This window comes from Neolamprologus brichardi, chromosome 5, assembly GCF_056152115.1.
Source record: "Neolamprologus brichardi isolate AB-2024 chromosome 5, ASM5615211v1, whole genome shotgun sequence".
NCBI lineage: Eukaryota > Metazoa > Chordata > Actinopteri > Cichliformes > Cichlidae > Neolamprologus > Neolamprologus brichardi.
Window position 1 is genome coordinate 14930987 of NC_142108.1, and position 121685 is coordinate 15052671.

At 39.6% G+C, this 121685-nt stretch overlaps 3 protein-coding genes across 3 annotated transcripts in view; all 3 read right to left on the minus strand.

Moving 5' to 3' along the window:
- Positions 1–10962, minus strand: part of col7a1 (collagen, type VII, alpha 1) — a 59833-nt gene extending 48871 nt beyond the window's left edge. Inside the window, exons 1-10 of the mRNA XM_087841200.1 lie at positions 10847–10962; positions 9587–9781; positions 9424–9427; positions 2572–2644; positions 2279–2459; positions 2033–2189; positions 1841–1934; positions 1571–1729; positions 1323–1480; positions 251–380 (exon numbers count right to left, since the gene is read on the minus strand). Of these exons, the coding sequence (XP_087697326.1) occupies positions 251–380; positions 1323–1480; positions 1571–1729; positions 1841–1934; positions 2033–2189; positions 2279–2459; positions 2572–2644; positions 9424–9427; positions 9587–9781; positions 10847–10962 (1267 nt within the window). The remainder of the gene's footprint in view (positions 1–250; positions 381–1322; positions 1481–1570; positions 1730–1840; positions 1935–2032; positions 2190–2278; positions 2460–2571; positions 2645–9423; positions 9428–9586; positions 9782–10846) is intronic.
- Positions 10963–51983: 41021 nt separating this feature from the next.
- On the minus strand, positions 51984–54625 carry LOC102794195 (PAK4-inhibitor inka2-like). The gene is made up of 3 exons (XM_006806689.3): positions 54485–54625; positions 54325–54358; positions 51984–53074 (listed from the first exon to the last, which is right to left on the minus strand). The coding sequence occupies exons 2-3, from the start codon at positions 54340–54342 to the stop codon at positions 52094–52096; spliced, it is 999 nt and encodes a 332-aa protein (XP_006806752.2). The 5' UTR covers positions 54343–54358; positions 54485–54625; the 3' UTR covers positions 51984–52093.
- Positions 54626–59649: 5024 nt separating this feature from the next.
- Positions 59650–119189, minus strand: LOC102794484 (guanine nucleotide-binding protein G(i) subunit alpha-2-like). The gene is made up of 9 exons (XM_006806690.3): positions 118419–119189; positions 74826–74868; positions 69280–69421; positions 67114–67274; positions 64415–64543; positions 62020–62149; positions 61694–61847; positions 60657–60867; positions 59650–60555 (listed from the first exon to the last, which is right to left on the minus strand). Exons 1-8 carry the CDS (start codon positions 118534–118536, stop codon positions 60677–60679), a joined length of 1068 nt encoding a protein of 355 aa, XP_006806753.1. The 5' UTR covers positions 118537–119189; the 3' UTR covers positions 59650–60555; positions 60657–60676.
- Between the last annotated feature and the right edge of the window lie 2496 nt (positions 119190–121685).

Genomic DNA, 121685 nt, shown 5'->3' on the forward strand with positions numbered 1-121685 from the left:
TGTCTACTTAATCTGAGAACTCAAAGCATTTTCTTATTACAAACCTAATTCATGTATTGACACTCACATTCATAAAAGTGCTTTTTCCGATTCCTAGCCACTCTTAAACCAACATTCAAATGCTCGCACTTTGATTAATGGATGAATCAGAGACAACTGGGGTTCAGTAACTTGCCCAAGGATACTTTGACATTCGGAAGTGTTTTGTCAGTCTCTTGTGTCTCTGTTGAGTCGTTCACTTTGTACTCACTGGTCCGTTGCTTGGCAGAAACAGAGTCTCCCACACTGTTGGGGTACTGGGCGATGACAGTCACCAGGTAGTCTGTTCCTGACCTTAAACCTCGTGCAGTGTAGGTCCTCTGATTGGCAGTGACGCTATCCTGCAGGTTGGGACAGGGGTGATCTTTGTAAACTGACACTCCTAAAACACATGTATGACTGAAAAAGAAATCATCACCATCATGCCAAGGTACACAGAAGTGAATGCAACGCTTTGCTCTGCCACACTTTAATTTTTCCTTTTCCTTGAAGAAGATCCACCCATTAGACATGTTTATACTCAGCCTGAACACACATGCTTCTCGAGCAAAGCAGGATTGAGTCTGGCTCATAGAACTGCAATTAACCGTTTCAGTGTAGGTCACATAAATGCACCTTTGCTCATTCTCTAAAATCGTTCAACACCTGAGGTCACGTTACCTCGACATCAGTGGAAGAAGTCATGGGGTGAAAGAAACGTGCGAAGGAGACTTAGAAGACTCGTTTGGCAGGTGACAGCCATATTAAAACAACAAAGTTCAAAGATGAACCACAAAATGCACATTTTAAAGAAAAATAAATACACTATATACTATTAAATGACATAAATCTTCTTTTATTATTTTTTTCCTGCTGAAGAAAAGATCCTGTATAACTCATTTCTTCCTTTTTTTAATAAATCTTTTTGGGACCAGCATAAAATTTAATCCATCAATCACATCCAATTCAGTGTCAGCTAACCTGATTAAAAAAAAACTAATGATACAATAGAGTTGTAGATGTACAGTAACTAATGCAAATCAATTTATAGTGAATCTTAAACATACTATGATATAGGTAATACACTTAATAATTGTTTAAGCTGTGCTTTACAAAATTCTAAACACATCAGAAGTTTACAGCAATAAATGAAAAATGAACTTAAAATGTAACGTTTATGCAATCTGCTCCACTTGTCAATTATGTTGATAATTTCTTGTGAATCATCAGGTGGTGTGTAAAGGTGTATCCTATACTAAAGGAAATAATAAAGGAAGCACTGAAGCACTTCAACCTGAACTCACCTGACGCATTTCTGCTATGACCGGTTGACCCAGACCAGTGAGTGGCACATGCTGGATCACATAGGCACTCACAGGGCCCCCTGCAGGACTCCATCGGAACCTGAGAGAGTCAGACGTCTGGCCTGTGAACTGCAGGTTGGATGGACCAACAAACGCCTCTAAGAAGAGAGGAGACACGGTTAAAATCACATGTAGTTTTACAATAATTGCGACAGTTTAATTTCTTTGAATTCTAATGTTAAATATACCATCGCTAGCATAATCGCCTCCTGCTTTCGAGCAAACTTGAGAGTTCACAAGAGGAAGCAGCGTGTTCAGCAGTTTGAAGTCCCCAACAAAGAAGGTAAAATCACTGGTGGGTTGGGACGAGATCTGAGCCAGTTCATTCCTGTCTGCGCTCTTTATGCCTGTTAAAAACAAAATAGTAGTCAAAGAAAACAAAGCACTTTACCTGAAGCTCTGGTATAATTCCAGATTATTCAGAATAACTGAGGAAATACTGCAGATAAAACACACACCAACTGCAAAAACATGAACTCCCTGACTGCGCAGCTTCTGTGCTGGCTCGTTCACATTGTCCTGTGACTTCCCATCTGTGATTAGGATCATGATCTGAAAGTTAAAGAGGGTCCATAGATAAAATTAGCTAGAACTGCTACATTGAATAGATAATAATTTATCAATAATAATGGTATAGCTACTCCTTAGACCTTTGGAACATCCCGAACAGAGGCGGGGTTGAAGAAGTTATCAGAAGCAAACTTAAGGCCGGCACCAGTGCGTGTGTTTCCACCTTTATAGTTTATATTCTGGACAGCGTTGACAAGCTCAGTGCCATTCAGGTAGGCAGTCAACGTGAACTCGACTCTGATGATGGAAAAATGTGCATTAATATACAATTCTGCACCTGCCATGTGTTTTTTAGGTTGTTGTTTTTTTTAATTACTCTCAGTCACCTCGAGGTGTCACTGTACTGTACAACACCGAACCGAATCCCTGACTCGCCCACGGAGCTGGCAAATGGCTTTACAATTCCAGCCATAAAGCCCTTAACCTGCAGGAAGTTAGGTCGGCCAATACTGGAAGAGCCATCAACCAGGAAAACTATATCTGCAGCTTGTACATTATCACACCTGTCTGATGGACATAAAGGACAAGAATTAGAAACAGCAACATAAAACATTATGTCTGTCAGGGAAGATGTGCCAGTAAGGTAAAGCGAAGTTAATTCAAACAAAAGGCTTTTTACCCTGAGCTTCAGCGTGTTTCACAGAGCACAGCAGGACAGTTACAGTGAAAACCCAACTCCACATCTTCACAACCTGGGACACACAAAGGACAGGTAATATTATCATTAATATCATTTCTATAGATATTTTAATATCATCTTCATTTCTGTTAACCACTATCTATTAATAGTAAACATCAACACTGAAAATCCGGTTTCTGCTGACTGCTACTTTCTTCTTGTTCAGCTGGATTTCATTAGTCATTTGTTCCATAGCATAATTTGTAGGTAGTTCAATCCAGTAATTTGTCTGCATTTTCTTAGGATTCTAGTCATTGTTCCTGCCTATACCTGTTCTGACCTACCTGACAGCCTTTATTTCTTGTTAGCCTCATTACTTTGAACATTTCCTGTAACACAAACACGTGAGGTCTCTTTTCTTATACCAGTCTGTCCTGCAGTCCAGGTTTTGCACTGCACCAAGAAGCTCTCACACCTGGTGAGAAAGTGTCCAAATACCTACCACCCCATATTACCTCATGGACTATTAATGTTATTCATCATCACTGAAGAGACCACTACACGAACACATTACGTGAACAAGAAGCCCTGAAAGAAACCATTGTGCATGCACTTAGATATTAGTAACCTTGTATATATGACTGAATGTTGTTTTAAAAGTCCTTGATATTATAGTGAATAATGACCTCAGAGAAAAACCCACAAAACCTGTAAATCTGAAAAAAAAGTAAATACTATATATAGCTCAGTTAACTAATACCAACCCTTAAACAACAAGATTTACATGGTATATATATATATATTTTTTTTACTTGTCATATTCTTACATGTCTCTCACTAGGTATGGACTCCAAAAAGCAACAGACTGATCTCTATGAGTCCACCTCTTGCATTCAGCAGTGCAGCGGTTTCCAGTAAAACAGCTAACAACCACAAAGGGAGAGAACAGCTAAAGATCAACAACACAGAGTGGCGTATTTCACATGGCCAGCTTTTCTTAATATGTTGGCAAGTGAGTTGACATGACTAAACAGCTTAGGTGGATTGTTTCACTATTACCTGTCTCATGCAAGCTCCACTCCGCATGCAGTGTGTGTGTATGGTGAGTAGGTGCACTCACAGTGAGAGCAGGCAAAGGAGAAGCAAGCGTTACTTCAAATGACAGCAGCAGACAGTGAGCTGAGCCACCCTGGACAATTTGTAATTTTACTCATACAATAGCAATTCAGTAAATTTATATTCTTATATGTTTTAGTTTGTTGCACTTTATTTATTAAAGTAGGAAAAGCAATGTTTAAGTCAAGCCTGATGTTGCTTTAACATAAAAGAGCATTAAGGTAGCTGCTTAAAAGGTTCAATCTAAGATACAACATGTCAGGTGGAAATTATTAATATTTAATATATTTTATTATGTGACAATATTGCACAGGCTCCTTTAGTTATTGTTAAAGTGTTGTTGTTGTTGTTGTTTCTTTTAAATATTGTGATATCATTTTGAGGTTATATCACCGACCCCTGCCAGAGGCTATCCATCTTTTACATACACTCTACGGACCTCTGTGCATGTTGATCCTAAAAGAATAAAATGCAACCACTCATCCATTTACTTCCACTTATCCTTGCTGATGATGGAGCCTCTCCCAGCTGTCATGGGGTAGGAGGCAGGGTATACCCTGGACAGATCACCGACCCACGGCACATTCAAACCCACAGTCAATTTAGAATCATGCATGGCTTTGAACTGTAAGATGAAGCGTGGGTAACCAGAGGATACCCATCCAGACACAGCAAAAACATGCACACAAACACATGCCACAAACTAACTGGAGCGTTTGAACCCAGAACTTTCAAGCTCACAGCAAGAAAGTCTGCATTCATTCTGTGTCAAACAAAACTTCCTGTTCATGTTTCTAATTTACACAAGAGTTTGATTTTTATTTTTTTTTAACAGCTGTCCTTCTCATTCTCTTCCCTCCACACACCCTTCACATAACATGCATATTCAGAGCATGCATGCTTCTGTACATGTGATCATGCATCACACACCTTTCATCTTTGCTCAAAGGATAGTGGTCAGAAAAGACTATTTTTTACAGCGAGCATCAGATCCACTCTTAAACTTCACTAGTGTAACTCATGTTGGAGTTTGGCCATAAAAAAGCTTTAACGTATTTTTTCTCCATATTTCTCTTTGGCCACTGTATGTCTGGAATGCAGATGTCAGATCCTTACAGATAATATGCACCATTCTGGAAAAAATCCAACAGATCCTTGATTCACTTGCAGACCGTCTTGCAGCATTACTATTCTCTACAGTGTATCTCACTGTTACCATGTTTTGGTCATAAGAAATTTCCAATTTGATTTTGGTGACAGCTTTTTTTAGGTGAAGAAATTCATTCTGGATGTGGAGTATTCATTTTCATGAAAACCTTTGACGCAGTCAGGCACAGCATTAAAGTTACTGAAAATAGCTGACAGATGTTGAGCCAAAGACAGAAACATCAGATCTACTCTGTAGGGATATGGTAGCTAAAGTAAACACGCAATATAATGAAGGAAACATGAAAAAAAAACATTTAAGTGGATCAAACCAATTACATATGTTGGTGGCAGGACAGCATCAGACTGGAGTGATTTTCTGAGCCTGAATGTAAAGAACAGAAACATCATCTGACATTTGGAGACTTTTATATCTTGGCATTTTGTTGCAACACTGACCAAAACCAGACTGACTATCAACCAGCTCTGATCAGAGCTAACCCACATGAAAGATACATGCTGCCAGACTTGATAAGACTCACAATAAACAGAAAACTTTTGCAGTACTTTGAGTATCAAAGTTACATCTTATTTTAACCCTTACCATAAATAGAATGTGTTACCTTTTAAATTCATTAGGATACAACTATTTTCTAATAATTGGAATTTAAATTAGTCTTAGCCTTGATCTGTCAGAAGCAAGCAGTAACCTCCTAAACCGAAAAATACTAAAGGCTACAACTTCTTGACTAGTTCCAAAAGACACATAATCAACAGAGAGTGCTATTTTAAAAAAACCCAAAAAACAGCATTGAAACCCATGTTTAAAAGGTTGGAACAATAGAGGTCTACGCATAATTATCCCCTTAGAAAGTAACTTAAATTTATCGGTGTGGCTGCTTTGATTGATTGGTGGTTCATCCAAATATAGTCACTGGCTGTGAACACAATTAACATTAGAGGCAGCCAAAGCTTCATTAAAGTTGAAGCTTCAATTTTTGCTTTGCTTTTCAGTTTTTATCATGTTGTTTGTTTAGGTAAGTTTATTTATTTATTTTTTTGGTATGCAGGTTTTTCAAGATCTGGAATATTAATATGTCTATGTCTGCCTTACTTAGAAAGTACTTGGGGTAAACTGCTGTTTTAAATGCACTGCATAATTAAAAGTGACTTGACCTGATGTGACTTCAACCTGGAGAGTCCACAACCAATGGGTGACACCACGGTGTCCACCTTTAATTTACACTCTGTGGTCTGATGGTCACAAACTGCCATTTTGATTTATGATAGAATGTAAACCAGTCATATGATTGGTTAAATAACATACATGTATTCTTACTAAATGCAGTTTAAGATCTTGTAGCCGCACTTGAGGTAAGATGTTATATTGAGCTAGCTGGTAAAATTCCACATTGAAAGAAAGCTTTTATTATCATCGGATTGCCACACCCAGTTTCACAGCAGAGGCTTGCTCAGACTTCAAATAATCTAGCTACAGTTTATGTAAAGTCCAACAAAGAGTGCATCCACTTTAAGGTCATTCTTTAACATCTATAACCTCGTTTTGATTCAAATGTGCACTTTTCTAGGGACTTCTGGAGGAAAGTTTGCATTTCACGGTTCCTGGTGTGCACACATGTTTAGCTGTAGCAACTCTGAAACCACAAATCCCTTCTTAATACCTACTAACACCACCTCTAAAGCTCACTGGTAGATTCTGCTTTAATTATCTACTGTAAATACATCAGGACTCGTGCATTTCTACAATAACACTTGACTACTTTCACACATTCTGCACAGATCTGCTAAATACTGTTCAGTGAAATTATTTTAAAAATGAAAAGAGACAAAAAATATTCAAGAGTCTAAAGTTAGATAATAACCATTAAGACACACCACACTGAGTTTTTCTAATGTTCAAACACTGCTTGAGGCCAGAAGCTCATAATCACTGATAAATGTTTGTTCCTTAAGCAAGAGTTTATTTTTGTCCGAAACACATCACACATCACACACAGGAAGCTTAATATGTTCCAAATGTAACCCCTCTTTCCCTTTTCAAAAATCAAAGCATCTATTTTGAGGCTCTTACACCTACAAATTTAAATTATGCACCATTAACTCCTATCTTTTATGTTATTTTTTTCACTGTAGGAAATCTATAGAAGTTCTGTTTATTGCTGGTTTTGTAAGCCAAGTTTTGAGACTATAGTCTATATTCCCAGCCTTTTCTGAAGTACAGTGGCTAACTTACCACTTTGTAATGCGATTTAAGATGTCACCAAACACGCCATCTTATGACTAAAAGTTGCACTAAATGTTAAATGGACTACAAACAATGGATTTTTCTTCTTTTTGCTATTCCCACGATACACTCACAAACCCTTTTCTGTTTTCAGGCACAAATCTGTTCACATAAAGTCCTGGTAGAAATACTTCCAAGTAATTACTGCCAATTTACAAGCCAATTGTGGGGTGACCTATTTCTGAATGTTTTTTTGATAGATGTTCATCAAGTCTATATTAACAACGTGTCTAGTCTGGCTTCCACACCTGGAATGTTTAAATTATGAACTGGCTTATGGGCATGACCACACCCATGACTAGCCACTTGGCAAATAAACCAATCAAGAGGGTTAAAGGGTCAAAAGCTCAGAAGCTGACTGCTTCTTCTTCTTCCTAAACACAAGTCCCCCAGGCCGTCAGACTCCTGAACACTCAGTGACAGGACTGACACACACACACACACACACACACACACACCCCTTTATACAACAAGTTACTTTTTCCACAATGCTCAGTCTTTTGCACATTTCTATTGCACTGTCTTGTGTCTGTATTGTTCTATCTGGTGTTACACTGTCTTTGTTTTGTTTTGTTTTTTTGCACTTTATATAGTCCTGTGTTGATTGTCTGTTATATGTTATATGTGGCACCATGGTCTTGGAGGAACATTGTCTCGTTTCACTGTGTACTGTACATGGTTAGAACAACAATAAAGCAACCTGACTTCACTTGAAGTCATTTTTAAAAAGAAAAAGTAATGTGTGCATAACAGCACAGAAAGAGGGAGTAAAAGACATTTAAACCTGTGGAAATTGTTTAATACTCATCCTAAAGCTTCTGTTGGAAGTTCGTACAGGAGCTAGACTATGCTTTCTAAAAGCTACGCTTTTAGTAGAGATGCCATTCTCCCAGGGGGGCAGAGGGACATAGGCCACTGTGCTGTGACAGAGTGCAGGATTGTGTAAGAGCCAGCATAACATCAGTCTAGGGCACAGAGAGCGACACAAGTGGACAAGGGGATGGAAGGATCAAACGGGGTGGAAATGTCACAGTAAATTACTCAAAGTCTCGAGCTAAAATGCTCACATCAGGATCTGGTGTACTTTGTACCCAAAGGCTGATCTTGGCAACTGGAGACAAGCGCTGCTCCGAGGCCATTAGGGAATTAAAACAAAGAGGGAGGGCTAATGCAGACTTCTTTGACCCCTGAAGTCAAATATATCATCTCCCACTTCCAACAATAATGGTTTCTTTAACCAAACAAAACAAAAACCTTGTAACAGCAACATTTGAATCTTATCCATGACCCCTTGCTGTAACAAGTTTCAAAATAAGCTCCAGTCTTATCCTCCTATTTAAGCATCACACTAGCTTTGTATTACTATTATCAAAAGCCAGACTGACTGCATCAGAGAAATGACAACATTCAATGAGAAGCTATCCGTCTCATTCAAAAGCATTAATGGACTGAGACAAGTCAAATTCACAAGGCTTATAGTTGGTTTAATCCAACATAAACACAGAGAAAGAGAAACCTAAGCACGAGTAAAAATGGGCCATTGTTCATAAAATTGTTAAAGCAACTTTCCTTTCCTAAAACCTGAATAGAAAATGCTGGACAATGCACACATTAAGCACATGCGGTAACCAGCAGCAGCAGGCCTTACTTGGGATGAGTTCAGAGACATCCACTACCACAGTGGCACGCCAAAAAAGTTAACCAAGCATGGCTGCAGCAATGCAGCAAATTAAAAGGAGAGAGAGCGAGAAAGTGGCAGGGTGCATGTGAGGCTGCGAGGAAGACTCTAATCACTCCTTATAAATATTTTCAGGCATTTTTCTTTCTTTGCTGTTGTCGGAGCCAAACCACAGCAAAGAAAAGGATGTCCTCAGAAGTAGTACAGACAGTTGAAACCAATCAAGATACAAAAGGCTGAGGAGGAAACGTAGGAGGGAGATTCTTTTGCAGCATTGTGGTGTAATAATGGCCTCTCGCTATAAAAGTTCAGCTGAGGTCAAGATGTTATGAACGTCTAGTTCAACTAATGTAGGGATTTTGGGTCAGAGCAAAATTATTTTCTTTCATTCAAAAGGCAGTGGTGCTTACGATTTATTAATCCTATGCCTGATTCTCATTATCATACAGAATACAGAAAAGCCAAGCATTTAAAAACACTTGTAATTATGAGAAGGATGAAAATTAGGTGATGAATGTTCTGGATGTTCTTGTGCCAAGTGAAGCATTTTTGGCAGTGTACTGGCAACAGTTTGGGTAATTCCCCCATTTGCACAGTTGCCGCTTACCAGACTGCAAGGTGTGCAGAGTAAGTTAATGCAGTGCACACATGCATAGCATTCTTATATAGACTGTCATTTGTAGTCTTCAGTGTAGAAATGCATGCAAACTGTTCACGAACTGCACCCAAGCACAAGGGCTCCCGCAGAACACAGTTTCCACTTATCTTACCTGGGGATCTCTTCTCCTTGCACCCGACTGCAGCCTGCCGCTCCCCACCTTTCCACCTGTGGCATATCCACCAGCCCTGGATCTCCGTGCAGTATTTTGACCACACAGACGAGAATCACAATCCCGGCGTCCAAAGTCACAACTTCAAAAAGGTAAAAAGCATTCCAGTGGAGCTCAAACGCCCAGATCCTGTTGCTGCATCCCGGTGGAGGACCGTCAGATGTGAACGCTATTTCTGAATCCCGAGGCAGCGCTGCTCAGCGTGGGCTGAACTCAAGCAGGAGCAGAACAGTCCAGACTTGCTCGGATGCCTGAAGGGGAGTCCTGAGCTCTCCCTTTCTGCTGCCTTTTTTTAACCTCATTCTCTTTTCCTGTCGTCCCTCCCAGCTGCTGACTGAAAAGCAGCCCATGCAACCGTTTACATGTGAACAGTAATCTCGTTACTTCTACCTGGAAAACTTCTGGTCACATGATTTTTATCCTGCTGTAGACCGACTTGGAAAAAAGTTATGTGGTACTATCACAAAACAAAAACAATAATGACTAGTACTTAATGAAATATTTAGTTTAACTGAAAAATGTGTAACCAGTGATCTCAGACTCTACATTAAAACTCCTCAACAAAACAAAAACTGTAATATAAAACAGCCTTTCTAAGCCTTGATGTGGTGCTAATGATGCTCAAGGCTAGCTTCTAAACAGCTTCTTAACCAGGCTGCTGCAACTTTATTTCGGGGGTTTGTGGAGTTTGTTTATTATAAAAACAAAGTTAAAAGATTTTAAATGAGGCTTTGCTTAAAAGGAAATGCAGAAGAGTTTCCCAGAAGGCTCCAAAAATAAACATGTAATTATGTCAGGAGTAACTTGAATAGGCAAACCCTCATGAAATTTGCTTACAGACACATAATAATATAACAAATTATGTACAGCACAGTAGAAACCATATGTTTATTTTATTTTTCCTATGTGCTTATAAACCTTATTATAACCCATTCATTCATTTTTAGGCTAGAAACGCTTATTTTACTACAAAAATAATTAAGATTTTAAAAAATAAAAATACCTCTAGGTCAAAGAAACCTGCGACATAATGAAATTCCCACGATATAAATTTACAGATAAATCTTGTGAAACAAGACAGCAAGTGCAACTAGCTTAACAACTGCCTTGTGTGGAAAAAGCATAAACTGTCAACATCATGCAAATTAAGTACCAGTTTCTAAATTTGAGCAAAATAGGATTTGGGGTTTGATACCTCACCTTCTCAATGCAAGACTTTGACTCAGTTTAGTCCCCTGCAGCTTGATGGACTTCAGTTTGGTCAGTTTACGAAAGGGGGTAAACCCTCTGCTTTGACAGGATACTTCTTTGGTCATTAGCAAGGAAACAGTATAAGTTAAAACTGCAGAGTCTCTGCTCATCAGTATGCACTGGGATATTGGATCAACATTCCTACTTAACCTCAGTGCAGATGCAAATCACAGAAAAGTATTTTTAATTAGAAATGGAGAGGCAGGATTGCCTCATTATCATTTGAGGTTTTAAAAGCATGCTTATCCAGCCACTGTTTTCAGCAACATTTGTCAACAGCTTATCATTTTTTTTTAATTGTTTTCATGTGTAGTTATAGATTATGTGTGACAGGCATAGCTTCTTTGGTAGCAACCGAAGGTTTGGACTGCTTTTTTTTTTCAAGAAACATATCCACAGTTTTTGCTGTAATTGTAATTCACACTGTAGTTAACGCCATTTGAAACACTTTAAACTGGAAGCAAGAACCTACCAATTTAATCAAAGAAAAGGATTTATGGTAATGAAAGTGTATCCTTCATAATATATGCACTGTTGTTCATAAAAATGAATGCTCTTCTACAGGGAGCTGACACTCCCTGGTTCTGTTACTTCTTGCCAAAAGTCATCACCCTACCAGCCACTCTGAGCCTCTGTAACTCACATCAACACCAAATTAGACTGCTCGGCATTCTTTGCAGGGCAGCTTCCTATTGTTAACTTTTACTAGCGTGCTAGTTATTGTTGCCATAGCAACGACTGCACATCTGAGCTATGCCTATTATATTCATACGGGATTATTCTGACTGTATGCACTATTTACAGGTAAATTACACTCCTACTCCAAAAATGAAAGTGCTGCACTTCATATGTCATATGGTGTTGTGAGTTCTATCTGTTTTTATGATATTTAAAGTGATTAAAGTCCCAGATTAGATTTTCTCTTCTGTTCAGAGGGTACATTTACCACTGAATTAAGCCTCAGAGGTTTCTTTTTTCCCACTTTAAGCGAGAGCCAAAGGCAGACTCTGGTGTAAACAATCAGGCAGGAAGGCAGACAGAAATCTGTGCTAGGCAGATGTGTTGTGCAGCTCTGGATCTTTTGAACCAGCCAGCAAAACTGAAACCATAACCATGCTGCACTAATAAAAACACATTCCAGTACAGAATGTATGTTCTCCTGACAATGCTTTTTTAACCTCTGCTGGTTGGGAACGATTGAGACAAGATGACTTGTGGTTTAAAGTTTGTACTTTGCACATCACCTCCCTTTTTTAGTCTCATGTGTATCCTTCAATCCTAATCATAACCAAGATACAACAGTAAACAGCCCATGTGGCTTGAATTCAATTCCCAGACCTGCTGAATTCCTTTGGTCAGGGCAGAAGTGAGTAAGACAGTTACCCTGTCCCCAGCTTTTTGGATCATTCTTTCCTGTAGCCAGGAACTGTGGACAGTTATTATAGTAATTATTTCAAATATATGCATTCACTTCAGCTGCAAGAATTAAATTGTGTGAATGTGGCACTGGGTTCTGCTGGAAAACATCTTACTTGTTCAGTAAAACCTAAAAATAGTTTAAGAAAAGAGAGAGTGAATCATATCTTAAGAGAATCATCCGTCTACTCGGTTCTGTTTTCATAGATGTACGGCCAGGAGAACGTGTCAGTGGAGGGATGTCATGAGAGCTCCGCCATGCACACAGTGAGTTCAGGAGTTCTCATGGCAGTGTTCAGCCTGGAGACATAATAGGACATAATGAACCCCATATGATTAAAACAAGATCAAGGAGGCAGGGATTACAGCTTGTAATATTTTAAAAATGAGCTTCTTCAAGCAACTTATAAGTGTGAACATGGTTTGTGGAGGACTGAGTTGGCACTGGTTACTTTAAAAAAGGTTCATCATCTCGGTATCTGTCATATTCAGAGTCAGTTACTCCATAATAGCCTTGATAATCTGTGGTGCAACTATTTTCTTTACAATTTCTCAACTAAACATTTTTATTTATTTTTTTGTTGTTTTAAAGATTAAGAGAGGTACGCACAGGTACTGGGTGGTGACGTGTGATGTCTGTTTTCTGTGCTTTTCCTTGTGATTGACATCAATCTCTCCATTTCCTGTTCTCCCTTTACCCTTCATGTTTTTGCACACGTTGAGGTGATTTACCTGGGTTAGACATTAAAGGAGAGTGCAACGTTTCTTCATGTAGGCACTCATTTTGTTCTCTCACCATTTTAAACAAACCAATCGTGTGAAACGATTTGAGCCTTCCTTTGGTTTTTGTTTGTTGCAGACAGGTCTTAAATCAGACTGGTGAGTGGCAAAGAAATGCACCATCTGTTTACCAGACTCAACCAGGCAAAGACAATAGACTGGCCCTCTGAATGGCTTTGGAAAATGTAAAGGAGGACAGAAATGTTGGAATACTGATGCATTTTCATTAGGTTTAGAGCGTTCCCTCATCATAAAGCTAGCCTTCTTACAACACCAGAGTCAATAACTAATAGATAAATAGTTAAATGAAAGAAAAGTTCCTGTTTTTTTCGCTGTCTATCAAACGTCTATCAAAAAAAAAAGTAAAATAAATAATTAAATAGAAAAGTTTCTGCTAATTAACAAAGCAATCTGAGCAATGAGCCACCAGTTTAGCAAATAAATTATTAAGCCCAAAGAGTAGGGCTGACAGATTTAAGTCATTTACTACAAAAGCATTGAGACATATTGTTGAAACTGCACTCAGTATCTTTATATCAAGATATCATAGGGATTAAACATGTAGTTAAGCTTATTACACTGACAGAAAGGGGAATTTCAGTGGTGTGGCCCACATAGGATCAAAGTGGGCTGGTTGTGACCCACAATGTAAAATGAGTTTGACATCCCTGCTTTAAAGTTATCTATACAAACTGCTTTTTCTTCTGTTTGTCTGTACTACAGGACACAACAGAGGAATGTTTAGTTAAGAATTCACAAACTACTCACCTTGTTTTGGAAAGGAAGGAGGCCGATGAGCAGCCAAGCTTCCTCTTAATTCCTTAATCGCCTGCAGCTTTCTTTTTAAATACCACACGTCCAGGTGACAAATAGCACAGTGAAACGCTCTCTAACTAGATTACAGAAGAACGAGAGGTGAGAAGAGAACATAAAGCATGAAGTGTTCTGACAGGTAAAGTATAATTAAAAAGGGAAATTGTCAGATTGGTACATAGATGTGTCCAGTGTTTGGTGGGGGTGGTTAGCAGCTTAAAGTCAAGATTTAGGTTTGTAGGAAGGTTAGGAGGCTGGGTGATTTTCCTTTTTTCTCTTTTGAAGTTTGAAAGGTTAACGCGATCGTGGTGCATGAAGCAAAGCTATGATGACTAGAAAAATGACATTTCCCCAAAAGTCAGCTGATAATAAGTCGCAGTAAAGTGCTACATAAAAGCTACTTGAGTTCCTGCTTATACTTGTGAAATAAAGACGCAGTAGCACAGTCAGTGTAATTAATATAATGATTACACTGACAATTCCACCTCCAACCTCATAGTGTCCAGAATAAAATCTTAACTTTCACTCGTTATTACTTATTTTTTTGAAAATAACATGCATTTAAAAGTAAATTACAGTGTCCATATTTTACAGTACAATTCTGACCAGATGAACACCTTTTTGATCATCTGTTTCCAAACCAGCACACTGTGACTCAAAGCATTTCATTTGCTCTTAGATGTGTCACTGTTGCCTCAAAACAAACGCTGTGTGTTAGGAAACATGCCGTCGCTGCAGAATGCTCTGCTTTGAAAGGCTTCACTTCTTCAGGTCTCTGCTTGGGATGAGTTCCCACTGGCTTGCAGACAGAAGGCAGCAGTTGATGTTAATACCGGGTTTTTTATTAACAATGTGGTAACATGTCTGAACAAACGGATGTAAACAATAGCAGTGTCTTTGATGAGTCACCAGTCTGGGCTGGATGTTGATTTCCTCTGTAATAGCACCGATGGGCATCGTCATTCTTGGCTGGAAGATCCGACATGTTTTAAAAGATTTAGAGGCAAAACCTCAGGATTAAATGACTGTCACGTCTTTATTTAAATTAAAAATTAAAAACAAAACGTAAACATAATTGAAAACAAGCAATTATGTGTCTCTTTAATCTTTGTACCAGTCTCTAAGGTATAGAGACAGCTGCTTTCTGTTTTTGAGAAGCTCATCCCAGCATAATTTAATTATAAATCAGAATTTGTGTGTGGTCCCCTTTCAGAGTTTTAAAACACCACTTTACCTTTCCAGCTGTCCCATTACTCTATAACAACAGGGTTCGTGGGGCTTAAACAGAGAGCGTAGACTTCCAAATATCACTGTGATTCACTTTCAGGTCTCCACGGCTCTTCCTGTGAGCGTAGGTACATATTAACCCCTCTTGTAGAACTTCTCATGTCTTTTAGGTGAAATACACTGTTCATCACAAGGACTTTTGACCTTTGACTTGAGCAGTAGTGCACTGGTTCCAACAGTAAACGCTGCTTTGATAAAGCAGTTCTTTGAATTGTTTGGAAATACACACGTTTTTCTCAGAGTTTGATGAGTGGATCAGTGGAATTTTTTTCCGGCAGACATTGCAGAAGCACAGCTGGAGTTAATAGCATTATTAATGGCTTAGTTTCATTAAGTGTCCTAGTGACAGACACAACTATCCTAAGAGAAAAAAAATCCTAACAATAAGAGGATTTCCTGCAAGCAAGGATTTGGCAACAGTGGGAATGAAGAATTCACTTTTAACAGGAAGTGACCTGGAGCTGAACCAGGATCAGGGACGGCCTGCAATCAGCTTTGACCAGATTTGCGATAGGTTGGTAAAAAGAAGAGCAAAACACCCACTATGGGAGAAAATCTTCAGTATTAAAGATATAAGAAGACAATCAGAGACTTACAATACAGGTTTCAAAAGAAAAACTAACAGAGCAAAGAAAACTGGAAGAAAGGACACAAATTAAAGTGGGAAATAAGTACAACTAAAACCACGGGATATAACATGAGGTCCACTAGCCTTTATTGTATTGTATAAATAATTATGAAAAAAATGCTCTTTTAGTGAATTTTGCCTGGGAACTGCTGCGATATAACACTGAGGAGCTGTGGAGGTTGATGTTTTGTGCACACACTGCCTACTGTCACTGTGAAACTTGTGACCTTTCTAAGTAAATGGGACTTCTACATTTTACAAATTGTACACATATAATTTTCAGAACATCATACATTTATATTTGGAACATATGAAGAAATTTAAATTATAACCTTAGTGAGAAACAACGAACAAAATCAGATGGTGTTAGTCATGGTTGGAAATACTGAGGTTTAGTTTAAAGGGTGGGTAATGGTTTAATTGTTCCTAGCTTGATTTCCAGACAGACAGCTGACTAAGCCTCTTCTCACGCGTATTGAGTCAAATAAGCATTTTTGTGTGGTCTAACAAACAAATCTGGCTCATTTTAATGTACACGGATAAACACAGCAACACTCAGCCAGTGTTTCGGGATATATTTTTTTTATTTACAAAATACATCTGCTATTTTCAAATAGCGATTCAATGAGTCATGTGTAGTTTGCAAGGATTTAATGCTTTACTGAGGGTGCATGTGCACTAGGAGTAAAATGTGCAGCTGAGATTCTAGTTTAATGCTGACAGAAAGTAGAGGAGCGGTTTTTGTATGTGCATGATTTGGCGGTATCATACATTATCTGGAGGCCACATGTTCAATCTTAAAAACCTCCAGAGTAAACTGTGCAACAATTAAAATACATTTGTACCCTTATTGTGACAAATTCATAGTCACAATAGTGAATAAGGAAAGTATCACAGTACAACAGCAGGATCCAAGAGGATGGGACACGTGCAGTCGGGTGCAGGGTTGCTTTTAAATAGCACGGTCTGTATGTATTTCACCACCACTAGAGGGAGCCACAGGACAATGACTTCCCAGCTCAAGTCATACGAGTGCCGTTAAAGAGGTGGAAGTATTTTAATGTATGCCGTTACAAGAGTCAAACAAACTAAACTCACGTGACAGGAAGTGAACATTTCTAAACCATGTGTAATATATTAGTGTTCTGCAATAACTGGTCCTAAAATTATGTTTTGGCAAAAGCTGTGGATTTTTGTTTGTTTTTAGAGAGCGATGGCTTCCTCATTGGTTCTAATGGAAACCAAACTCCATGGACTGTGATTTCTTTTCTAACCCATCCATCTTCTTAAAACTGATCATTTGAAAGGGCTTTATAACAGCTGGTATAACAGCTATACCAGCTGTTATAAAGCAAGATGCAAGGTACTTTGGACAGGTTGCCTGTCCGTCACAGAGCTTATTGTATATGCAAGAAGCAGAAGTAGTGAAGGCGGATGAGTTTAAATACCTGGAGTCAACCATCAAAGGCAAAAGACAGGTACAAGTGCACAAGAGAGGTAAAAAAGAGAGTGCAGGCAGGGTGGAGTAGGTGGAAACCAGTGCCAGTAGTGAGACCTGCTGTGATGTATGATTTGGAGATAGTAGCACTAAGAAGGGGACAGTGGGCCAAGTTAGAGGTGATTTTCATTGGCAGTGACAAGAATGGACAAGAAATGACTACATCTGAGGGACAGTTTAGGCTGAGTGCTATGGAGACTAAGGTTAGAGAGGCATGGTTTGGACATAGCAAACACATCGTGCAAAGGGAGTTGAATGTGGAGCTGCCAGGCAAGAGGAAAAGAGGAAAATCTCAGAAAAGGTTCATGGATGTAGTGAAGAAGGATTTGCAGATGGTTGGTGTGACAGAGGACGATACTAGGGATCAAATGAGATGGGAGCAGATGATCGGCTATGGCGACCCCCTAAAGAAGCAGGAGAATGTAGAAGAAGAAGACCAATGAATGCAGTCAAGCTTCTCAAATCTTCTAGGTTGTTTGATTCCCCGCTTCTAGGGAGAATAGAGATAAACAACTGAACTCTCCGTGATTATTCTTTAACCTTTTAAATCAGTAATTTCTTAATATTTCTTTCTTAAAAATCATAAGTTCAAGCAGTTCCAGATGCTTCCTGTGAGTAATGTCAAAATGCTTTTTTCTTTTAATGACTTGAGCTCATTTGTCTCCATCTAGCTTTTACTGAAATTTGTTGCCTCTTACAGTCGCTTGAATAAAAGTCAGCACAGGGAAAGGTTCTCCTTCAGGGCTTGTTGGCAAAAAGCATTTCTAAAGTGTAATTTCCTGTAAACCCAAAAGGCAAATATGATATGAAACAAAGTCAAACATGATACAATATAAGAATCATACTTCCACACCGATAGGTAGACCCTGAGCTCGTGAATGAAAGTCTTTTCATCGTGACATGTGCTCATTGTATATATTGTATTGGTGTGGGAATGAAATTGGTACAATTGAAACCAGAATTAGATTCTTTCTGTGAAGATGAGACAAAAATGCAGAGTTCTTTAAAAGACTACACAAACCATCTTTAAGAACATGCCATGATGGTAGATGGTCACTAGAGAGCAGCAGAGATTCAGCACTGAGACTTGGGATTAACTCATAATTTTGGTACCATAGCCTTGTGTTGATTACATTTCAGTTTTACTACCAATTAAGAGTGGTTACATATTTCAGATGAAGTAAACACAAGTGTAGAGTTGCTGGGCATACAGGTTAAAAGTGACTCTGTAAATGTCAAGGTTCAGTTTACTCACAGAGGATTTAGCTGAAAGTCGATCTTTTGTTCTAGTACAGAGGAGCAGTAATACTCAGTCCCTGTGACCTTTTGTTTAAACTAACAGACAAATGTCCGATCAGCTGAGGATGAGTTACTGTTTTCTCATCGCCATGCCTTTTGGTGACCTTTCGATGCTTGCCACAGAATTTCAAATCGTCAAAATCATACCACCTTAACAAATTTGAATATAGTCACATGTGACTGAAATTTCTCTCAGTTGATCCTTCCACCCATATCTATTTTATTTCCTTTCATCTTCATGTTCTTCATGTTCAGACCTGTCAGTTTTGTGACACTACAAAAAGTGGAGCAATAATAGAGCAAGGTGTGGAGAGTTCAGATCCCTGCCCATCCTAATGTTTTTGAGAGATTTAGTCTGGGTCTTAATGACTTATTGCTGCATCATTATCCTGCATGTTTGCAGTATTTAGACATACACAGCTGGTAACTAAGCCACTGCTGTGCTTTTATCAGTCATAAATGTTGTGAAAGCAGAGGAATAGATAACCCCCCTTTTTCATACACAAAACACACACCCATTAAGAAGAGTTTCTTTCATTTGTGCTAAATGAGTTTTGTAGTAAATAGCACGCAATGATGCTTGAGGAAGAAAAGAAAAAAGGCTTTCTGAGAGTCCTCATAAAGGGTGAGAGGTCCTTTCTTTTCTCAAAGCCCTACTGAATAGACTGCTGCCTGCTCTCTCTTTTTGGACATAATGAAATACAGTAGACTTCCCCTGCAGCCCTTTCAGCCCTGTTGGACACACACACACACACACACTTGGCCATTTTTCCATCATTTCAGAAACCATTACATTGACTTATGTTCGTTTCCTGGAAACGCACTCTAACACGAATCTCAACTACTGCTTGCTAACTGCTAACTGTGCCCATGATTCTAATCTTAAAATGTTTTATGATTTTATGTTAGGATTTTTGTTTGGACCCCATAGGGAAGACATGTCCCCATAAGGAGATATAGTAAATAGTCTAGGTTTCCACACTGAAGGAAATACATGTATCATACACACAAGTGTGCACACGATGTGCAGTGGACATTTCCAACAATGGAAATTTTAATCACACTAGAAAATGTATGAGTGGACAAATGTGTATTAAATAAAGCTGAGTGATAGTGGCACAGTGTGTATAATGCTTTGAGGCTTTGATACCTGCTCAAGTTGATGACTTTTGTTATTTACACGTGACGAGGAGTAGAAAGTTGAATCCTTGTACTAGTGATGTATGTTATAGTTCATAAAACAATTTTTTAAGCAAGTACTGACAAGCATCATTTGTATGCCACTCAAAAATGCAGGTTTCAAACTCAGATGAATTCAGACACTCTTCATCGGTGCCACTTTTCATGTGACAAAGGGATTAATCTGAATAGATTTAAAAACAAAAATGATTGATTAGATGTTGGTATGTGTCTAAATGCACCAGAAAATTATCAAAGCCAGCTGCTTCAATTGTTTTCTTTTGATTTCCAGTTTTAAAATGTGGTCTCTAACTGTTTTTCAGGCTCTCTGAATTAAACGATGTGGTGTCAGGTTCTTGAAAAGATTTTTAGGAGGTGTATCAGCCTTTCACCGCTGGCAGTTTATTTATTTGTTTATTTACCAAGTACCAATTTCTATTTTCTCCCAATTTATTTAAGACAATAAGAAAACTGCTCCGATCTGTTCATGGCTCTTTGTCTGTAACCTATGATATAATGAATTAAAATACATTGAATCATGGTGTTTTTCATAATGCTGTAAACATTGGGAGAGAAATGCAAAAAAATGTTTTTGTGCTCAAATACTTGACTATAAAGATTTCTATAAAGAAACACTTCTCATGCTTCTGATATTTTACAGTGCAGATGAAGAGAGTAAGGCTGGGTTTGCTGTATATTTGTAGCCCTGGTGGGCTGACATGTGATGACAGAAGACTGGCAGCCTCCTCCATCTGGCCTCGCTCTTGGAAGCAGTCTGGTTCACCTATCTGTGTGTGTCTGAAACCCTGGCTCTTGGCTGACTGCCCTACAACCATAAATTACTGTGTTCGTGATCGTATGCTTCCAGTGTGTTTGTGTCGCAACAGTTGTGTCTGTGCCCATTCATATGTGTGTTTGTGTTTCTGGCTTTAAATTTATCCTCAGGTGTTGCTGAGAAATTTCCCAACTATAATAAGTCACGAGATTGTGGATGCGCATGCACAGATCATCCTCACCACAAACTTATATATTCAAAGAGAATTCCAGGAAGAGTCATTTAATGCGTCACAGTTTCAGTGTGTGTGTCTGTGCTTGTCTGAGGTGAATTAACAACTCCAGTCATGTTCACACCATCCTCACCTCTTTCTCTCTGGTTTCTTTATCCTCTTTTTTTTTTTACCTCCTGCCTGTTCTTCCGTCTGCTCAGGGTCTTTGTTTGTGTTGGTTGTGTGTTTAAGGCTATTCTTACTGGGCAAACATGCTCCATTTTCTTGAGTAAGTTTTGTCACTTTGTCAGAGCTCCTCACATTCATCCTCACACACATTCAAGCACATGTCCAAACAAAAACTTCAAACATGCTCAAATACAACATTTGCTGAGCTAAGTTAGGCAACTGTATTCAGCATTTTTTAAACCAACAGTGGCTTAAAACACCCACTTCTTTGAAAAATGGGTGACTTGTAGTGACAAATCAGTACATGACTGTGCAGTTTCCCTCAGCTCTAAGGGTTTTTAGCATTTTTCAGCTAGCTGATTTAGCTTCTACTCTCATTACTGCCATTCCCAATACCAAAAAAACAGACAGATGAAGTCAGTGACCAGCTGGTGGATGTGAAGCAGTATTTAGTCAAGTCATTAACACACACAAGTCCTTTACTATTCAAAAGTCTTGAACCACCCATTGTGCTGGAAAACTGAGAAACAGGTTTAGTAATTCATTAAAACCAAATCAGAAATACAATATCTAGACCCTTTCCAAAAAATTAGAATATCAGGGAAAAAAATATTTGTCTTCAAAACGTTAAACTTTCAGAAATTATAGATTCAGGGCCCACAACTTAAATTATTTCAAGTACTTAGTTGTTTATTTGTACATAATTTGGGCTTCCAGCTCATAAAACCCACGAAAACAGGAATTCAAAACATTAGAATATGGTGAAGACATCAGCCCAAATTTTACAGGGCATGAATGTTTTAAACTGAGTGTCACACACAACTCATCTACTAAACTCAAAGCACCTGCACAGGTTTTCCTGGGTGTCATTAAATTGCTTACCTTTGATTCAATTGTCTCAGTTAGGTTCAATATTGGGAAGTCTGCAGACTTAACAACTGGCCAGAAGAGCATCACTGATACCCTCCATAGGACGGGTAAGCCACAAAAGTTCATAGCTAAGGAGGCTGGCTGTTCACAGAGTGTTGTGTCCAAGCATATCAATGGAAAGTCTAGTGGAAGGGCAAAATGTGGCAGGAGAAGGTGCACCAGCAGAAGGATCTATGGGGTATTATCAAGGGGAAAATGAGGTCCACCAGACCCAAAAACAAAGAAGAGCTGACAGTAAGCATCAAAGAAATCTGGGCTTCCAAAACTCCCAGGCAATGCCACAGGCTGATTGCCTCAATGCCATAGCGCATCGAGGCGATGATTAAAGCAAAGGGATTTCCCAACCAAGTATTGTAGATTGACATATTGTTTTGAAAGTACCACATTTTAATTGATTTGATGTGAATTTCCTTCTTTTTTTCTGCAAAAACTGAGTAACATGTAACATGTATAGTAAATGGTGATGTCTTCACAGTATTCGAATTTTTTGAATTCCTGCTTTCGTGGGTTTTATGAGCTGGATGCGCAGATTGAAATGTGTCCCATTGTTTGTTTTTCTATACAGGTATGCTTTTACTGCACTGCCAGTGTGTTTGTCTTGTCAATTAGATTTCCAGATGGTATTGCATTGTGGATAAAAATCTAATGGTAATTTCCTGTATTCATAATTTTATGATTTTGACAAGATCTCCAACACCACTGGCTGAAATGCCGCCCCAACCATGACAGAGCCTTGTTTGCCTGCTTTATGACTGACTTCTTGATAGCCACCCTTCCACTGAGATCATTGGAGACTTTGGGATGCTCTTCCTAGTCTCTACCTGCTTTATCTCTGCCATTGCCACATGGTGTCTAAACACTACAGGCCTTGGCTTACTTATTATCGTTATTGGAACCTGCTCTGCTATGTAGCTTCATCAAAGTCTAATTGCCAAATGGTTTATCACTCAAACTCTATATATAAATAGAGCAGCATGACGGTGTTGTGGTTACCACTGTTGCCTCACAGCAAGAAGGTCTTGAGTTTGACTCCACCACCTGGCTGGGGTCTTTCTGTGTTCTCTCCTTTTTCTCCACGGATTCTCTCCTGGTACTCTGGTTTGCTCCCACAGTCCAAAAAGTGCACATGGTTGTCTGTCTCTCTGCATTTGCTCTTCGATAGACCCCCACCCCTGACCCTGATAAGGATAAGTGGAAGAGAATGTTTAAATATATTCCGTGTTCACTTTCTTCAAATGAACTGTCGTTATTGAAATAATCATAATTAATTAATTAGTAACAGTAAGAAAGTGTAAAATATACTGAAAATTTTATTCACTCTTTAATATGTCAGGATCTTTTACTCTATAGAGTTATGAGGTGAGACACACTGCAAGCAGTCTGGTATCTCTGCCTATTAGAAGTACTGACACAGAGACACAAACAGACAGGATAAGAGCGATCTCTTCCCCTCACGAGCTATATTTTGTAAACTTTGTACCACTGTGAGCCTGTATATATAGAGAGAAGCCTTTGAAACTGTCCTGATGCATGCAGCAGCTGCCTGACCTGCCACTGATATTGGTGTGTTCTCATGGCGTGTTGTCTTTGTGTTGGGGTCCTGGGCCTGGCACCCATCACACACAGGAAACAGGCCCTGGCCCTGAGCTGCACATTAAACACACATGAAATACACACAGGAAACCATGTCTCAATTCTTTGTGCAAGACTCGCACACTTCTCCATCCTGCACTCCTCTCCTCCAGAGAAGGGCTGGCCGCCAGAGCCCTGCTGCACACTCAGCTGACAACCTGTCTAATTTCTCTGCGGTGTGTGCAGTCTGCTGCAACCCAATCACCCCACATCCTCCACATCCCCCGCAACTGACTCAGATCCACCATGACCCCTCGAACCAAATCTGTTTTTTTACAAAGTAGAAGGTAGGACAAAGGACAAAAATGAGAGATGCTGACCCTTTTCTGTAAATACATTTCAGTTTATGCAGCTTAGGTTTGACAAGCTGCTCTATTTCCCATCCACACCCCCAATTCTCCCATGGTCCTTCTTTTTCCTGGTGAACCACGTCAGGGAAAAGCTCTGATTCATGAATCTGAGACTATTTAAAGTCAAATTCAATTAAGAAAGAAAGTAAAGTGATAAATGAATTGAGGAACTTTAAAAACAAAACAAAACAAAAAACGCTTGTCTCCAGCATGCACTGGGCAGTTCTCTGCTCATTACAGGGAAACAACACCGTATTGAAGTTGATCTGTATAAGTGTCAAAATAGTGCTTGATGGAGTTACCAAAATAGGCTCTGCTGCCAGTGACGCTGACCTTATTTAATACACAGTGATTCCAAAATCCAAGGTAAATAGACAGAGCCAAGAAAGAGTCACTCATGCAAATACCCTGAGAATGAATCTTTCTTGTCTGCCCTCCCACGCCAACTAAGCTCCAGCCATCATTAAGTCTTTAGAAGCTATAAAGACTGTATCTGTTTACTGTTGATTAATCAACATCATGTTTGGCTCTGCCGCTTTGGAGTGAGCTGTCGTCTTTGTAATAACTATTTCATTCTCATGCCAAACACCCGAGAGACTCTTCATCAAACTGGGATGAATGTATTTGTGGATTTATAATAGTAACGTACCTTTTCCTTCTTGTGTTTTTTTTCGAGGGTTATCGGTTAATATCTCTGTATAACTGCTGTATTCATTCTGTCATTCGCTGTAGCTGTCATGCATCAGCACCATCCAAACTACCCAAAAGGTGCTCTGAATGTTTTTAGCAAATGTTTGTTTTAAAACCCCAAATAACTAACAGGCGGAAAATGTTACTTACATCTACATCCATGACCACATCCCGGAAGTGCCCTGTTGGCCTGAAATCTGATGACTATGGAGGTCATTTGAGTACAGTTTAAGAAACCAGCTGAGATCATTTAAGCTTTAGGACATTAGGCATTATAGCAGCCATCAGAACATGGGTGACAAAACAATACTCAAGCAGGTTGTGGTGTTTAAATGATGCTCAATTTGCACTAACAGGCCTAAAGTATGCTAAGAAACACTGCAGCAAAAACTGAGATTCATCAGACCAGGCAATATTTTTCCAATCTTCTGTTGTCCCTGAGCCTGTGCAAATTGTACCCTTATGTGGCAGAGGTGTGGTCCCGGGCACGGCTGCAGGGGAGGAGTGGGGCGGTGAGCTCAACGGGGCGGTGCTGGAGACGCAGGTGTGAACAGCTGATGGCGTTTTGGACTGATGATGCTTTCCTTCCCCTTTATAGTGAGACGGGAGAGGAGCGGAGGGGGGCTGGAGATCAGCTGAGACCGACAGCTGTCAGACTGTGGTCGGTCATAACAAACAACAATAAATAAACTTGGCATCTGAAGACAAAGACCTGGGCATGTGTGTGCCTGTGTGTAGTGCATTTCACACCTTAGTTTCCTGCACTTAACTGACAGAAATGGTACACTCTTCTGCTTCAGCATGTGATGTGTTGCCCATCTAGACATGTTCTAATGCATATCTTGGTTGTAACAAGTCATTATTTGAGTTACTGTTTTCTTACTATCAGTTTGAATGATCTCAGGCATCATAAGGCTTTTTCACCCACAGAAATATCACTCACTGGATATTTTTGCTCTTAGAGATAGAGAAAAAAAAATCCCAGTAGGAAATACTCAGACCTGCCTGTCGGACAGTTTCCCTTGACCATTTCTACATGTCTAAATACACAGAATTGCTGCCATGTGACTGACTGGTTAGATATCTACGGCCGGTGAGTAAAAACATACCATCAGGTTTCACATAATTGGTTAGCCAACAATAATCAATCCAAGAACAAGTATGTAATGGGAACTCAGGGTAAAGCAAAAGGCGTCTCTCACTTTGGATAATGTTCATTTTCGCAAGACCACCATCAGGCGAAAACTGAACAACAAATAGTGTGTATGGCAGGGCTGCAAAGAGCCCTGTTCTCCAAAAAGAACACTGCGACCCATCTGCATTTTGTTAAAGATCACAGAGACAAACCACAAGGCTGTTTGAACAACGTTGAGTGTCAGAATGAGCCTAAAATAGAGCTTTTGTTTTAAGTAAAACGAGTTCTGTTTGGAGAAAGGAAAACACTGCATTCCAGGATACCAATCCCATCCAAGCTGTGAAACATGTGATGGAAGCATCATGGTTTGGGACTGTTTTGCTGCATTTGGCCTATCATCACTACGGGAGCAATAAAGTTTGAATTATACTAGCAAATATTAAAAGAATTTTTCAGGACATCTGTCCTGGATCTAAATTCCAAGATAAGTGCGTCATGCAACAAAACAGCCCTCAGAAAACAAGTCTTTCTACCAAAGAATTTCAAGAGAAGAATAACATTAATGCTTTGTAATTCCTGACCTTAATCAAGTGCAGATGTTGTAGAAAACATTTTCTCTTAAATTGTTTCCAAAGACTATCAAACATGACAATAAGTGAAAACGTTTGATTGCATATTTTGATGCACAAAGAAGTCATAGCACAAAGGTCCACACTTTATACTTATGTACTTATGGATAATAAATGCCCAAAGGTAATCGTTCCACCTCATTTCTTCAATTCTTTTCTCTGAGTCAGCTTTTGGAACTTTTGGTGTTTGTCAAAAACTCTGGCAAACTTGGAAAATTTCAAGTTTGCCAGCTTTGTTATTGCAGCTGTATACTGTATATTTAGAAGGTAAGAAATGGTGAGTGAAGCTGACCACACGTTCAGAAAAGTGGCACTGGTTACTCTTGTGATCAGCGAATGACCCAAAGTCATGAAACAGTCACAATATGCACACTGGATTCTTAATTATCTGATGGCCAAAAGATTTCTGTCATTTTAAATTGGTTGACTGAAAAATCTGCCCAGGTCTTCCTCCAACATGTAAAGGAACATAATCATACTTCCTGGTGATTATATAGTATGTAGTGAATGCTTTTGTAATGCCCAGAATTACTATTATTAAAAATCCTACCTGCTGTGTAAGTGATAAATTTACAGACCTACTGAGCAGGAGAAGCTCTTATGTAGATATGAACTTCCCTCTTGAACTATTCATCAAACTACAGTCCTGTTTTGGAGCCTGTCCTCCATCTGGTTTCCACGTCTGGGCTTCCAATGTGGAGCCATCCATCAGTGAGATAGAAGTCTCCTGAATATTTCCTTTCTCTTTCCTCTATTTAAGATATCTCTGTTAGTGTTTCTGTCTCCAGCTCGTCTCTGAAGTCTTCTTTTGCTGCTCTTTCTCTGTCACTCATACAAACAGACTTAAAACAGTATGAGTACACATTACCCTGCTTTCTGGATAAAGCTGAATAGAATATCTAGAATAAACACAATAATGTTCAGGTTGCATTCCCCACACAATGCATACTTTAATAAATGTCCAGAAATTGCCATAGTAATATGCAATGTAATATAAAGGCAATTCAAAGACCAAGCTATGAGCCTGTGAGCAAATATGTCACAGAGCAATAAACACATGGGGAAGGAGCAGTGATGCAGGAGTTCGGATCATGTTTGTGTGATTCCTTTGAGCTTGCCTTAAAGTAAAACTAGATTGGATTTTAAGGCAAATATTAACCCGTCCATATGTGACACTTTGAGCCATGACTTAATTGAAAACCAACTCCTAGAGTTTCAGGCCTTTCTGCCCTCTTCATCAGCCCCTTGGGGTAGAGTGACCTCTTCCTCTTCAACCTCTGGTGACCTTGTGCCAGGTTTTGAGGGATTGACTGATGCTCACCTGCTTTTCATTTGCAACATATGTCACAAGTACATTCATCATTATATCTTATGTGAAGCTGAGCAGGTCTAGATTTGGTTAGGTTAGATTTGGTTAGGTTTAATACTTTAAGGTTCTGACATAAATCGGAAATGTCAAGAAGCTACAGGGCGTATGTAACTCGATACATGGGACAGTCTGTATTTTCCCCTTCGAGCACCTCAAGGAAGTCTGTGTGTATGCATGACCCCACAGTTTCATGCATAGACAATCAGATAAATGGCAGGTTAGCTCCAAGCAGAAGCTCATCATCTGTGCCCGTATTCTGTTACCCGGCACTGACTTACCTGACATGTGCTCTGAGAGCAGGATCCAGATGGAGGCATGACACGTTTGAATAGAAATGGCCATGAGGATCATCACGTACACACACACTCAAATATGTGTATGTGTACACATCTGTGCACATCTGTACTGAGGATCTCCGCTCCGAGGTTTGGTGAAAGGTCGCCGTGACCTGAATTTTTCCATGCAGGAAAGTGTTTCTGAATTCCTTCCATTTGTAGTTTGTAACACAGGAATAAGGTTGCAAGGGACATCAACACAATGTAAATCAGGCCCAATATTGACCGAGGGAGCATGTCCAGAGGCACACTCCCACATGCTTTTCTGTGGAAAGTTATTCCACACAGCGTCTAGGGAGAAAGGCTCCCCCTGTCAAGATCCTGGCTGTCAGCTATGAGGTTAATGAGAGGGAAAGCAACAGTATTCACAGGGCCATTGAACTCGTAACAATACTCAGTTTATACCTAAGCATTACAAAGACTGAGGGTAACCGACCAGACGTGAATGACAATAAAAGGAGTGATGATAGTGTCTTACTGCATGTTTGATATGTAAATTATTCTTATTGAATAGATGATATTGAAGCTAAAACAACTGTGTGCTGCATACAAGCAAACATCTGAATGCAGACCGGTGCCATTAACAATACTGTGTGTCACTGCTGAGACTGGATGCTGTACCCATTGAGACATTTAGTGCTCAGTTCAGTTCAGTTTTATTTAAATAGCACCAAGTCACAATAACCATTGCCCCGAGAAGTGTTACATTGTAAGGTAAAGACCCTTTAATAATACACCCCAACAAAGAGCAAGCACTTGGTGACAGTGGGAAGAAAAAACGAACTTTTGACAGGAAGAAACCCCACCCCTGGGTCAGCTATAAGCTGTGTCCAGTTGGGGGTGATGGGAGGAAGACAGGACACACTGTGGAAGAGAACCAGCGATTGATAATAAGTGATTGAAATAATGACTGAATGCAGGTTGGTGTATAAACAGATAGAGAAAAAAAGTGATGATTGAAGAAGAAATGGTCAGTGCATCATTGGTCTAAGCTGGTCCCGCCAGCTTAGACCAACTGGAGCGTAACTAAAGGTGAGTACCGGGTCATATGATCCAGTCCTAACTATAAGCTGGGGGGTCTGTCTCCTACATCCAGTGCTTGTGTTCTTGTGTTGGTAATGGGAGAAAGGGGCCATGGGACTGAATAATAAATTTTGCATTAGATACAATATATTAAAACATGCCTGCAGAGGATCTTGGAGTCACCATTAGGTTTCTGACAAGACATGTCCCACTGCAGGGGTGACAAATGGTGTACAAACAGTTGCAGAGTGCACACTGAATGGAAATGTATATATGCAGATGGAGCGCGGCCACACCGATGTTGAGAGGACTGACCTCGGGGTTAACTACTCTGCTAAGTGCTTAAAGTCATAAAGCTAAAGGTGTGAGAAAAGGATCATAAATAGAAGTCGCTTTTTAGAAAGGGCTGGTGTGGCAATGGTGATTGTATGTGTCTCAACCAAAGATGTTTAATTCCCTGTGGCATTGCATCACACTGGAACCAGACGGGGATTATTCGGCTAAGTGCTGTAAGATCTGGCTGTACAGCATAATTGGCTGCAACTCCAGCTCAGCTGTGATGTGACTGATGTTGTCAAAAGCATATTCAGTATATTACTTTATATTCTTCATGCTGTTGTCAAAACAGTCAAAATTTCACATAATGTGAAACAAAGAGGAGCCCAGCTCACCAGGAAGTTCTATTTCACCTGTAAAAACACTCAAGTCATCCAACCTTGACTTTTGGGGGAAAATCCTGGCTAGCACTGCAGATTTGCGAGTGATTATTGGTTCTGCTGATTTAAATAGCAGGAAAAGCCTCTATGATTCCCATCACCTCCGGTAGGCCAGGCATGGAAGAAGCGTTAAAGGTACGTGGTGGAAGCGATGACAGTCCATCCCGTGGGAAATATTTCCTTACACTGCTGGCTTTTAGATCAGAAAATGCGCATCATCACATGTGTTCAGAATTGAAAACTAAGAACTCCCATTTTCTCAGAGCATGACCGAAAGCCTAACTATCCATTGACTGTCTATTTAGAGGCTGACGTCACTAAAAAAGGTGTGAGTGGTGCAGCAGGCCCTGAAGCAGGCATGGAGGGACAGGAGTTGCAGTAGCTCCATGGATGACTCCACACAAGCTTGCTTTGTGTGGAGAGCCGTTTCCTGCATTCACAGGAAACCCTCATATTGGAAACAGATTTTCTCAGATGGTTGATCTGAGCCAAAGCCCAGCTGAAAGCACTCTCAGATGCTGCAGAGTGCACACAGAAAAGGAAGAAGGAACTGTGGGAGGGGGCCAGCTTTGAAACTCATCCCCCTCATCTTGCAGGGTGTGGGGCATTTCCTTCATTATTTTCTCTTTTTTTATGAGCACATATTTCTCTCTCTCTCTCTCGCTCTCTCTCTCTCTCTCTCTCTCTCTCTCTCTCTCTCTCTCTCTCGCTCTCTCTTGCACTTTCTTTTTTTCTCCCCTTCACATGCAGGTCTCATGTTTCATTGCTGACTGGTGTTTGGTTTTTCAAATGTCAACACACAGGAGTCAGCCTGCGTGGAGGAGTTACCCCAGCCCCAGCGGCAGAGTGAGGACCACGAAGGCCTGTGGTCAGATGGAACTTTCAGGGTCCAAACATAAATACAGCATGCAACACACCATCACAGCATGCTTTTAAACCCTCAAATAAAGGACGTTAACATATATGGATCTCAGCGCAAGCAAGTAGTCATCTATTGGGTGTATAAAACTGTCAGGAGAAATCCAGCTGACCCTGGACTCAACCCAAACAATCTCCCTGCTACATGTGGACACGCATTCATATCTGGGTTTTGCACATGCAAGAATGTGCCTACTTTCTAAGGAGTTGATTTTCTTGGCCTGCAGTACACGGCTTATACTGGAGAATAATTGCAAAACGAAAATAAAAACAAATACATAACATTCATCACAGAATTTCTGTCTCTTCTTTTAGATCTAGCACTGCTAAAAAGAATTTGTTCCTGCTGTCGCATATTAGTCGTACATTAGCTTAAGTTAATGTCATTGTAAGGTATGAACTTTGTAATCTGATATTATTAAGTCATCATTAGGGTATTATCTTTGAGGTGAAAAAAACACACAAACTGCACATGCAAGCATTAAACGCAACCAAGAGCTGACGCCCTTCCAAATGCCTCTAACAGGCTAAGAATAAATTTTGCTCTATGACTGCTCGGACTGACTCCACCTTTAACACACTGGTTTCAGATCTGGCTGTTTGTGTGGAGTTCTCATGGTGTCCCTGTGCCTGTGTGGGGTCTGTCCAGGTACTCTGGCTTCCTCCCATACACATTAGGTTAATTAGTGATTGTAGATGTGAGTGTGAATGGTTGTGTGTCTCCCTGTGTTTGCTCTACACTAGATTTCACCCCAGGGTGTAGCCCACCTCTCGCCTCATGACAGCTGGGGTTGGCTCCAGTAACCCATCCTTATTTCATCTCTGAGAATTTATGTCACACCACTGAGCTCAGTGGCATAGTTTACTAATGCAAACTATCCAGTGATGATGAAATCTCCCTTTGCTGATTCTAACATGCCTCTGACAGCAGGCAATGCATCAATATGATCTGAATAAAGTCTCCCAGTGAGAAGGCAGTTTGTGACTATGTCACACTTGATGCACCAAGTAATACCTTAGGGGCCACTACTCCAAATCAGCAGCTTAATTCTGTCCAGGTATCACCCAGTAGCCACCACCATACTCCAACATAACCCTGAGGTCAAGGGAAGTGTGTCGGGGGTGGGACCCCCCACAATACAGGCAGGATTTTCAAGGCCACACAGTTAGATCTCTGGATATTAATGTTTACCTCGTGACAATTTAAAGCAGCCAAAGAGGCCAAGCAGAAATAAATAAATAAATAGTATAATAAATAATTCCTGCAAGACTTTTTTTCTGTGACGGGCCGAACTTTTTGGAAAGAACACAGGGTCATGTTCACAGTGTAGTTCTGATTAGCTAAACACAATAAAATGTCTGGTGTTTTTCTAGAACATGCTTTATAGTTTATTGTGTGTGTTTTTTTAATTAGGATGAATGTCGTGAAAAACTGAGATCATAGTTTTGTTGGTTGTACAAACCAGTTCAAATAGCTCTGATTGTCCATCCATCCATTCGCTTCCGCTTAGCTCTGATTGTATACAAGTATAAATCTCAATGAACACAAAAGCAGTGATATTGTTCTAATACAATATATGGATCTAACATGTCTGTGGGTTATTTTCTTACCCTGATACGTTGAGTACACTTTACTTTAAAAACCCATGTGATTTTCACTGAAGTGATATTCTCACTGCAGGACTTGTTAATCTCACATTTCCCCAGGCATTAATCAATGAATATTGCTGCTTTTAAAAGATTGTGCACCTCTTCCACCTTCAGACAAAGAGAGAGAAGAAAAGAATAATAAGGAGTGAAACACAAGTATCTACCTATACCTTGATCTGGCCTGGATGCAGTTTCACAGTATTTTAAATGAGGTTTGTAATGTTGCTACATCAGTCACTTCTTTGAGGGTTTTCCAGCTTTTCCTCAGGGTGTGTTTGTCAGTAATCCTCATTTCTGTAAGGGTCCTTTTTTTTTTTTTTTTGCTTAGTCTTCTTTCCTGTGTGCTGCTTTGGCTGACTGCATATCTTTTGTACATGTTGGTGGGCCAGACCTCATCTTACCTTCCGAGCGAGCTGCATCTTGGGGTGCCAAGGCAGATGTGGGCACACTGTGCACTTTGCACATAAATCACTGAAAACAATTGTCCCACTAGATCCATTTATTACAACAATACCACAACTGCAGCCATGCCTCAATTCTAAAACAATCCTGACATTAACCATATGCATCAGTGAGCACACGCATGCATGACGACTCACTTGGGATATAAATAAACTGCCTGAGAGAGAACATATGTGCTGTAGGTTATGCCAAAGAAAGACGTCTTCTGCTTTCCTTGAGGGAGAGCGTGAGTGTGTTCAAAAACCCCTACACGTGTAGTTGAAGAGCTCTAAACAGGGGTTAGTGAGAGAAAGGCTTCCCTTCGATCATATTTTATTCACAGGAGTGCCACGCTGCCAAATATGCTCCTTTTTGAACGAGGCCTCAGGGTGTGTGCTGTAAGCTTCTGCTGGGAAAAATGTGCTCTCTTTGTCATTTTCTCCCTCTGCTCCTGTCTATATTTGAACATGAGAATCTCCACTGTGGTAAACCAGATGCTTTGCTCTGGCTTCAGACTGGGAGTTTTTCTTTGGCGTGGCTATGTGATTAAATACTGGGACAGAGAGGAGAGCAGCTGAGCAGATCAGACCGCCAACCACAAACTGGGATCCTCACAGTGCAAAAATTGCGTTACGGTCAAAGGGATATGAGAGCTGTTATCTTGCTGACCGTTGTATGTAAAGTATTTTCTCTCATGCTTTTCCCACTGAATTTGTTCTGTCATAATAAACAATGACAAGCCATCGTTTTATTGTCGCTTATCGTGCGCAGTCTGCAAACAATGTTGAATTTGTATAAGATAGAAGAAAAGGTTTCTGTAAATATCACACATCTGTTTAGAATAGCAATGCAAATGAAAGCAAACCCTTAAAGTTCAGCAAAGTGATTTTAAGCAAAAGCAAATGAGCAACCCGAGTATATGAGCCCCCAGTGTTTTTACTACAGCCCGTATTTTTATTCCGCATATAGTTTATCTTGTTTTTACATCTTGCCATCATCCTTATCTTGTTGAGGCAAGTCATCCCGAGGCAAACCTCACGACAGATATGCATACGAGAAAAAGAATGGTCCTGTCCCACAGTCCATTCAAAAGCTGTTTGCACTGCTGCACAGCTCTGCAGCTATAATTAGCTGTTCAGCTTATGTTAACACTTGGACCCAAAAGAATATAGCCTTCACATGCACTCACCCCCACTTTATTAGGTACACCTTGCTAGCCCCATTTTGCTTTTAGAATTGGCTTCATTCTGTGTGGCATGGATTCAACAAGGTGCTGAAAAAAATTTGCATTTTGGTGCTACTGCACATTCGTCGACCGTTCCACCACATCACAGAAGTACTCCAGTGGGTTGAGATCTGGGTTGAGACCATTTGAGCGAACAGTGAACGTGGCATCAAAAAGGCATTTTCTGTCAGAGAATTGCCGCTTGTATTTGGTCTTTTTTAGACGATTCCCAGTGAACTACAGAGATGATTGTGGGAAAATCCCTTTAGATCAGCAGTTTCTGAAGTCCTCAGACCAGCCCATGTGGCATCAACAACAGTGCAATTCAAACTCACTGAAATTTCTTTTTCCCCATTCTGCCACATGTCTAACTACACTGAGTTGTGATCGGTTAGATATTTGCATTAACAAATGAGGGAAACCTTGTTATTCTCATTCTTTTCCACTCATTGCATAAGTGAAGAAAAAGGCAATATGTTTAAGGCAATTAACATAGCACAACCTAACCTGTTGTCTTTTTTCTGGCAAATGTACCAAATAACCAAATCTGTGCAATAACCTCCAGTGTTTTGTAAAATACTGGAACTCTTTATCTGTGTATTTATTTTTTGCACAGTTACCTCTTAGCAACTTGTCACAATCTGCAAGATGCTGCTGGGAAATGCTGAATAGCAGAAGACGTTATAAATTACTTAATATTATAATATTAAGTAAAATGATAATATTACTTAATTTTCTTGTATTCTGTTTGTTATTTCTGCCTATTCTTTCCATTCATTTATTTCCACGTTAAATAATCACCAGTATCAGGATCCATGTCAGTATACCATTCATTGAGCACTTGTATTCATCACTAAGCAGTTTTTAGCTTAATGTTGTGTTTAATCTGTTGCCAGTCTGCAGAGTCTGGCCTATGAAGTCAGATGATTATAAGATTTTTAGCTAAACCACCTATTATTTCATGCACAAAGTTACGACTGTTTGTGTGGCTTTCATGATCTGTTAATGTGCTTTGAATGTAAAGAAATACACAGTGATTCACTGAGCTGAGTCACCGTTGACTCCGTGACTTAGTCAGTGACAGCACTGATCCTTCAATAAAAATTTCTGACTTCATTTAATACATGTCTACTCAAAAGGCATGAAAGTACAAGCCCTGCATCCAAAAATATATTTCCATTTCCTTCAACTGTTTTTTTTCCCATACTGGCTGGGTGTACGATATCAAGCACTGTGCAGCATGTAGACACATGATGGCGTTTGATATCTACGGCCACATTTGTAACCACATGTGTATGCTGCTGATTTAAAAATAAATAAATACATAAATACATTTTTAACACGTGATTGAATGCTAACATATGAGTGGCATTCACAAGTCAGTTACAGATCACGGCTTTTCTAACCAGGGCTGTCTTTTAACAGCCAGCAGTGACCACGGACAAAATATGCAGTCATCACTTGTGAGCAAATCTTCAGCAAACACAATAATATTGGTTTAAGGGATGGCAGTGCATTATCTAGACTTGACTACTCACTAAACCCATACGAGTGCAAAGAAGCAAAAAGAATCCAACTCAAACCTTTCTTTGTGGTTCGCAGCCTGGTGCCAATTATCGTGATTGGACCACGGTATGCTGTGTCCCAGCACAAAAGCCACACACCATCAGGTGTGGGACCACATGAAAAACCTGAAATAAGAGATGGGCTGGGGGGGAGCTGACCACTGGTGTATTCCAGCTGTAATCCACTCGACAAAATTAGACTTCAGTTCTAGTCGCTTCTCAGAAAAACTAACTGAAATCGGATTCCTTCACAAAGTGGTGCACCGTTTTAAAAACTGGGAAAGCAGCTTACTCTCATTTCCCTGATGCTTGAACCAGAGTTTTACAGGGAGGCCTTCAGTACAAACAAGCATGTGGGATGTGTTACTGGAGTGGAGGGGCAAGCAATTTATCTTGAAGAACAGCAGTGGACAAGAAGAAGATTAAGTTGAGGCCAGATTTCATTTTTGGGCCAGTGCAAGCACACAAGTGGTTCCACAGGCAACAGAAAATAACCGCTTGGTTATTTTGCCTGGGGATGTCAAATACTTCTTTCTGCAGCTCAACTGTTTAGTTTGCTGATTAATTTGACAATGCTATACATTTTTTGGAAAAAGCAATAGTTTTGTAAGGTTAAAATCATATCTGTCACGCTTCAAAACTTCCGAGATGTTGCCTGTGGTAAGAAACAGCCTGATAAGCCTCACCTGTCACATTCATCCAAATATGGTGTTGGATACAAAACGTATAACCCTTCGTCTCCACATCCGCCTCACTTGCTATTGTTTAGACAAGCTGCTGTAAACGTCTGCCCATAGGGAGGACTAGCAGAAGGTAAGTACACTGTTTAAACTCAGCAGCTTTCAGTGCTTTTTTTAGTATCTCCTTATATAGGCCTGGCTCATCAGTTTGTTGGGCTGCGGCATTTCATGTCCTCAGGAGCAGCAGACCCTTCAGGGTCCAGGAGGTCAGTATGTGCAGCATAGTGCAGGCGTCTTTTAGTTTGAGCGGACTCTTGTGTCTTTGTTTTCCTCTGCTCTTGTGCTCTTGTGCCACACTTACTTTCAGGTTGTTAACAGTCCCAGTGGTCTGCAGCAGCCTCTTTTGTAAAGTAGCAGGCCACACTTGGGACTAGTCTGTCACAACTGACCTTATTGATCTTTTTCAGCAAACATGACATCTGCTCGGTGCTAACTGAGAGAAGTTTCATGCCTACAACTGTCAGCCACTATAGCAAAGTGCCAGGCTGTTGTAAAATCTAATTGTCTCTTTGTCCTTAACAAGTAAGTGTTGTTTACTGAAAGTCACCGACCGAGGAGTAAAGATGAACACTCGGTTTCTTTCTTCTGAAAACAGAAGAAAGATAGTTTGACAAAAACACACAAAGGGAATAGCTTGGCCATGAACCGACCATCTACCAGAACCTCTAATGCACAACCAGTATGCTCACCTGTTACGTTACTGTGTAATTAAACTAAATGAAATGTGTAATTGTGTGATTCCATTCCGGAGTTTGAGTGGCACTATATCTTGGCTGATTGCAATAACTTCCTGGGGTCTTGCTGTCACTGTGATGTTTCCCACTACTCTGTTTTTTGTACAGTCTAAACAAAGAGGATAAAACATGTTTATAAAAGATCTTCGAAAGATCTGCTATAATCTGGTAGGCTATACTGATCTGTAAACAATGCAAAACAAACTGTTTCAGTGTGGTAAGATCAGATCTTCACACTGAATATATATAAGGATAAAAATATATGTATATATCCTTATATGTTTCCATATAAGGAAATATGCATCCTAAATCTACCGTTTATTTTGTTTCAATCTGATTTATTGCTCTTAATGAAGAGAAAAAATCTTAGGTAGATGAACCAATGAACCAATTAAAAACCATTTAAACTGACTGGGTTATTTTAAGAATCTCTGAGAATCTGTATTCTCTCAGTTTTTCTTGAACTATAACACAGTATGTGCTGTGTAGACACTGGACTGTACCATGTAGCATGTGAGGCGTCAGAGATCCGAGTACAGAGAGCAGACTAAAGGGCACACATCACCTCTGGGTTCAGAGGTCAAAAGGAGCCACACTTCCTGTAGCCTGTGCCATGGAACCCCTGCTGCCTGCTTTACTGGCTCCCTCATTGTTCAGATTTATCATCCCTGCCACTGATGTGGCTTCTCGCAGGGGCCATTAAAGACCAAAGAGCATCACCCCAAACCAGATGTTCCACCTAACAAAGTCTTCAATGCACTCTTTCACTGAAGCTTAAAAGCGCATGAAAGATGGGCCTGACAGTAATCTGTAGAAAGTCACAACATGAAACACTCCTGCAAATGAAAAGACTTTTCCAGGTATAAGACACTTCTGCTTTGGATTATCACAACTACACCCTTGGATTGTGTGCATTGCATTAATATCATGCCTTAATAATGGTTGAATTAAAACAATTCTGCAAAGAAGAGCGGGATAAAATTCCATCACAGTGACATGAAAGACTGAAAGATTGCAGCTTTTGATGCCAAGTGTGGCAAAACCAGTTATTAGATTTAGGGGGAATTTACTTTTCACACAGGAGCAGGTAGGTTTGGCTAGCTATTCTCCCCCTTGTAAAACAAATCATCATTTAAAACTGCATTTTGTATTGCTCAGGTTATCTTTGTCCAAAATTATTATCAGTTTGAGTATCTGAAACATTGAAATACCACAAATGTGCAAAACACTAAGAAAACAGGGAGGCGGTAGATACTTTTTCACATGACTGTACATAGAGAAAGTCAGTAGGATTGTGACATGACCTGACCTACTTCTAATTATTGACTTGTGTGCAAAAAAATGCAGGGAAAAAAGCACGAAAAACCCTCTGACCAAAAACTTTTTTTTTCTTTTTTTTTTCTTTTTTTTGACGTAAATTGACCATCAACTTAGTGAGAGTGATGCTCCATCCACCAGGAGTAAGAACAGGGATTGCACAGAACATAATTTAGCTGCCAGAAACCGGCATGTAGAGCTTATTATGAGACATTCTGTGGTGTAGCTTTGTGTCTGTTCTGGAGAAGGGAGAGCCTGAGCTCATAGAAAAGGGAAAGCAAAAGATGAAAAAGAAGAAAGGAAGATGAGAATGTGAGAAAGACAGACTACAGTCTGGTGTGGTCTGATGATGTGACATGAAAGCTCTCTGTCATTCATAGTGGCGTCTGAAGTTGGAGGACCACCACCCCGCTGCTGCCTGCTGTGCTACAGAAGCAGAATGTGGCTGAAGGGTCAGGGGGGCTGATGATCACATCAACCCTATTAGGAGTGTGCATGTGCAGAAGGCAGCTGTGCACAAAGGAGCACAGTGTTCACCTCTTTCAGCTGATGGAGGACGGTTTCACGTGCCATGTTGATAATAGCATTAGCATCTAATCAATGACAGCACTTCAGACTGCTCCCACTGCAGATGATGCACATGTATCCTTGTGATGATCATGTGGTTTCTTATTTGTCTAATGCTGACAGTGAGGCGCTGCAATAAAAGAAAAACAGGCTGTACCGAATCTTTAATTCTCCTTATACTAAAGAGATTTAACATTTATTATCACCTCTTGGCTTCACAGCTGTGTCACGGTGCAGTGTGACTGACTAAGCAAATGTTTACTTCTTCCCAGACAACAAGTCACGTGTCATGTGACAGTTGAAACGACTCAAGCAAATTAAGGCTCATCACGGTGCGCACATGCTGTCTCTGCATGTTTATGTGTAATTAATTTCTAGAGCCAGCAACTCTGGCGTCGCTTCAGGGTTACCGGAGAAGGTGTCAACAGCTCATTGTCACGTACAGGGCTCAGTCTCAGTCAGTTTTCATTTATGCACTTTAAATAGACTAGACGGGCAAAATTATTTTTTGTATTATATTTTTATATAAATTTTTATTTTATCTATTTATTTCTTTTATTTAACTTTTATTTAACCAGGAAATCCCTTGAGAGTCTTTTTTCAAAGGAGACCGGTCTGAGAAGGTACACCATTTACAAGGTTGCAAAAGCTAATTAAAACAAGTAGCATAAACCAAAAAATAAAATCTAGCTTGGGAACAATAGTTTCACTCTGTAGTCAAGTAATTCTTTATAAATGCAATGAACTCTATGAGAGAGACAAAAATCCCAAAAGGTTATTGTCTGTCCTTTTGAAATATTGTTGCACAGATTGTTGCTTGCTGCCCAGCAAACATAACATCTTGTATGGCCACTGTGGGTATAGAGTAGACCCACGGGCGCTGTGCCCCACGTGCACCTCACTCTGGTTTCACATTTGCCCTGTGGTATATCACCATTTGCTTGTTGGGCAAGTGTGTAAAGCTCTACATTATGGAGCAACTCGCTCAGCCCATAGTGGGGTTAAAAAAAGTACATGATTAAAAGCAAAAGAGAAAAAAGAAGCAGCAGAAGAAGAAGCCAAAATTCTAAATTCATTCATACTGAATACAGCTTATTTTAAACATTTTCATTTGTCCTTAATAAAAGATAAAGGTTTAAAAGGTAAAACTGTGAAAGTTTAAGACATAGCCACTCGTATAAGTCACTGAATAAATAATAATGTATGGCAACATCCAAAAGCCAGTTAGCTTAGCTAACCAAGACTCAAAGAAGACAACTAGGCATTGCTGCAAAGAGAAGAAAGTCCAGCTAATGACATGACTGAAGCTCAGGTTCTTTAGTAATTTCATGTTGGTCTGAGGCTTTTTTTCATAGCCAATCCCATTAACATCCCATTTTGGGTTCCAATAAAAAGCTAATGCTAGCTCAAACTTAACTCGAGTTTTTTAAAACGGTGGGCCACAACCTGACTCATGTCATAGTTCATGTTCAACTTTTTCCAACAGTCTGAGATTTCCACATTATTGTTTAATCTTTATTTATATATTTCCTTCTTTGCAAGTTTATACTAAGAAAAAAGTACGTAAGCCAGAGTTTTACACTTACATACAGATATAATGTAGCAACAGTCTTCTCATTTAACTATCACCAAGACATCAGATGAGGGAATGATTTCACAAATGTTTGAACTGTTTCATTGAATAAACACACGGATAATTATTATGTTGCCACAGTAAGTGCACACTCAGCACATCACAAAAAAAATATCAATGGAACCAGGAAAGCCCATTTGTCTCCCGATTTCACCTAATTTAGGTAAAAACACATCATGCTTGCAGGTTTACAAGGATAGCTGATGCTGCTTCAGTGTGTTTTATCTGCACCAAGAGAAACAGCCTTGCAGAGCAATGTATTGCTTAAAGTTAGCCAAGAGCACTGCCTGATTTCACTGTGTAAATACAGGCATTAGCTGAGGTTTATTTGCAATAGTGTTGCTGATGTAAGTTTGTATTCAAATACAGGCGGTGAAATGGCAGAAAACAAAACAGAAATCTTCAAGAAATTATGTCAATTTTATTATGCAGAAAACTATGAGTGAGTCCACAGATAGATGGAATATAAAAGTATGTGTGCTGGTGGGGAGGGGGCTTTTCTCTTTCATTTCCCTATCATTCCTCAGGTCCTTTTATTATTTTGTCAAGGCAAAGATGATCGTGCATCATGTGTTTGGGGGAGGGTCGATGTTGGAGAGTAGGATGGATCATCACAAGTCACGAGGGGCCACAGAGGTGACAGAGCTCAATGACACAGTAATTAGCAACACAGTGGTCAGCCTGTGATGTAAAAGTGGCTGTACTGTGTACTGGTCCGCCCCGCAGCTACACAGACGTTGCGGTGCCTCAGGTCACCATGAACGCCCCGGTCATAAAGTGGTCGACATCACAAGCTTATTACCCCTGTGTGTCCCTGTGCAGCTAATTGTATGAAGGCCATTTGGAGCTTTTCACCATCACAGTGAGGGCATTTGGGGAAAGTGAGGACATCTGGCCACCTCTCACTTCATCGCATCTACTCTAAGGCAGGTTGTAGGTTTTAGACATGGTTTTGAGTTAAATTAGTGCCCAGTTTAAGCTTTGATTAGGATTAGGGTTACTGTTAGGTGCTGCTTTGGTGTGTTTTTATATGGGGAGCCACAGGCTATAGAGATAGACTCTGTCCTCCAAAAGGACAACAGCTTATAGACTCACAAAAGTGTTGCCATGTGTCTGTATAACTTCTGGTTTCACTTTGTTACGAAAGTCATTACAAGAACTGAGGGTAGCCCGTAATACTGGTTGTTTGACACAAAAACGTAATGTATAACACATTAATTGCTAGTTTTCTTAAAAGGTATGCAATATATTTCTTAATTACTTGCCGGCGAATGTAATTCATTACACTACTCATTACTTAAGTTACATTAAATTCCCTTTCTCAATGAGGACACACATATCATCTTTTATCTAGTGTTTACGTATGAACAAAAAGCAGAACTGAAAAGCACAAAGACACTTCAGAGTGATCATATGTATTGTAAACAAAGTAGCATTTGATCAGTTATGAATCAATGAGTTTCAGGTAATTTTTCCATCTCTGTAAATGTATTATTTAAACCTTAGCCAGAAAATTATTACAGCTGTTGCTGACAAGCACTCGTTAGCGTACCAGCAGTTCTGTGATTAGCACTAAAGTTAAAGGGACAAGGTTAAACAACAACAACAACAACAACAAAAGCATCAAACTACATAAGTCAGGAGGAAATTAAAAGCATAAAGCAAAATTTCAAGATGAGCCAGTTGAGGCTTTTCTGAGGAATTTCACTACAGGGACAGATACAGGATTATTGGCAGGTGAACGCGGATGTTTACCTACTCCAGTCCATCAAACTTTTGATGTGACAAATACCGGTAAGTTTTTCCCAAGTTCCATCCAGCTTGTTTTTTCCTTCTACTACTGGGCTGGTTTAGCCGGTCGAAGGAGCTCTCGAGAGTTCCCATATTGCACTCCCTTGCGTGTAACAGTGAGCCATCCCATTTCCTGACTCATCATCCAAATCCTGCCGTTCACATCCTTTCTAAGCGACAAAGGGAGTGGCAACAGGTAAAGGAGGGACAGAAAGTTGCTTCAAGGCTGATCTGCGGTGGCGGTTGGTTGAGTGGCCTTTAGGTCTTTGGATATCCAGAATATTTCTGATTTTACAGGCAGCACCTGTTTTTTCTTCCCGCTAAAAATTGAATGGCGGCTGAATATTACAACATAATTTCCTAGTGCTGAGCAATGACCTGCTTTGGCACCATATTATAATTGACAAATTTGTCACCAGACATTTCTGGGTAAACTCAATAAAGCACATATTACATTCTCATGATGTGAGGATTGTGTTGGACTGTACTCCAGGTTGTGATCATATGATAGTCTACCCGGTTAATTTCTCCATCAAATTAGCCTGCAGAAGTTACCCCATGACTATGTGCTACTGTCTTCTTTCATCGAAATGTGACTCTCATTAAAGTATCTGGTTTATGTAATTGATCCCTCTTTGCAGTCCATTTACAAACTAAAGCTGGGTAAAAATGAAAGTGATCATTCTTTTGAGTAACTCCACACAAACTAAACTGTTAAAGTTCTTTCATAACGTGTCACCTAACCTGTCTTGTTTTTTTTGTACACCGTTGACTCAACTAACCGATCCCATCTAAATTCTAAGGCAAAGACAGCTACAGCTTGAAATTCTGGTTATTAAACCGTGACAGTGGTTGTTCTTGACATATGTACAGCAATGTGCAAACGTCTTCAACTACCTCGCATTTCCTCATGGTTTCCTGGGAAAGAGGGAAAGAGGAGATTGATTGGTTTAAAACGTGCAAGCAAAACACGGAAATGCACTGTATAAGCCATAAAACAACTCATTGAGCTTGAAAGTCACTCAGTTGTCTGTTGTGTGTAGACAACAACACAGGTTCATCCCTGGAGTTAGGCGCCCTTTTTTATGCCTAAATGATTCATAGGTCAGTGTTAAGAGACTTAACAAACAAGAAAAACAATCCCTCTAAAGATGGTTAGGTGCAAGGACTGGACTGAAAATCAGTGAAAAAGCAAAGAAAGAAAAACTTTAAACATTTGTTATTCTGTAGCAGCGGAGATGGGTTCACATAAAGGTGGAAAGTCAAAACCTGAGTCTGTTTTTTTTGTGTGAAATCATACAATGTAGATGGGTTTATCAAATTAATACACATTAAATGATAATAACAGTCAACCATTGAAGTTTAAGGCCAAAGGAAAATAGCTTGAGAACAAATGTCAGGTAGCTTTACAGTGATGAGTGCCAAATACATGTAAATGAACAGGACAATGTACGCAGCGTATCAGCTGAGAGATGTGAGAGAGTCTTGGGGGCTGGGGGGGGCTCTGAATTTAATATTTGACTCCATCAGTCGTACTGAAGCGTTCACCCAGTCACGCGGTCCGCATTAGGACTGACAGCTTTGTTTAAAATCAACAGTAGTCCAGGTGCGGCGGGCAGCCATCTGCTGCAGTAGCCCACCTCCTCTGGCCTGTGTTGACACAGGGGCCACAAGGAGAACATGCTGCTCCGCCAGACAGGGGATTTTACTTTTCAAATATAGCTATGACATTATAACGAATTTACTAAACAGTCACGTGCTAGCTAACGACCTAGCTTTCTGAATGTAAAGCTGCCTAAAATACATTATCTGCAAATGTAGAATGAGGTTAGCGAGCTTTATGGGTTCTACCATAATTATGCGAAACATAAAAGTCTCTTTTTTAAATTTACTTTTAAAAAATTCTGAAGCTGCTGTCAGCAGTCATCAGCTATCATAATGTGGTGTGGAAACTTTTGTTTCTATATAGATAAAGGTTAGAGATATAATTTTTTAAACTGTAATCTTTAATGGTGCTGATAGGTAGCTTGCCAAAAAGTGCAGTTCCTGGAGTGGACAGTCCTCAAACACTTCCATGGTAATGCTTGTTTTAAGGTAACAGAGCTTTGTCTGTTTGCATAGGTAATTGCCTACAGAGAGCCTGCGGAGAGGGGTTTTCAACCAACGCAAACATGCTCCCATGTAGTCCTTCAAAAACCCATCAGCACCCAGCTTGACCAAGCGTAGCTCGAATACTTATTGGTCGACAAGTGAAAGGGAGAAGTGCAAAAACAATGTTAAAGATTATATATATATATATATATATATATATATATATATATATATATATATATATATATATATATATATATATATATATATTAAAATACAGCATGACTCTGGTCTGCAAGAGTCGCTCCACTGCACACTTGAATTCCAGGGACAGTTATCAGCACTGTTCTCACCAATCAGACATCTCATGGATTTTGAGGTCTGGCTGATTAAAGACAATTTAATTTTCAACAATGTGGAACATCTGTGTTCTTCCATGCAGCTCCATAGGGTAATGTGAACACTGCTGTCAGTTAGTGTTATTACTCAAGGACTCAAGGACTCAAGGACGGTAGATTTACCTGCAATGGATAGACAGAAAAGTTGTATCAATCATCGTGGTAAAAGAGTGAACTATATATATTACAAAATGTCAAACTATCCCCTTTAAAAAGAGGAAATATTTTGTATATATAACATAAATAGATGTTGCGTTGAATCAAAAGGAAATAGCATGTGCAAGAAAATTAGCTTTGCTTCTATGAACCTTGAACAATGTTTTGTATTATTTACTACATCTAAAAGGTAGGCATCTGGTCTCTCACATGATTGTATTACTTTACCGTCTGATGCTCAACAACCACATGATGACGCACACTTATACCCACGTTCAATCCAGCTGATCCTCTATGACACATGATTTGAGTTTGGGTTATGTAAAGTTGTTATGTGAGTGGCCTTTGTCAACTTCTGTAAAATGCCATCTACCTCACCTATGGTCTTACAGAGAGCGGTGGAGTGGTTTCAAAAGAAACCGGCGAAGCTCCTTGAATGCATCAGCATCTGTTTTTAATGGATGGAGCCCATGTTGGTTAAAGTGGTCCAAGATGGCCAGATTCTTTCAAAATGAGGTTAGCAGTGGGGTTAGCGTTCAGTCATCCACGGTGTATCTTTACTCCATCGTATTAGAAATAAATCTCTGAAAAGGTAAACAAACAGCCCGTGAAGTGCCACAATTACTATTTGTGTGTGACTGTGTGAACCCACCCCCCAGACATTTTCTCTCATTTTTCTCAACATTTCTATTTACACTCGGCCTGCTCTGGCATATATCAGGACAAGAGGTCACTAAATAAGTTCAGCCATCATAACAAATTATCCATAACCAAAACAGTATGAGAGCAAATCAGCCATGACCAACTGGTTCAGCCGAACAGCGATGCACAGTCCGCACAAACAAATATCACATCTTACTAACAAATACCTGCAGGGGTCTGGGGGGAGGGAGTGGGCTGGGGGGGGGGGTGGGGGGGGGTGACAGCAAATTTTATTTCGATTAAAAGTGAATTCTGAATGGAGAATCGAAGAATGAAGATGAGTCGGAGGATGTCAGCAGGAAGTAAAAATGTCAGAGGAAAAAAAAAAAAGAAGAGTGGGAGGAAGCGGGAGACTGAGAGATCTTTGAGACCACACAATGTCTGCTTTCTGTTTGTCTCATCAGTGTAGCACATCTTAAGACTGGAGAAGGACTCCATTGTGCAACCATCCAATGAGGGTTTTCAATCCAGAGCTGTAGAGGGACAGTTAGTGGCGAGACCATGCTGTGGAGCGCCACAGGAAGACAACTTATCAAGGTCGCTCTTCTGACCCCAGTTTCCTGCTCAACAGAATGACCGATTGTCTGAACGGGCTCGCATCCTAATTACTTTTCTCACACCCAGACACTTCTTGCTTCCATAGCTGGGCTTTTCATTGCAGCTTGCTTCACAAAACTCTCATTTATTCCTGTATTTAACTCCTCATTAGCATTTTGCTCCTTGCCTTCTCTTTCTTCTTCATAAGTGCAGGATGAATGTTTCTTCCATCGCTTCTTCTTGTCTTTCTACACTCTTAAAGTTTATCTGACCACAAGCCAGCCCTTCCTCGCTGCTTGTGGCAATGTTGCTTCCTGTGTCTGCAGTAGTTGGGCAAGATGGAGATCCTATTGCTTCACTCTTCTTTGTATGTCAGTCACACGAAAACACTTTAAGTTATGACCCACACAAGGCTACGTGTAGATTATTCTGAGTTAAATCATCCCCTAAGATTAGAAGACGGTGCTGTATGGTTGCTTTGATCAGCACAGATTAAATATGGTTAGCACTGTTGCCTACAGCAGGAAGGTTTGGCGTAATTCTCCTTCATAATGTCTCTGACCAAGGCACTGGCTTTGAACTGAAGTTGCCCAATGCATGTGGCTGCTTACTGCTCCGAATGCTCAACATTAATTAAATGCACTGACTGGATTTCCCAGCAGGGATCAATAAAAAATCTTTTGACCATACATGTATATATATGTGTGGCTATACAACATAAATCAGGGTTATAGTGTGTGTTTTTCCATACAGGTTTGCAGTAGTTATTTCAAGCAGAGAAATCCAAAAAACTGTTTTCTTTGCCAAAAATAGAGCGTCTTCTTTGTGGTTTCTGGTTTCTGGGTTCAGCTGAGCTCTCCAGCAGGGCTGCTGGTTTCTTGCCTGTAGCCTTCTGTTCCTGTTTTATCAAAGGTAAACTGTGTGACAATGTTTGTGTGTGTGTGAGTGTGAATACTTGTGTTTGGCAGTGAAAGTTTGACTTAGCTGTGATGTTAGAGTTAATGCCCCGACTGTGTGAGTGCAAACCGACATTAGGTCATGTGGCCGTGAATGGACTCTGAATGCCCAGAGTCGCTCTCACGCTTACATCCACCAAAAGCAAAAGCGTGAAAGAATGTTAAGAATGTGTGGCTTTGGCGTCTTCTACATGCTTTGGACAGTCTCCTTTGTGTTATTTACTGGTAGCGTGTTAAAACTGTTTCCATTGTACTGTAGATCTATAGAGAGCACCAGCCTCTATTTACAAATATAAACACACACACACACAAACACCATACGTGTTTCTGCCCCACTGTCTTAAACCAAATACATTTTCCAAGTGGACATTGGAAAAGGCGATTTTGGACCCTGAGGGCCCCGTCTTAATGAAAGGGAAATTGCTGCTGTGTGGGAGTGCTGAAACGTGAGGTTCTGCGAAAAATTAAAAAACCCATTAATAGTCTCCAGAGAAGCTAATGTTTTTTCCATCCTCTTCGGTGGTGTTTTTCCGTGTCAGACTGCAGAGACATTACGTTGGCAGGCAGCAAGGCTCTGCTCTGCTTTGCAAATATGCATGGAACAGGCTCTGCAGTGGCCCATTATCTTGTACCTGTGCCAAACGTGGGTGAATAGGACACAACGTTACACAAGCTCAGGCAGGTCTGCGCTCACACGTAGTGCAACTTCAAGGTAAGAATAGAATGCAAAAAAAATAAAAAATGCCACCACATTCCAGAGATGGTGCTTGTTTATTCAAGCCTTAAAAACAGCAAAACAGCCCAGAGTAATCCTTCATAATATTGCTAAAATCAAGAAATGGCATGGATGGACTGTTTTTACTGATCTCCTGCAATCAAGAATTCCAAACTGAGGAAAAAAATTATGTGGGAAAAATGTGAGAAAACTTGTGTTGGCACAGGTTTGATACAGATGGATATTTGCCTCATGTAGGAACACACAAAAAACAAGCTGACCTGCTACAGATAAAACATTAAACCATCAGATATAAGCACAAAGTAGTGTGGCAATTTAGCTCCTAATGAGGCATTTCTTACACAGTGGCATTGGATTACTTGCAAAGGCATGTGTTGTACTGAACAGAGGAAGTAGGGTCTGACCTAAGGGGCCCTATTTGGCTATGAGAACCAATGCAAAGCCTCCTGGGATATTTAGACCATGTCATCTCAACTGTTATGATTCCCACGAACTTAAGACACCAGTTTATAATTGTGAAAAGCAGCTGTGTGACTCCTAAATGCAGCTTGTACACACCAAAAGGATGAAAAAGTTCTCATGGACTTGAAATTAGACTGAATATATGTATATATATTTCAATTAACTATATCAAGTCGACAGACAGACAGACAGACAGACAGACAGACAGACAGACAGACAGATAGATAGATAGATAGATAGATAGATAGATAGATAGATAGATAGATAGATAGATAGATAGATAGATAGATAGATAGATAGATAGATAGATAGATAGATAGATAGATAGATAGATAGACTTCCTGTCCCAGTCCTGATAAGTTAAGTTAAGACAGTTAAAGTTTTTTCCCCTAAAGGAATCAGTGATGTTGCACTTTCTGTTTCTCTGAAACATGGAATCCAGAAACTGTTGTAAGCCCAAACAGCTCAGTGAGTCAGTCCTTTGGAATTTATTCAGAATCCAGTGTAAATAATCAACATTAGTTTTATTAATGTCATAAATATTACTGTCATTCGATATCCCAGCATTTTGATGCCATGAACACAAGTTTCCTGATCCACTCTAAGGGTAGGTAGTGGTTACCTGGGGGTTTACCCACTGTAAAATGGAAATAATTGCCAGATTATGCTATTTAATTTTCCTATTTCCAAGTAACACTGATTCACTTGGATCTACATAACTGTCAACAGGAGTTTGATGTACAAGGTAAAAACACCAACTCTCTGTTTTAAACTATCTGAAAAGTAAATTACTAGAAAAATTCTTCTTCAACAGAACTAAAAAGAAAATGAAAGAAATTGTACGTTGCTAGATTTTTCCCTTTGATGTATTTTCAAAAAACAATAGTCACTGGTGCTACAGGAAACTGAGAAACCCTACTGACTCTACTTGTTCTACGTCTTGTTACTGGACAGCTACTGTTTTCATAATCCCGCCTACGCCTGGGACAAGCAATAAATGGCCAGTAACCAGTAATTTTACCTGCAATTTGATGGTCAGAAGTTTAATTACTGGCCCTACAGACCAGCCAGCATCAGCAGTAGAAACTTCCACCCCTGAGAGCACAGAAAGACTAAAAGAGCAAACCATGCTGAAAAACAAAATTGTCTGGTTACAATGTAGATTTTAGCGCTCACATGAGCTTGTGTGTATGGCAACACAAAAAAATTACACGGCTGAGGAGTTTGGCAAATTTTGTCACCTCATCCATCTACTCCTTTTATTTACTAACGTGATAATTACATGATTACATTCGTGAACATGATTTCATGCTGGCACCGAAACTCCCGGTGAGGACCAGGATTACAATTCCCAGCTAAACTTTTAATTAGCAGGAAATATGTTTTGTGTCCACTCTGTTAGACTGGGCCACCCTGTAAGTGTGCGATGCTTCAACAGATCTGCCTCAGATCATCTCATGTGCCAAGTTCATGAATGATGTTTACGACAACTGTTAGTAACAGAGTTGAACTTGCTCTAAGCAGAATGTGGGTGGCAGCCATTCTGTTGAAACTGGAGTCATTTTAAAAGGACCTTCTACTCCTGAAGCAACCTCACCTCTGTGCCCAGTGAACGTGCTCCTCTAAAGCCTTTACGTGATTTCAGAAGGAGGCAGTGGAATCAGCTGGATTGGTAATGACACATAGTTCTTAGCTACATCGGTGAAAAATTAGAATATGCCAGTAAGATATTTAAATGTCAGGTAACCTGGCATTTTTTCTCTAATTGTTCTTATCGCTGACCCTAGTTTCACCCACGTGTATGGAAGTTTGTTTCTTATGCTATCCATAGGTCATAATTTGAGGTTATTATCTCAGAATTGCAGGTTAGGCGTCTCAAAATTTTGAGTTAAACATCTCAACATTTCTATGTACCAAGTAGGTTGAGTTAGCGATTCAAATTTTAAGAAAAGAACTTATCTTAAAATTTGGGCATCACACTATTCTCAGACACTTTTTCTTTAAATCAATACATAATCATTATGTTTGTGCCTGCTACTCTAATCAGTGATCCTTTCCACCTCAGGAGTTAGGTATATTCAGTTCAGTTTATTTATATAGCACCAAATCGCAATAAGAGTTGCCTCAATGTGCTTTATATTGTAAGGTAAAGATCCTACAATAATACAGAGAAAACCCCAACATTTAAACGACCCCCTATGAACAAGCCCTTAGCAACAGTGGGAAAGAAAAACTCTCTTTTTAACAGGAAGAAACGTTTGAAAGAATCAGGCTCGGGCAGGGGCAGCCATCTGCTGAAACTGGTTCTGGCCTGTAAATAGCTATAAAAGATGCTCCTGCTTTCACATCTACTGCATGTAGTGGGATATGTTCAGTAGGCAAAATGCCACTGAGGTGATTAATGTGTTGCATTCATTGTTTCCTGTGTCCTTTTCTCTCATTCCCACTGGAAACTAACATGCGCCTTAAATGTAATGAGCTCAAGAAAGAACCAGAGAAAAAGAGCACACCCAGACGATTTGCTGAGATTCTCTTCACAAAGACGCTCTGTTTAGCTGCCTTTTAGAAACTATCATGTGAATATTGTAACTGCTTCATGATAAGAGCTCATTTTATCCCCAGTGAGTGCTCAGCAGTAAGCCCTCAGTGACATTCCATCAGGAGACCTTGATAAACAGGCCAAGACAAACAGCGCCCAGTTAGAACCATCTTTCTCTCCTCTCCTCCCCTGTCCTTGATATCAGACATGATTGGTGAGTCTGGCTGCAGCAGAGAGCATGGGAAATCCCATTGGGGGGAAATTCTTTATCTTTATATGGTCTGGTGTAGTTTCTCCTCTGAATTGATGAGCAAAGTGAATTTGTAAAGGCAAAGGTGAAGTGATTGTTAGCTTATCTTGGTGCATATGCCACTCAGCATTTTTCTCCCTTTGCTTGGTGAGCACAAGATTAAGTATACCATTAAGTAAAGTGTGTGGATGAGTTGGTACCACCTGTAAGGCTGGACCACAATAAGAGCAGAGCCCAGGTTAAATGAGGCAGGGAGCTATTAGCGAGACGTTCTTCATAAAGCAAAGAGAATAAATGTGTGCACCATCTGCAGCCAGCTGCTTCGCCTCCTCTCACCTTTTACTGCAGACACATGGGGAATTACCTCATCGGGAACACAGCACTCTGCTGATACAGCCTCTGATTCTGGCCTGTAAATAGCTTTGTTGTCCTGGTTAAAGCCTCTCTAATGGATTCAACTTTTTGTTGAGTTAGAACATGAGTCCCATGGTATCTAACAAAGTACTGGAATGACTATAGGTCTGCGCTTCCTACACGCTATCAATTTATCTTTTATTTATTATACCCATCTACAACCACCATCTCATGTGCCCATTTCTAATGAAAATAAATGAAACCACATTCATTTGCTTTATAGGAGAGGACGCTTAAAGTGTCCTTTAACCGACCGGACTGTGGAGATTTATTATCAGTGTAAGGAAACTGAAATAATGATGGCAGAATGTGTTCCAAATGTCTCTGGGAATTTAAAATAACCAATGAAAGGTATACATAAGAGCAAGTAGAGTTTGGGTTTTTATAACTTCTTTATTTTCAACATATTAAAAATGGGAAACAGTCATATAAAAATAAAGTGACTCTGAGGATTGTTCAGTCTGTACATGGCTCCACACGAAAATGGATGTCAGATGTAGCTGATAATATTTTTGCAGATTATAGGCTGCCGGCTGCCTGACTTCATGAGAGCTGCAAAGCGGTAGAAGTCCGCATCAAGCTCATTAATGCACGCGTGCGACTGGTGGAAAAACGGAGCTTTGGACTGTGCTGCCACAACCGGACAGGACAGACGTTTTGCAGCATTGTCAGTTCTGTTAATCTGAGATTCAGTGGATCTCATCCTCACTTTGTCCTCCACACTCTTAGACAGTCCAACTAGTTTCCTCCTCATATTGACGAAGAAGGCTTTTCCCAGCCTAGGCCTTGAAGTTGGCTTCAGGTTGGTAGGCTCTGGACATTCTGGCAAGTCCATCCAGTTCTGTATGAGATCTGCAAAGCTGTTGTCACCTAAAACCAGAGGTTGGCGGTTGCGCCCTCTGGTCAATAAAGAGTTTGTCCAGTCCTCTGGGTCACTGGCCTCAAATGATGTCCATGTCTCCAGACAAACGTCGGAGGTGGATTTGGGGCGAATACGTCCGCTTGGTAATCTTTGTGTGCGCGTGCAGGCTGAAGATGACACCCGCACATTCCTGGTCCTCCTCAGATATACTCCATCATCCTGCCACGAGGCCTCGGAGTAGCCTGAATCAAACTCCAGACTCTTGTGACTGCTGGGAGAGGCCGTGCTCAGCCTGAACCCAAACCGGCTGCTGGAGTCGTCCTCATCCTCTTCCAGAGGACTCGCCAGGCAGCAGGCAGAGTCGTAGGTACTGGCTGTGCTGGCATCAGACATCCGCAGGCGTGCGCGTTGCTCCCGTTGCAAAGCTCGCTGCTGACAAGCGCGTGCCAGTGCCGAGTGTTGGACTAAGGCTGGGAGTTGAGCGCTGATGGGAGCAAGGGGGCGCCTGGCTGCAGGGCAGCTTTTCCAAGGTTGTTTTAAATCTTGCAGTGACCTCATCATATACTGCATCTGCTCCCGTAGGCAGTCACCGGAGTCACTTAGGCAAAGCTGCAAAGAAAAGACAAAGAGTGTTAAGAAGTTGGCAATAAGTCATATGATATGGAGCATGAATAAAGCTAACAAAAGATGATGACTGGTAATCATTAGTCCTTTTTAAATGGAGTGCTGGGTAAAGGTAGGAACAGGAACTATTTTTGGGACATGTTCAAACTTGCTTGGAGTACATTTCAGCCTATGAAAGCACATCTTTTCCTATTGTAATCTTTAAGGTCAGCTGACCTGCTGTTCAAAGAGTGCAGTTCTTCAAGAAGCCAATTTCAAAAACAAAGGCTATATGTTTGTCCGTTAATTCACTGAACCACACCAACAACTAGAGTGAACGCCCTAATTTCATTGACTCAGAAATGATTCAACTGACAACCCAGACAAATGTTATTCCAGAGAGACAGAGACGTCCTGCCCAAAGTGAAGCGATCTGCACACAAAAAGTTGATTTTGGCTTAGCTACAGGGGTCCTGTCTCTTTAAGGGTGCAACATGCCTGCATATAAATTTTACCAGGGTAATATTCCTGCTTCCTCTCTGACTCAAGGAGCGGATTGGTCAGAATCAGCCAGTGAACAGTGGTGTCTCACTCAAACTTAAACAAGAGATCATGTGATAGTGAGTAGAGTTTAAGAGTAGAGGTGATGGAGTAGCAAAAAAGGAAAAGTGGGGTCTCATTTTTTTTAAAAAAAACCCACTTTAAACCCACTTTAATTCATAATCCTATGAAAGGATAAGCAGTACAGGAGGAGACCTGACACAGTCCAACACCAGCCACCACAACTGCAAGGTAATTGCAGGATTCTTGTCAATACAGTAACCTCTGAACCTCTATGATCCCTCATCTCCTAGTCTACTGCAGAATTTGACCCTGTTGCAAGACCTTCTGCCCCCATTTTGCTTTTTATCATAACTCTGCAAGCTGCTGCACAAAACGTAAGGAAGTAAGGAACGTGCACAGGAGGATTATCAGCACGTATATGAAGTATCGGACATGTTCTATCACGCAAATCAAGCGACGTCCCAGTTAATGAAAACAGTGAATGTCTGGTAAACAGTTAAACTTCACCTTGTTTTTATGTGAGGACAGAATGAACTCTTATCATTGTTAGGGCAAACCAATGCTGTGTGCAAAACCCACGATTTAACATGTTCCACGCGTGGAAAGACTGACTCTACTAGTCTATTCAGAATATACTAGAATGGTTTTGGGGTTTACACTTTTATAATAAAATTAATATAAAGCAAACTTACCATCTCTTTTCCTTTCATCTGTAAAACTTAATATCTGCAAGAAAGAAAATGATGGAGTGGATTTAATGCAGCGCCCCACAGACATGAAACCCCTCATAACTAATAAATAACACTTCGTGAAAGTATATAATAACAAGAGTTTAGGCTACACAGCGCTTACCTTGAACGTGACAGCTTCGTCCCATTAAGAGAAAATTGTCCCGATTCGATCAAAGCAGTCGCGGGATTTAGTGTCCCCAGTAAGGAGTCAGAACCTTTCGGCTCCAGTCGCTTGATATGCTGAGTGAAAATTTCAGCCCCCTTGGCCTCCTTTTACAGCTCCGCGCTCTGCAGCCAGTTACAACCACTCGTGTCTGAATGAGCCAATCAGGGCGCAGGATGCCCGCAGAGCTCATTTGCAAAACAGCAGGAGAGAAAAAAAAGATACTTCTGTAGAATAGCACCCCCACAACTCAATTCAGATTTTTTTAAAACATACCCTTCATCACAAAACACCGTTGTCGTGTAATGTTTGAACGCAAAGACCTGGGAAGATTTAACCCAGACCTAGAGATTGCTTTAGTGGGCCTGTAGCATTTATAAATGATGTTATGAGATTATGAGAGATAGGAAAAGTCTTTCTTTCTATCGCTCCCAGAAATAATAATTACAATTCAGCTTTTATTTCATTTTAATTCACTTATTTTGTTGAAAAGGCGATCATAAAATCGTTTTCTGGCTTCAGAAAAACAAATTAAACAAAACGGCAAATAGTAGAAGTTTTAAGAAGCTTCTGGGGTTTTTTTTTTTTGGTCAGAGCAAACCCCTAACTTATCAGATGGTTAAAAAAAAAAAAACTTTCTTTCTTTTTGACTGCGACTGACTGACTGCTTCATATCCCCTGTGATGCATTTATACGTAATGAAACACTTTTCATTGTGTTTCCTTTCCTAGCCCCTTTTTTCTTTCCCACATGAGTGTTTTAACCCCTTAGCGCTCTTTTTCAGGTTACTTCTAATTTTTGTGGTGCTTGTTCAATTGGTGGCTCATTGCACTCTCATCCATTTATTCAGAAGCAAAGTAAGTGCCCGAGTGTAAATGTAACTGCATGCCACCACCACAACAGTCATTTGGCACCCCACCTTCCATTCAAAATAATGTGTATGCAAATCCAATGGGCTAAGGCATGCATTGAGTTGTTGGTCTTTGGAGAATGATCCTGATGGCCCACTGTTCATGTGCAGATTAGTGCTCACAGCAAGCCGCAGAATAGCGGAGCCAGTTTACCTGTTCCAGAGTTAGATTTCTACGAAAACATGGCTTTGTGCATGAATCTATCTACCTGTGTTTGTGTGCGTGTGTGGCTCTGAATCTGCCATCCAGAAAAAAGTGAATTGTCCTGACAATCTAATCCTCACACGACTATAAATGGTTCATTTTATAGGCTACTATCTGAGTGCAACCTGTAGGTTTTAAAGAACGCCAGGCTTTTAGCAATGGGAATTATTTGTTCCCCCCCAAAATAAAAAAAAGACTCCCATTATCAGTGGTTCCCCTTAAGAGTCCTTCTGTGTCCACCACCCATCCCATACACTTTACAGGATGAATTAAGTAATTAACTACACTGTGCTTTAAATGGAACTGTTATTATTACCTTTCTTCTGAGCAATGCTGCTCTCCTAAGTACCTAATGGACTGACTTATTGTACAAGCTGATACTTAAGCAAATCTGACTATCCCCAATCAGACCAGAGATGAACTGCTTATTATCTTCATTATAGTCAATGTTCAGTTTTCTCCTGTCATTTCAAATCACAAATGTTTTAGGATTTATGTTCATTATGGAAGCTGCTCGAGTAACTGAGTCAGGGCACAAAATATAAACTTTTAATTCACTTTTAGGTCCTGCCGGAGGCTTTCCAAATTCTTTTATTTTAAACCGGAGCTACATTCAAGTGCTTAAAGTTGTTGTTCAAAGATCAGGGGGACACTTAATTTAACCAGATGTTGATCTTAGCAGATTAAAACAGAAAGCTATATAAAAAAATAATCAAAACATCTGCTAAAATGGCCTAAAGTCATATATAAAACATCGCAAACACACAATACACAGTTATTCTTTTCAAGCTTTAGGAAATGTGTAGTTTTATTCTTTAAAAAAAGGCTAAGAGGAACTTCTTGTTTCACTTCTGGGCACAAAATGATTCATTTTATTCTTATACGGGCCTAATATGCACTGTTAAGTTAGCTTTTGTCAGTCTTTATGGGGTGAGGATGATTCATATACACTCTTATTGTGTGTGACATGGAAAAGCAGAGAGCCAGAAAACATAAAACTCTAAGATGGCAAGATCAGTCAAGATTTGGTGATGTGCGTGTGTGTGTGTGTGTGTGCGTGTTTAAATAATTTCCCAGCCATTGTTTCCATCATAAATGTTCAGCCCACAAGTTCACAGTTATTTTGTGGTTCTTTATAATTCCCGAAGAGGAATGAAAGCTCTCTTCCTGCTGCTGGCTGGTTGTAAATCATTGGATCAGAGTGACAACAAAAGGTTCAAAATGTAAATGAAACGATCAGTCGTTTTTAACACCTCACCTGCTGTTTACATTTCATGAATAGATGTCTATGCAAATCTGAATGACGGATTCATCCAGACAGTTGGGGAGCAATCCAACATTAGCGTATGAGCATTTGCAACAGATGAGCACTTAAAATAAAACTGAAATAACTGGTGACTCCACAGAGACTTTGACATCATACCTGTTCATTAAAGGACCTACTGTGTGCCTGAGACTTCACCCTGCCTTCATTCACAGAACTGGAGCGCCCTCTGGAGAAAATACTTTGCAAGGGAAACTGGCTTGAAGAGTATCAAAGGGTCATGCTGATTTTTCTGCATGCAGCTAACAAGCATTTTTACATTAACAACCCTGTCAATGATAAATTCCTTTACTAAACCTACAGCAATGCAAATATGCAATATAGCATTATGAATGTCAGTATTATTATAGCTGTGCTTTATAGGCCATAAAAAGTCTAAAGCTTTGTCACAACTTCCTCCTGAAGGATCATTTCAGGAGGAAGTCACAGCTTTGTTAAGACTGTATTATTAGTATGCCACAAGCTAATGTGAACTTTTTGCTGTTTTCTATTCCCACCTTATCATGCTCATCGATAACAATATCCCAGACATTTTCATGTGCAGGTAAACTGAACGTTGCCGCTGCCATTTGCTAATCAAAAAATCTGAGTGGTGAAGTGTTTATGCAGTCAGTTTTCAATAAATAGCAGATGCATCTGACTGTGTGGTTTTTAAGACGCAACATATTTCTCTAGACCTGCAAAGTACAATGTAAACCTTTTCTCCAAAACAGTCTCATCTACTTCTATAGTTTCCCCTGTAGAAGCTACAATCTAAATGTACTATATATGCTATATAGCAAGAACAGCTGCAGGAAAAAGAAAACAAGACATTTTCTGTTTCCTGCCAGTGTTAAATGCTTTTGGTGGTGATAGTTTTGTTAGAGACTGACCAAGAAAGTTGAATAGTCTGTAAATATTTGTTGATCAGCTATTATCTCTATATGCATGTGTCCACCAGATGGCAGTCTCGGTGTTTTTAAAATTCGTGCATTCCTCTTGCATCAAACAGAAGACATTATTGAAGCAATAAAAAGCTGCATATAGCAGGTCTCTTACTTTCAAAGTAAGAAGTCTTCCTCCTGTAAATGAAAAGAAACATCAAGCATAAGCAAAACAGTTTTTAACACTTGTGTTTAACCTGTGAATGCCTAGTGTTGTATATTTGAGACACGCAGATTTTTGTTTTTGAGACTTCTACGACATCAGAGAGATTTTCCCCCTGAAAAATCTAAATTAATAGAACAATAAATTTTTCAGCTTTTTTTTTAAGGCAGATGTAGCAAATATGATAAAAAATGAAAACTCATGGCAATAAAATGTACTTCATTTTTTAAACAAATTTGTCAGACGGTTCCATAAACTCCTGGCTTTCTGGCAATCATTTCATGGTTCAGGTTTTAAAGGGCTAATGCAGCACTCCTTTAGTCTTTTTTGGTCTAATATAAGGAGTAGCTTATGCCAAACAGATATGCATGTTTACCAACACTGACTGTTGTACACATTACTGTGCAAAAGTACTGTAAGCCCTCGTTTCTTTGTATTTTGTTTGGGAAATGGGTGCAGCGATGTTCGCGATTGGAAACCTATAAATACAGTACATCAGTTCATCTTCCAACAAGCTTAAAAAAAACATTCTTTGGTTTATTTTTCAACACAGCCTGAGGTCTCTAAGTCAAGCTTTCTTGCAATTTCTGTAAGTAGTCTTCAGGAAAAGTTTTGCAGGCTACTTGAAGGACATTCAAAGCTATTTTTTAGATGTTGGCTGCTTTTGTTCTGTTCTTTGTCAAGACGAGCACACACTGGTTCAGAGCAATTGAGGTCCGGGCTCTGAGGAGGCCAATCCATAACCAATAGTTACACATATTTTCTAACCAGGTAATCTTTTACCAGATCTGGGATCACTGTCATGCTGAAAAAAGAAGCCAATCCCAGTACGACACTTTCCAGATGATATTGCACAGCGGGTTAAAATCTGATGGCATTTTCTTCTGTTCATAATAGCGTCACAATTTTGACAAGATCCCCAACACCACTGGCTGTGTAGACACAACACTGGTTGATACCTTGAATTTACTGCTTGAATAATTCATTGGTCAGTGTTAAAAAAAATCCTCTGAAAATTAGTCAGTGACAAAGACTGGAATGAAAAAACAAAAAACAAAAAAACAGCCAAATGTGCAAATGAAAACTTTGAAAGACCTCCAGAAAGCCCCAAAGCCCAGAGAACTATTTAATCAAGCGCACCTAAAAAAAATATTACAAGTCAGTCACCTTGGAAGCAAAATAAAGGGGGGTGGTTCAAGACTTTTGCACAGTACTGTAGCTGTGTTACAGTTCACTACATTTGCCAGCTTTTGATCAGCTGCTCTAATGCTAAAGTCAGTCATCTGTGGAGAATTTAATGCCAGGAGCATTCTTTGCTTTTACCATGTCCAATTGACATTGATGAACACAAAGATATGTATTACTGGAGTTTAGTTCTTCCTCCGTGGCTGAAACCATCTAATCAAAACCTGCTTAGCCATGATATTAAAAACAACCCTTCGGTTATTTTACTGGTGTAAAACCATCATCCCCCTGTTTGAATCATCTGTACAAAAAATATAGTATCAAAGCTCTCAGTGAACATTTTATTCAGTTATCACCTGAAACATGAACTGGCAGCAATATTAATGTAACACAACAGACAGGAAACCCCAATATACCAAGTCTGGTGATGTCTACTTTTATTTAAATTAAATCATAAAGGAATTTTTAAAGCATTTTATTATTTACCAAAAACACTAACCTCTTTACGGAATTAGATTTTTGTCTCTCATTAACAATCACAATACTACTCAGAGATTCTAGGCAGCAGAGCACAGTAGGTCAAACAGTTCTGAAAGCATTTCTAAGAAATGGTTGTAAACAGAAGTCAAGGCACAAATATACTGCAACAGACATGGAAATGATACTATAAAAGTGAAAGAATGTTAGGTACACACATACTTTAAATATTGTTTAGAATTGAGCCACAATTTCCCCCCAGCAGGTGAAGCCATTTTTTATTTTTTAGCTTTTTAATTTTTTTTCCTATTTTTTTTGTTTTTGTTGGAATGTTACATACTTTGTGTGGATTACAGAGCTAATATTTGCCAAGTTGAGTCATGCAGAATATATACTTTTTGCTATGAATGATGAACTGATGTAAACATTATAACAAAAGCACTTTTTTTATGAATCATATTTTATGTCCATGCCTGTGCTTCAGCTCTTAAAAAATAAGCATCGTGTGATTAAAAGGTTAATAATTTGCACATTGGAATTTCTAAAAGTAAAATGAATGCATATATATATATATGCAAAAGAAAACATTTCCCTCCTCTAGTAATTGAAAATAAAGAAAAAAAATAAAATAGATGTTGATTTTTGTGGTCATAGCCCAAAGAGTTAATAACACGAGCAACTGGATCAGCAATTGTTGAAAATCTGCAAGGCTCGTCGGGTTTTCAGTCTCTTAGGTGTCTTTTTAAAAAGCAGATCAAAGCATAAATCGTGGTTGGCCAGTGCAGTCATTCATGATCCGTGTATAATCCCCCATCGCTATGGTCAGAGCGGTTCAAGTAATCCTAATAGAAACACAGAAAACAAACAAAAATATCTCAGTCATTTTGGTTTATGAATCCACATGGCTCTTAGTGACTTCAAGTCCTTTCTTCTTTTGACTCACCTCGACTCTCAGACTGATTTTCAGAAAAGGCCACAGTCCTTCAGGTTGTTCTTGATGATGACATCGGTGACGGCATCAAACACAAACTGCACGTTCTTGGTGTCAGTGGCGCAGGTGAAGTGGGTGTAGATTTCCTTGGTGTCCTTCTTCTTGTTCAGATCCTCAAATTTGGTCTGGATGTAAGTCTGGGCCTCCTCGTACGTGTTGGGGCCTGAGAAAAGTTTCAGGAGAGCTTAATCAGTGTGGAAAAGAAGTCAAATCTTTTTGCTGATAGGCAGAGACAGTTTCACTTGGCACTCATCCAAATCGACTCATTTCCAGCAATTCCTCCAAATCAAGTATTATTATTTCCTTATCCTGCATTGTAATTGTGCACCTAGTTGCAACTTGCACCTTTATGAATGGGCAGTCTGTTACATTTAAGTCAAAGAAGCCCCCGTTTTACTTAAGAACCCCGGGGAATGTTGTTTGCACTTTTCCTTTCTCACATGTAGCAGACGAGAGGTTACTGCCTGCTTCTAAAGAGTTCTCAAGTGAAGGATTTTCCTGATTAGAGCACGCAGCAGGAAGGACACATGGAGTGCATTTGCTTACACTGTACCAACGTGAATTTTTTAAATTTCATATTTTCATTAAAAATGGGTGTGCCTTTCTTGTGCAAAAACAGTACGCTCATTTCTGGCTTAGTGGAAAGCAAGTAGGGAGGAGGGGAGTATAATTTGCATCCAGAAGTTTTAAAGAAGATTTTGGGAAAGTGTTCTGAAAACACCTTCAGATTTTGTTTTCTAAAAAGTTGCTCATTTCTGACACATGAATGGACTGATAATGCACAAGAAATACAAACTGGGGCTAGATTTTGTTTCATAATTTCATGAAAAATATGGCTTGGCAAGTGAAAACAAGTGCAAGTCTCAAAACAGGTTTTTTATGTTTATCATTCTACACAGTTGCAACGTTATCACTGGGCTTGCTGTAAAGAATAAACACAATGACAAATGTGTTTATGATTGTGTTTGTACTGAGGCAGTCATACATACCAGTGTACTCAGGGAAGCAGATGGTCAAAGGGCTGTGAGCAATCTTCTCCTGAAACAGGTCCTTCTTGTTGAGGAACAGGATGATGGACGTCTCTGTGAACCACTTGTTGTTGCAGATTGAGTCAAAGAGCTTCATGCTTTCATGCATCCGGTTCTGGGTGGGCCGGGCACAAATGCAGAGATAAACAGATTATTAGAGAACACTACGAGACCACACAAAGGAAATGAGTTCACTGAAACCTCGGCCCTCCTTCCAGTTCTTTTCATTTTCGTGGGACTGGACTCCAATGTGAAGTTCAGCAACTGTTTTCTAAGTGTTTACTCACCATCTCCTCATCCTCAGCTAGGACCAGATCATAAGCACTCATGGCTACACAGAAGATGATGGCTGTGACTCCCTCAAAGCAGTGGATCCACTTCTTCCTTTCTGACCGCTGGCCTCCAACATCAAACATCCTGTACAAACAAACGCAGTGTAAACATATTCCTATGAGGTGGATGGGACTCAGCAATGAAGGAAACATTTTTAGGTCTCTCGACCTAGTTTCCCACTTCTACCTCTCTTCAGGCCTCTGTATTTCCCTGCCTCCTGAAGGCATTTCAGCACAGTGCAGCTGCACCGGTAACAAGAAGACTTAAGGATGACGCATGGTGCGGAAGGTTTCTCACTAAGATTATGTATAATTTATTCATGAAGATGGAGAGGACTTGGATGCACTAGTGAGGATGCTCATCTCGACTGTGCCAGACTCAATATTCCTTCTTTTCAGCTTCTCAGAAGATATAGTTGACCGTTTGTGACATCTTAAAGCAATACTCATATTATGACAGTATTCTTCCTGCTGAGCAGAATTTGATTCGCTACAGCAGCACTTTGGCTCTCCCAAAACAGCCAGCTTTGTGCCGACTGAAGCAGGGATCTTTAGAACAGTGACACACTTTACACTGTTTACACCACCAGTGTGCTCATCCACAGCACTGCTCCCATAGGTCATATATATCATACACCCCAGCACAAAAGAGACTGGATTAGGTAAACACGTCTGCATGGATTTGGTTAATTTCCTTTACAAAGGATTACTTTATATATCGAGGCACGAGTGTGATGCCTTCCACATGGGAGCCACACACTGACACGCTTATTTTCAGTAAAGTCTGAGTGAAGAGGTGTTGAATATTTTACAAATACTTTCCCCTGTTGTTTGAGTACTGTGCGCATCAGATATGAAGTATAATGTGGTTGTGTGTGGTTATAGCAATGGGGGTAACACCACTAGCAATAATCACAAACAAAAACATTTCTGAGAAGCATGGCTAGAAATCAGTGTTCAAATTTCCAAAACAGCAACAGTTTGCATTCCTGCAATTCTCTCACTGATGTGTATAATCCTGCAATGGCAACTATTCAGTCACTCAAATCCCACACGTTCCCACAGTTTACTCGCAATCACTGATATTGATCTTTCTGCTCATCACTGAAGGTTTTCCCCTCTTTTTTTTTTTACCCTATGAATCGTAAGTAGAAATGTGGCATTACAGTAATGGATGGCATGAGCTGTTAAAGGTTAAAATAATACTAATAATAATGGCCTCAATTGTTCAAATGAACTGGAAAATAAATAAATGTTTTCCTTTCTGAGAATTTTATGACTTTCAGTAAAGAAGAAACATTGTGTGCTGCAAAGAAGCCACAACAGTTACAGTGCAAATATAAAAGCATGATTCATAAGCCCATAAACACACTTTCTTGGCTGCTTTGGCAATATTCAAAAAGTTACTAGAAGTGGTGGAGCCCAAACTCTTTGAGGTCATGTATATAGAGTCACAACCTGACTTACTTGACTTAAGCCTTTATCAGTGAGGAATCATTCACAGTTACTTTATTTGCATTATAACAACTGAAAAAGCTAAATAATTAAATAGCCGCTGAAAATGGTCCTCGGGAACACAAGATTTTCAGTGTGACATGCACATTATGGACCTCTACACAGAACCTTTTGATGACAACTTGTAGTCAAAGCAGTAAACCATCATTTTCTAAGAAAGGCGTTTTTATGTGCATATTAAATAGAGCTTAAAGTGACATTATAAAGCCTGGAAGATCAGATTAGACTTCAGTGCTTTTGTTCAGTCATTTTTTGTTTACATTCACAATTGAATGTTATCAATATGTAAATAAGAATGCTCAGCGCAATCACAAAAATGCAGCACTACCCCTCAGCCTACTAATACACACACACCTATGGTATCAATTTAAAAATCCTGCATTTACAAGATTGTCTTAAAACTTGACCTCGAGGTCAAGGTCACCAGGATTTGAACTCGTCCGACCTTTAGCAGCTGCACCCAAGGTATCAATTTCAAGCCTCATTTTTTGAGTTATCACATTTACAAACTTGCATATCCACCTGCCCGCCTGCCCAGCGGTTTGACGACAAACCCCATCATCTGTTTATAGCTGGGGGGTAAAATGTAAAGGTGATGTGTCTCATGCTCTACGATTAACTGTATTATTAGATAAATGTTAAATTCCTGACTCATCAAATTCATGTCTTTTAGTTAGCATGCTTAAACAATTATTCACTTTTGATGTTTAAACAGTTGGGTGGGGGGGAGCAAAAAAAGTTACAGGTTACAGCCTAATGTATCTTTTTTAAATTTCGAATTTTGTTTCATAAAATTAGCTTAAAGAGCCGAGAAAAACAGTAAAAGAAGTCTTACTTGAAGTGCAGGTCCTTGAAGGTGAAATGTGTTTCCACAATGCCTGTGGTCTTGACTCGAGTCCGCAGCACATCTTGCTGTGTGGGGATGTAGTCTGGCTTGGCTATCCTCTCCAGGTCATTAAGGTAGCTGATGGAAGGATACAAACACATTACTATTTATCAACCTTGGAGCATCCTCCTCTAACCTAACAAAGGGTGTTTTATCTTGAGATACTTTGTTGAGGTAAGATGTGAGAGAATGTTCTTTCTGGTTCAAAGCCCCATCTGTTCCTGGAGACAGACGTGAGACATGTCTCATGCTGGCAGTAACAGCACCGGCAGCACATTGCTGTCTAAACACAGACGAATTTATGATCGTATTACATGCGTTGACATCCTGTCAGAGAACGCCACAAGACTGCTTGTCCTTTACAGTTTCTATCTACCCAATTGAATTTAAAAACAAAACAAAAAAAAACCCAGTCACGAATACTTAAGATGGACATAATGGGCTTTTCCTAACTTGAATTTTAATTGCAGACAATTAATTTCACTATAGGGATCAATTAATAGCATCTTAAATGTAACATACACAAAATTGCTCTAAACCAACTGAAAAGTTTTACAAATAATATTTGAAGCTTGCTTTAAAATGCCGCAAATGTCGCAACCTGCGGTTAGTAAAAGCTCAAGTTTCTTCTCATCAAACATTCAGCAATCATCAAATAATGCTGTATGATCAGCAGCTCAAATACAAAATTCTGCTGAGACACTGAGATCTTAGTCTTTAAACAGACACTAGCACAAAGGGACAGTGTCTTTTGTTTATCTCATCTTATCTCATAAACTACACAGAAAGAGCTACAGGGCGAACAATCTGTCCATCTTTTAATGCAGTATTCAGCTGCATAAAAAAAGAGTTACTGTGCAAGTGTTGGAACTTAATTTAATCTCCAACAACACCACAACCCAAGTGTAAATATTTGAGCTTTCATACCACTACTCATTCAGCATGCCTGACAGTGTAATCATAATCCCACTCAGCCCAGAGAGTGGTTTAGGCTGCTTTTGGAGTTCATACATCAGATTTAAGAGTGTTTGGTTTGATCATTGTGTTTATAAATCCTGTATATTCATAGAATTTGGTTCTTAACTGCAGTTGTTCTTTGGAAGGTTAGTGGCTTTATATTGTCACATTTATTACACAGTAGTTTAAGACACCTGTCACAAGGCTACAGTAGAGTGTAGAGTGGCAGACTAGAAATATTGCTGCACTCATAACAATTACAACACAAAGAAAAAACAGTTTATTGACAACCACGGTTACTTGATTCTTGAAGCTGATATTAACAGTTCAGAATATTGTAAATAATGAAACTGGAGCTGTTCTGCTGAGAAGACTGTGTACTGACAAAACTTCTAAAATACGTCAAGCATCTTTTACTCAGAGTAAAATATGTGTGATAGACCAATACTGACCCAGCTTATGTATATAGACGTGGATGAGAGAAAGTAATAACCTTAGGGGTAAAGCCTCTTTTTAAAAAAAAATAAAGAAGAAAAGAAGAAGAAAAGAAGAACAAGAAGAAGAAGAAGAGAAGATCCAGGGTGTGGAAGAAGAGAGGCCTCGGTTAATGTGCGCTGTGCCATTTTCTTTCTCTTTTATCTCCTCCTTTTCTTTCTCTCCCTCTCAGCAGGTGCTCAGATATGGATTATGGTCTTGTGCCAGACTCATTTGGTCCTCAACCTACTCACTCTGCTCTCTATAAAAGCAATGATGAAACACTGTAGTGTCCACTCCCAGAGGTGCTAAATGTGAGGCCGTGTTAGCAACATGTTTCAGGGTCCCCTCAGCTTTAACAAGGGCGATGAACACGAGACTGAGATGTTATGATTATACAGGCCAACACAAACACAGAACAATATTATTCTCCCTGGATGCTAAATATCACCTGGAAGCACTTAGCACTACACTGAAACCTCACAGCACAATCTGGAGGTGTCATCGATCAAAGTGTCATTATCGAAGGGTTTCTATTTAAACAGAAAGCAGTGCTGTTAATTGCTGCTGAAGCTTGTAGGGATATAGTGGTTAACAATGCTCTCTATTCCCCAAGACTCCCCCGACGTGGACGTGATAACCACCTCTCACCGGTAGCGTCTCGCATTTACCTCATTCTCTTCCCATTATTACACCAGTAGATTAGAGCGATGCAGCCAACAAATGGGGCACTTAACTGATAAGGGTCATTGAGCTAATTAAGACCTGCAGAGAGACTGAGCTCGACTCTGTTGTCCGTATAAGGCAAAGCCACTGATAAAATTAAACACTGTCTTCAATATTAATTACCATTACTGTTCCCTGCGCAAGCTTTGTCAGTGTTTGATGTGATGAAGTAGAGAAATATAAGACAATATTAAACATAACAAAGAGGAATCTAATAACAAGAAAGGCCAAACTAAAAAAGCAAAACAAATGGAAAGTAAATTAAATAAATAAATAAAAAAATACAAGTAGAACAAAAATAACAAAAGGTTTGGATATTGGGGATTAACCTACTTATAGCAGTAGTTTTAAACTTTAGCTCTGAATCTGGATTAAGGAATGGTTTCATAAATTAATTAAACATGTTTGTTTTTTTTAAACGCCTTACAGTGCCAGATACGCCCACAAATGTCTTCTTGTTCTTTCCACTCCCAGGTTATTAAGGCACTTACTAGGCTGCAGAGTCGTTTAGCTGGTACTCTCGGGCCCGTGTGAAGCAGCTCTGGACACCGCCATCAGCCCACAGTCGTTGGATGATGTTGGACAGGTCCTCTGGCAGGGTGCCCTGCTCTTCTGCCGCTCCTGACAGCGCAAAAAGTTGGCGAGCATCATCCTAAGGCAAAAAAACCCCCAAAAACCCCAAAACAAAACATACACATCAATATATAAAAATGCATTTATTCTTATTTTTCTTCATGAAGGAACAGACTGATAAGTCTAACACTGCAGGACTTTGCTTTCACATAGCTTCCATTGCATTTGTAGTTTGCATGGAAAAATAATCCTGGCTCAAAATACATTTTATAATTACGAAACATAAGATACTAACTTCATTAGTTAAATCAGAAAAAATATTATTACAGTAAAAGCATCAATTACTGAACCACAGAATTATTTTTTAAACCAATTAAGAAAACTGAAACTTGTGTTTATTGAAGCGCACAGCCAAGATTCCCTGGGTTAGTGATATTCTGATTAAAATCAGTTATTAAATTTGGTAACTGGTTATATGCCACTGCCACAGAAAAAACAAACAAACCTGCTGTTATTCCACGTATTCTGTGTGTGCTTATGGTAATTTTGCGTTTTAAAGACTGATATCTTGATCGGCATCAATTAGAAATAGCACAAACTACAACCCCTACACACTTCTGGTTTCATAACCGGACAACTTCTTTTTCTTTCCACATTACGTAACTTGAATTTCCTGTAACTGTACGACCTTCAAACAAGTCAATCAACAGGCTCGGGTTAATGATTCTCACGGCTTCATCCAGGCATACCCACAAAATGATGGTAAAAGTACGTGTATACTTGAATTTTCCCTCTCTCTCTGTCCTCTGTGTCAGTGTCCTGCTGCTCACCCTTACCCCTCGCAGTCAAGTTTACGGGAGGTAAACAATATTCTGGATTACGAAAACTCAAATCCCTCAGTGATGATTCAAAACAGGTATGTTTTTAGTGAGCTCAGCAACACACAGACATACAAAAGAGTTCTGTGCACTCTAAATCTTGTGAATGCTTCAGTGTGACTAAGATTAATCTGATTGATAAAAGGAGTATATGTCTGAAAGTGCCGTAACTGATCCTATATCAGTACCTTGCATTCACACTTATTTGGTAAACAATGAAGACGCATGTACACAACAAGTGTAGAGTAAAGCAGCTTGTTTCTTCTTGACCAAAATGATTGAAAGACACAGGATACTAAAAAGCTCTTTGCAGCTCACCACAATGGCGGTATGCTTAACTTAAATTACTTTTTAATACTCTGTCCGGCAGAACCCGTCATGCAACGCTTACTACCTTGGCAGAGCCAATCCTGACACACAACAGGCAGTTGTGTCAGGATTGGCTGGCGCACGCACGCACACACACGTTTATACAGCTACACTGAAATAAAGGTCACCCAGGAGGGTGAAATTTGGAAAATGTATCAAATGTGTTTTGAAACTCCAAATCAAGGATTATTCAAGTTACAAAACAATCAATGTTTCACAGCCTGCATGAATCTAAGATGGGGTGGAATATGAGGCAAAAATCACATGAGAAATTATAGCTCAGTAGAACAAATGATTTTGTTTCATGTTCTCTTGAGTAAAGACTGACTTTATTTCTGTGATCTTTTTATGGGTGGTACTCTGACACTGCAGGCTTCCATCTTCAATATCTGCTGCCCAGTGTTCATTTATGAATAGAATAGATCACACAGCACTTAAAGAGAAATTCTTGATCTGCATAATTTCTGCTGCCTCAAATCCTTAAATCCTCAGGGCAAGATATGAAGGGTTATGAAGAAGGCAGAGAGGAAAATTTTGGTAGCGATTAGTCAAGATGATATCACTAAAGCTTAACTGCACTATACTATCCTGCAGGTTTAGTATAACCTTGAATGGCAACGTTAAAATTACGTGGGAGCATTGGAGCACTTCGACCCTTTGTCTGCATTTTAATGTATATTTAACATTAATTATATTACAACAGGTGCACTGAGCAAAGTTTAAAAGTCTAAAGCTCAGAAGTTTCCAGTGATTTATGAAAAGAGCTGCAAAATCTTAACATTTTTGCATCACTAATATCATTTCACTCATATCTCGTTCTGTATTTTAAAGACATACCGCTCTGGCAGACTCCTCATAGTCAACCTTGAGGTTGGCCATGGCTTTGATGATAGCCATAATGGACTGGATTGTGTTGCTGTAGACGACCGCTCTGTACTGCCTACACTCATCTTCTGAGTATCCATCCTCGTGAATAATCCTGGAGAAAAGAGGGAAGGATGGTGATTCAGATAAAGCAACAACCCATACATAATTTATGTTAAAAAACTAAACCTAGCAATTATTCACAAAGCTGAATGCTGCTATAAAATAATGAAAAGTACTGTAGCAGACACCTAAAAAAAGAACCCGTTAAAACAATAGAAATGTATATTTCATGAGATTAATTTAAAAAAACAATAACAAAAACACACATGTGATGCTGCTGGTCTGAGCTACTGGGAACGTCCAGGTGTTTGATATCATTCAGTTACAAGAGACTAGAGCAAATATTTACTTGCTTTTTGAGTTGTACAGATACAACTGTAGAGAGGGAAAAAAGCATTTGTTTGAAAAGACAGACGCCTCTGGGCTGGAAACCAAACAGAACTATCTTCCCCAGCCTGCCTCAGCCAGGATGTTCAGTGGTTGTGTGATGTGCTGAATAGGACCTCATTAAAATGCAAGAGAGCCCACTGTGAAGCAATGTGAGGCACAGCCAAAATTACTGAAAGCGCATGGGTGGCTTCCTCTCACACTAAATGATTTTAGAGAATTACGTCCTTACAAGTGACAGTCTTGTAAGGCAAAAATAAACTTGCCATTAAAGTCTTTACAACTAAGAACAATCAGGAACTTGATATTTGGCACAAAACTGTTCAAACTCAAACCGATGAGGTTTCTCATGTGATGTAAGGCGCACAATGCTTGGGAGTTTTCCGCCATATTGGACATGAAGCAACTGCCAGTTGCTAAGGAAAAATGTATTCCTGGCTGGTTGGAAGTGATTCCTGAACTTTTCTGGCTCTTGCTATGTGAAATTAGTTGCAAAGAAGGTCCTACACCAAAAACCTCCTACTGACTGCTTTGGTTGCCTGTAGTGTTTCCATGTTTGTCTACAAATACTTGCCAACTGATCAGTAGTTCAACCTTTGTCTTTAAAGCAAAAGCTGTTCTGCAACAACTATGTTTTTTTGAAGGCAATCGATCTCTATGTCAACTTTGCGTCATACTTTTCATATTCACTACAGCTGTTTCTAGACGAGCTCATCACTTCCACCAAGTCCACAAACATACAGTCTGGATCAAAAGTTTAAGACCACTTGAAAAATGGCACACACACAAAAAAAATCATATTTTGCATGTTTGGATCTTAACAAGGTTCCAAGTAGAGCTTCAACATGCAACAAGAAGAAATGGGAGTGGGACAAAACATTTTTTGTGCGTGTAATTTATTGAAAACAACCCTGTTTTACAGCTGATCAACGTTTAGGACCACATGCCTTTAAAAGACCAAATCTGTGGATTCATTGTCATTTTCTGTCAGGTAGTCACACTGTCATGATATTCTGATGGCGAAGGCAAAAAACTGCTCTCTTTTGAACGTGGTCGGGTTGTTGAAATGCATAAGCAGGGTCTCTTGCAACGCGCCATCGCTGTTGAGGTGGGACGTAGTAAGACAGTCATTTGGAATTTGAGGGTTATGGAATAAAAATCTCAAGGGGAAAACCCAAAACAATTTCACCAGCACTGAGCTGGAGGATCCAATTGGGTGTCTGTCAAATCCTTGACCCTTACTGGTGCCGACTGCATCAGACGGCATCTGAGACTGAAGGGCTTCAAAAACAAAAACATCTTCAAAGACCTCGTCTCCTTAAAAGCCACAGAACTGACCGTTTGGACCTTGCAAGAGAGCACCAAACATGGGACATTGAAAGGTGGAAGAAAGTTTTATTCTTTGATGAGAAAAAAATTTCACCTTGATGGTCTTGATGGTTTCCAACGTTACTGGCATGACAAACAGATCCCACCTGAGATGTTTTCTAGGCGCCACAGTGGAAGGGGCGTCATAAGGGGCTGCTTTTTCCTTCGGTGGAACAATGGAGCTTCAGGAGGTGCAGAGGCGTCAAAACCCCGCTGGCTATGTCCAAATGTTGCAGAGAGCATCCCTCATGACTTAGGGCCCTCGTCTGTGTGGTGACGACTGGTGTTACAGGTTTTTTTTGGAGGTGTAGTCCTAAACGTTTGATCAGCTGTAAAGCAGTCTGTTTCGGTTTAAGTGTTGTTTCCAATAAATTGCACGCTCAAAAAAAAAGAAAAGGTTTTGTCTCACTGCCATTTCTTTTCTTTTTTCTTTCTTTTTTTCTTTAAAGAACTTTATTTAACAAATAATGAGTTTACAACATACAAACAGATGAAGTATACAGAAAAAAAGAACATGAACACAAAACCAGGGGTAAAAAGAAAAAAGTAATAATTATATGAATACACGCAAAAATTCACATATATATATTGTTTTGAGAGCCTTTTTGTTGGTGGAGTCTGATATTGATTGTATGTACAATTCCACATCCTTAAGAAAATGACAGAAATATGGTGTTTTTTTTAGTAAACTTACATTTATGGATAAATTTTTTTTAGCTAAAAGTATTAACAAATTTATTATAAAAAAAAAAACATTTATCATTCTTCTTGGGGAACTTAAAGAAAAAGAATAAAACATTTCCCATCATAATGAAAACTCCCTTAAAATATGGACAATAACAAACCTGCTAAATTCCTTCCAGCATCTCTGTGTAGAAGAACAGTACCAAAAAAGATGTCACGGTTTCTGGGTGATCCCCACAGAAAGTACAATTAGTATTTATGTCTCTTTTAAATTTTACCATGTAGTGACTGGCTGGATAACATTTATGTAGAATTTTAAATGAAACTTCCTTCACCTTATTTACAATCAAATATTTATGGGGGATCATCCAGACTGTCTTCCAGTTGATATCTGGAACATATCAGTTCCAGTAAGATATTATATATGGGAGAGAGACCATATCTTCTTGGAATAAACTACGTATTCTTTTATTGCTGTTACCAAGTTCCTGTGAAAAGCAGATTTTTCCTACTGCTGACTCAGCTGGATCTGGGAGGTCACTGCCATTTCTTCTTGTTGCATGTTGAAGGTCTGATTTGAACCTTGGTAAGATCCAACCAAGCAAAATATGATTTTTTTGCCATTAATTAATTGGTCTTAAAACTTTTGATTGGGACTGTATTAGTGACCAAAGCAATCACAAGGTCTTTTTTCCCCTCAGCTGATTGGGAAATACACATTTTTCCCTAAAAACCAGTGGCAGTCAGAAGACTGGTTGAGAGTCAATCAGGGAATACTCAGTTTTCCCTTATGAGTGGTGATGGTTGACCATTCTCTAGGGCATATGACTGGGAGCTTAGTCATCGAATTGTCACACATCCAAAATTACAGACAAGTTGACGTCACATGGTTACCGGTCACATGTTTACCGGTCACATGTTTACCGGTCACATGTCTGCAAAACCTCAAGATTTTATTTATATGTCAACACAGAAAGTACTCGCACATCATCCATCAAAATGCAACAACATGTTTGACTTCTGGAAAATTTATAAACACCAAGAGTATTAGAAGAGTGAGTGAATTTTCTTATTTTGATTTAGTTTTTATTAAAATAAAAACTAAATTATTTTAATACTTAGTTTAAATTTAGTTTTTATTAGTTAAAGTGTTAGCTTCAGTCTTTTTAACTATTACTTTGTTTTCTTTTATTACTGTACGGAGGGCATGTGTCAAAGGCTAGATTTGGGAAAAATCAACACGTTTTACAGGACTCACTCCACACACACACACACACTCCTCAGTGCCTCATCAGACAGCATCATTGTGTTTATTTTATATCAGTTAACTTCCCAAGTTCACAAAATACTTTCAGTTTAATTCTTTTCAAAAGACCAGTTTTTATTTTTATTTCTGTTAACTAAAATGTTTTGTCACATCTAGTTTTAGTATTTAGTTTAGTTTTTCTTAACTATATCAATCTTGTTGATTTTTTTCTCATTTAACCATTTTATGACTGCTGGTTTCAGCGCCTATAATGGTTGTCGTATTGGTCTGTGGTGTCATGTACAAAAGAGTGACATCCCCACAGCCTCGTCCCCATCTGTAGCGGCACTGAGGGCATGGGTACTTGCTACAATATTCTTTGAACAATTTTATTGTTTTTTGTTCTTAAGTTTTTTTCTCTGACTTTCACCAGCGGATGTGGTGTCACTTTTGGGCTGCCCCAACTTCTGTGAGGGCGACACCGGCGGGTATAATGGGCCTGTATGCACTGTGGACCGGAGGGAATTTTTTTAGAGAACTCAAAAAACTGTAATCCACTCATTTTGTCATTTCCTGGAAATGTCAAATTTTTTGGCAAGCTTAAGTTGTCCCAACCTGGATGTCTACCAGTAGAATTTATTTATAGTACTTATATTTTATTTTCAAAACTAGATTAAAAGAAACCCCCTCAGTAATGCTGCAGGCCCCCTGGGAGTCTCACACCTTTTTTACAACAAAAATTCTCCTTTTCATCATTATTAGTAATGGAAAAATTCCACACACCAAATATTAAATTTATTTTGTACTCTGACAAAGGAAGACAAAAATGTTGAATCTCTTTCTCTCTTTTTTTTAGTTACTCTGGGATTAATGCTAATGATGCATTGAAAAAAACAACAAAAAAAACCAACCCACAGCAACAATTAATGTGCCTGTGAGCAGGTTTTCAAGAACTACATGAGTGCTTAGTAAGCTGCAGCAAGCGAAGAAAATCTACACAATGTGTATGACCTGATGCGCATTTTATGCTTTCGTGCACCGGAAATAAATGTTCGATATCAGCGTAAGAGCGAGTAAAGAGGGTTTCAAAGACTGATGAGAGTGAGAATCAGTTTCATTTATGAGTACAGAGTAATCAAAGCCTATAAATACACAAGAGAAACCATATTAGTGCTTGTATGACTAGCTTCTCATAAAATTACCACATCTGTTGTAAATATTTCTACCAAACCTCTAAAAAAAATCCTTGTATCCTTATCAGATGACAGTTTCAGGTTATGAAGCAACCATCTGGCCTGCAGAATAAAAAATCATCACTTTTGACAAATAAAATTAACACTTGTGATAAATATATAAATATTCTGTGTATATTAGCTACAGTATACAGTTCCTTATAATTTCTGCTTTAAATGTACTTTTATTGTTATTGAACCACACACACCAAATATTACTGTTTCATAGTGGCACAAAGCAACAATTTGTCTTATTTATCTTTTAATAATGGAGCCTTAAGCCACTATTAAAGGCTCCATTTTTAAAATGCATAAAAGAAATATGTGATGTTTTTTTTTTTCCAAGATTATAGCTCTCTCACTAATTTGTTCGCACAAAACAAAAGAAAAACAGGTGGCTCAAGATGTACTTAAAATGAATAGTTAAACAACACCAATGGCACATTTATACATTCCTTATAGAATCACTTATGCTTAAAACATATACTGAATTGGCATTCATGATGGGAGGAAAAGCAAAACAATGAGCAGTCACTCACTTCATCTGCTTCACAATGGTGCTCTTCCCTGACTCCCCAGCACCTGCAGAAAGAACAAAAACAGGCAGAGGTTAAAAATATGCTCCTGTTAGCTGAGAAATGTAAACAGGCAGCCAGTAAGGCTGGCTCACATCTGGACCCTCGTCTTATCCCCTGCAGCTATAAGTCAGTTCTACAGTCTGAATTCAAAAGGCAATGCAGGGATCTGTTAATTTCACAGCAGACACGTCACAGCCACTCTCAAGAAACGACTTTTATCGTAGTTAACATTTTAATGGAAATGTCTTGCACTGACAGGATATAGGCTTTTCTTATTCTCTACTATGTTTATTCTAACAGCCTGAGGCGACCAGAGAGAGCTCATCTGCCACAAGGAATCTAACACTACACGCAGACGTACACCCAGGGGTGCCTGTCAGTGCACTCTCTGCTCGTACTCGCCTGGAGTAAAGTCTTTATGGGATGACCCTCAAAATACACTGCTACGCAGCATGCAGCACGCACAATCAAGCCCCAGGGTAGGAATGGGCCAAGATACTTTGCACAGACAGCTGTCAGCTCCTACTACTCCATGGTATACAAGTGAAGACACTAATAGATCACATGCAGTTCGCCTTTCAATAAAAACAGCTTACACAAACATCCAAAGATTTACAGTGGGGCAAAAAAGTATTTAGTCAGCCACCGATTGTGCAAGTTCCCCCACTTAAAATGATGACAGAGGTCAGTAATTTGCACCAGAGGTACACTTCAACGGTGAGAGACAGAATGTGAAAAAAAAAATCCATGAATTCACATGGTAGGATTTGTAAAGAATTTATTCGTAAATCAGGGTGGAAAATAAGTATTTGGTCAATAACAAAAATACAACTCAATACTTTGTAACATAACCTTTGTTGGCAATAACAGAGGTCAAACGTTTACTATAGGTCTTTACCAGGTTTGCACACACAGTAGCTGGTATTTTGGCCCATTCCTCCATGCAGATCTTCTCAAGAGCAGTGATGTTTTGGGGCTGTCGCCGAGCAACACGGACTTTCAACTCCCGCCACAGATTTTCTATGGGGTTGAGGTCTGGAGACTGGCTAGGCCACTCCAGGACTTTCAAATGCTTCTTACGGAGCCACTCCTTTGTTGCCCGGGCGGTGTGTTTTGGATCATTGTCATGTTGGAAGACCCAGCCTCGTTTCATCTTCAAAGTTCTCACTGATGGAAGGAGGTTTTGGCTCAAACTCTCACGATACTTGGCCCCATTCATTCTGTCCTTAACACGGATCAGTCGTCCTGTCCCCTTGGCAGAAAAACAGCCCCAAAGCATGATGTTTCCACCCCCATGCTTCACAGTAGGTATGGTGTTCTTGGGATGCAACTCAGTATTCTTCTTCCTCCAAACACGACGAGTTGAGTTTATACCAAAAAGTTCTACTTTGGTTTCATCTGACCACATGACATTCTCCCAATCCTCTGCTGTATCATCCATGTGCTCTCTGGCAAACTTCAGACGGGCCTGGACATGCACTGGCTTCAGCAGCGGAACACGTCTGGCACTGCGGGATTTGATTCCCTGCCGTTGTAGTGTGTTACTGATGGTGACCTTTGTTACTTTGGTCCCAGCTCTCTGCAGGTCATTCACCAGGTCCCCCCGTGTGGTTCTGGGATCTTTGCTCACCGTTCTCATGATCATTTTGACCCCACGGGATGAGATCTTGCGTGGAGCCCCAGATCGAGGGAGATTATCAGTGGTCTTGTATGTCTTCCATTTTCTGATGATTGCTTCCACAGTTGATTTTTTCACACCAAGCTGCTTGCCTATTGTAGATTCACTCTTCCCAGTCTGGTGCAGGTCTACAATTCTTTTTCTGGTGTCCTTCGAAAGCTCTTTGGTCTTGGCCATGGCGGAGTTTGGAGTCTGACTGGTTGAGGCTGTGGACAGGTGTCTTTTATACAGATGATGAGGTCAAACAGGTGCCATTCATACAGGTAACGAGTGGGGGACAGAAAAGCTTCTTACAGAAGATGTTACAGGTCTGTGAGAGCCAGGGATTTTCCTTGTTTGAGGTGACCAAATACTTATTTTCCACCCTGATTTACAAATAAATTCTTTACAAATCCTACCATGTGAATTCATGGATTTTTTTTTCACATTCTGTCTCTCACAGTTGAAGTGTACCTCTGGTGCAAATTACTGACTTCTGTCATCATTTTAAGTGGGGGAACTTGCACAATCGGTGGCTGACTAAATACTTTTTTGCCCCACTGTAGATGAACTAAAGTCGCTTTGTGTGCGGTGTGTACTATGATTAAATATATGACCAAAAACCACAGCAATGTCTGACTGGACAAAAGGTGAAATCGTGCTGCTGTTCAGCAGGATATTGTGACATTCTCAAATTTACGTTATCCTCATGGTTATGAGGCAACCTGCAATTCACACCATGATGGAGTATTCATGAGGCAACACAGTCTCTGCGGCACATTATGAAGAAATGGAAGAAAGATGGACTGTCCCTGGCTCTTTGAGTGTAAAGTAAAAATTACAAACTGATTCCCTATTTCAAATAACAATGATGCAGGTAGAGTAAATAAAAATGTGGGGTGTTCACAACATTTTAATCGATTATTGTTCTCAGAATTCAGATCAAATACTTAACCTTGAATAAATCATATTTGCTGTCATAGACTTTTCTTGTTTTATTTATGTTGTATAAGCTGCAGCAGTAGTGGTTAGTAGTAGTTAATATAACTATATAGCAATAACAGAGCCATCTTGGGAAAAAACACAGAGTTTATAAATCTGACTGACCAGAGCTGAGATAGCTAGCCTTTCTCTTACCACACCTGCACACAGATTCTTCTGAAAGTAGTAAACAAGCACTTTGGAGTTTGACCTGTGAAGCTAAAACTGCTAACAGAAATGAGTAATGATGTCTGGCACATACCTTGATGCCACTGCTGCTTTGATTAACAAATAACTAGAAGCTTTTGATATTGTATAATACAAATACTTTCTGTGATAATTGCACTGATACTACTAATCCTGTTATTTTGTCACAGCATTCACAGCATCACCATATCTCATTTTGAACTACAGAAGTCCAGAAGACTGCAGATCCATAAACACAGAGACAAGTCATTCCCACATGCCATTTCAATACTAGTGCTTGGAAACATTTCATGAGTCAGTGCTGAATAGAGTCCCTCCACAGTTACCTATAACTTGTGACTGAATACACAAAATGTCAGACAATCCAACTGCCCCACATGCTAGACTTTGTCCCTTCTTTAAAAAAATATTTTTTCAGTATACGCAATGACATGAAATGACAAACAAATTGATGCATATACTTTAATTATATGAAGAAAACACAGCAAGGGATCACACTGCTGGTGGAAAAGCAGCAGACGAAGAAAAGTGGAAAATAGGGGGAAAATAAATACTGCCCACTGCCTAGCAACTGGGCAATGTGCACGACAGTTGTGGTTGTGTCTGACTCATGGCAGAAAATGAGAAAAACAACACAGAGGGGGAAACAGGACTGCCAGTGCCCAATGTCCAGTTTTATTTGAACAAGATCAGTCAGCTTTAGTGTTTAGTTTACTCTCACATAAGTATGTTAAAAACACACAAACATACACACAATATAAAAGATGAAGAATGTTAGTGTGCATGTATGCATAGCTCATCTTGCTTGCACGAGTGTTGCTGAAGTAGGGCTTATTAGCATGAAGATGTGTAGTACTAGGAAAAGCAGCAGGGAATTTGTAAATCTCCCAGCAAGACTCAGGAAATTGTCTGATTACTGATGGGTTACCATGTAACTAGCAGAACCAACACAGAGATAGTACAAGGTGCCAGGAAGCCCACAGGATTAACTGGGGTCCAGCTGCAGCTGGATGAAGCTGAGGCCTGACCCGTACATCTCCCTGTATATAATCTGTGAATCTTTGAGCTTCTGTACCAACATTTCTTCAAAATGGTAGTAAAAACTGAATCGTACACTCATGTCTTCAACCCAGCTGCAGCAGAAGTAGCACAATGAACCAGATTACAAATATCGAGAGCTGCACGACCAGCCAAAGTGTTGAGACATCAACACACCGTCATCTAACAAGCCCTTGGGAGACTGACTGAATTTACAGATTTGGGGATGGGGTGGGCTGTCAGTAATACATTTGTGTTAAAGGAAAATGATCCCAAATGACTGCGGTACTTTTTGGATGTATTCCCTTCACACATTACATCAGCACAAAAAGAAAAAAACTTCAATCAAGTCCCAGGTCGCCACAGAGAGAAGAACTTCTAATCACAGAAATGGAGAGAATGCATCAATCCCACCGGGTTATGTAAGACATCAAAAACAACCCATTTGTGTGTGTGGCTGCTCCAGGCCACCCAGTGAGTTTCATTAATTTAACTGTTAAAGAGCAGATAGAGATTAAGAGATAGATAGAGAACCCATTTGGTTTGTGTTTTCTACTCAGTTAAAACCTAAATGAGTTTGCCTGTAATTGGGAATCTACCCTTTTTTGCAGATGAGCTGGTAGCTGCTTTATGTCATATTGGAGTGAAATGCAATTACCTCTATTATCCTAAGGGAAACCTATCTGCTCCCTGTGTGCCAACAGGTGGTTTAATGTTTGGATACTAGTAGGTGTTAAATTAACCACACAGACAGTAATCCCCAAAGCATGAAGGGGAAACACTAATTATCTCTGCAGAACTTCACCTCACTAACACAGACTCCCTTGAGGGACAGTCATTGTATGTATAGCCTTTAAGTCTATTAGAGCCACATTTGTCTCGGCAGGGAGAATGTGATGATGGTTCAAATGCACACAGCAGCACCACCACCTGCCACTGCCCAAAGAGTTGAACTTTTCTGAGGGGTTGCAGTAATAGATTGGCTTATTAGCAGTCATTAGCTCCAAGCTACAGAGATTTCCTGAGGGCTAATTTGCAGATTAAGCCTCAAAAACAGACCCATTAGTTCATTCTTTCCTCTCTTCTTAACCTAGGAACCTATGGGTTGACAAGATTTTAGTTTTCTTATGCAGAAACAGGGTCTTAGAGGGGAAAAAACAACAACAAAAATCAAAGCTCTATCCACCCCCACATTTGACCAGCAATGAAACATGACGAGAGGAATGACTCTAATGCTTCTGTGAGAATTCCCAGCATGCCCACACCATCTCTACAGTTTTGTCGTTTGGGTGAAGCAAGAAGAAACAGACAAGTCTAGACAACACAAGAAAGAAAATGAAAGGTTCTTCCTGCTGTTGTGTTAAGATTCAACTGCCTGATATGATGAACTTTTATGCACTGTGTCATCAGCACTATTTTAATGCTAGAAATGAATCGTGTTGAAAATGAAACTAGTTTCAAAGACCTACCTCCCATGGCATTAAAGTTTTTATGCTATGTATTTGAATAGATGTGCATGTGTTTGGAGCAAGTGTGATCTATCCTGGTGGGACTGGGAGCAGGACAAAGACAGCAGTGTGGGTCCCTGCTAGCTGAGAACACAGGCCCGCTGTTGATGTTTAAGACTCGACCACTCCAATCAGTGCTATAGCTCAGCGCTCCCCAACCTTTTTTGCGCCACGGACCGGTTTATGCCCAACAATATTTTCATGGACCGGCCTTTAAGGTGTCGTGGATAAATACAACAAAATAAAACTAGTACCGGTACCAAAAAAAAGAAGGTTTATTCATAACACACGTGAAAAGACCAAGGAAAACCGAGTAAACGATAAAAACGATAACAAAATAATGCTGAAAACCGATAAAAACTATACATTTCACACCTGAGCCTCAACTCTCGCGGCCTGGTACGAAACGACTCACAGACTGGTACCGGTCCGAGGCCCAGGGGTTGGGGACCGCTGCTATAGCTCACACAAGTTACTCATACTGCACCACCTCCTTTCATTCAGCATGACAACTTACTTGGGCAGCCATAGCCTTGCTCCAGCAAAAACATGACAAAAGGTAAATCTCAACAGACAACAGGCACTTAAGAGTCAAAACAGACAATATTGAACTCCCTTTTACCTTCTTATTGTACAACCATTTTCTCTTTTAATCCCTAAAAGTCCCCTAAAATTTCCTTACAAACACAAAAACTGGGCTGGGAAGAAATCCATCAACTGCTCTTAGATGAAAATTATGTCTGAGGGACATTTTGGTCAGTACAATCCGGTCGTTAGGCCCAGACACTAGCCGTGTCTGGGCCTAAACTCCGCTGCAGGTCCATATATCAAACGATCACTATGGCATTACTGAGAGTTGAAAAACTGTCTGAAGTCTTTCATCTTTAATAAAATGATCAGCGTTCTGCTCTAACAGGTGTAACAATTGAGTTTAACATCCAGGCATCCATAAAAACGGAATTTATGACATTTAACGGAGTTAGAAGTTAGCAGGAAGTTAGCTTGCTAGCTTCTATCTAAATACAATATAACATGTCCTGACTGCGGAGTTTTGTCCTGAATGCGAGCTGTATGTTCAAATTAAAACGTACAGCTCTGTTATCACTTCCAACATAAATGAAGACAGAAAACTAAACAGCAGCGACGTTTGTAGGGTTGCTGAAGTTTGGTTAGCTGGTATATAATGATGTGCTATGTGACTGCTAGCATAATATAAACAAGCTAACTTTTTTTCCACTCGATAAAAGTTAACTTGAGTGTTCTCGGTGGTCAGGAATAAATGTAATCGCATGGCAGGATGCTGTAAAAGGACCAAACTTCAGCCAGGAGAACAACTGAGATAATCCATCCACAATACGAGGTTAGTCATTCATATACTGCTGCATGGGCTGGGCTGTAGTTACATCCTAAGGTTTTAAAAACTGAGCTTAAATAAATGATTAGCGGTAATAAAAGCCGAGGGAGGTCAACAGTGATCCCTGACTGTTTTAGGAGCTTTTTGAGATTAAATAGAAGAAAATACAAAACATTAAACATGTTAACAACACAAAAGCCATATTAAACGCAGACTACTTTAGGCCCGGAAGTAGGATTCGTCACGTCATCACTTAACGACCGGATATGAGGGGTGTACTCACTTTGGATTTTTGTTATTAGAGTGAAAAAGACAAAAGAAATTCTGATGTGGTTTACATGGAAAATAAATACTAATAAATCAAATTTTCTAGTATTTTTGGACATGATATGAATAGAAGATTTTTTAACACTTGCATTTAGATTTTCTATCTTCCTGGCTGACACCAGAGTTACAATGACCCACACTATGGATTATTATGCCTGCACTTCAAACACCACTTTGTTATATTATATATTCCAATTAAAGTTTCATAAAGGCAGTTTTTCTAGCAATCATTTTGTGCTGCATTGCTTTTAACTGCATACTGTGTGTGCTTATGATATTGTGAACACTACTGAAGCTGTATTCAATTCAATTCAATTCAATTCAATTTTATTTATATAGCGCCAAATCACAACAAATGTCGCCTCAAGGCGCTTCATAGATACAGAGAAAAGCCCAACAATCATATGACCCCCTATGAGCAAGCACTTTGGCGACAGTGGGAAGGAAAAACTCCCTTTTAACAGGAAGAAACCTCCGGCAGAACCAGGCTCAGGGAGGGGCGGCCATCTGCTGCGACCGGTTGGGGTGAGAGAAGGAAGACAGGATAAAGACATGCTGTGGAAGAGAGACAGAGATTAATAACAGATATGATTCAATACAGAGAGGTCTGTTAATACATAGTGAGTGAGAAAGGTGACTGGAAAGGAAAAACTCAATGCATCATGGGAATCCCCCGGCAGCCTACATCTATTGCAGCATAACTAAGGGAGGATTCAGGGTCACCTGGTCCAGCCCTAACTATATGCTTTAGCAAAAAGGAAAGTTTTAAGCCTAATCTTAAAAGTAGAGATAGTGTCTGTCTCCCGAATCCAAACTGGAAGCTGGTTCCACAGAAGAGGGGCCTGAAAACTGAAGGCTCTCCCTCCCATTCTACTTTTAAATACTCTAGGAGCAACAAGTAGGCCTGCAGAGCGAGAGCGAAGTGCTCTAATAGGGTGATATGGTACTACAAGGTCATTAAGATAAGATGGGGCCTGATTATTTAAGACCTTGTATGTGAGGAGCAGGATTTTGAATTCAATTCTGGATTTAACAGGAAGCCAATGAAGGGAAGCCAAAACAGGAGAAATATGCTCTCTCTTTCTAGTCCCTGTCAGTACTCTTGCTGCAGCATTTTGGATTAACTGAAGGCTTTTCAGTGAGTTTTTTGGACATCCTGATTATAATGAATTGCAGTAGTCCAGCCTGGAAGTAATAAATGCATGAACTAGTTTTTCAGCGTCACTCTGAGACAGGATATTTCTAATTTTAGAGATGTTGCGCAAATGGAAGAACGCAGTCTTACATATTTGTTTAATATGTGCGTTGAAGGACATATCCTGGTCAAAAATGACTCCAAGGTTCCTCACAGTGTTACTGGAGGCCAAGGTAATGCCATCCAGAGTAAGAATCTGGTTAGATACCAAATTTCTAAGCTTTTCAGCGCCGAGTACAATGACCTCAGTTTTATCTGAGTTGAGAAGCAGAAAGTTAGTGGCCATCCAAGTCTTTATGTCTTTAAGACATTCCTGCAGTTTAACTAATTGGTGTGTGTTATCTGGCTTCATGGACAGATAGAGCTGGGTGTCATCTGCATAGCAGTGAAAATGTATGCTATGTCTTCTAATGATGCTGCCTAGGGGAAGCATGTATAATGTAAACAGAATTGGTCCTAGCACTGAACCCTGTGGAACTCCATAATTAACCTCAGTGTGTGAAGAGGACTCTCCATTTACATGCACAAATTGGAGTCGATTAGATAGATATGATACAAACCACTGCAGTGCAATACCTGTAATACCTACAGCATGTTCTAATCGCTCTAATAGAATATTATGGTCAACAGTATCGAATGCTGCACTAAGGTCAAGAAGGACAAGCACAGAGATGAGTCCACTGTCAGAGGCCATAAGAAGATCATTAGTAACCTTCACTAAAGCTGTTTCTGTGCTGTGATGAGCTCTGAAACCTGACTGAAACTCTTCAAATAAACCATTCCTCTGCAGATGATCTGTTAGCTGTTTGACAACTACTCTTTCAAGGATTTTTGATATGAAAGGAAGGTTGGAGATTGGCCTATAATTAGCTAAGACTGCTGGGTCTAGAGATGGCTTTTTGAGTAAAGGTTTAACTGCAGCCACCTTGAAGGCCTGTGGTACATAGCCGATTATTAGAGATAGGTTGATCAAGTATAAGATCGAAGAATTAATCAATGGCAGGACTTCTTTGAGCAGTTTTGTAGGAATGGGGTCTAAAAGACACGTTGATGGTTTGGAGGAAGTAATTATTGACGTTAACTCAGAAAGATCGATTGGAAAAAAAGAGTCTAACTTAACATCAATGGAACTACAAGTAGCTGTAGATAATATTACATCTGTGGGATGATTATTGGTAATTTTTTCTCTAATGATAAAAATTTTATTTGTGAAGAAGTTCATGAAGTCATCACTAGTTAACGTTAAAGGGATGGTTGGCTCAAAAGAGCTCTGGCTTTTTGTCAGCCTGGCTACAGTGCTGAAGAGAAACCTGGGGTTGTTCTTATTTTCTTCAATCAGTGACGAATAGTAAGCTGTTCTGGCTTTGCGGAGGGCTTTCTTATAAAGCAACAAACTATTTCTCCAGGCTAAAAGATGATCCTCTAAATTTGTGACACGCCATTTCCTCTCCAGATTACGAGTCGTCTGCTTGAGGGTACGTGTTTGAGAATTATACCACGGGGTCATGTACTTCTGATTAGAGACCTTAGTTTTCACTGGAGCTACAGTATCCAGAGTCGTACGTAGTGAGGAGGTGAAATTATTAACAAGATAATCGACCTCTGTTGGGGTAGCGTTCAGATAGCTGCTCTGCTCTGTGTTGGTACAGGGCATTGATGATGATAACAGTGGCTGGATTATATTCTTAAACTTAGTTACAGCGCTTTCAGAAAGACATCTACTTTGATAAAGTCCACTCTCCACTGCTGCGTAATCAATTATTGTAAATGTAAATGTTATCAAGAAATGATCAGACAGGAGAGGGTTTTCAGGAAACACTGTTAAATGTTCAGTTTCTATGCCATATGTTAAAACCAGATCTAGAGTGTGATTAAAGTGGTGGGTGGGTTCTTTTACATTTTGAGAGAAACCAATTGAGTCTAACAACAGATTAAATGCCATGTTGAGGCTGTCATTTTTAGCATCTACATGGATGTTAAAATCACCCACAATAATTATTTTATCTGAGCTCAGAACTAAATCAGATATAAAGTCTGAGAAATCAGACAGAAACTCTGTGTAAGGCCCAGGTGGACGATAGATGATAACAAGTAAGACTGGTTTCTGAGTTACACAGCTGGGGTGGATAATGTTAAGCATCAGGCTTTCAAATGAGTTAAAAGTCTGTCTTGGTCTTTCATTAATTAATAGACTGGTGTGAAAAATTGCTGCCACACCGCCCCCTCGACCTGTGCTTCGAGATTTCTGGTAGTTAGAATGACTCGGGGGTGTTGATTCATTTAAGCTAACATAATCATCCTGCTGCAACCAGGTTTCTGTAAGGCAGAGTAAATCAATTTGTCGATCATTTATTAAGTCATGTACTAACAGAGACTTGGAAGAGAGAGACCTAATATTTAATAATCCACATTTCACTGTTTTACTCTTTGGTTCAGATGTGGATACTGTATTGTTCTTTCTTTGTAAATGTTTAAGTTGTTTGTTGCTGGTTTTTAGTTTGTTTTTTGTCTTTTTGGAAGCAGACACAGTCTCTATGGAGATGGGTTTTTGGGGGGGTAGCAGGAGGAGAGAAGCTGCAGAGAGGCGTGTAAGACTGCAACTCTGCTTCCTGGTCCCAACTCTGGATAGTCATGTTTTGAGGGGTTTAATAAATTTGTCCATATTTCTAGAAATGAGAGCTGCTCCATCCAAAGTGGGATGGATGCCATCTCTCCTAACAAGACCAGGTTTCCTCCAGAAGGTTTGCCAATTATCTATGAAGCCCACATCGTTTCTGGGACACCACTCAGACAGCCAGCAATTTAAGGAGAACATGCGGCTAAACATGTCACTCCTGTTCTGATTGGGGAGGGGACCAGAGAAAACTACAGAGTCCGACATTGTTTTGGCAAAGTTGCACACCGATTCAATATTGATTTTAGTGACCTCCGATTGGCGTAACCGGGTGTCATTACTGCCGACGTGAATTATGATTTTACTGAATTTACGTTTACCCTTAGCTAGCAGTTTTAAATTTCCTTCAATGTCGCCTGCTCTGGCCCCTGGAAGACAATTGACTATGGTTGCCGGTGTCTCTAGCTTCACATGTCTGAGAACAGAATCACCAATTACCAGAGTTTGACCCCCAGCGGGTGTGTCACCGAGTGGGGAAAAACGGTTAGACACATGAACGGGTTGGTGGTGTACCTGGGGCTTCTGTTTAGGACTACGCTTCCTCCTCACCGTTACCCAGCCTTTCCCCAGCTGCTTGGGGTCTGCCGGGGAACAGCTAGCGGGGCCTACGCTATCTTCGGCTGCACCAGCTACAGGGGCCTGGCTAGCTAAGGGTGAGTGCAAGGTGCGAAGCCGAGTCTCCAGATCAGTAATCCTGGCCTCCAGAGCTGCAAATATGCTACATTTGTTACAGATATCATTACCGCTAAAGGAGGCCGAGGAGTAACTAAACATCTGACACAATGAGCAAGAAAGTGCAGAAGGGACAGGTGAAGTAGCCATGGAGCTAACGGGTCGGCTACGAGCTAAGCTAGCGAAACAGTACAGAGACAGTGAGTGAATACTTTGGCTATAAATTAGGTAGTGAGTACACAGAAAGTGTGCTTCGGATGAAGCACGTGAAGATTATACTGTGAAAAAAAAGAATGTATTTAGAAGTTGTTAATTAAACTGCTAAGCAAATAAGCTACTCAGAAACACCACTGTGTTTGAGCAGGAACAGGAAGTGATACTATACCACAGAGCGAGCGAACACCAAGTGACAGCGCGTATGTTTCCTGGAGGTTTTAAGCAGCTTTTACAAACTGTTAAAAATCTTTAAAACATACTGTCGTTGTGTAATGAGACTGTTTTCTAACAATCTTGACAATTTGTATTAAACCCTTAGGCACACAAAAAGAAAAGAAAAAACAACCGTACCTGCCGGAAAATAACTATAGCAAAAGAATACATATACATTAAGTCTGGCTTATTTTTCCACTGAATTTACAATGGCCCTATTGACAATCGTGTCCCCAAGTCAGAACGGAGCTGATGAATAAATCAATATGTGACCCCTTGGTGACTGGCTGATCCATGGAAATCTATTTCAACCCTCAAGATAATAGAGGCAAACATTGGATGTCATAAGGCTTCAAATCAATATCCACTTAGAGCAACTGAGACTTAATACGGTTTAGCACGCTATGCCATTTTTTCATTATATTTACTTGGTGCTGATAAATACTGGCTGCGGCCTTGTCTGCACTTTGACTCACTTGAGACTTCTAACAATTTATTCTTCCTCGCTTTCCACAGTCTGAGATACCCAGATGCACAAATAGCACAAGACGTGTGAATTCTCACAATTTCCTTACTAATATCTAAACATATAGTACATTACACGAAACAGCTGAAACAGAAAGTAAGTAATAAAACAGCTTATGACAGTGTACACTAAAGCAATAAAGTGAGCAATAGGACCTCAAAGAAACCGAAGTAGAGAAGGGCAGAGTTAGATGGGGGAAAATAAAACCAACACACCCTGAATTCTTGGATGTACATGGAGCTTTTATACAACAAAATATTCATTGTCCCCTCCCCAACTCATAACTAATTTCTCCCTCTTCTACAATCAAATTTATTTTATATTCCACCACTTCTCAGACTCTTCCTCCCGCTGTCCTCAGCCGCCTACACACCAACAGTGAGTGGCCCTATGCCGCCTGCGCCTCTCAGCTACATGTTAAGAAATGTGCCAATGTAGAAATCAGACCTGAGGACTTCAACAATGCACGTGCCACTTCCTATTCTCAAAACCAGTCAAGAAGGAAATGGAAGCAGCTTGCATGAACATGTGTAAGCTGTAGAACACAAACACACACACACACACACACACACACACACACACAGATATACCCATACATATCTGCCTGTTTGAAAGACGGGGACAGCGATTTGGTCTCATCCGACAGATGGCTACAACGCCTCGGGCAAAGAGCACGTCTGGACAGCACACTGACAACTGCTGCCAGGGATGAGAGAAGACCAATTCCACTCCCTGCATGTATGCTGACTGAATGATCAGGGTGGAGGATGAAAATGCTTGATTAAAATTTTACAAACATGCAAGTTCTATTACACAATTACTATCCACAGTAACAAGCAAAAATCCATTAATCATTAAAAGCCTCCCAATAAAAAGTCTTAATTTTTTCCTCAATGACAAAGCCGCCATAATAATAAGGTGAAGAGCTGCAAAACCTCAGCTCTCCAACAATATGACTGCAACAATATTTTCTATGCAAAACCCCCTGCGCTGTGCCTGCAGTAATGCTCTGTTCAGGGTTAAAAATGATTAATCATTAACATCACTGACTCTAGAGACAGAAAAAGAAAGCAATAATTTTCAAATGTAATGCATTTGATAAGGGAACCATAAACACAGAAAATAAAGGAACAGAGCTTGAAGCACTTTGTGATGGTTGCAACTCTAAAGTAATTAGTCACAATGGAACCACATATATAATATGCCTCTAGAGGAATTAGGAAGGGTAAAGATTAAGTAAGGCATATCAGAGGACTCAAGAGAGCCCAAGAGAGAAAAGAACAAAGCCTTTATAATAGATGGCAGATGAAATCGATTAAAATTTTAAGTAGGTAGTCTCTGTGCGGCTCATCATAAATATGTGCTTTGTTTTCATATCAGACACTAGCCTGAGACACACTGAATAGTGACAAAGCAATTCCCTTACTTGAAAGTAAGGATGCTGCACAGACAGCCCCATGCCTTCAGTAGAAGACTGAGATGTAAAAAACTGCTCTAGGAGAAAATGAAAATAAGAGACAGGATAAAAACAAAAAGGTAGGCTGAGATATGTCTGAGAGGAGATCAAAACTGACACTTGTAGGAACAGTCAGCCTTGAAAGTGTATTAGGAGAGCATTGTTCTGAGAAGCTAGGGGGACATCTGGAGCAAAACATTTCTGTCTCCTTGCTCACTCTGAGGATGTAATGAACAAAACACACAGAAGGAAACAGCAGCCGGTTTACGACAGACTGACAAGTCCCAGCTAACATTTTTGACACTTAGATCCCCCCAGCAGATACTTCACAACTACAGCTGATGATAGCAGATTAAACAAATGTTTCCATCTTATTTCCCTGCAAAAGTGGGAGGGGGAACCCCCCCCCCCACACACACACACATGTGTGTGTATATATATATATATATATATATATATATATATATATATATATATATATATATATATATATATATATATATATATATATATATATATATATATATATAATCCCATAGTGCATCATTAAAACAATTGCAAGTTGATGTGCTCTTGCACAAAAAAATCCATTAGTTCTTTGCCTCCATGTCCAGCTCTATTCAATACACTATCTAAAAACAATTGTCTCAATTCCTCTAGCAACAGTCAACACGCACACACACACATATGGATTTAAAACAATTCTAATCTGCTGGAGGATGAATTATCTCTATAAACCATCTGTATTGCAATCTGTAGGGTTGTGAAGCCGAGGGTCTGCTGAGACTAGCAGAAGTAAGAAGTGCTCTGTGACACATGTGGGACAAACCTAGCAGAGGTCAAGAGAAGTGCCTGTTTGTAAGGCACTGATAAAACAGTGAGATGAGTGCAATGGCAAACCATTAATCACTGAAGAGGATCAACTCAGGAGAGTGAAACATGACTAAAGGAGCTGTAGAGGAGGGAGAGGAGCAGACAGCCTTTACAGACTATGATGGAAGACCAGAGCACGGGGTGGGTGGGACATGGTTGCCCCTAGCCTTAACTTCTAATGAATGAAACAACCTTGAAATCCCCAACATCCTGTAGCAGACAACAAGTATATTTAAAAAATAAAATAAAAAAAGAAGCTCAAGTTAGCCAAACTCCAATCTGAGTCAGCCAATATTTGTTACAAATGTGTGTCCTATGCTCACCTTTTTGCCAACTGTCTGTCCTGCTTTTCAGTTAGCTGATTAAAATGTTGTGATTAACAGTGAACTGGCATAGAGAAGTGTCAAACTAATCAAGAATTTCAGTAATGTTATTGGTAAAATATTTCAGAAACTTGTTTCCACAGGACTGGCATTTGGAGGGCCAGTCAACTAATTTTTATTGATTTTAAAAGTATTCTGGGATTATGACATGTGACGAGCTGCAAAAGATAGGTTTCCCTCACTTCTTTGAATTTAGCTGGTAAGAGAACATCAGGTTCTTCCTAGTACTGAGGGAAGCATTTAATTTATTCTTTTCTGCACTTCCTCTCAGCCTTTCTGCATTTCCTCTTTAAAATTCCTAATTCCTCAGTTAATGAGGGAAGAGCCGTAGTTTTAAATTTTTCAAACCTGACTGGAGATATAGACTCCAAAGCACTTGAGGTTTGTCTGCTCAACCAGTAAGCTGTTATTTTATTTTATCTCTGTTTAACTCCTCCCTCTTTGTTTTTGTATGTTTTCTGTGCTATACACAGGTTTTACCTGGTCAGTCAGCTATCCATCTAAGAAAACAACACTATCCACAACTGACTTGAAGCGGACATTTGCCCCAGTCTCATTTTAAAAGTTCAGTCACTTCTGAGCAGCTACCAGCTACCATCCAATTAGGTTGTTGGTCCGAGTTATGAACGTTGTTCTGACATCAACCATAGTCCAACTCCACCACTTCAGACTGCAGCTAGAAATGGTAGTCGCCTTCTGCTGTGAGAACCGCTGCGAGCGCTAACCAGAACCTGCAGCAAGTGGAGAAATGAATCACATGCCAATATGCCAAGTTCACCAAGGCCCAGAGCAGAGCATAGATTCTTGTGTGTGGCCAGCTGTAGTTAAAAACAGAGTTGGAGTCCACCAGGAGTCATCAGCAGAATCTGAGACTCCCTGGAAAAGCAAGTACAAAAGCTGAGGCTGAGTGACAGACTGTTAAGGGAACTGTAATTGATATAAACAATTCAGCCATATGAAGGACTCTCAAAAATCACACTCGTATCAAGAGGGGAGTGATGGCGGAAACTACTAAATCTGCCATCCTGTTAAGAATACTACTCACATGTGTTTTCAATATCTGGTATATGTTATGCCTCCTTGGCCTTCTCCTTTGCCATCATTATATAAATAATGAAGTAAATTTTCAGTCAACATGTCAAGATTTTTTTTACAGCTCTGTAACAATAACTAAGTTGTGGAAGTTTTATGTATATACTGATGTATTTTTTTTTAAAAAAAAGAAAAAAGACAGTGGAACATATTGTTTAGACATGTCCTGAATGATATTATGACGACTTCTGCTACTTCACATTCACAGTGCTCTCACAGTAGGAGCATCTCCACACCATTATTATTTGAGCTTCAGTTTCACTTCAAGCTGCCAAACAAAGCTGGGAGCTCAGTGTCTCTTCCTGGCATTAGCATTCCACAGTCATACCAGCTTTAGCCTCACAATGGTGAGGATGAACAATTGGAAGCACTTTTTTATTGGATACAGCTGAATCACAGCTGATTTGTACTACTTATCCTCACTCACACTGAACACTACACAGAGAAAAATGTGCCTTTTTTACAATAACCTAGATAAAATGAAGGCAAACATGAACGCATATCGTCCAGCTACATCTACTGCATCACGGGCTTATGCATTATAAAAATATCCATTAACTTCCTGCTGTGTTGCACTAATCTTTTTACTTACACACACACACACACACACACACACACATGCATATGTGCAGGCTCACAGACAGAAAAGTTCAATGAATTATGGATTTGTGTATCAAAACATAAGCTGTGAGCTGTAGATGTCGAATGATATAAACAGGCTTTGTGACAAAAGCAAACATTAAAGCCATAAAATTAAAGGTTTCTTATATATTGTTCTGATATAATATGTAATGTAGGTGCAGACCTAGAGGTAACTGTACGCATGTATGCATGTGTTTTCATTTTATATTAATTGAATAAGTATGGCCAAATAATTACCATGGGAAGATTCTTAACAAATTCAATAGCAAAGAGCTCAAAACATGCCTCAATTCCTCTGTATGTTGCTTAATAAACTACACCAATATAATATTATGATCATTGTTCAATTTCTGCTGGAATTTAACAGAGGAATAGGTACGTCTTTCTGCTTCAGTAGTCTTGCATATCTTTGGCATTCTGCATGAATAAAAAGATGCCGACACATCAAACACCTTTACAAACAAACAGATGCCTTATCCAACCAAGGACAGGTGAATTTAAAATCATACATTTCTAACTTTTGTCCATCCATGTTGTCCCTCAAGTATTTTCTTTATAATTTTGTTCTTCCCTGAAAGGGACAATCTTGTGTTATAAGACTGATCAACAAAACAAAGTATGCCTGGATTTGCTGTTGTACTACAGTAACATTTAGAAACCGCCAACTCCAGCTTTCTTTGTGTCAACTTAAAATCACGTTTACGACAGTAAACTTTAAGCATGCTATCACATCAGACAATTTCATTATTATGTGATTATTATGTGATTTCTTTCTTTGCACTGCAGATGGCATTTGTAACCTGGAAATAAATCCACATTTTATAACTGCATCTATTAAGACAATGGAAACAGAAAAATGTCAATTATATTCAATTTAATTTTATATGCACTACTATGCACTATTCAAATATGATAGAAATTCTCAGACAAAACTATTAAACATCAAATGAAACCTGCTGAGACAGAACAGACACCATCTACGTGATAGCACCGATTACAATACACTATTTTGACATTTTCTAACATAAGGAGAAATTTACTTTTTTAATTTCAGTCATGGCAGCTCATCTTTTTATGCCGTCTGTACTCGATGCAAGTCTTTTACACATAAGGTCAGAATTTTTAGGAGTATCCGCCTTTGTGCGGACATGGTAGACCACAAAAATCATCAGCCTCCAGTCTGGGCCAGGATAATTACTCTAAACTGAAAGGCCATCGATCAAAGAGCAAACGAGGCGAGCAAGGCTGCCTGTGACGCCTGACCCTCTCACAGGCCTAGAAATCAGAGGCTGTCCTGGCCTTGAAGCCTTCAGACATGAAAGGCCCGATCAGACCGATGCATCCGACGTTGCCAAAGCAAACATCATCACTCAGCTTTTCATCTTACATTTAAACGTTGCACCAACTTTGCATCCAATTTAAACTATAAAGTAAACAACTCAATAAATAGACTAAAAATGTACTTAATAATAAGTGAAATGACAAAAAAAAAAAAAAAAAGTCCTGTAGACCTGTAAAAAAAAAGGAAACTCAGTCATAAAAGGCCCCGATCAGATTTTGTGCTAATGCAGCAAAGTATCAAAGATAAAGGTAAATGCTTTGATTTCACATTTGAAAATTTTGTGTGCAAGTTGTGTAAAAAGTGGCATATAACCACTCCACTAGAGCAATGAATAATCACATTTAGTATAGGCATTTAGGGGACGTAAACTGGTACTACTGGTGCACTTTAAAAATTAACCACACTATTATTTCATACTTTTATGGCAGTAAATCTATTTCCCTACCGTGCTTAATCATCTGGGAAATCAGTTGCTAAGAACATCCCTAATGAAAAATCAGAGAAAATTATTTGAACAGCTGGGTCAGAAGACTGTTTAGAGACTCGTATTCCTGCCGTGCTACTTGCTGCCAATCACTTAATGATGCCAATTTAGTCATAAAGCACACTTTCATTGTTTCCTCCACTGCTTTTAGCACAGTCTTCAAATATTCTTTTGTCAGAGTTCAAATGCATAACAAAATACTCAGCTTCACATTTAAAAACTGTTCTGAAAAAGCCTGTGGCTCATCTAGCAAACTAATAATGTACTGTGTCTCTTATAATAAGCTAAATGAAACAGTGAATAGGATGTAAAAATTAGAAGAGGGCCAATAGTAGCTGCAATTAACCACAGGAAAAAGACAGGAAGTTTATTCCATCTCTGAGTCACTATGGCAACCTTAACTTGCAAGTTCAAAAAAAGCACAGGAAATGAAAAGAGGAGGGGTGAAATGTGAGGTTCTCTCAACGGTTTACACATTTTCTTCAGAGCATACCAGCTGAAACTTGCTTAGCTGACACATTTCACTGAATGAAAGAATTCAATCCACCTCACCCCATTATGAAGCCAAATGCTGTTCCTGGCCTCAACGTTACACTGATCTGATTTTGCTAAACAAAAAGACAACATTTTCAGTGTCTGGTGAATTAAAAAGTTCTGTTATAAAACACTGTTGGCACTGTAGGTTTGATTGGGAGGTTCACTAGGCACAGTCGCTCCTGAAAAATTTAATATTTTTAGTAGTACCAACCCCCCTGCCTCCAATTATTGCAAGCTGAATGTCTGCAGCACCTGAAAGTAATTGCACACAAGTGCATTTAGATTTCTGAATCAGTATTGTACCTACCTACTGACCTCAGAGGATGTGGAAATTGCTTTGAGACGTCATCATGCAGACTTAAGCAACAGAGAGATACCACTACAGTATCCATCTCACCAAGGAAACCTTTGATCAGTACTAGCACAATGCTATGTCAAGACACTCTTAGCGTAGCACATCTTAAACAGAAAAAAAACCTTAAATCTACAACCAACAGATTTGCAAAGGAGAAAAAATGTACAATAAAAGCAAGCAATAAATAATAAATGCCCCTTGAGACTGCTCAGTTTGTTTGCAGATGACACCCCTTCTTGAGTTTGTGTCTTTACTGACAATCTGTTCTGGGCCATAAGAAAAAAAGAAAAAAGAAAAAAAAAACCACACACACAAGTACTAGCATGACACACTGGCCTTAAAGAATACAGCTCTCTATACACTGAGAACAACCACTAGACTTCTCTGGTTTATGCATAACCTTGAGTTGTCCACATAGTCATTGGGGCATTAACTGTCAACTGCGCACCATGCTGCATGTCATGGCGGTGGTGAGGGACGAAAAAAGCAGCAAAGCTGGCAAATGGTTCTGTCTAACTAGTTCCCCAAGTATTTGTTTTCCCCTGGAGATTCACCAATCTTGCTCTTTTCCTACAGCTTACTGTTGAAAATGTTTTTTTAACCAAGTTCAATCTAGTCTGAACTCTCTGAGAGGCAAGTATCACAAATACAAGAGAATGTCAGAAATATTTATTTAAAACAAACAAACAAACAAAAACAAAAAACAGGGAATTTAAGGTTGCGTATGAATTAAAGCAACCTTATGTGTAATTCTTGGAATTTTTTTTGCAGCAAAAAATGTGCCTTGTCCTCTTTTTGGCTGATATTTTATACAACTTAAAAAGAAAAGGGGGGGGGGGGGGGGCAGCACGCACACACACACCCACACAGAATAAGCCAAGCACAGAAACAAGGAAACTAGTCTGGACTTGCCTAAGGACAACCTCTTTCCAGAGTGTAGTATGAAACAAAGTAGTCTTCCCAAGAAATAACACATCATCATCAGTGATGACATGTGAAAAAGCACAACTCCAACCAAGCTCCAATTGTGTTGAACTACCACTGACGCAGTAAGTTTCCTGTCTGCAGACAACCAAGTCATAGACATTTCTAATTCTGGTTCTTTTCTTTCTCCCCACTCATTGTCCTGGGGCTGTAAATGTGTTTACCCTTATGGATATATATTCATTATCACACACTTTATTACCATGCGTGTTATGGACACTGCTTTACAATGTCAATGCTCAGCTTCCTGTATGTTTTGGCACTTTATGGCCTAATGAACTCTCTGTTCTCTCAATGCTATGACCTTTTCAAGTTGACCCTGCCACCCGACTACTTCAACACAATCAGACATCACTGTCCCATAACAAGACAGTGAAATATTCATGTATTTATACAAGAGTCATACACATTTGTCTACCACCTGTTGCTTGTACAACACTGCCCTTATGCTTCACGTGCAAGTTATTTATCATGTCGGTGCATCCTAAACACAAACCTGTTCTGTTTGTTAATATTCATTATTCTGTCAACAATATGCTGACCGCAATTCAGTTCAGGTAGGTATTATGGCAAAAAATATATTAAATGAGGCACTAGAAATCAAAATAAAGTTTGTTAAACTATTTAGTCAATGCTCAATACCATTATTAAGAATATCAATTAAAGACTAGCACTGAAATACTCAGAACTCTGTTCTGACATTAATTACTCGTGAAGAGTGACTTTTTAGAAAACACACTGGTATGCAGAAAGAAGGAAGTCTAATTTATCTGTGTACTGTGCTGTGTATGTGATTTTAATTAATGTGTATGTGTGTGTTCGTGTGAGTGGATGAGTACTCTCCAGGAATACGGAGTGCTCCTACTCTCACAGAGAGCTCTTTGTGTGGGCACATTGCCCCTGAACCAGCATGTCTACCAAAGCCTCGTTGAAGCTTTGTTTGGCTTGTTTTCCTTTTGTTTATTCCACTTCCTTTCAGGTTCCTCTCTGTGCAGCTGATCAGAATGATGGCCATGGATAGAGCAAAAGAGGCTTATTGAGAGAAAAAGAAAAAGGAATAAATGGCAACACCTGATAACTGAATGATTTTAAAAATCCACTGAACACTCAAACTAGCTGTACTTCATTCAATCATTAAGGTGTTTTGACATTTTTACAAACAAATGAGTAAACCTGTGCACTGTTAGCGAAAAACAAAACCATCAGAACAATGGTCCAACTACGGAGACCATAAATAACTCAATAAGCTCTTGCTGAGAGGGCCAAGTAAGTATTTTTGTTCATTTGCTGTGCTCATTTGTCAACATTTTAGCACAGTTTGTGGCTATGCAGCCCATTCATAACTTCAATACACACTGCAAAAGTTATTGACAGATCTCTAAAGTGACTGCAGCTACTCATGTTGCCTACAGGGCATAAATGGTAATGGGGACTCCAGCGTATTAAAAGCTACGCTGCTCACCAAACCTAAGCTGACCCCCTTGCCTGTCCAAAACACTTTTTGTGAGTTTTTTATTGATTTTGTTTTAGACTTTAAAAAGTTACGTTAAAAAGTGAATAAAAACCAGGCAAATGTTATGACTCCATTTCACTTTACTATACTGTAGCCCATGTGTTGTGTCCACTTTTCTGTATGACCGTTTAATGGTACAGAATCACGGTATGATTTACTGGCATGGTTTTAAAAATAGCAATGAAACCGTCTATCTATAACAGCCCACTGGAACAACTGGAAATAGAGAAACAGCAAGCATGAAAGACAGACCAGAGGCTCTGTGAGAAAAAAAAAGCCACAATCTGGGAATCTTTAAAAGTTCCCAAAGAGTCGATATAGCCACTGCTTATAAGCGTGCCTGATGACCAATCATCTTTGCGTTTAGAAAAAGCAACCACAGGCAGTCACATTCTCAGCAGGTGATTACTGTTGCATCTAAAACAATGACAATATGGAGTCAGTATTGAATTTAAATACACTTTCACTAATCAATGTGCTAGATTTTACAGCTGTGAAATGAACTACTCTACACCAGTCACTGATGAAGCAAAAATATTGTGCCTGGAATCTCAAAATTCTGCTCATTTTTTTTTAGAGAGAAGTACTAAATCAATAAATAAAAGATTTTAAAAACTGTTAAACTTCGTGTGCACATAAAAGGTCTTCATGCAGTCCAGTTAGTATCTATTGATAGAAGCAAAGTGTGTAAAAGTAAAAGTGGGGAAAAGGGCCATAAATTAAACACTGTATTTTATTCCATGATGGTTTAAGGTATCAAGAATTAAAACACAGAGTCGCAAGTTTTCTTTTAAGACATATCCGGGCGCACGGTCACCTTCATTACTCTTGGTGACATCCTTTCTGCAGGTTATTGTCCCACACAGTCCTGTTTGCTTTGAAAACACTCTCTGCTCCAGCGATAATTGCCATAGTAACAAGAGAACTGAACCCAAAGCTGTCTGGATCTTTCCACACATTGACAATTACAGTTCACTGAAGCTGACATGCACAAGACTGCCATCAAACACTGGGTCAAAGATGACTAGACAAAGAAGATTCATTCATTAACACCACTGCACTGAGAGAAAAGCCCCAGAGCTGAACCTTGATGATAAAAACATTTACTTGACACTCACATGGTTTCCTAATTGCATTCAAGAAGTGGCACAAAAAAGGGTGGAGATATAGTCTCTGTTTGTTGCACTCAGCTGCTGATTTTTTTTTACGCCTTTTTAACTGTTGTCAATCCTGGACTGACTCACTGTGCATTAATGCTCTTTTACAGAAACATCCCCAACAGTCACTCAAGGTAAAAGCAGCCCTATGCAACACAAACAGCCCAAGCTAATGGAAATATTATAAGCATATCAGAACCACAAAGACAGAATGAGGAAGTTGACTTCAAAGGGAAAAAAAACTTTCTTTGACTGTACAAAAGTACAGTACAGTAAAAGTACAGACTAAGCCTTTGTTAAACTGTGCAAACGTTATGTCTGGGAGGAGATCTATAGGACTCTTAAAGACAATATGGATCAAAGACATTATTTTCTCTAAGTTCTCTGAAGGCTTAGTAATTGTCTAACCCAGAAATGATTACAAGGGAATTTTAAGTTGTTTTGTTTGGTTGCATGTGAACATGGTGTCCAAGCTCTCACGTAGAAGCTGTGCATGTTCTCATAGGACTATAATTAAGTCTAGTGACTACAGTTTCAAACACATGCTGCACCAACACAAGTTCCCATTATTAGACTATTGATACAAGGCAAAGAAAAAGAACTAAACTAAACACCTTGTATCCATTTATCCATCATCTGCTTTTTTATTTCATTTTTTAATCCAAAGCAAGTTCTATCCAAGACCTCTCTCTAGTGCAATCAAAATTAATTTAAAATACTGAGTAGATTTTTTCTGGGTTGTTTTTTTTTTTTAATTTAAACAAGTAACAGGCCAATCACAGCTTTACATGGATTATCTCTAATCTGACACTGAATCACAAAGAAAAACAAAGAAAATTTGCCAAAAATCTAAAAACATGCATAATTCTGATGTGGGGTACATTTGCTGGCTGCCAGTGCCAGGCACCAGACCTGACAAGGAGTGTTTTAACACAGAAACTGGAGCAGAGTGAACCTAGCTGTCATCAAGTTTTCACGTCCTGATGTGAACACTTCAGGTGGCTGATAATGAAGTTCTGCTGATGCAGGTGCAAATGTAGATGTTCTGAAACTCCAGTTTTGACTAGTATTATAATACCAACTGTAATGGGGTGTGACAACACAAGCTGCCTGTCTGAGAGAGTCTAAATAAATAATTTAAAGAAAAATGTCTTGGTATGAATAGCCTGGCTTTTAGATACGAGTAGTAAGAGAGTCAGTAAAGGTACGTTATAGCTGCATATCATACAGCAACGCAGAAAAAGATTTAAATTTAACTCCACAGATATGTGGAAAGACTTGTTAAAAAAAAGCTAATAAAAAGTATCATGTAAGAAAACCAGCTCTGGTATAAAAAGATTTGTTTGACGCTGCCAGCTTTGTCAAACTCGGGGATTTATTTTCCTGTGTAAGAAACTATACCTTTGTGCATCACATTAGCTTTTCCGGTATATACGTCAAGCACTAAGGCTGAGACCTTACCACAATCACTGCATTACATCCTCTGCTTTCCTGTCTTTCTATAGCTGCTCCATCAAATAAAGGCAAAACAAGTTTGTGTTACTGTCAGTAGGAGTCTTGAAAAGTTCCAAAGTTTTGCTCCCACCTGTACTGACGACTGCGTGGGTGCATGTAAATGTGTTTATAGTCTGAACACAAAAATGGGAGCAAAGAACATATGCAGTCCAGAACTTAATGTCAGCATAAACAGACTACACCCAAACAACTGAGTCATCCGTGTCTCTGCTCCTCTAATGCTCGTCTCTTTTCATGTAAAAGGTCACAGTTTGATCCTCAGACGAATGTCAGGTTCCTATCCTTCCTCATGCTGCATCACTGATACTATTCATTCTTCTCTGAGGCGCATTAACCTTCAGAAGTCATATATTGCAGGAGCTACATGACCACAGGCGTTCAAATGCACGCAGGAGCAAAGATCTGTGTGCTGTGTTTGCAGATTCATGATCTGTTAAGGTAAAAGAAGCAACAAATGCAGTCAACATGCATTAGTGGCTGTTTTAACTGCATCTATCGATACCCTTCAAGTGCACAATGTCTCTTTAAGGGTACAGTGGGTCATTTTTAATGTAGAATGCTACTGCCAACTGGGAAGTGAAACAAAAGTGAATGTAGCCGCCTAATCAAAATCAAGTAACAAATCAGAGTGAAGTGCAAGACATCAATGAACTGTTTATTTTGGACTTTGGCAGTAGCAGCTTAGAGCAATAACTCATAGCATTTCTGCAGCCTGACCCTGCTCACTTCCTGCTTTACAGGAAACACGCTACACAGCTCCGCCCTGCCCTTCCTGTTCACTGAGCCTGTATTTGTACACTCATACAGTTTGCAGTGGTTGATGACCGTTGCTCCAACCACTACCAATTCAACCAAGTAACAGAAGACATTAACCAAGCTACATACTGCACTGCATCATTTTATCTAACAGTGTGTGTGTGTGTGTGTATATATATATATATATATATATATATATATATATATAAAAATATAATCTGCAGAATTAACCTTAGTATAATAAACTCACAAAAACATTCAAACTAAAGTCTCTGCAGATCCTAACTGCCACTATTCTGTTGCACTGAAAGTCCAATCTACCTTGTCTTTGCCCCTGAATGACAACATGAGATTGAGCCAATGAAAACCTCCGAGACACACAGCTTGGATAACATCAGGACTACACATGTGCCTGGACTGACCTGGTCTGTAATTGAGAAGTTGGTATTAACAAAACAGTTCTCCTGTGAAGATGAAAAAGTTCTATTTAAGGTTCCCTTGAGAAACTGCTGAGACCCTCCTCAGAATCCTCCATTGTCACCAGCTCCCCACAGTCTTTAATCAAACTGGAATCTAAAGGGCAGGCCATTTTTCATCACAGGCCAAGGCAAAAATCACCAAAATTGATTAAAAATTGAGATCTTTAAAAAAAGAACCCTTCATATGAGCACGAAGACCCGTATGTCTTATATTAAAATTGGCATCATCATCGTTATGTCATAATTTTTATAAAACATGAAAAATCTATCCAATCAAAACATACCATATAAAAGGAAGACAAACACATGAAGGGAGGGGTGGGCAAAATTGCTGGTGTCTATGCTCCTCAATGCTCACCAAGAGCTCAGCTTTCTGTCATCGGCTGTTAGAGGTCAGCGTACATATCAAGCTAAAGCCTTACGATCAAATGGCTTCCACTAAAAGTCATTTCAGAGATTAGCATTCATCCCCATCAAATAGTCCTCTACTTTTTTTTCTTTCAATCCAAGTCAGATTCATCTTTTCTCATAAGCATGGTTCACTCAATCTGGTGCCCACTGTACAGCTGCATTCATGTCTACATCAATCAGTGAATCGGTTTTAATTGAAGAACACTGAAGAGATTTCTGAGCTGACACAAGTGGCAGACTGTCAGGTTCCTTTATTTTCACAGTTGTGACTATCTGTTTGCTAGGCCTAATGTGGGAATATCAGAGGTTGCTTAGACTCTGTGTGGCAGAAAATACCATGCGCAGCATTTTTTTTAGTTGCTGAAAACAGCCAAGAAAATTAGTGGGCTTGTTTAGTCAGACTAAATGTATCGGGACAGAAGTGCTAAGATGCATCTGAGACAGAAGGTGTATGTTTTTTGGAGGTTTTATTTGCCCCTCTCTTCTCTTATTGATTTAAAAATAAAAACAAATAAAAAAAAAAAGCTCTGAACACTAACACCGTTTCTCTTTCTTTTCCAATACGGAGCACCACACTGAGACATTTTTTTAATACTTTTATCATCCAGTCCATTACAAATATAGACTTTGTGAAGTCAGATCCAAGGTGCAAGATTATAGTCTCAAGTTTGCCGACACTTGCTGTTGATTTGTTTCCCTCTGAAGGTACAGAGCTGCAGGTCTACATGCGTGCAGTGTTTTACTGAGGCAAAAAAGCAAGCAGAAAAACAGGAAGTCAACCTAGTGTGACTGGCAGCCGTTGTGGGCAAGTTTGAGTCAGTGCGTAGCATTCTTCCTTTGGCTCAGTTTGCCTTTGAGACATACTCAAAGAAGATTGGTCAATAGGCAGATGCCCAGAAAAGGTCAGAATCACTTGTCAATGCAGAGAATTACTGACACAAAAACTAAAAATAAGAGCACCACTTTGAAAGATTAGATTAAAACTTTCAGCACCAAACCAAGCTCAGGAAAACACATCTCACATTTAAGATAAAAAGCCATTTAAAATTGGACGCAAAGTCATGTCTCTGAACCACTACAACTAAAGAGGCATGCAGGTACATCACTGGTTATCTGCCTTCTGCTAAAGCCATGTATCTCCTGCATAGTTCACCTCAGTACAGTTGTCTGTTCTCTTCAAATTAACTGGCAGAGCTCAACTACCAACTGACAGCAAAGCATGCAGCACGGCCATTCAACAACCCAAAACCTTATCACATCAGGTTCCCTTTAAGCTCCTTCCTTCAGCACCCTGTCCATCAACCTCTCAATTCCTAGCCATGTTGAGTTGGGTGAGGCCTAAAGTTTTGAGCTCAACCCTTTTAATCTCACCTGTTCCACTTTCTGTAGCCTTTATTTTTTAAACTGCTGCCACATTTTAAGAAAAGGGACTTCTGTCTGTCAGTGTCCAGAGGGTGCTAAGAATAAAGATTTAGGTTTCAATCAGCACATGTCTGTTTCCACACATGAAATCCAGGTAATGTTGAAGTTACCGAAAGTTACTGAAGTTACAACACACTTAAAATACTGTTTCGTTTCACTAAAGGAACTGCATGGGTAAAGCAGGCAGGACACATGACACTCACTCACTGTAAATTCGACAAACAAATACCTGTATTATCATCATATGGCTACAAATGGACATTTTTGTTTTCTCATGTGCTTCCATTAGCTAATGTCTAGAAAAGTTCAGGACTGCGATGCCTTCAATTTTATTAAAGAAAACATACCGATGATCAAGTGTTGCCTAACATGCTCTATTTTTAGTGCACTTCCTGCTTGTAAAAGCAAAAGTAAAGCATTTGTGGAATCACTCACTGCAGCTCTCCATTATTTAAGGTTTCCTCCCCTGCCTCGAACATCTTTTATTTACAAAATACTGATAGTAAGACACTCCTGATAAGCAATAATGTTACATGCCTCAGTGCTGCTATTGGACGGACTGGCAAACTACATGAAGTATTAGGCAAGAAAAACAAAACAGCCAAGAAAAACTACAAACATAAAAAGGTAGAAAATGTTTATTTAAGAAAAGTAGGCAGTGTTATATGTTACTTCTAGTGTCACAAAAGGAATTATCACTTATGCAATCCATTGACCTCTGTCCTGAAGCTAAAGCAAGCCAGGGAGCATTATCTCAGTAAACAAGTGTGTGAATCATTTTCTGAATGAGATGCTGCTCTTCAGCAGAAAGAACATGTTGTTACAACATTATGCTACAAAAGTGAGGCAGTGCCATGCTCCACACAAATGATAACTACAAGTTCCAAGCTCTCTCCAAGTTGGCCTAAGTATGGGTGCCATCATTGCCACTCCGTTTCTCAAAAATATGCACATGCAGCAGGTCTTTAAGAGAAAAGACTTTAGTCATAAGCATTTATTAAACTGCATTCATTGCAGTTTATTAAATTTGATACCTAAAAACATGAAAATATAGAGGAATTGCTACTAGGCATGCACCCCCTCGAGACCCCCCAATTGACCATACATTTTTGATTTTACAAATGAACAGTTGTCCAGTTCAACATCACACCAACCACACACATCGACAGCAGGAAGGATATGGTGAAAAAAGGGAAAGCTCTTTTTCCAAAAGGTCTGCTTTTAAATATCTATTTCTGAGTCTGACTTCAGTTCAACTCTCAGATCTCGTGCAGATCCAGCCAAGTCTGCTCACTCTTGGTTAAACAGAAATAGTTAACAGTGACCGTGGTCCCACCCTCTCTCTGTTCTCCTACTCAGTATTCCCTGGCTAAAAAGAGCCTCAGTGTGGGAGCACACCAAACTGAGGCCCCACAGAAAAACCACATAATTACAAATCACAATAAAGCCCTCAGTACTGTGTTCCTGCCTGAAGCTCAGCTGCACCCTACTCTGCTCCAACTCGAGGCCTTTGCTCACAGCTACATGCCCCCCTTCTTTTGACACTTTCTTTTAGTCTGCTTAGCCATACCACCCCCCCCCCCCTTTCATCTCTCATCCTTCTCTTGTCCCTGAAGTAAGTCTTACTGTGGATTTGGACAAACAGATACAAACGAGGTAGCAGTATGGTGCCTCCATGTCTCTGTAGTTCTGGAGTTGTTCTGTAAAAGGCATAATATACAGTCTACTCTGGCTGGACATTGGTTTGATGTACCCAGAGTTAATAACTATATGTATAATTACACCTAAAGTTTATGCCTGGCATTTTGAATCATTATGTGTCAATGGACTGTTACTCATTGTGTCCATCTCTCTCCTTTTTTTTTTTATTCAAGTCACACAATCCTCCAAAAGCAGCCTACACTATAGTCGTAACTATTCTCTAATATAGAGTACTCAGCCTGCTTCACTTCAACTCACGTGAACACTTAAGAAGTAGAGATTTAATACTACAGCTTGCCGTAGTTAAGTGGAAAAGGGGCTGCAGGACTGCTGCAGGCACATCGTTGACAGACAATGTTCAGCCTTATGAAGAAGCTCTGAGCAATGATCAGCTACAGATAATAAAAAAAAAAAAACTTTTTACCTGTAGCTGTGCCTCACCAAGACATTGTTCAGATCGTTTTGTTTAGGTCAACACTACAAGAGCCTATAATAACTTTCTGTTAAAGCACCAACTATAAACACACAAAAATATTTTATTAGCCAAGGAATGGTGCCATCGAAATAAAGAGCTAATACAGTCCAATAAAGAGCTAAAGCTACAGCTTTAAACAAACAAGACTAAGCCGATCATTAAGCTGCATTCAGGCATAAGAAGCAAGTCTCGCCAATGACTTAAAAAGGTATATGGGTTCAATTATTGCTACAGGCAAGTGGTGGTCTGAAAAGATGGCAAGGGCAGAAACACAAGTAAGATAACTCACAGAGATAGAAACAGTACAGAAAATCCACACAGCTAAATGCATGCAGAATAATCCTGGAAATAAATAAATCCTGCAAAAAGTGAAATGCCACTGCCTCTAAAGTCTTTTACACACAATAGCATGTGAGACCTTACAACTAAGTATCCAGACATGCACAGGATGATTTCACAAAGATAACCAAAATCAGTTACTTTTAAAGTCAGATATAAGATATTATATCAGCTCCTCCTGTATCCACTCACTGGATGATTATTTATAACCTGGTACCTGACAACAGATAACAAGTCATCCCTGAAAAGGTTCAAAGGTTAAGAATTAACCTAAAGAGTCATAAAACTGGATAGCTGTGATTTTTATGGACAAGCCATACCTAACTTAAGAGTTATTGCATGTGTTCTCGTTTAGTCAGCTCTTGTTTTTATTTGTCAGCTAGGAAAAGTAGGTCACTAGAAAAGCATGATTTCATCATCCGGCACCTTTTCTCTGTTGATATTTAGGCGACAACATTAGTTCTTTGTCCACTGACAACTTTTTGGCTGTTATTATTTTCTTTTTCTGTTAGAGAAAAGTTACTCCAATTACACCAGGGGTTGGCAACCCTGGGCACGCGTGCCGAAGGGTTAACTGATGGCACGACCATAGCTGGACTGGCCATCGGCACACCGGGCATTTGCTCGGTGGGCCGATGATTTTTTTTTTTGTAACAGTATAAACAATGAAAGATGGTGGATTGGCCAGATGCTGGTCAAGAGGAGAGACCCGAGGCGGCTGCCGGTCCGAGTGTCAGGTGAACTGAAATTCAGGTAAGAAGTTATGACCTGCAGTCTATCTGGGTCAGATATAAACCAAGTTTAGGTGGAGTTTATTTTCATTGTGCTGACCTTTTACAGTGACTTACAATAACTCGCACTGCGTGCTAGCTAGCACGACGGAGTTGCTATACAGCTGGGTGGGTGCTTTGAAGTTACTGATGTTGAACTTTATTTTATTCATAAGCTTAGTTAGTAGAGTTGCCAACCGTCCCGTAAAAATGAAATCGTCCCACATTCAGAGAAAATATTGCGTGTTTCGTGTTGAGCTGAAAAGGAACACAGTTTGTCCCGGACTTCAGCTGGAATGGAAAAGACACAAAGCTGGATTTATTCTGTCGTTACGCTGTCAGCTGTCTCTTCTCTCATTCTCTCCCCCTCCCTCTCCTGTTTCTACTTCCATCATGAAACTGATCAATGATCAGCTGATCGGCTTTTCTCTCTTGTTTGTTTATCGCCCGCTTTGCGCCAGAAAGAGGAAAACAGCGGATGTCGCACTAAACAACAGCAGCACGTTTAAGCTTGATCAGCTGCTGTTAGCATTTATTTAATATTAATTTCTAGTATCAGCTGATGTTTGCTGGAGCCACAGCTGTAAAAGCTGCTGGTCATGACATCGGTTTGGTTATCTGGTGAGAGGGAAACATGAAGATGAAACCAGGAGATGTCCTTACTGAATCATCAGAGCTGAACAGGTGATGGAGAAACAGGTTTGCCTTTTAGGTGACATGGATGAGTTGAAGGGAAGTTATGAACCGTCTCTGAGAGACAAATAACACCAGGATCCTTTTCTAAGTAGCTGGTAACTGTGCAGGGGCGGGTCTAGCAAAGTTTTGCCAGGGGGCCAGGTAGGGCATTAACAGGGAGAGGGGGGCACAAAGAAATACTTTCTTATTCTCATTTAAAATGTCTGGCTGTTATTAAATAATTATCTGAAGCTTACAACCAAAGTTTTTATCTGGCGTAAAATGTATAGAAATCATACATATACCAACAAGACGGTGTACATCACTGTCACAACAGCATTTGTTTTCATTCAAAGGCTTTGTGGCTATAATACCTGGTGGGCCGGTCTTTAGTCAAAATGCCCAGGCTGATTTTTTGTCCCAGTCCAGCCCTGGGCACGACATGCAGTGAATTAATCTGAGAAGGTGCATCAAAAAATAAATGGCCGCGCCAGCAGTGCACATCACAAATCAGCTCGCATAGACACATTAGTTGTGCCGCTTCTTAATGATCGTATCTTAGCTAACAACCCCAACCACCAGATTCAACTTGTAATTGGCTAAAAATAACTTAGCCTACTGGTGAGAGGGACGTTGTTAGCTTTCCACATTCCGGCACTTCAAAGGCTTCAGGAGCTTTCCGCTCAGCACAGCATCAGCACCACGGAAATACACGGATACATCCGTAGACTCGAGACAATTCACAATGCATTTTTGGGACTGGTGTATGGACCAATATTTTCTTTTCTGATCAAACCAGACATCTTTAATGAGCAGCTCGATTTGTCTCGCATTAACTGGCTGAGTTAATGCCAGTTAATGCAACATCGAAGCAGCTGGAATACACAGCTGTGTGTGTTGATGGAGCTTGCATTTTCACCTGCTGGACATCACTACCTGACAAGTTTAACTGTCTTCAGAACATTGCAGAGGCCTTATTGACAGTATTTGGCTCTACATATCTGTGTGAGCAGATTCTCTCTCACATAAGTGTCCTCAGGTAGCCGTCTGAATGCTGGACACTCGGAGACCTGTGTCTCTGAGTGGGAGACCAGAGAGCATATTAACATGTGTGTCTCTGTATTGTTGTGAGGAGACCATAAATAGCATTTGCATTTTCTGTTGTACAGTTCATTTGCTGTTATGGAGTTCTTGTTATGGAAAAAATGTGTCTTTTTTTTGTTTCAAAATAGCTGATAACTATTTGCTGATAGCCGCCAACATCTGCGAACAAATATAATTCTATAAAGTGGTTCTATATAGTGTGTAACTGTTCATATAGAGCGTTATTAAATTTATTGATAATGCAATCATGTGGCACACTGACTTCTGAGGAAATTTTAAATGGCACTCGTCATCAGAAAGGTTGTCTACCCCTGAGTTACACCAACATTAAGTATCACTTAAACAACTGTGTCTCAGGGAAGGAATTCGGAATAACGCAAATAAAACCATCACGTGCTCCACTTATTTGTTTTCCTAACCTTCAGCTCAATGATATTTGACAAGTGAGCATGAGCCATCGGTGTAGTTGTTGCAGTCACAGTTATTTGAGTAGAAAGTGGCTAAGGTGTCAGTTTTAGGGTAGGTTAGGATTTATAGTAACAATAACCTAATATCTACTTTATACTTCCAGCAAGGATAAGAATTTGGCTAATGTCATAGGTTTTTTTCTTTACCTTGAAAAACTCCTGAGTTGTATGCTTTGAGTCATTACCAATTTGCACTGTGAAACACTTTCTAATCAGTTTTGCAGCATTTGGTTGAATCTGAGCAGATGGTATAGCGCTGTTCACTTAAAAATTCATCCTGCAACTTTTATCACCAGTCACATCATCAATAAACACTAGTGACCTGGTTCCACTGGCAGCCATACATCCCTCTACCATAACATTGCCCCCACATGTTTGACAGATGATGTGGTATGCTTCAGATGAGCTTTTCCCCATGCCTTGCCACACTTTTCTTTTCCCATCAATCTGGTAGAAGTTAATCGTGGCTTCTTATGTTCACATTACGTTTTTGCCCCCCCCCCCAAACTGTGCAGACTCTTTTAGATGTTTTTTGTTCTTTTGTTTGTTTTTTCCTTGGCAAAGTGTAATCTGGGCTTCCTGTTCCCAAGTGCAACCAGTTGTAAACCCTCTGCATTTCCATTCATAAAAGCATCTCTTGATTGTAGACTTTAACAATGATACACCTTCATCCTTCAGAGTGTTCTTGACTTGATTGTCTCTGACATGTTTAATTTGGTTTTTGCAAGCTGATGATGGCCACCTTCACTTGTACTGTCACCTCTCATATTAAGAGTTCCACTGAACAGTTACCAAGTGCAAAAGGAACAGACCTAATCTGCCAATTAGTTTTGGTACATTGGGAACTAAGCACAAAAAGTTGTTTTTGTGAAACAACTTGAATTAAAGCTGACAGACTGCCTTTCAAAACATGATAGTGATCTCTCTCTCATACAAGTGAGATACCTCCCCCAGTTACAGCCCCTAAATAAATCAGTACTCTGACACTAAGCTGCAGTTATATAAATGTTATATGTGTTACCACACATCGGTGCTCGACACCTATCTTACTTTGCTAAATGTTTTACGAAAAACGTTTTACACCACCCGCTTTTAATACCAGACATTCTATTTATGTAATGCCTCTACATGCAAAGTGGACAGAGGAAGGGACACAGCTTCATGCTTTTACATGCAAAAACCAATAAATCACCATGTCATCATCCAGACAATGTGTCACAGCTACTGAGAATAAACTCTAAAAGGTTATGAAATCAACTAAAAAACACTTCTATTGTTGCCGTTAATTATACGTATTTTAATAAGCACTTCCTACTAAACACATTTCCTTCACAGGAAGGTTTTTTTTTTTTGTTTTTTTTTTGGAGCTGATATGAAACTGAACACAAGTTCAGATGTCATGTTTGAGGGAATGTCACACTGCTTTCCTCCTGCCAAATTATACACCACACGAAAGCTCTCAATAACACACACTCACACAAACATACACAACTAACAAGTGGCAAAACCCAGCTTATGCTGCCAGGGATTTTTCTTTATAAAAAATCCCAGGGGTCTTAATTGTGCCCTGCTGCTTTAAGAGTGAATGTTTATGGGGTGGAAAACAAAACAACACACAAAGTACAAACACACTTTATTGCTCATACACATTCTTTCCAAAAACCTTTTTTAGCTTGAGGGGTGTATTCACTCAAATCTGACTATTATGTGAAAAAGATCATTTATAGCAGTCGTCTAGTATCACAAACACTTATCAACAACTACAGTTCAACTATGCGCACACACACTATGCTACTGGCCAATTAAGGGGTATGCAAGTCATATGTCAGTCTCTTTTTTTGTTAGTGTCTGCACTCTTTCTTCTTTTATTTTCCTTAAGCATACAGTTTTAAATAAGAAACAGAAATGCTTCATAAAAATTGTTAAAAAGCTTGTCACATATACTTGTTTAACTCTTTGCAACACACTGCCGTGTCTGCACTTTGCCAACATAAACCAAGCAACTGACACAGGATGGGAGTGCTGGTTTCCTCAAACCCGTCAAACAAAAGGCTCGCATCTAGTTCTCTTTTACATGCAGTCAGCTAAAAGAGGAAGTGAGAGATGGGGGATGGGGGGTTTGGTACTGAAACAGGAAATGACATCAATTGCATCTGCACAGTTAGCAACCATGAAGGAGGGAGCATCACCACTTGGTGGGGGGGTGGGTTTGTTGAGGTAATTCGGGGTACTGACTTAGATTTATATAAAAAAAAAATTAGATTATTTACTTATTTAATAAGCAGAATAGGAATATTCTGAATGCTTTTCATGAAAACTCTTCAAGAATATGGGAGGAATAAAACAGTAATGGCATTTTGAACTCAAAGGGATGAGATTGCCTAAAATTCTTCTTTAGTGTGCTCCACTGCTTTTTTTTTTGAGTTACTAAGTAATTTTCCAAGAAGAAATCCTTAATTTTATTAGACACTCCAGTCATACATTTTCAGGGAAAATTAATTTTGCAGAACCAACATGAATCCTATGCCAATATTAATATTTGTGAGGTCAGTATAGCAATAAAAAATCCATTCAGGTCGTCTGATACGGGGAGGAGAATGCAGTAGAGGTTTCAGCTGCTGCAAGGTTAGCAACAATGCACAACTTCAGCATGTTCAGATATTTTTTTTTTAAAAAAGGATAAAATGTGACTTAAGCAACTCAGCAACCATGACTATCATTTTTTATGTTAATAATTAACTGTTCTTTTTCACAAAGCCAAACCACATGAGTGTAGCAACATAAACTGTTTCAGTTTGGTGCTCTAATGAAACTCTACTGCTGTTGACCTCAGTTTGGTAGATTTTCAAGGAATCTTTTAGAGGACAGAACTGTGTAAAACAGTATTATTGTTACACAGGGCTTGACAACAAAAATAGCTGTCTACATGGCAGGAAAATTAATTACCTTTTACTGTGGTTTTAATGGGTTTAATGGGGAGAAATTAGGTGGATAATACACATGTAGTTACTTTATTTATCCATCTGCCAGATAGTGGAGAGCTTAGCAGATACAATAATACTGCACCATAGAAACTGCACATTTAGAGTGCAGCTGTCATAATATTAGTACCCCGAATCCTCTGTGGGAGAAAAAAAAAACAAGACATGCCCTCGCCCACTGTGACATGTAAACTAAACCCACCATCTATCATGTTCATATTATATAAAGCCCTGCTGCTTAAGTTATGTTAGTCACCTCACTTGTTGCATTTTCTCCACAGCATACAGCTCTAATGAACCAACACCACCAAACAGAGGTCAGCATCAGCTTAAAGAGTGAGAGATCAAATGACATCATAGACAAACTTTTACTAGATACTGAAAGACTTTAAAGAAGCGAGGATGGAGTACAGTGTGAAACACTAAAGGAAAACAGTTCCAACATGCACTCCTGGGAGAGAGACACCTCCATTCTTCCAAGTCTGCTTCCTGACAATGTCACTACACTATCCGTTCACATCACAGAAGCACACTGTCACTAGTTACAAAAAACAGAGATACAGTCATTTCATTTGTTTGTGACATTTTGCAAGATTAAATTTCGGATGTAGCTAACCTTCTTATCATCTAGACGCTGTCTCCATTTGTCCACTCCTGAAGTTTTTTCTGCGTGCTACCACCTTGAAAACACAAGGTACTAAAAGATAAGACAAAGCAGATCAAACTGAGGCTGCACTGTGAACAAGCACAGCGGGGACATTTACAGGTGAATGTAGAAGCCATGATGCGCATACCAAGTTTGACCTGAACTATGGGCCCACTTTCTCAGCTTAGATCCCCACTCATAATCCCACAAGTTTTTCTACAATGATTTTATCCTACATTTAATTCAACCTAATTTTATTCCAATCTCACCAATCATCCAAGTGCCCCCGCCTCCCTTTTTTTCCCCACATTTGGCTTTTCAAGTGTACTTAAGCTGTTCCAGTTTAAATAGGCTCAAAGCTGATGGTGCATGCTCCCCCTGGAACTCAGGAGGACAAGAACAACCAGAGCAGAAAAATGACAGGATGACCCAATCAGAATGGAGGGGAAATGAAGTGAGATCACTTCCTACAATGGAAAGAAAAAGGAAATGGATTGTGGTGGGGAAGGGAGGGGATAGCAATTTACTGTGTGTGTGCTTAATGACATGATCAGCCCAAGAAAGTCCCGACCCCTAGCTCTCCATTGCTTTGTCGTCAGTCAAACCTACTATTTTTATGGTTTCAATCATAATTTCTCTGTACACAGAGTTCATCATTCTATCAATAAATACAAGAGTAATGCCACCCCAGAAAGAAAAGACAGCGCCATAATGGGACGTTCAAAACATCTTAATTGTGACGAAATGTTGCACAATTTTGACCAAATCTATCCACAGAGAAGCATATAAACATGCGTCAAAGTAGTCAAAACTGCCTTTGTGGTAGTTTCTGCTACAGCAGGGATCTCCAGAATTGTATTCTGACATGATGACAGACAAGCAGACAGACAGAAAACAAACAATATGATTAATTGTTTGTGATGCTACAGCACTGACAAAAGCTGAGTATGGAAAAACTCCTGACAAAGTGCTCAAAACTGCCTTTGTAGTAGTTCCCCCTACAACAGGTGTCTCAAGGACATGCCATGATGAAACGCACACAGACTCACAAAGGAAAAACAAATACCAACCACACTATCATGGATGGTAATTACATAAATTCTGGGAAAACAAATGAACTCATGGTTCAACACCTGAAGGTTGAATGCTTACCTTCTCTGCTGTACAGGCTCTGCAACTTAAGCAGAGGATAAGATCTAAGACTCTATACATATAACAAGACAAATCTGAATAAACATGAATGGATTCCCTTGAGATTAAATTGGATTTCATTTCATTGTATTTGCAATTTACCCAATCCTTTAAAAACAATCATTCATTCATCTTATTTTGTATCTTTCTGTTTCTGGCAGGAACTGTTTCAAAATGCTAAATTCCTGTGTCTGTGCTGGACTGTCTGCGCCGTGCAGTAGCCACTTCCTCCTTACTCTTTTATCTAAGCTAATGGGCATGCACACAAATGAGGCTTGTGATCTGGTTTGGCGTCTTTCACACCCTGTGATATCTAGAACTAAGCTGCAACAACCTGAAGGATGCATTTTAAAACAGCTACTATTCACACACACTCACACACAAAATGTCGACATGCTGCTTTCGGCTCTTTGCTAATGTAGTATTTTAAGAAACAGTGGGAACTGTGTAACAATCAAGCAAAGATATGAGCTATAGATAGACACTCAGAAGACGATGGTAGAAGATTTTCCAAGCTATCAGTATTTCCAGGGCAAAGAGGATAGTGAAGCCAAGTCCCAGTGGACCTGTACTGAGACATGCAGTCTGCAGGAACTGGCTTTATCTTCAGAGCTCTCCCTGTAATTGCAGGATATTCAACCCTTTCACATACCAATTCACAGATCTGCCATCCAGTGCGTCATACAGTTAATTGGACAGCACTGTGGTGCAGACTGTTGAGTAAACAAGGTCAAGTCACCCAAAAACACAGGGCAGCAGCTCACTTGATACATTTCACAGAACAGGCACATTTCTGCCAATATGTCTCCAAGAAGTTGAAGTTCAGTAAACGGACGTTCATTCCTGTAAAACGAGTCAGTCTGACCTGTTTTCTCCAGAGAAACCCGGGTCTCTGTAATGAGCCAACTGTGATTACACTACACATCCACTAAAGCTTTGCCATCGACTTTAATAAGAGGGAGGCACTCTGTCTCAGTGCTGACCACACTGAACTGACCAACGGCAGAACGTGTCACCTTGTGCAGTCATCGGGCACGTGTACAGTAAATAGGTGATCCTGTTGTATTGCAAAGGGGAGTCTTTGCAATACGTGTTCAGAAAAATTAAGTCTTCATTTGAGCACAGGATCGGGTGCACACCATTAAAAATAAATGAAGGGGTTTTGGACAAATACTGTAAAATTTGGAGAGTTACTGCTAAATTGCCCCCTCGCCTTTTTGTGTGTGTGTTTCTATTATTCGCTTATTTGTAATGTGGTGAGAAGAGAGCAAGATGAAGAGCAAATGAAACAAATTGAGTATTACACGTTGTGCAATAATAAGAAGCACGTTAGCAGTGTTTTTGCAGAGCAGTCAAACACACTGAACACCAGCTGGCAAACACATAATCAGTTCAGAGGTACACTCCTGCTCTCTACTATCACAACTGCAATAGCTCAGGTTTCCCAGTCTAGATCTGCTTAGACTGGCAGTTTTCACAAATTGTAGCCTGTGATCGATACTTTGCTTTGAGAAAGCTACATTCATTTCTCTTAAACTCTTTGATAAAGTAACCGTTTTCCTCCAGGAACCTACAGTTGGAAACTGCCTCTGAAGATGTGTGCTAGCGGGGACAATCTAATGAAGCTCAGTGGGAAAAAATCTTCATCCTCGCAGGTTTGCCTCTGTCTTTTCATTATAATGACATTAAAAATGTATTTTTTTTAAATTAACTAATAAAAGAATGAGCAACCATTACTCACAAGTACTGGGTAACGGGTGCCACAAGTTGGGGCTCAAGGTAAAACACATAAAAATATTGCAATAACTTCTAATCAAACAAATCTACAAAATCCAAACAATGCTTGAATGCTTACTTAAAGTCCAACTCCATGATAAAGACTTCAATGTGCATGAGGATGACTGCTAATTAATCTGTGCATGTTGCTGAAAAGGGTAGCTGTAAAAGAGGAACAGAAAATGACTGGTTTCATATCGCGTGTGTGTCTAGCTTAAAGAATTTGTCATTCATAATGATGGCCAGTGCATTTAGGCATGCGAACGTTGTCAAAATGACCTGCTGAAGTTCAAACAAAGCATCAAAACGGTAAAGAAAGGTGATTTAAGTGACTTTGAACATAGCATGGTTGTTCATGCCAAACAGGCTGATCTGAGCATATCATTAACTCCTGATCTGCTGGGATTTTCCAACACAGGAAAAGTTTAGGGTCTACAAAGAATTGTCTGAGAAAGAGAAAATATCCAGTGAAAAAAAAAATCCTTGTTTATGCCAGAGGTCAGAGAAAAATGACCAGGCTGCTTCCAGCTGATAGGACAGCAACAATAACTCAAACAAACCCTCCTTACAACTAAAGCGTGCAGACGAGCACCTCTGAACTCGCACCGCGTCGAACCTTGAAGCGGATGGGCTAAAGCAGCAGAAGACCACACACAGCAAATTAAACTAAACTGATGCTACAGTTTACTTTTAACTCATGTGAGATCACCAAAAATAGACAATAGAGGATTTAAAAAAAATGTCTAATTGAGATGGTAGAGTCAGAATTAGGCATTAACAGCATGAAAGCATGGATCCATTCTGCCTTGTATAGTTCAGGATGGGGGTGGTGGTGTAATGGAGTAGGAGATATTTTCTTGGCATACTTTGGGCCGCTAACTACAAACCAAGCAAACCAATGTGTTGAATGGATTTTTTTCTTTGACTAATTTTTTTCATTTGTTGAAAGGAGGAAATGATCAAAGTTGACATAACAGGAGATCTGTCATATCCGCCTCTGCTTGCAACTAAAACCGAGGCATCTTTGAACCCAAACCCCCACCGCTCATCTTAGACGGTCTACAGTTTGCTCCGTTTAGTAGACCGACAGCTTACCCGCATGCCATCAAGGGCACAGACTTTATGTGTATAAACAGCTGACAGCTTTTAAAAAAAAAAAAAAAAAAAAAAAAAAAAAAAAAGATTACCTGGATTTGTGATAAGACACCTCTGTCACAAATCATTTTTTCAGTCAAAGGATTACATGCTCAATGAAAGACTAATCCATTAAACTGAACCTGTCACCAACTCAAGTCTACCTGCACAACAGGCAGAAAAGGAGAGTGGAAGTAGTGACTATTAAGGGTGCGAAATTGTTATCAAGATGAGCATTGTTTAGTCTTGAATGAACTGCTGACGTACAACTATAAACCACTTTAAATAGCTGGAATGTAAGACATTCCCCACAACACATTTCAGGTTTTTATGCATGTGAAAGCCAAAGAATGTTGTGACACGTTCAAATATCAAATGAGCGGAAGACCCACAGTTTAAGTGGCACTCTGGTGTAATATGAGTTTTCTGTTTGTTTGCTTGTACCACTTTTCAGTCAACTGTTCATTTAATTAATATAAACAAAAAAGGGACGTTTTAATTGATCTAAATAGGAATTACAATGAGATTTGGGCCTGTCCCCATATGTAGGTTAATTACTAAATGTTATGCGATTCATTCTTAGAGTTGGTATGGATATTAATGCTGACGTTTTGCCCTATGACTGAGCTGTGCTGCTGAGCAGCAGAGATCTGAGCAGTGAAGCATGTCAGAGGAAAGGTTTTTTCTGTTTTTTCCTCCTCATATTGTGTTGTTTTAATATTTCAAAAGATTCTCATATAGGACCAACTATGCCATACCTACCACAAATAATGTGCATCTGTGTTATCTGTGAGAGTGCAAAGTATTTTAATCAAAGTCGTGTGAAGCAGAGCTCCCTCTTGACTGTCCTGAAACCGAAAAAGTGTGCATTTTTCAAAGAAATGAAGGCAGTGCAGTCTCCATGTCGTGGCAGAATGTGACAGCGGTAAAGGTGATGAGACTGCTACGCCGGCCGCCCATGCTCTTTACGTAGAAACTCACCAACCCTCAGTTCATTTTCAGACCTCTCCTGTAATTCCTCTCAACCCTCACACACTGCAGTGGATAGTAATTACTGATATGAAACCTCCAGTACAGAGCAGGGTATGCAATTAGCCTTCTAACCAGGGGCACATCTCAACAACCAGCCGTCTCTTCAAAGACCCAGAAGAGAAAAAGATAGCATGTGTTCCCCATCAAACCAAGCAGAATTTTCTGCTCTGTCCAGAAAGAGGGTGTCAAATTAAATTTGTAATTCTGTGATCAACCAACAAAGTACACGACAGCTAAAATGACTAAGTTAAATGGATTATATGTGAGAGTGGTGCAAATTTATACTGTAGGGGGAAAAAGATGTAACACTGCCAAGAAGTGATGTTTGTTTGGTTTTTATACATTTCTTAGTTGCTCCACGTGGGACATGTTTACCTGAAAATTTCTGCTTGGCTGTTGATTTTCTTTAAACATATGTTTCAGTTCTGGGGGAAAATATTCTGAAGTTTCTTTTTTGTTTCAGACCTATATTAGTTTAAGACAGTCATATGATCAGCAAGGTGCCACCAAGAACTGCTCTAATTTACAAAAAAAAAACCCAACACAAAAACAAAAAAAAAATGCCATTCTTAACTTAATAATTGGAGTTTCAACGTTTTATTTATATGGAATAATTCAGCAGCTATTGAGAAATCCCATTAGCCTTTGTTCCTGTGTATCTGAACCTCATATCTGATAAAGCTTTAGGAAACTTTTTTACCTAAAAATACTTTTAGTAAAAGGTGGTAAGCAAACCATGAGTTAAATATTTAGAGACAAATCAAATGTATCCAGAAATTCCATCATAAGCAGAAATCTGCTAATATTCCCAAATGAAAGAGTTGTAAGTTAGTTTATGCTCTAGCAGTCCTGGGAGCTTTCAATTTCACCCAAACGCCTAACTCCTAAAAAAACAGATCCCGAGCAACCCCCTCCAAACTCCAAACAAACGTTTCTACTCCAAACTTTCCCATGCGTTTTTCACTGAAGCCTTCATGTTTGTGTCAAAGCAGCTCTGACACTGAGGGCAAAGCAGACGAGGACAACCCAGCAACATCGGCAGATGGAAGATCTTGGACGCGTGCAACGTGCCACGTTTTCTCTTTAACATACGAGAAATTCCCACAAGATTCCAAACAGTCCCGGTGTTTTCCCTGAGCCCACACTTAACGGGGACTAATAATAGCGCTGGTTAAAATGTAACTCGCTCAAATTGTCCGTTTCTGTCAGATGTCTTTGACGCTGCGCATTTCACCCGTGACCATCATTGTGCCACTTTTGCAACCTAGTGTCAGTGTTGTGACATTGTACTCACCGAGCAGGAGCAGTTTCACTTCTCTTGCCGCCTTCTCTCCATCTTCTCTCAGGTTTTTATCTATCATTTTAGATCTCTCGGCCGCCAACTTATCTTCCTGACTCACAGTACAACCCATGGTTCCCAGTGCACGCTTCAGGTCTGCTGCTTAGTGGGAAAATAACACCTGGGAAAAAAAACAACAACTAACGGCTGACCCCCTTTTCTTAAAAACAAGGGCTGAAGTTAAGCGAGGCGAGTTCCCTTTTTTGATGAGTGGCGAAAAACGTAACGGAGACCGTTCATCCGCTAGAAGGGACCAAAATCATTAAAAAAGACAAATTATTTCCCAAATGAACTCGGTTTTCTAACTAACGTATGAATTTCCCAAAGATACGCACGTTTGTTATTTAGTTTGTCCGCATTTGGGAGATTTTTAACGTAGGTAACGCTGCCTGGGAAAAAAAAAGGCTTAGCAACTTTTTTCGTTGACTTTTAGCTGCTCCCTACGGTATTTCATTAGAGCAGGTTAAACGCCCGAAAAATTACCGCGAAGTTAGAAAAAAAAAGTATTCCAGCTGTGGAAAACCGAGCACACAGATTCCTGCTGCCAGTTACGCTACCGGATGCATACCACACTTGTCTGTGAAAATTTCTATTTTTTCTACAAAAAAAATATTTATATATTGCTTTAATCCGAGTTGCCGATCCGCATTCTTTCCCTGCGAAGAGATTTACCACGTTCGCCACACCCGTGAAGTTCCCCTACGACCGACAGGCAGGCAGCGCTGTCACCTCCCACCAGAACTGCGGAGAGACGTAAAGCCGCAGTGCTTCATGGGAAATGTAGGTAAAACGCTGTAGAACGGTGACCTTCAAGAACTGTCGGAAATTTCTGCGTTCAGTCTTCAAGTTTTTTGAGTTAGGACTGCTCCGAGTGGGCACCCGATTTTTATGTGAAAAAGAAAAGACACGAGCTGTAGCTTAGTGTTCATTATAAAATGATTTTGGGGTCATTATCTCAAACATTTCTTCTTGTTTTTTGTTTTTGTTGTTTTATTTTTGCCAAATCAAATTAGAGTTATTTTCGCCTCATATCCAGTTGGTAAGCCTCAGACAACCACAGCCCTGTTTTTGAGGTAAATTTCGAGCTAATATCCCAAAATTGTAACTTACAGAGAGCAGAACAAATAAATGACAGTAATTTCACATTAAGGTTGTTAAGGTTAGGAAAAATATTAATATACATATATTTATAAGGTTAATCATTACTAAGTAAACACACTATTGATGTTGGGCTTGAACACAGTTGAGTCAGTAACCTTAAAATTAAAATTATGTTCATATTTTTTAAAATATTTGTCTCAGTTATAACCTTAAACGAATCTTATATTGTGTTTACTGATCTAAAGTGTGGAGGAACAAATGAGAAGCACGAGTCTGTACAAAAGTGCACACAGAATATTCGGAATCTAAAAAGTAGGATAAATGAGGTGTTTTGTTACCGTATTTTGCATACCGGTGATCCAGTGTGGTTTATGCAAATAAGCGAGGGAACGGTTGCTGTTTGCTGTTTTTAAAATAACAGCAGCTTCTGACCATAGCAAATGATCCAGAAACCGTATGAAATCAAAACTGAGAGTGAGTTTATGCCCCGTGCGAGTTAAATGATTCATACTGAAATGTCCATACATTGTGTCCTCGCGTTTTAGACAATTTCTTGAAGATCTATAGCGACACCTTGTGGACATTCTTTTAATCTTGAAAAAAGTCATAATGACTAGCAAAGTGTAACATTAATTAATTATGAAGTAATTAATGAATTCATAACTATATCGTATCAATTATTTTATTATTTATTTAATGGGGGATTATTTGCATTTGCAAAACATTTTTTATAAAGCACTGTTATGGACCCTAGGGTTGTTGTTTTTACGTGTTGGGTTCTTTTTGAGATCTTCTTGCTTTGTTAACATATTTGAGTCTTGGTTTATTTGCAGTGTTTTATATAGTTTTTAGTATTTCATTTCCTGTTTTGATCTCTTCTTAACTCTAATTTGTGAGCCGCAGTTCTAGTAATATTTAGTTTGTGAAAAACCTTACTGTTATTCTTATGGTGAACTTTATTTTTGACACATTATTGAGTCTCATGCTGTCTTTATTGTTTATAGTTTCTACTGATCTTGTGTTCTGGTTTATAGCTTGTCTAATATTAGAAGTAGGAGTCTGTGTTTTATTATGTTTTTACATTCTTCTGTCTCACTTTTTTGTTTATGGCTTGGTTCATTTTTGCTTCCTTGTCTCTTAGATCTCAGCTGTTAGTCTCTTTCAGTCCCCTTTTGTTATTTCTTATTTTACACTTACTGGCCAGTGGCCACTGCATTAGGCCACCCGTTCACCTCCTCATTATTGCACATTTCTAACCAGGCAACCAAATAGCGGCATCTCAATGCATTTAGGCACAAAGACGTAGTCAAGATGACGTAATGAAGTTCCAACTGTGGCTCAGAATAGTGAAGAGAGGTGATTTAACAGAGTACTTCAGAAACCGTGGATCCCAAAATTAACATTCATTGCCAAGATTTTAAAAATGGCTCTGACAAAGTAGCTTAAAATTTACATAAATCCCCATTTCTGCTGCAAAATTCAGATACTAGGGTCAGAATTTTGCCACATTCTGGGCCTCTTTGAGTATCAATGCAGAATCTACCTGATCATTATGCTGATCATTTCTGTGGTCCATTCCTTTATGACCACAATGTACCCATCTTCTGATCTCTGTTTCCAGCCGGATAACGTGTCATGTCAAAGCACTCGCATCATCTCAAACATCACAATGAATCCAATGGACTCATATGGCCCTCATAGTCACCTCATCTCATTTCAATAGAGCACCTTTGGGATCTGGTGGATCCAAAGATTTGCATCATGGATTTGCAGCCAACAAATCTGCAGCAACTGTGTGATGCTGTCGTGTCAACATGGAACAAAATCTCTGAGGAATCTTTCTAGCACTTTGTTAAATCTGTGCCATGAAGAACTGAGGCAGTTCTGAAGGCAAAGGTAGGTTCAATCCAGTATTAGCAATAAGCTTATGCAGTGCTGTGTCCCCTTTGTCCTTGTGGAGTTGTCTGTAAATGTTTCCCTGTGCATAACCTGTTTATTTCTTTGGATGTGATTACATATTACTGTTTTCTTCATTCTTTGGCACTTTGCTATTTTTGACCTGTTTACATGAGCTATGAAACATTTGCTTTTTAGTAAATTCCTGCATTTCACACGTCTACA

Bases quoted from the DNA above. Each gene is read 5' to 3' on its own strand.
- LOC102794484 (XM_006806690.3), bottom strand. From the start codon at position 118,536: ATGGGTTGTACTGTGAGTCAGGAAGATAAGTTGGCGGCCGAGAGATCT. The intron at 69,422-74,825 runs GTGAGTGACTGC...TCTTTTCTCCAG, and splicing joins ACCATTGTGAAGCAGATGAA to GATTATTCACGAGGATGGAT. The intron at 62,150-64,414 runs GTAAGACTTCTT...TTGTTTGTACAG, and splicing joins TTCAAGGACCTGCACTTCAA to GATGTTTGATGTTGGAGGCC.